Raw genomic sequence first — 121,896 nt, 5'->3', positions numbered from 1 at the left:
GAGCTCGGGTTAGACCGATCAAAGTCAGTAAAATATGTGAATTTATTCAAAAGGGTATTTGAGCTGCCTTTTATGGGAATAGGACAATGTTCCCATTGGGTGTAATTTTTTTTTTTAATTCTTTTTATTTGCAGGATATCATTGCAAAAACATCACAGTACAGTTCAGCTCAAGAAGGCACATATTCCAGGTATACTGTATTAGCTCCAATCACCTTTTCTTCTTTTCAAATTTCCACCCAACCCCAACTTTTCCCGCCCAACTCCCCCCACCCAGCATCCCTCCCCAGGCACATCAAAGTAAGCATATTGTGTCAACTATCCATGGTGGTACAATCCGTATCCGTCTCTTAGTTTCTCCAAAGGTTTGTCGCAATGCCCTCTGTGTCCCATAAGCCACAACGCAGCCATGGCCAAATGTCTACTCTTTTCTTCTTTCGTGCACCTGTGTCTGTGTATGAGCTACTGTCCCTTGCCATACAGAAGCGCACGTGAGTCCAAGGAAACGTTATCCCCATGGCATTCTACCCATTTCAGTCATCCACAGACGCACTCCCGGTGGTAGAGTGCACTTCAGCCGTTTCAAAGGATATCATCACAGCATTCCACTCAAGAGATATAGGAACCCTTCTCAAGCCTTTGCGCTCTTTGGTCTGTAATGCCATACCCTCAGCCTTATCCCACCTCACTACTTCCGCTTTCCATACGTCTGGGTCAGGTGGCCTGCTCGATTTCCACCTCATGGTAATAGCACGCTTGGCCATTAGTAGTGCGAGGTCAATGAACCTCGTGACCACACTTCTTTTACGTTCAGCGGTCCCTAGTCCCAGCAAGCTAAAGGATATAGTGTTGTACTGTCTGGTGGGGGACACTCTGTGTAGTGCAGTGTGTATTGTAGCCCAAAAATATCCCAATTTCGGGCAATCCCATAGCATGTGTATTAACCTTGCATCCGCCAGTCCACACCGAAGGCAGGAATCTGGCGCGGTGGGAAACATTAAATGCAGGCGGTGAGGCGTGAGGTACGCGCGGTGTAAGATCATAAGTTGTATACATTTAAATTCGGGTTTCTCGAGACTCTCTTGGGGAATTTAAGAACACGCTCCCATTCCTTATCTTGAAACGCCCGGCCTGCATCCCTCCCCCACACTTCATGCAGCGGCTGCAGCGAAATCGCCCTCCCCGCACGAATACCACTGGCAATCCATTTCGTTAAATGGCTCCCTGAACCCATCAGGTATAGCATCGTGTGTAATGGGTTGACAAGTGGTTCGTCGCCTGCCGGTGCCCAATTCCGTGTGATGTAGCTGCGCACCCCTCCGTGGAGTAAGAACATTCCCCCAGGCGTGTGGTGTGCTGTGCAAAAGTCATCGAATGTCATCATCAATAAGCAATAATCGCGCCTCGGTTAGACCTCATTGGCTATGATACTGCCACTGCGCAAAGCTATCGAATGTCATCATGTGTCCATCATTGAAAAAATCGCCCACTTGCGACACCCCGGCATCCGTCCATGTGGTGAGCGCCCGTGTAGACAAAATTCCCGTCCCCAATGGGATCCCCAGTAATGGTATTGTGGGAGCGTAGGAGGAGGTGGGGGACGTGTATCGCACAGCTCTCCTCCAGCAGGAGATGGCCATCTTGAGTAAGGGAGGAGCTTGCCCACAGATCGCTGCGTTGGGCAGCAACAGTGTGTGGACGGCACCCCTTCTCCTGTCTTCTTCAGACATGCCTATTTCGTGCAGGTTGCGTCCCGCTAGCCAATAGGCCAGCCACTGTAATTGGCACGCATAGTAATACGCCAGTAAGTCAGGAACTCCCATCCCTCCAGCCGCCGTGGGTAGCTGTAGCTTCGCCAAACTTATGCGGCGTCTGCCCCGTCCCCAGACCAGCTCCGTTAGTATGGTATTCAAGGTTCGAAATACCGCAGCTGGGACCATAAAGGGCAAGTTCGTAAAGTAGTAAAGGAGCCTCGGGAGGACTACCATCTTAGAGACGGCCACCCTGCCCGCCACTGACAATGGTAGTGCGGTCCAAAATTGTACCTGCGACCTCAGTGCTGCCACAGCCCGACCCAGATTGCCCTCAAGCATATTTGTCGCCCCTCTGTAAATCTGTATCCCCAGATAGCGGAAAGTAGTCTCCGCCATTTGGAAGCTGTGAGGTGGGAAAAACAAGGGATCACTTGCCTCCAGAGCAGCAAAACAGTATCCATGGGATTTAGACTCGCTGATCGTAAGGCCCGAGAGTGCACTAAAGTCTTCAAAAAGCTTGGGGATGGGATCCAGTCCCCCCTTTAAGTCCCTCAAGTAAAGGATGATGTCATCGGCGTATGCCGACACCACATGTGTTACACCTCCCCTCTTGATACCTCTGTGCCGTGCTTGAAGCCGGAGTTTACACAGGAGCGGTTCCAGTGCCATAATAAACAACAGCGGGGATAGTGGGCAACCTTGCCTCGTGCCCCTCGCTATAGCCAATTGAGGTGAGATACATCTGTTCGTGCGGACCCTAGCAGTGGGGCGGGTGTATAGTAATCGGATCACAGCAATGAAGTCAGCCGGGACCCCGAACCGTTCCAACGCCGCAAACATATAATCCCAACGAAGGGAATCAAATGCCTGCCGCAGGTCCAACGATATACAGCCCTCAGTTGTCACGGGTGAATGCTCGTGAAGCATGAGTTGGCTAAGCCTCCGCAGGTTCATCGCCGTGCTTCTGCCAGGCACGAAACCACATTGGTCCGGGTGGATCAGGCCCGGGACATATTGCGCCAGTCTTGTCGCCAACACCTTGCTCAGTACCTTGTGATCGGTGTTCAACAAGGACAACGGTCTATAGTTAGCTAAACGTAAACTGTCCCTACCCGGCTTAGGCAATGAAACAATCAGGGCCTGCAGCGTAGACTGCGGTAACCCACCCGCTTTCTTCGCTTCGTTGAACACCTCGTGTAGTCGCGGGGCCAGCAAATCTACATACGCCCCATAAAACTCAGCCGGGAGGCCATCGGTTCCCGGGGTCTTGTTCCTTGGGAGTGCTTTTATTGCCTGTCGTATTTCCGCGACCGATATAGGTCGTGCCAAGTCGTCACTCTGGGTCCTACCTAGGCGCGGCAGCTCGATTCCCGACATGAACTCTTCAAATGCCTCATCAGACATACTTCGATGTGGGCCGTACAACGACTCATAGTATTCACGAAAGGCAACGTTTACACCGAACTGTGTCGCCACCAGCCTCCCAGATTGATCCATAACCTCCAACACAGGAGTAGGGTCCGGGGCATCTCGCAATATCCGGGCCAATAGAGGTCCGGATTTGTCTACGTGTGCATGTTGTCTAAATGTATATTCCCTGTAATCCAGGACACGCAGTTCCTCCAACAGCTCGGCGTGTTGAATGTGTGCCTCCTGCAATGGCGTAAAAGGCAAGTTCGTGCCCGCAGCCTCCCTCTCCAGCATGGCCAGTCGGCCCTCCACATCACTAAGCTTCTCCATGACCATACGCCTCATACCTGTTCGTGTGTTCAATGCCTCCCCTCTTATATACACCTTGAAGGCATCCCACTCTATTTGGCGTGTACTAGCCGAGCCATCATTTATGTGTAAATGTTGTGCGATGTGTTCCGCCATGGTAGCTTCAAAAACGGTGTCCTCGAGCAGGTCCGGGGACATACGCCACGTCGGTATCGGCGTGGGTATCTTGCCCCATCTCAGCGTGACCTCGACTGGATTGTGGTCCGAGAAGGTCTTACCCATGTGTTCTGAGCCTACCATCTCCCCCAGTAATGTCATGTTGCAAAACATGTGGTCTATTCTCGTGTGTAGGCCATGGGGGGGGGGAAAAGAAGGTATACTCTCTGTCCGTCAAATGCATGCATCTCCAAATATCTGCTAGCCCCCAACCCGCCGCCGAGAAAGCGCTTCCACCTGTTGCCTGCTTTCAGTAGCCTGCAGTGGCGGGTGGGACCTGTCCAGCGATATGTCCAGGACTGCATTAAAGTCCCCTCCAATAATCCACACATTCTCCGACCAGTCAGCTATCACTCTGTTAAGCAAGGTCAAGAAACCCCCCTGTCCCACATTCGGTGCATACACACAGCCAAGCACAACAGGGGAGCCATCCAACAATCCCCTGACAAGCACATACCGGCCCTCAGGGTCTAACCTCTCCTCCATCACCTTGAAGGGGACTGAGTTCCTAATCCATATCGCCGCTCCCCGGGAGAACACAGAATAAGTAGTAGCAAATAGTTGCCCCTTCCCCTTCTTGAGCAGTTTAGCACCTTCATCCCTATTCAGATGTGTTTCCTGTAAGTATGCCACTGCAATACGTCTCCTATTCAGTTGCGCAAGCACCCTATACCTTTTATGGATTGAGCTCATACCTCTCACATTCCAGGTGCACATTTTGTATTTGCTAAGTGACCCCATGGCCGTTTGCGACAATTAGGTTCGGTGTATCCAACCATGTTACCAACTTCCCAGTAATTGCTGCCGTGTGTGCCCCAGTTACTAACAACCCCAAAACATCAAGGTCCCCATTCAAAGAACTATGAGGTCCAAACACTAGCACCCAACTGGGGTGACAAGCAAACAGTACCATTGCTGCGCCCTGGGGGTGTGGTCCCGTTCTCCCTCTCCTGGGCCTCGCCGGAGTCCTTACGGCGTGCCCCAGCGAGTGTCCGTACCCCCGGCCCCGGTTAGCCCGCCCAAGGTCTTTCATGCAGGCTATACATTACCAAGCGGTGTCTTCCGAAGTCCCGTTAAAGTTCATTCGCCTCTTGTGCAGTTATTTTCGGAAAAAGTTGCAGGCTGTCCGCAGAACCAGATACCTCCGTCCTGGCATCAGAGGCGCTATCTAGGACCACCGCGTCGCCCACGTTGTGTGCAGCCAGTGCGGCCTCCGTCAGCCGAGCCCTCTCCGGTGTCCCCCTCAGTCCCGTCAGGCCGTCTGGTCCGCTCGTTATCTCCACCTCCTCGTGTGCTGCACCCTCTTCAGGCCTCTCCTCCCTCCCGCGTGGCGGGTCGTCCCTCAGCTGTCCCTCCGCAAGAGGGTCTTGCGAGCTGGGCGGCGTCAGCGTCACCTCCATCCACTCCGCCGCCTCCTCAGCCGTGTCAAAGAAAAGTGATTTGTTGTTGTGAATTATTTTCAGGCGGGCTGGGAACAGTAAGGCATATTTCAGGTTCTTGTCCCGCAAGCGTCTCTTCACATGCAGGAACGTAGACCTGGCCCTTTGCACCGTGGGGGTGAAGTCTGGGTAAATCGAGATAGTCTTGTCCTCAAAGCGTATAGGCGCCTTCTCTCTTGCCACTCGCAGGACTATATCCCTATCCTTGTAGTTGAGCAGGCGAGCTATTAAAGGACGAGGTGCCGCACCCGGCCTTGGCGGTTTACCTGGTATCCCATGCGCCCTCTCCACGCTGTATAGGGGCGTAAGCACCTGTGGCCCTGCAAGGTTCCTCAACCAAGCCTCTACGAACTGCGTCGGGTTCCTCCCCTCACTCCGCTCCAGAATTCCTAGTATTCGCACATTGTTGCGGCGCGCCCGCCCTTCCGCATCGTCCATCCTCGCCCATATTAGTTTCAGCTGCTTCTCCATGTTTTCCATTTTCGTGGAATGCTCCGTCTGTTGCGGGATCAGATCGTCCAGGGCCAGTTTATGTTCCGTGACCCTCTCCGCCAGCTTGTTGTGATCAGCGCGTAGTAGGGACATGCCAGTCGCCATTTGGTCCATGCGCGTTTCCATCGCTTCCCTGGAAGCCCGTATCTCTGACAGGATAAGGTCCAGTTTGGCCTCCTGCGATGTCTGGCCCGTTGGAGGCACCATCTCTACATTAGACGAGGCCAGTGGATCTTCTGAGCCAGTAGACTGTTGCGTTAGATCAGCGCCCCTCTCAGGCATCTTGGCCCTGTTCCTGCCCATGTTTCTCAGCGACTGGATGGCGGCGTGTGCGCCCCCGGGGGGCAGCGTTCCAGCGGACAGCAGGTCGTGCCTCAGGCGTCCCACCTGCGCCGTTCCTGACTCTTCTACCGCCTGTGTTCCGTGTGCTGGCGGAGTGGTGTGGTATCGACAAGTCGCTCACGTGGCGCGCCTACGGTGGTATTAAGCCTATAACAATAGGCCTGGCCTGCGTCCCAGTGGTGGTTGGTCGCACCGCGCCCAGGCGAGAGTGGCACACAAGTACTGATCCCTTGTCCTGGCGCCGTCCGGGGCAAAATCGGCCGGCCACGCGCCTCCCCACCGGCACCTCAATGCACGTAATCGTGTGTGACCACTGCACTTCAATGGGGTCCACCCCTCACAAGCAGGAAAGCCAATGTCCCTTCGTCCGGCTCCCCGGGGGATCCCGTGGTGGCGTGTCCTCTCCTCCCACAGACCCTGCAGTGCTCCGCAGGTGCGATGAAAGCCTCCTCTACTCCACCAGTCCCAATGTATGTCAGCGGTTGCAGCCGCTCGGCCTCCGGTACCGCTAGTATCAACCAGGTGGTGGGGGGGTGTTCTCCCAGACGCTATGTCTCAAAGCCGGTCTCCAGGCAGTGAACAACACGGCCGCCTCTCCGCCCCTCACCTCCGCAAGAACCGGGCCCTCCTCCAACGTCGTAGTGTCTTATCCGCTATGGCAGACCTGCCCCTTATGTGCGTCTAGGAACGTCCTGTTCTGCTTGCCCCGACAGCTCCTCTAGTCCGCCATCATGGTTCACCGGCATTAGTGCGCACCCCCGCATCGGCCCGCAGTCCTCACCTCCTGAACCGCCGTGAGCCGTCGGGGGGCTGTGAAAAGAGCGGGTCCCAGAAGTCGTGGCCTCCGCTATGCTCCGATGCTCCTCCGCTCGCCGTTTCCGACTAGGCACTTCCCAATCTGTTGCACAGCAGTCAAGGCCGTCGCCTCCCCGTCTCCACCAGGCTCTGCCCGGCAGGGCGGCTCCGCGCTCTGCAAGTGTCTCTCCGGCTGATTGCGCAGGGAGTGCACTCCAAGTGTCCTGACAGGGTCCGGGGTAACAGCAGTGTCACCACCCCACCTCCGCCGCCGATGTCCCGACAGCTCCGCCTATCGTCCGCTCAGTGTTTCCGGCAGGTCGCTCACTCTGCGGCCCCACAGTTCACTCGAGGCCGCGGCTTCTGGGCTGGTAGCAGGCCTCTTCCGCCTCGGGTGCTTCGGCGCCTGGTAAGTTGTTGTGCCGGGTGCTGGACCCCGACCAGGCTGCCCACCGACACCTCCGTCTCATGCAGACCCGGGCGGGTCGTCGGGGCCATCAGGGTAGCAGGATATTAAGCTTGTATTACCGGGCAGAGGACGGAGCTAATTCAGCAAGCGTCGGCCATGCTCGGCTCTCGGCCACGCCCCTCCCATTGGGTGTAATTAACCACATTTCTAAATGTATTAGCATTATGCAGAAAGTGATAGCCATAGTGTTGGTAACAGAACAAGTCAGCGTAGTTTGCTGAATCTAAATATAAATCCTCAGCATGAAAGGTAGCATAATATTTCAAATCAGAAAAGAGAGATTCAATGGCTTGGACATCCCAATCATCAGATTGTATGTTTTGTTTCACAACATCTCCCATTGAAACACAAAGTACATTAGGAACATTAATCACCTCTGTGGGTCCATGAGTTTGAAATTTTACAGCATATCATACAATAACATCTAGCACGGGCTAGGCTGTGATGTTGACAAAAGTCTGGTCTCTTTTCATGATGTGTGATGAGGAGTGTGGGGCCAAAGTTCCATCAATGAATCAGATTTTTGATCGTTCAGTTATATAGTGTCCATTTACCAGACGAAAAAATACCATCACAAATCCAATCGACATGAACAAAAAAATGGAGATGAGAACCAACCAGATGTAAGTCCAAGGGGGAACCAAAACATTTCTTTTAAACCAAGTAACAAAAATAGAAAACTTCAATGGTACACTCGATGTTATAGAGTCAGAGTCAAAGGAAAAATGTGACTGGTCAGCTAGACTTGTTTACACATCAGGCAATGACACATCCGTGGGATATGTATACTCAGTAACTTCATGTGGATCGCCAGCTGGCGAATTTAATAATGGATTAGTGACTGTGGGCATCTCTATAGCAAGGTCAGGGATGTTGGTGTCAGCAGAGGCCAAAACAGAATTTCTCAGCAGTACTGGACAAGAGACAGCAGGAGTCATACTAAGAAGAATCGGCCGCTCGTTGTAGTTTGACATTGTCAATGGAGTCGTACCTGTTTCCCTTGCGACTCGGAAGTGGTGGTAAAATGACTGTTCTTGTGCCCTGCATGCCAAGCACTGGAATGGGTGCATGATACGAGCGGCTGAACTCCTTCTTGTTCTCCACCTTCTCACAGACCAGGTCACCGACTCGGGGTAGCCAGCTAACTACAAGAATCTACCGGAATCTGTAGAGCAGCTTCAGCTCCATATGTGGAGGGCAAGTGTTCCTTTGCAAGACTGTCTCGAGTCTCTTGTAGGTTCTGTAACACAGCAGAATGATTATCTAAGTCAAAGGGTACGGCTGTCGCCGCCATGTCTAGACCATCAAGGTCCAGGACAAACATTTTTATGCCAAAGAGCATTTCGTAAGGGGTCTGCCCACCCAGAGATCTTCTAGGAAGCTTATTTAGTGCACGTAGTACCTAAAACCCTAGCTGTCAAAGATTGCTTTAAGTCACGGTTCATTCACTCCACAACAGAATTGCCCTCAGGCTGGTATGGAGACAAAAATTTTACCTGCACCCCCAAAGACCCCATGGCTTTCTTGTACACCTTAGAGGTGAACGCTGGACCTGATCAGAATGGAAGGTGCCACATGCAAAAATTCCCACAAAGACATGCAAATCTGTGATGACAGTTCGAGCATCAGCACTCCTTTGTGGCCAAACGCAGAGAAAACGTGTGCATGAATCCACTGCAACTAAGATATATTTATACGCAGTATCAGCAGAAAAAGGTCAGCAGTGATCTAAATAAACACAACCAAGTGGTCTATTAGATATGTACAGCTGAGTTTGTGGCGGCCGTGCAGCAGTTGAAGGTTTAATCTGCTGACATACATAACAAGAAAGGACATATTCACAAGTTTATTTATACAATCCACGCCGCCAGTAACGCTGCTGTAAGATCGAGACATACGCTGAAACGTCGGCATGAACCGAGGCTATGCCTTAGTGAGCGACTGTTATCAAGGGTAGCCTGCGGTCCGAGTCGGAAATCAGCATGTCACCAACGTTGTTAATTCTCACATAGGGAACTTTATCAGGACTTAAATGATAAAAGTATTTAGAAGGGAAACCCTTAGGGTAATTATCACCGATCTCTGTAGCAGCTATAGCTGCCAAGATGTCATCATCATTCTTACTGTTGGACCTTGTAACTGCTGCTACTACATATGTTGCTACTGCGGTCTTCGCTGCTTCACCAGCAAGACTGTTGCCAACAGCGTGTACTCCTACATGCTGGTGACCAAGAGTATGAATTACATTTACGAGAGGCAGACGTTCTTTATTTCTGCGACTCAAAACCATAGTATCTTGTGTTTAATTGTGCCACCTTTGGAATCACGATAGTCATTCTGAGTCCAAAAGAATATATTTTTATTGAAGGACTGAACACAGTAATAAGAGTCACTCCCAATTAAAGTAGTCACACGAGGGTCAGCAAACTTCAATGCAAACACTAGAGCACAGTTTGAGAAAGGTGTGACAGGGCAAGCTTTGTTTTTTATAGTCTATTATGGAAAGATTCCAATCACACGATGGTTAATTTTTTGGTTTTAATAAAGGTGTTACTATATTCGTGATAGTACGTAGGAGAACAGCCAACACTTGTTTCACCCCTTACATGGCCATCCGGCCTGGGGCTTCCTCAGGGCTTTACGAATCAGGTTGAAGAAGTATATCTGGTCGTTCTTTTCTGTGGATAAATAGAGATTCCCTGATTTTGGTGTAATGCCGGTACGAGTCGTCTCGTGCGATTGGAATTTTTCCATAATAGACTATAAAAAACAAAGCTTGCCCTGACACACCTTTCTCAAACTTTGCTATAATAGGGGGTTAGGGGTTTCCCCATGCCGAGGGTAAGCTTGACAAAAAAGAGGGACCATTGCTCAATAAACGGCTAGTAAGGGACTCAGACCTTTTACCCCTCATTCTCACTAACCCAAGCACTAGAGCACGTAGCTCTGCCAACTGGGCGGTACAGTCACCTAATATCTGCGTGTGCACGACATCGGACTTGAATTCTCCATTCACCATGGTACCAGCCACGATTGGGCAGACCACTGAATAAGAATGCTTAGATCCTATCGCCGGTTGCGCCGAACCGTCAGTGTTATAGATACAATGCTAATTCTCAAGCGTGCGCATGAACAGAGGAGCTGTATGAACAAACTCATACTGTAAGAACTCCTGAGTTTGCAATGAGGGGTCAAAGATAAATGTGACATCCGGAGATGTCAACGAAGTTGCCCATTGTATCCGATTAGGATATAAAACTTTAGAATTTGGCACACTGGCTTTCATCACTGCTTCAAATGCAGTATAAGGTGTAACAACAAACATGTGTTTTCCTTGTGACTGCGCTCTCTCTTTTAGAATTGCCATATGTACAGCTGTCAAGACTTTCTCGACAGAAGAAAATCGCTTTTCAGCCGAAGTGTACAAGTGTGACTTGTAAGCGATAGGCACTGTGTCTCTTTCATTAAACGTCAAGTACATGAAACCCACGGCACCAGGCACAATTCTTATTACCAGGTTAGTGTGGTCATCATGAGTCAATAAGTACTTAGATTCAAGAAGATCTGTCTGCAAAAATTGCAGAATAGCTGAACGTTCAGGCAGCCAGCATGACTTGGTAAAAGTTGGTTGTATCAAAGCATAAAGAGGTTTGATACGCTGGGCATAATAGGGAATATAAGTACGCCCAAAATTCAAAAATCCCAGCAAGGATTGTAGTTTTTTCAGAGTTGTAGGAGACCATAAACATGCGCATTTCTCCAGGAAGTGAGGTGCAAGACCTCTACCTTCATTGTTGAGCCCAGGAACAACACTGTGAACTCCGCAATGTTTGACTTTGCAAAGATAAATTTATAACCGAAGTCCGCAAACATAACTATAATGCGGTCAAAGATGTGGCCATAATTCGTCGTCCATTAGATAAATATCATCAATGTACGAGTACGCATCAGGATCAATGCCATCTAAGAAAGAGACGACACGTGCAGCAAAGACACCTGGGCTGTTTTTATAGCCCATGGCCAATCTTTTAAATTGTTTTTGTTTGCCGCCACAAGTGAACGCTGTCCATTGACTACTAACGGAGGACAGGTTATGACTAAAAATGCCATTTGAAATATCTCGTGTGACCTTAAATCTTTTTCGCATCAGACTGTTAACGAGAGCTGAGCTGAACTGTGGGTGTTCTGTACCGCACATGTACGACAATGTGAATTTAAATGTCGATAATCCAAAACCAGAAAACACAAGAATATGTCTACACCCAATTAATTTCCAAAAACCTATTTCAGATCATAGGAGAAACAAAAACTTATTGAGTTTGACCCGGTATTTTTATTTATACCTGTCTATTTCGGAAAAAAAAGTCATTCTTCTTTTGAAAGTTTCGCAAAAAAGGAAAAAACTGAACATTCAATACATTTAAATTGCAACATCTAACTATTTACAAACAAAATATTTACCATACATTCCACAAAAAATTCACTATACAAACACAAACAATTGAAATTTTCAAAAAAGTTCATCTGAATTCATAAAGAATGAAGAGACAAAGTCAAAAGGAAGGAGCACGTCCTAAAATAAGGATGACTTTTACAACCAGCCAGAGCTAGTTCAAACGCTTAGTGATATTGATTGCTCCCTCAGATGTGCCGACATGTTTCTAGTCCGAGGTAAACACTTCCCAGACTGTCATCAGGGCTTTGTCACTTTTCTGTGTAAAATGCAGAAAAACAATAAAGTTTTAATTATCTAGCTTGAAGCCTCTATTCTTTCTGGTATTGCACTAAATGATCTAAAATATGTACCTGTGTGTCTCTGATGTCCTGGCCTCTCACGGTATCGTCAGGCTCAGGGAAAACCTTTTTATGAATCTTTGTATTCAAGGAAGTGGCTCAAGCTGTGAAACAGGACATTTTATGTTGACTGCCTGTGATAGAAGGAAAAAGTCAGAGTTTCTCCACTCATTTATGTACACGAAGCGGGGAGGAGGAAGAAGATACAATCTTACTCATTCCTACCTTTGTTTCAGGGTCAGAGTCTTAATAGCGGCAAATGGTTCGCCTGTGCTTCTGTTTTCAAAAGCAGGTTCTGAAATTGTAACAATATTGGACCCATAATCTTGTGTACCCACCAGTTTGCTATATAACGTACCTTTGTCAATGTGTGAGCAGGACGGGTGCTCTCTCTATTGCGCTTGACCGGTGGCCATCTTGGAAACGTCTGCACTTCAAACTCTTTTTTTATTAGGCTGGGGGTTATGGGACACGTAGTTTCTAGCAACTGAAGGGGCCGTTCCTAATACGTGTTTTGATGCAATTTGTAAATAAAGCGACATTTGTAGTCGGAATGAGTAAGACATCAGAGACCAACAGGTACATATTTTAGATAGTTTAGTGCAATACCAGAAAGAATAGAGGCTTCAAGCTAGATAATTAAAACTTTATTGTTTTTCTGCATTCTACACAGAAAAGTGACAAAGCCCTGATGACTATCTGGGAACTGGTTTCCTCGGACTAGAAACGCGTCAGCACATCTGAGGGAGCAATCAATATCACTAAGTGTTTGAACTAGCTCTAGCTGGTTGTAAAAGTCATCCTTATTTTAGGACGTGCTCCTTCCTTTTGACTTTGTCTCTTCATTCTATATGAATTCAGATTAACTTCATTGAAAATTTCAATTGTTTGTGTTTGTATAGTGAATTTTTTGTGGAATGTATGATAATTGTGTATATGAATTGTAAATATTTTGTTTGTAAATAGTTAGACGTTGGAATTTAAATGTGTTGAATGTACAGTTTTCTCCTTTTTTGCGAAACGTTCAAAAGAAGAATGATTTTTTTTTCAAAATAGACAGGTATAAATAAAAATACCGGGTCAGACTCAATACATTTGTGTTTCTCCTATGATCTGAAATAAGTTTTTGGAAATTAATTGGGTGTAGACATATTCTTGTGTTTTCTAGTTTATTATGATCCAGTCTACCCCATACTCTACATTGACCTAACTCCTTTGTTTCACAAAGATAATCCAAAACCAGGCAGTACGACCCATAAGGTTTGGTAACAGTGAAATGAGGATTATTTATGGGTGACACACATGTCTCAATCACACCTTGATATTCTAATTGTTCAAGGATTTCCGCAACGGGGGCTTTAGCCAATCGCCGCATGGGATAGCGGGGTGGTGGCTGTGGCATAAACCGCAATGGAATCTCGTGTCTGGGAGAAAGTTTATCCCACCGACTTGAGTATGGTACAACACAGGTGCAAGCACCAGAGCACACTCTTCTGCAAAGTTCTGCGGACTGCTTCTTGGGCACGGTGTGCGGAAAGCTGGGGAGGGTGACCTCCTCCCCTCTTGGAGCGGCAAAAATGAAAAGCAGGGCCCAGTCTGACTCAACTAACCTAACAGAATGTCATATGTAGAGGTCAGATGTTCCCAAAAAATCCCTTTTATTACACGTTGGATGTCACCTTCTATTAAAAGAACTATATCATATAGTCTGTCAGGGGGAGCCACCCTACTGTCAGCAGTTTCCATTGTGATAAAAGTGTCAGTTGCTGTCGTCTTCAGATATGGACCCAGTGCTTGCCGCACTATTGTAACCTCCGCTGCGCTGTCGAGCAGCGTTAATGCCCATGTCAGGATCCAAACCTGTGTTCTCACTATCCGTGGCATACCTTACGGTTAACGCAGCAACTTTCTTTTTCTGAAAATGAGGGCGTTAACGTGGCAAGTCTTCCTGCTTGCCTTTACCATCAGACGGGCGGGGCTGCTCACGTCCTTGTGGGGCACCTTGACCCCTGCCGTGTTCTCCTCCACCAGCTTGTGCGCGATGTTTCCTGTGAAGAACAAGGAGAACGTTGCTGAGGACCCCTGTTTCTATTGCTGCTTCCCCTGATTTTATTCTTCCAATTCTGTTTTGGAAAATTTGGATGATCCTCTTTAGTAGACTTTGCTATCTGAGTCTGCGGTTGAGTTGCGGTTTTAGCAAAAGGCTTAACACCCAAACTATTGCGGCCAATGGTCCTATAAGCCTCCGCAATAATTCAAGGTAACGCTCGGGTTTGTCAACGTCTTGGACATGGCGCAAAGCATTCGACACCTGAAAGTTAACCGCATCTCCCTTTACATTACAAAAGATGAGATCAGCAACTGCGTCAAACACTCCAACGAGCCTCATTCTCAGCTCGACAGCCGCCTCCGCACTGTGCTCATCCGGAACATGCTTGATCACAGAGGGCAAGACATTTATAGACGGCGTGCAGAAACACTTCGCATATTCTGCTGCAAATACTTTACCCCAAATCTCACAATCTATTACCTCTGGCAATAGGTCTTTCTGCAAACTAATTGAGAGAATCCTGTGTTTTTCCACAGGAGTGGTATTAGGAAACTTCTTCCAGTGGGTCAAATTTCTCAGCAAGCCAATAAGGCATATCGTACTTAGTTTGAGGGTGCTTGCCCATTACCAAATTAACCGTACTAACCATGACTGGACCAATCTACATCCCGGCCGGTCCAACTTGTTCCGCTGCAAGAAACATATTGAACTAAAGCCCTATGTACCCCAACAAAAGAGGTATAAAGTTGACACAAGTCATCAATCGGGGCATTGAGATAACGTGGATATGGTGTGAACCCGGCTAAGACTGGCCAAGTGGCCCCAGGAATTGACAAGGGACCTAACCGAACCGGAGTTACTGTGTGGGGCAGGGTGCCATTAAACCAAACACGATGCTGCCATGCCGAAATTGGAATCTCTTGTGTCCTATATGGAGTATAGTTCACAGGAATCGCAGTGTGAGTGTATGTATGAAACGTATCCTCATCCACATTTATTGCAGGAAACGTGACCCAATAGTAGAAAAGCTCAAAGGGGAACGCCGAATCAGCACTCACCACAAATATTACAGACATATCATCGTCTGGTACTCCAAACTGCGTCTAATGACGCCGGAGCGCTGCCCAACTATGCTGAGCTATGTCAATATCACCCATGAGGACATAGAGAAGAAAAACTATTTATATAAATTGCAGTACAACAAAGGTTAGTAATTCAAAATGTGTACCTTTTCATAAATCTTATGCTTGAATTAACCTATAACACATTCGTATAGGTAGGTTAATCCGTCACGCCTGTTAACCGGAAAAGGTGTTGAGGGTATTGGGGACAGATACGAGCACTAATCAAGACTTTGGGTGCCATGTTACGGGAATTCAGCTCATGCACAGAACTATGCGCAGGAAACCAGGACTTCAGTGTATTGTGGTGTACCAAAAATGCACCTCAGTGCCCAGAACCCCTATCCGACTAGCAACAGTGTCTCATTCATTCTCCGTACTAAAGTGAAGCTACCAATGAACAAGCGACTTTGGGACCTCTCAGGAATAGTGGGAATCAAGAACACTCTTTTGTTTTTATTCTCATAAATGTCCACAACGTGAGCAATCAGAGACACTGTATAGTTTAAAATGTTTATTTCAACTACGTGCTCTAAGATGCAGTATCTTTGCTAACATAAGTAAAAAGATGTATAAAATCAATACAATCAACATTGTTACAATTCCATAAAATACAAAGGGAGAAATCATATTATAATGGTCTATAGCGCCTTGTGTACCACCCTCCCCTTGATAGGAGCTAGGTATTATAATAATAGAAGATCTCTAGGTTAAAACCGGGAAACCCATACCTCCAAAGTCAGGTGAAGTGAATCACATCCCAGATCAGCACAGCTCTTTGTCGATTGAAAGGTTTTTTCCAAGTGCTAGACTCATGCATGCAGTGCAATATTAAAAGCACCTGAGTTTCAGAAATGAGCAGCTGTGTTTGTGTTGTGTCTAGAGCGTGGGCCGATCAACCTGCATCAACAGCATACATTGTTATTTTAACCTTGAACACTTTGTGTAGACTTGAGGTCGCAGTGTGAGTCTAGAGATATGAAAAACAGACCGTTCTCATGTGAAGGAAAAGCAAGCAGTTTGTCTTTATAAAAACAGAGATGTTGTGTCATGTGCAAAAGCAGCAAAATGGCATTTTCACAACTAACTCACTTATGCTAATATAGCAATATGTGCAGGCAGAATCATATTCATCCCTACACTTTCATAGGTGGCATGAACCGGAACACTTGGATGTTTTTCTTTGTAACTCTTCATTGCCAAATAAAAATTACCAGTGTTTCTTTTCTTTTATTCCTCATTGTGCTAGTCTCCCAGTGGATTTCCTGTTATATCACGTTGTTTTTTCTATGTGTACCGAAGTGAACAATCACTGGGAACAGACACTTTCAATATTCTACAAATCTTTGGTTTTCTTCATTTCTTCTAGTCGAGTCTTCATTCATCTGGTATTTGAATAACTAACATAATTATATACTTGTTCCTGTAATTCCTTCATCTCACAATAACTGCACTGTTCTGCCCCTGTCTATGTCCTCAGATGAGTCAATATTATTGTTAATGTTCTTAAGTTCTTTTTGAATTCACTGCATCTCTGGGATTATTTCTAAGTGAGTTAAATGAAGGTGTGTTTACGCTGAGGCTATGTAGGATCAGAAATTGACAAAAGCTCGTCACACTTTTAGAGCAATTGTAAGGTTTACCCCAGGTGTGTTTGCAATTGACAAAATCACTTCTGACATTCATTGCAATGCTCTTTTTTACTCTGTGTATGTTAGTTGATGTATCCGTAGGTTTAATAACTGACAGAAGATATTCACACATTCGCTGCACCTGAATGGATTTTTCTCTGTGAGCATTAACTGATGAATCCTTAGTGCGGAAGATTCACTAAAGGTACTTCTACACTCACTACAGTCGTACGGTATTTACAGAGTGAGTGCAAGCTGATGTCTACATAGGCTTGACAATTGACTACATTTGTTCACACATTTATTGCACTTGAAGGCTTTTCTTCTGCGTGTGTTCGCTGATGCCTGTTTAGGATTGATAATGGACTTCAGCTTTTCAAGCATTCATGGCATTTAAACGATTTGTTTCCCCTTTGTGAGCTTGCTGATGATTTCTTAATGCTGAAGAGTAAGTAAAACTACTTCCACATTCACTGCAATTGTATGGTTTTTCCCCTGTGTGTGTTCGCTGATGTCTCCGGAGGCTTGTTAACTGACTGAAGCTCTTTACGCATTCACTGCAATGGTATGGTTTTTCCCCTGTGTGTGTTCGCTGATGTGTTTGGAGATGTGCTAACCGACTGAAGCTCTGCACACATTCACTGCAATGGTATGGTTTTTCCCCTACGTGTATTCTCTGATGTGTTTGGAGGTGTGATAACTGACTGAAGCTCTTCACACATTCATTGCAATGGTATGGTTTTTCCCCCGTGTGTGTTTGCTGATGTCTTCGGAGGTCTGTTAACCGACTGAAGCTCTTCACACATTCAGTGCAATGGTATGGTTTTTCCCCTGTGTGTATTCTCTGATGTCTGTGGAGGTCTGTATTTCGACTGAAGCTCTTCACACATTCACTGCAATGGTATGGTTTTTCCCCTGTGTGTGTTCGCTGATGTTTGCGGAGGTTTGACAATTGACTGAAGCTCTTTACACATTCCCTGCAATGAAATGGTTTTTCCCCTGTGTGTGTTCGCTGATGTGTTTGGAGTTCTGCTAACGTACTGAAACTCTTCACACATTCACTGCAATGGTATGGTTTTTCCCCTGTGTGTATTCTCTGATGTCTGCGGAGGTTTGACAATTTACTGAAGCTCTTTACACATTCCTTGCAATGGTATGGTTTTTCCGCTGTGTGTGTTCGCTGATGTGTTTGGAGTTCTGCTAACGTACTGAAACTCTTCACACATTCACTGCAATGGTATGGTTTTTCCCCTGTGTGTATTCTCTGATGTCTGTGGAGGTTTGCAATTTGACTGAAGCTCTGAACACATTCAGTGCAATGGTATGATTTTTCCCCTGTTTGTATTCGCTGATGCTCTTTTAGGGTTTCTAATTGGCTAAAGTTCTTGACATATTCAATGCAATTGCACGATTTGTCTCCTGACCGTGTTTCCTGAAGGGTCAGCATAGTTAATAAACCACTTGCGTTATTTTCACATTCCCTGTATGTGTGTGATATTTTGGACACTTGATTTCCGATTTAACAATAAAATACAAGACTCACTAAATACCTGCCACATTCATAATATAAGTAAGGCTTCCTTGTTGTTGATTGCATTTTTAGATTGGATAATGGCTTCGCATGCTTGCGGGTAATGCTTAATCTTCCTTCCGGTAGGTGCAAATTGGTACAATACTCTGTACTTCAGAGAGCAGAACCACTCGTTCCTTTTCCCTTCAGTTGTTTGGCTCCACTTTGTTGTGCTTTTCCCTGGTGCCTGTGGTTTGACTAGAGAGAGTTTGCAATACACCTAGAGCACTGAATGGTGGTCTGTTGCCAGTTTAGATAGCGAAGCACTGTTCTAGCCACATCAGGATGATGAAGCGACTAGTAATGTGTACAGCTACTCCAAAGAGTGTCCTGGGGCCAAGCACAGGTCAGAAAAGAAAGTAAATGAGTTTGTTTCAAACATGGAAAAAAGCCAAGTTTTCAACCTTTTATTAAGAGGGAGTTTGTTCCAAGCTATGGATCCCAAATAGACACGAGACCTTCCTCCAACTCTCATACCGGCCTCATGATCAAAGCTGGTGTTAGACGCTTGGTTATACTGCAGGTGGTTTGTCTGTTTTGCTACCTTAATTTTTTTTAGGTCATTTCTTCGTCTTGGGGTGTCGAGGTGCAGATCTCAGAGTCGTACACTCACTGAATTGCCTTTGACTGCGTCTTCCAGGATCTGTCCTCTGCCTCTGATTGCACTGAAGTTTTTGGAGCATCTTATTTTTGATAATTTTTGCAGGTTTGATGTGTTATCTTCATTATTCATAATCAATCCGTGCATTTAAGGCTTATTTTCTGTTGGATGTAAAGAAATGCAATATTACTAAATGCAAATGTAATAGAATGTGAATACACAATATTTAACCAGCTGTAGAAGACATCTCTTCTCTACCATATTTGAAATTTAGTAAGGAACATTTTACCATACATAGATATTTCATTAAACTGCGGTTGAACATGTCACATCTTATTTACTTTTGAAAAGGCAGTAATTTACCATTATTCACTGAGCAATTTACTAAAGAAAGGGCCGCCACAGAGCACTCGTGCTACAGGTAGAGTTTTAGGTAGATACACATGGACAAGATTTCATTTAAACAGAACAGATAGTGGAAAAAGAGAGGAATCAGGAAGTGCTGCCGTTAATTCAGTTTCAGAAAGTATCTACCAAAGGTAGCTCTTCAGGAAGTGTATAACAAAGGTAACTCTTCAGGAAGTATTTAACCAAGGTAACTCTTCAGGAAGTATTTAACCAAGGTAACTCTTCAGGAAGTGTGCAACAAAGGTAATTCTTCAGGAAGTGTATAACAAAGGTAACTCTTTAGGAAGCGTATAACAAAGGTAACTCTACAGGAAGTATACATGACAAAGGTAACTCTTTAGGAAGTATATATGACAAAGGTAACTCCAGACACCTTCTTCCACGATGCTTTCATGTTCAAACTGGATCAGCTCAAATGCCAACTCCCGCCTTTACCTTGCAGCTCATTAAGGGCCTTACTACGAGTGTGACGGCCCTCATGATCGCCGTACACGCGGTGGCGGTCCATCTGCTACCATCCTGGTGGTCTGACCGCCGTATTATGAGTGTGGTGGTAGGACCGCCATGAGACCGCCACCCCGCCAGGATCAAGGATCCCGCTGTGGAGGCAGTCTGCAAACACCCTGAATATGTTGGCAGTGCTGATGCCGACATCGCAGAGCATATTACAGTCTGCATATCCACCGCCCACCATGAAAAGGATAAAGGACATGCAGGTAAGGGGGCACTAACAGGGACCTGGCCGATTCTGCTCCTGGGGTTGCATGCGTGGGGCACATGTTGTGCCACCCTATGGAATTGCACCCTTGTTCCTGCACAGTGTGGCATGCATGACATGGTGCGGGAACGTGCTGCAGGCACTCTTAAGGTGGTGGTATGCTGTTTAGACTCTCAAATGAGCCTAATACAGCCACCGCGAGACCGCTGCTGCACCGCCCACCCACCCTGGATTAGGTCATAATCCGGCGGCGGGCTCTCAATGGGCTTGGCAGTCTGCCTGGTACCTCCGCTGTGGTAGTCCCATTGGAAGACCACCACACTCGTAATAAGGCCCTAAGTCACCTTCAACACATTTTACAGCCCTCCTGGCTCAAGCATTTCTAGATCATTCTAACCTGGAAGACTGGAGCATTATCCTGAGTTGAGGTGGATTTTCTATCAGCATAACATATATCCATCTCCCTTGAACTATTGACTGATTCTGCCCTGAAAGACAACTTAAAAAGTAAGTCTTTAGTTCTTCCTAAAGTAGGTAAAGTTAAGATCCTGTTGTATTTCAATCAGCAGCTCCTTCCAGGGTTTTCTATAAAACAGAATTAGGGGCTGATTGCAAAGACCCGTCTTTATATTGCGCACACAGATATGGCAAACAAACATTAAATCATGTAATTTATTATTCAACAATATCAGTCATTTATTCATTATAGAGAATCCATCACAACCAATTTTTAACTGAAATATCAAGCATCCAACAGATGTGTGCATATAAATAATTGCTTTTGTTTTTCAACATTTACAAGATATTTGACTTATTGTGGTCTGTCTGAAGGCCATGATGCTACTTTGAAACTCAACAGGGCTTTGGTAGAGCGAAAGGGGATGTCGATTGTTCACAGGTGAAGTCACATTCCTCCATTCCCATCTTTCTTTTATCCAGGTATACCTCATTCCATGTCCTTCAGCTCCCCTACTCCCCTCGGTCTGTGTACTCACTCTTCAGGGTTCATTTTTAGCTGAGGCAGGAGACACACTTGAAGCGAGCACACAGCAGATGCAGATAATGGCCTGATAGCAAAGACGCCATGGGTGGCAGTACGGAGCTCACAAGCTTCATTTCAGAAGCTCACCTGGGAGGTACTAACTGAGGAGGTGCCCAGGAAGGGGCCTATGAGCTATAAACAGAGGAAGTAAAGAGGTAGGTGCTTCAGTGCCTCTGGCACTATATCTGCTTCTAGGCCCTCTTCCTATAATGCTGGCTCCTGCTCCTTCTACAACACTTGCTGCAGACATGGGGCCTGATTCTTAGTTTATCGGACAGGTTATTGCTTCAAACATGACAGATCCCGTCTGCTTTATTACAATTGCCACATGATATAATGCACTTTTAATAGGGTGGACGGGACACCTACCACATTTATGACAGAATAAACCATCCGCCTAAATAGAAATCGGGCCCTTGGCGGACATTGTGTCTAGTGTCTTCTCAGTGTTGGAAAGCATCCATTTTATTAATGGCACAGTATTATCTCACCACTGCTGTGGCTTGCAGTCATAAGGCCATTATGAATGGTCTAAGATGTGTGCCAGAATGCCTGTGAATAGTTTAGCAAGAATGTTTAGGAGGGAGATGGGTCTGTATGATGAGCAGGACTAGGGTGTTTCCAGGGCCTGTGAATAACCATCATTACTGTTTCTATCTTGGTGTCAGTGAGCTTGACTGTGTCCCCAGATGAGTTGTTTGCAGCTTATCTTATTTATGCACAAAGAGTTGTAGTTTTTAGGGCTAAGCAACTCTTTCAACAATGTTTGAAAACAAAACTAGTCAGGTGATCGCTGCCAGGTGTACATGTTTTGCATGTGTAGAATCACACACTAGTAAATGTAGCGCACGCATGCTTCGCCTCGTCAGTTTGTGAATGACCGCTAACTTGTGAATAAGTGAAAATTCACAGACCCCAATCTGACTCTTTCTGACACTTAGAGTTTCACTTCAACAAAATGCGGAGTAACTCTCCTTCCAGGGTATTAAGAGAAATGGATCACCCTCTAATCGTGGTGGCGAGTAGCGCTATACGGTTCATAGCACCATTTATCCGGGCACAACTGGGAAAATGGCATGTGATGACAATGTGGCATGACCTTCCCACTACACGTACTTTTACACTTTTTTTGGGCTGTCTGTGCCCAGTTTATCAAGGCTCAGGGTTTAGTTTCAAGTCAAGAGATAGTGCAGGATTAGACTAATTATAATGTCATACATTCCAACAAATGCCTTTACCACGCAAGTCTTTACTGCGTAACACCTTTACCACACAAGTCTTTACCATGCATATGCCTTGACCACACAAGTCTTTACCATGCATATGCCTTGACCACGCAAGTCTTTACCATGCATATGCCTTAACCACGCATAATGATTTATAACAATGGCCCTGCCATACACCACCTCAAAATGACTTTATCCAAAGGACGATCAGCCGTACTCTCACTCCGTGTGCCACAAAGACGACAAACCATTGTCCAAGCGCTCACTACTGTTTTATTAATTCTATAAAGCAGCAAAACCCAACACAGGATGCCAATGCGTTTCGTCTCACGCCTTCAACCGAGCAACCCAGTGTACCACAACCACATCACCATATCTAATTAAGTTGGCCAAACTTTATGATAAGGCCTAGAACACAAGCAAAGGTAATGCGCTGGGCAGCTTCCCGTACTTAGCTGTGTTCACATTCAGTCCTGTAAAGCACTGCCATGCTCCCCGATGGAACTTCCCGCCACTGACGGGCTGATAATCATTCCCAACTCTAAAGCAGATGTATTTCACAAATAGAACAATATCCAACGAGCCTTCACTCTTTCATACAGCATCTCTCTCGCAAATAAAATTTGTTCTCCAGCAAGGCTAGGTTACAGCTGTAGCCAGTGTGTCAGGGGCTCTACTCCAAGAAAGAAATTCCCTCTTTGACCCATGTTAAACTGTGAAATACAGCAATAATTAGGAGTTCAGTGGGCCCTGGTGCCACTGCACCTGCTGCACAAATGGAAGCTACGCCTCTAGTTTGAAAGTAGGAATGGAGGAAAAACAATCCGTGTTTGGGATAAATGTGATTGTGAATACATAGAAAATTGCGGGTGTGGTAATGTCATTTAATATGTTTTTTAATTTGTAAGGCAGGCTTGGGGTATACCTAATTAAAGGAGGCTTTCTATCTTCTACGGCAGAAAAGGGTGTACCTACACAGAAATACACATACAAAGGTTTGCACAGGTCCAAAAACACACACACAAAATATGAACACCCTGATAAGAGTGGGCGTAGTTGGCGGAGTACCACTACACCGAATTCTGTGGAATTGATCAAAAACTCAGTGAATTCTGCTCCGCAACTCCATTCCGTCTCACCACAATTAGGAAAACAGAATCCTCACATACCCTTGGGAAAATGACAAGTAACATTATCACATGCTAAAATGCATATAATCATCTCACAAAAGTGAAAATGAAGATACAGCAAGCAGTGCGAGAAGTGATGATTTTGGGGTCCTTCCTAACCTAGGGAGAGGACCAAGCAGAATCCTTGAACACAAACAGCACACGATGCTGACATGATTTGGTGGTGGTCCCATCCTCCTAGGACCACCCCAAGCCTAGGGAAAATACAAGGCCCTGCAAAGCATTATGGGACGAAATTTTAGAGTGCAGTGAATAGTATAGTATAAAATATCAAAGCTCTCCTCAGGGGGAGAGGCTCTCCGGCTCAGCTGATAGCTAATACAAAAATATTCACTAAACTCTAGAATCTTGCCCCATAATGCCCCGCTTTCAGCAAGCAAGAGCATTTTTTTCTGTTCTCGCTTGCTAGAAGTGGAACACAGTTTGCTGTGGGTTGGCCGGAGCGGTATAGCTCCCGCCAAGCCACAACAAACAGCTCAATCAATCAATCAAGGACATTTATAGAGCGCACTACTCACCCAGAGGGTCTCAAGGCGCTGGGGGGGGGGGGGGGTGCTGCTACTGCTCGAACAGCCAGGTCTTGAGCTTCTTCCTGAAGGAGAGGTGGTCCTGGGTCAGGCGGAGGTGGGTCGGAAGGGAGTTCCAGGTCTTGGCGGCCAGGTAGGAGAAGGACCTTCCTCCTGTTGTCGCTCTTCGGATGCGGGGGACGGCGGCGAGGGCGTGGTTGGTCGATCGGAGGTGGCGTTTGGGAGCGTAGAAGTTGAGGCGGCTGTTGAGGTGTGGTAAATAAATAAATTACCGGTACTATTTTTCTATGCATTAAATGAAAAGGATAGCTCAATAAATGAGAGGCAGAGTCCGTGGTATCTCAGTCATACGGGCTTTAATTAAGTGGCTCGAGCCAATGGACATCGGGTTCCATCACCTACTAAGGTTCAGGAAGGGACATTCTCAACATTTCATTAACATCATACAATATATATAGTAGAACTGTACAGTTGCGTTGCATACAGTAGGCGTAACAAGTGAAAAAGAGGAAGATAAGAACATATGGGCGTGAAAGAAGGCGCGCACAGGGCGTGCACGGAGGTGTGTGATGTAGACGTCACAGAAGTGTCATAGGTGGGTGGACACATGGAGGGGGTTTCATGGGCAGCTGGAACCTTTAACCTACTGGTGCGCGTAAAACGAGTCATGACGTGTAACTGGGGAGAGCTGGGGGGCGCTGACTCCTAGCACTAGTAGAGGAGACTGAAGTCTGGGATGTCAGAACGACCTGTACCTATAGCGTATCTGATATCTTGTGTTTAGAGTACATGTTGCTTGATTCTAAAAGTCATCAGGGCAAAGGCTGCTTGTCACTAAAGGCTAGTGCATGCATATATTTCTTCATGTATTGCATGGACTATGGATCTTCTATGGATACAAATACAGTAAATCACTTGCATGGAGACAGAAAGACTAGACTGTAGACGGATAGGTTTATGCTGTTCGTTAGCTAGGAATGTGAAGCCGGGGAGCTGAACAGATAACTGTAGGCATAACATATTCTTGGCAGGCAGGCCAGGCCTAGCCGGGCACCGCGTTGCTTGGCAGGAAGTAAGGGAAGGGTCAGGGATGCGGGCGGGGCTGCTTCTCTCGGAGTGGTTCAGGAGGCTTGAGGCCTGGATCTCGTGTCCGGGCCCTGTGGAGCCTTAGGAACGGGTGCATCTCGATGATTTAACGTGCACAATGTAAAGACGTTGGCAACATAGGCCTAAAAGCCTAATTCACGTTGCTTTCACGGAGGACTGGATAACTGACATACTAACGTAAAGTAAGTAAGTAAAGTAGTGCCAGTCCAAGAAACTCCTAAACCACTACATGATAAAGATAAAGATAAGTCTAGAAAACGGGATGTGCGCAGAAATATACATTTACCCCCAAAAGCCGCACCATATGTTGTGGTCCTTACAGGAGTCCCCCAATTAAATGAAAATTCTAATGAAAATAATGGCGGACTTGTAAATAAAACCATCCATTGGTTGAATGATAATTACCCTCTCCCGCCAGCTGTTAAAAGTAATATTTTGATGGTTGAAAGGGCCCCATGGATTGGGTATAATAAAAAAAGGGCACACGGCGACTGTGTGGTAATAACATTTGAGAATCCATTGACTGCTAAATATATTACCACAAGACCCCCTAGAAATCATGGTCTCTCTGTTACGGCTAGGGCATTATCTTATTTTTATCCTGAGGGCGAACACCCTGACAATAGGTGGAGTTGGACTAGGGACAACAGATATCAAGGGGGTAATAAGGGCTGGGCTCCTGATAGTAATCACTATAACATGCAAGGAGGAGGGAGAGATGAGGATGGTTGGAATGTAGTGAAATATAGATCAAGGTCCCCTCACTACCGACCACAGAGTTTTGACCAAGGATGGTTAGGCAATCCACAATTTCCTCCGATCTTCCCGTGTTCCAACCGGTTTGATTGTTTGGAAGCGGTGGATTGACTCCCAACGATAAAAAATGAGGTTTTAAGGTCATCTAAACCTGTAGATCTGGGGCCTATAAAATCTTTGGGGTGTGTCGAGACTCAGGAACCTTATGTTGAGACACAAGAAACCCATGGGGAGGACGAGACTATACTAGGGAGTCTCGGTAGTGTTACTGGAGCTATTGTCGAAGAGCCACTTATAGAAGATCATTGTAAGGTGGTTTTTTGGAATGTGGCAGGACTAAAGCAGAAAATTTCAAACCCGTCCTGGTGTAATGTCATTGCTGAAGTGGGTATATTAGCTTTACAAGAAACCTGGACCACCGCAGCAATACACCTTAATGGTTACAGAACTTATTTTACACCTGCAGTGGGGGGAGCACACGGAAGACCAAAGGGGGGACTGTCCGTGTATATATCGAACCTCCTAGTCACCGATAAAATTACTTTTTCTCCTGGTTCCAGTTACTACCAGAAAATTGTCATTGACACAAGGAAGGGTCTAACGATTGTTCTTTTTAATTTTTACAATAACTGTCTAAGTAGCGCAATTAAGGATGTATTTGCTAATATAACTGCAGATATACAGAATGTATTTGAGGAAAAAAAGGGTGAAGTCATGGTACTATGGGGGGGTGATTTTAATTGTACTTTGTGTAAAAAGGGTCAGAAGGGTATTTGCGGCCTGATGTTGGAGCAGGATATTAGCTTGACGCACTTTGAACATACCCTTCTAGGTGATTCATTAAACGAGATGATTTTTAATTTTGATTTTGGTTTTACGAACGAGCTAGCCCACCACACAATGCCATTTGTTCCAACATTTGTGGGGCGGGGGGCTTCGACTATTATTGATTTTAGCCTCTGTACAAATAGCTCGGCGGGCAGATTGATCAGTTCTAGTATTATGCACTTACCATTAAGTGACCACTACCCACAGGTACTAAAAATGGAGAACCTATTTTCTGTTGTGGATCATGTAGTAGGTCCCAATATTAAGGCGCCGGATGTGAAATTAGGTACCCAAAATGGATATAGCCTTAAATGGAGTAGAGTGGTCCCGGCTGATTTTTTGTCTAAATTACTGAATAAGTGTAGGAGTAATTTTTTGACCTGCTTGAACGAGCATGCCGACAGCAATGAAATTTTAAATAATTTTTATATTATTTCTATTGCAATCAAGGAGGCGCTGTGGGTTGCAAAGAAAAACTCCCTAAAGTACAATAGAAAATGGTTTGATAATAAATGTACCAGTGCCCTATCAAAGCTTAGACATGCGGTCCATAAAAGACCACGGGATGTAACACAAATTAGAATCCTGAGGAGGGACTATAACATAGCATTGAAGGACAGGAAGGCGGCCATAAGAAAAGAGGCTTGGGATGATCTATGCGAGGCGTCACAATCAAAGGACCAGGCAGCTTTTTGGAGGGTAATTAATACCCCGCTTCTATATGAAAAAAAGGCACGTATGGAAATCGCCATCCCAGAAGATGAGTGGGTGGCGCACTTTTCCTCGCTTTATAAGGCTGTGGAACCAGTCCTTGACACAGGTCAGGACTTTATGTGCCCAAACATAGACACATCCAAAGTCTTGGTCGTAACCCTCCCTGAAGTTCTGGCGAGCTTGAAGGCAACCAAAGGGGGTAAGGCGGCTGGACCAGATGGTATACCAGCAGACCTCTATAAGGCTAATACTGAATTATGGGGGCCTTTGCTTGTCCAGCTTTTTAATGTTGCTCTGGCAAAGGGCTTAGTTCCCACCTGGCTTACATCGATTATAGTCCCAATATTTAAGAAAGGGGACAGGCAGAATTGCATGTGTTATAGGCCAATTTCTTTATTGGACTCCTCTATAAAAATTTTGGGGAGAGTAGTTTTAGATAAATTGCGAATCTGGTCAGAAGAGAATGGGGTGTTAAATGATTTCCAATTTGGGTTTCAAAGAGGCTTAGGGACTATAGAGCAAGGATTGAATCTGCTCATCCTGCAGCAGAAGTATGTAAGGGTTAAAAAACAACGTCTATACCTCACCTTTGTTGACTTATCGTCAGCTTTTGACTGTGTTTCACACAATAAATTGTGGTCAATCATGACCGAGTTGGGGGTAGACAATGCCATTATATGCTTCTTGCGAGATCTATATTCCGGGGCCAATGCAAGTGTCCGTTTTGGGAAAGATGGTGAATGCACTAGACAATTTGGGATTGGTCGGGGTGTACGCCAAGGGTGTGTTTTAGCTCCATTTTTATTTTTGCTATACATAAATGGCTTGGAGAAACGTCTCGTGCAGGAGGGTAGGGACATGCCTATGGTGGGTGGAAGGCCTGTCCCTGCCTTGATGTACGCTGACGATGCCGTTTTGATGGCACGAACCCCAATGGCGTTACAAACCTTGGTTACTTCTTTTCATAGTTTCATGCTTGGCTTAGACTTAAAGATTAACTGTTCAAAAACATTGTCCATGTATTGTGGGCCAAGATCAAACAAGCATTTGAAACCCATTTTTATAAATTCCAATCCCCTGGAAAAGACCTCCACTTTTCCCTATTTGGGAATTCTGTTTCATGAAAGTGGCTCATGGATTAGTGCAATCCAGGCTAGATCTCTGCTGTTTTCCAAAACCATTATGGCCTTACAATGTTTTATGAGAAAATTAGGGAAAAAACCCATAAAAGAGATTTTACCTATTTATAGGGCAACCTGCTTAGCAGTAGCCACCTATGGATCAGGGCTGTGGGGTTACTCAAATATTAGCACAATCCAAATCATGGAAAATAAATTTTTACGCCACATCCTGTCTGTACCTGAAAGTACTGCAACTATGATATGCCATGTTGAATTGGGAGTAATTTATGTTACTGACACGATTAGGATCCAGCCAATCCTTCTCTGGCATAGGGTGTGGACAAATGATGAATGTCTGGTTAATCGGGCTATTTTAAAGGACGTTTTAGCATTAGACAATATCAATGATTCCAAATGGATATGTTATGTCAAGAACTTTTTCAATGAAATAAATTGTGTTCAATACTTTGAGGACCCACCAACTATGGCATACATATCGAGAAGAGATTTGAAAAATTTGTGTATTGCCCATCTCAGGGACAAAAGACATTTAGAGGAGGCAAGAAAAAAGACTGTCTCTGCCCACCAGGATATTCTATGCGGAGAGAAATTACAGCCATACTTGTCCTTATATATGTCTAATCATGAACGTTTCCTTTTAACCCGGTTTAGACTCAATATTGTTTTCAGAGTCTTGTCTTTTCCTGTGATGAATTGGTGGTTGAAAGAATTACCCTTTTGCCCATGTGATGATGTCTCCCCACAGTCTGATATTCATATCTTATTTTTTTGTAAATTTTATACCTTTTCTCGAAAGAAACTTATCATCCCTATTCTCAAAGACTTAAATATACGAAGATGTCGCTTAGCGTTTTTAGAGTGCCAGAAAATGGAAACTGTTTTTATGGTAGCCTCATTGGGTGAATTTTTTAAATCCATTTTTAAATGTCGTAAATCGATCTTAATGAATTAATCTCCTTGCTGCACACATGTATTTTAAATAATGAACACATGACTCCCGTGTAAACTGTATTTTCTTTATGCTACTTTTATGGTTATTCTTGTCTTTTTAACCGAATAAAGTATTTTGAATTTTTTGACATACTAACGTTGGACGTAACTGTAAATGCGTCTTTATTATCGGCCATGGAGGGGAAATGCATAGAAATCATGCATATATATTACATGTTGGGGAACACGTAGGGACACATAGCAGGGCAAAATTCAATTTTCCTCATTCCCTCCTTGTTCCCTACGTTCCCTTCAGGAAACATCAATATTCATGAGACCATCTATCTGTTCATACAGCATCATTTGCTCGTCTTTTTTCTTTTGGGCATGGGACTGTGGACGTGGAATACAAGCTGTAGCGCACAAGCCGCAAATCGCTGGGCCACATTGTAAACAGAGACAACAACTGAATATGATCATTACTACTACTCCCAGGAATGACAGTACTTTCCATCCCCATGCAGATATTACACTCCAGAGCCAGCCGGACCAAGTCCAGGTGCCTGGATTCTGGTGTAGCTGATGAGCTATTTTATGAAGTCTAGTTATTGCTGAATACACAGACGGTGCGTTATTAGGATGAAAACGCAACAACTAGATCCGATGACTCTACAAGCTCCGCCCCTATCAGCCAGAATGACGTCAAGAACAAGGCGGTTCTGAAGAACAACAAATCTCATAGCAGACTGCTCTTCTGTTAAGTTACCTAGGGCGGAAGTAGTCTCATTCACTACTGCTTCAAGGGTTCTGGTTAACCTGCAGATTAATTTACTATTCTGGACGGGACCTATGAAGAAAAAGAAACCTTTATTGAAATCCGTATACTGTTCCAATGCAGTTTCAGTCTGATCGACAATTGGGGACTCAATCTCCCTTCTATGTCTGACGTGTACTAGATGGGTATTTCGGTGATAATCGGATGGGGCTAGGAAAACTGGTGGCAATAGGAATGCAATGTAACATGTTCCATCCCAATCTAGGGGCAAACGTACATAAGCGGTCTGACCACATATAAAATAGGAATGACGTGAAGCTTTGAAAGTAGACTTCCCACTGTCACTGTATTCGACCACAGTAGAACAATCACTGTGTCCTAGATGTACTGAACCATTCTTTCTAACACATAATTCGCCTTTCACTGGTAGAACTGTTATGGAAGGTAAGTCTGAATTGGTCTCGGACTGAACATTCAAAACCATGAGGTTAGAGGAAAAATTACCTAGATCATATACTTCATTTTCTAAATCTAAACCTGTCCTATGGGAAAGACCGTCCTTGTCTGGGAAACAGGTTTCATTCATGACTGTATTCAGAAGGGAAACTGTGGACTTGTCGTCTAAGGATGACGTCAATGTGAACCATGCTCCACACGAACCATTGTGTGAATATGGATAGGGAAAGAGTGGCAGAACTCCCTTCACTGTCTGGAAAGGGGGGAGTCGACCACATACCCAGCAATTAGTGGCATTGCTGGTCTGGTGCGAATAGTGTAACATACGAATAAAAGTATTGTTGCGCATTGCAAGTCGATAGGATAACTCGTGAGGGGGTAGTTCACTAAATGTGTGCTCTACTGTATCATTAGAGGAAAGGTGTACATGTGAATCGAGAGGAGGAAAAAATACGTGTAACATACAACTTATACATGTGATCGTAAGACTCAGAAAAAACATAAACAATAATGTAACGATGCATCTGCTTCGGAGACTTTTACAATATTTCACTTTCTTGAAGTTTCGTCTATCTCTCTCACTATGTGGGTCTATCTCATACATGTCAGAAACCTGTCTAACCGCTTCACCCGAGGGGGACTTAAACAATTAAACGCTGTCTGACTTACTAGACCTCAATTTGATTTTATACTCCTGCTGCGGAGTTTTCTCTAACAGGGGAAGTTTAGAGTCAGTATCGGGGCAGTCCTTGAAAAAAGTCTTTGGACGCAGTCCATGGAAACGCTCGATATGACTGGAATGGAGCCAGCCTTTTCTTCCTTCTAGCTTTACGGCGGTCCTTGTGGTCATCAGAACGAGTTTTGGCTCCTTCCAGCGGGGCTCCAGAGGGCTTGAGCGATCGAAATTCCGAACCAGAACTAGATCTCCTGGAACGACCTCGTGCGGTTTCACCTGGGTGTTGTCCGGGAAGGCAGCCGCGACCTGTGAACGACAAGAGAGTAGTGCAGACATCAAGGAAGCTAGGTAATCTGTCAGCATGTTACTGTCAACATCGGTGATTTTACAAGGCATAGGTGTACCCCACATGTTCGGGGGACGACCAAAAACAACTTCGTATGGTGACAAACCAGACCTAGAGTGAGCGACCATTCGCATATAGAAGAGGGCAACCGGCAGGGCTACCATCCAATCTACACCTTTTTCTGCACAGACCTTCGCTAGTCGTGCTTTCAGAGTTTGATTGTGTCGCTCGACGAGGCCAGCTGCCTCGGGGTGTCGTACGCAGTGGAATTTCCACTGGTACCCTAACAGAAGTGATACCTGTTTCATGAGTTCGGACGAGAATGGCTGTCCATTATCTGAATACACGACCCGGGGCAAACCATATTGAGGGAAAAACTCACGTACCAGCTGCTTGGCAGTGGTCACGGCAGTATAATCTGAGACTGGATATGCTTCTGTCCATCTGGACAGAGCGCATACAACTACGAGGACATACTTGAATCCTCGACATCGATCCATCTGGATATAATCCATCTGGAGGACTTCAAAAGGATGGTCAGGAGGATGAAATCCACCTTGTTCCACGGGAACACCTTTACCTGGATTGAACTGACAACAGATCATGCAGGTACGCACTTTCTGCTTCGCTGCTGCTCGTAAATGCTTGTTAAACCAGAGGTTCTGGATGCTGTCTAACATGGCTTTTTCTCCTAAGTGTGCTGGACTGTGTGCTGTATTAATGATGACTTGACCCATAGAGTCGGGGAGAAACCATGTGGCTTTTCCCTTCGTCAACCATCCCTGATCTGTCTGGACCCCTCCTTGTTTAGACCATTTCTTGATTTCGTCTGGGGTAGCATGTGTCTGTATGTCTAGTACATCTTGTGTAGGATCCTTAACTGTCATGCAAGTCGTCAGAACTGGAACGTCTGTCTTTGTCGTGTCAGCTGGAATGTCTGGAGTCTGAGCTGTAAGCTTGGCTGTTCGATCTGCCAGATCGTTACCCCGGGAAATGGTGTCAGTGACTCTCGTATGTGCTTTGCACTTCATGACGGCTATAGCCGTAGGTAAATGTATTGCTTCTAACAGAGCTTGAATGAGGGGGCCATGCTGAATCTTGGCTCCATGAGAGGTCACAAAACCTCTTTCTTGTCAGAGGACTCCAAAGTCGTGAACGACTCCGAATGCATAACGTGAATCGGTATATATGTTTACTTTCAGGTTCTTGGCTCGTATGCAGGCTTGGGTCAGAGCGATGAGCTCTGCTGCTTGAGCAGACAGGGTGTCAATACGATGTGTTTCTATAACTTCAGTTTCAGTAGTTACTGCATATGCTGCTACTAACTCTCCTGTACTTGTTCTCATACATGAACCATCCACATAAAGTGTCAGGTCTGGGTCCGGTAATGCAATGTCCGTCAAGTCTTGTCTTGGCTTCGTCATGGTGTTAATAACTTCCACACAGTCATGTGCTGCAGGGTTTGAGGTAATCGAGGGTAACAGTGTAGCAGGATTTAATATATTACAACGTCTGATCTCTATGTGTGGCTGAAACAGTGTCAGTTCATATCCTGTCAATCGAGCTATAGTCAAGTGCTGAGTCTGTGTTCGGTTTAAAAGAACTTCCACGGAGTGTGGAACCTGTACTGTCAGGGGGTGTCCTAACACTATGGAATCACTTTGTCTGATAGCTAAAGCTGTGGCTGCAACTGATTTGAGGCATGCAAGCAAAGCCTGGGCTACTGGATCCAATGTGCTAGAAAAATAAGCACAAGGCTTGTGTTGTCCTGCTTGATCTTGTGTGAGAACAGATAATGCTGTACCATCACGTTCAGTGACAAAAAGTGTAAAAGGTTTGCTGTAGTTTGGCGTCGCTAAAACAGGTGCTTGACATAAAGCTTTCTTTAATTCTTCGAAAACAAGTGTATGTTCCTGGGTCCAAGGGAGGACAGTCGATGTCGCTGCCTCCTGTGTTGTCAACTGTATCAGTGGCTTGGCTAGATATGCGTACTGAGGGATCCATTGTCTGCAGTAAGAAGTAAGGCCGATAAAAGCTCGTACCTCCTTCTGTGTCTTGGGCTGTGGAAGATGTGCAATTAACTGGATACGGTCAGGTGTCAGCTGTCTACCCCTCTTGGACAGTAAGTGACCAAGGTATACCACTTGCTGGACACAGAATTGCAGTTTCGAAGGGGACACTTTGTGCCCCATTTCTGCCAGAAAATACAAGACTGTCAGTGACGCACGTTCGCAGTCACGTTCTGTTCGGGCTGTGATCAATAGGTCATCAACGTACTGGAGCAGCGCAGTGTCAGTTGGCATGTGAATACTATCTAGTTGTCGTTTCAGTGCTTGACTGTAAATACTAGGACTTTCTGTGAACCCTTGAGGTGCACGTGTAAATTTATAACTTCTTCCATTTAAACAGAATCCGAAAAGGAACTGGCTGTCTGGATGGATGGGGACACTAAAGAAGGCGTTCTTGAGATCGATAACAGTAAAGAACGCTGCTTCGGAATCAATGGCAGTCAATAGGGAAGAGATATTTGGAACCACTGGGTACTGGGGTATGATACATTTATTAAGTTCTCGAAGGTCAATCACTAGTCTATAGACTGGAGGTGCATTTGGGTCAGTACGTTTAAGAATCGGAATGATCGGAGAATTACATACATTGGAGTCAGTTTCTACAACCACTCCTTGAGCAATGATCTCGTCAATAATTTTCGATAAGGCTGCTACAGCCTCAGGTGGCAACTTGTATTGTCGGATTCGGGGTAGTACAATTCCTTGCTTCAGAGTGACACGATATGGTGTAATGTGCATATAACCTACATCAGTTGGACCTTGCGCCCATAAATGCTGTGGTACATTCAGTAATCTTGGATCAATATCTCTTAACACATAATGTCCTTTAAAAATCACGTAAAAATAATCTCACTCCTTCCGGAGAACAACAAATCACTGCTCCCAATTCTTTCAGTGTTTTAATACCAAGTAAGTTTTCTGGACATGATTTCGTAAGTAACAAGTCTGTAGTTCGGGACAATGGACCAACTTCTAGGGAAACTGGTTTCGATATTTCATTAACAATAGGCTTTCCTGCAAATCCCAGGGAAACAATTCTTGAGCCTGAGAGAGGAGCCCCTGGAACCTCGTCATGACTGATGGTAGTTCTACTTGCCCCTGTATCAATCAGAAATTTTCTGTCTTTCCCTAATACTTGGCTGTGTACATAGGGACCCTCTTGATCTACAGGAACCTCGATGAGAGGCAAGCCAACCTCCCTCTCTAGGCTGTTTCATGAATACTGCTGATAATCTGGATACTCTGACTGTGCGTACTGGTACATCTGTTGTGTAACGTGTTGTGTGGCAGCTATAGGCTGCGGTACTGTTACTGTCTGTTGTGCGTTCTGCGGTGGTTGCGTATTTTGCGGAACATGTTCCTGTCTAGGAGGACGCGGTCTCTCTTTCGTCTTACCAGTAGCTATGTTGTGTTTCAGAACGGCACATTCCTTTATATAGTGACCTGGCTGTTTACAGTAATTGCATGATCCTTTAACGGGAGCCGCAGAATGACTGGTCTGAGTCGTACCCCTCTTCTGACTATCTGACAGACTGTGCAACTAGTACTTTCATTTTCGTGTCTTTCATACGTCTCTTTACGTGTTCCTGCTCTTCTCTAATTCGGTTCTGGTGGTAATGTAACATTTGTAACATTTGGGACGGGGTATTAGCTTGCCAGGTACTCTCAACTTTCAGTACTCGATTTTTAACTTGTGATAAAGAATTCTCTACTAATTTGGTAACAAAAAGATGTGGATACGACTCACTACTTGTTTTCAAGCCGCTATTAATAATGAAACATTTCTCAAATCTGGAATAAAAATCACTAGTGTCCTCGTCTTGTTTCTGTTTACAGGCTGAGATGGCATCCCAGTCTTCCTTTTTTGTGGTTAGTAATCTTGGCAAGACTTGTATTAACAACTCGGGCAATGCTTTGGCTTTGTCCCCGAGACCAGTACCAGGAACTCGTGTTTTATCTTCGTTCTCTAATTCGGCCCAGTCAATCTTTTTCTCTCCCACCTCCCATTCTTTTTCCTTCAGTTTTTCATATATGCCCGCAGGCAACAGGACCTTTAACATTTTAATGATATCGGGATACGTGTATTCTCCCATGCGGAGCATGTCTTTTAATTCACGGTGGAACCCTGCTGGATCTTTATCGTGACAGGGCACTAACTTTTTCATTTCCAGTAGTTCTATTTTCGTTAAAGGGGTGTAAACAAATACGCGTTCGAGCGCACCTCCCCCTGTCCGAACAGGATGGACTTCTCGCAAGGGATTCTGTCGGTCTATGTAAAATGTCTTCCTTACTGGGGGTGGAACAGGAACGAAATGTGGAGTCAGGAACGTTCTGTATTTGTGGCGTTGTTCTAGAATGACATTAATCAAATCGGTACCTAGGCCTTTCCATCTGTTTAGGAGTAACTCGTCCAATACATTATATAAGGGACCTGGATCAGAATGCTGACTTTCGTACAGTGTAATGAGGTGCTGGATCATGTACATACCCACCAGTCGCTGTTCGTCTGGAGAAAGATTTAGAAACGTTTGGGCCAATACTTCGTCTTTAAATGTGCTAGAATCACTAGTCCATTGAACTGCTGATCGGGCTAGTTCCTGTTCATGCATGGTACTAAGCTCACTATAACCTATACGTTGTTTCAGAACCCTGTCGGTGGCTTGGAATAAATGCTCAAGAGAACACTGTTCTGGTACGGGAGGAAGAAAAGTTTTCTTATATTCTAGGCGTGTGGATCTGTCAAAAGGTCTCGCCCTACCTACGTACGCTATTCTATCTGGGTTGTCTGTGTCTGCATCTTCGTCTGAAGTGTCATTCTCTTTCTCGGGTTCTCTCGTTGCTTTCTCCCTTTCGTGTATGCCTAGAATTTCTTTACGGATCTTTCTATACATGGATTCTATACAACCTTGTTTACTGTGTTTTCCTTCTGCTATGTTGTCACTCCATTTTGTCAGGACTTTCATCTCGTCTTTGTTTTTACCAGGCTGGTCTTGTTCTCTTATTAAACAATTTATCAAAAACTGCAAGATCATATTTTGAGTCTCGACTTTCCTGTGTGCCATAGCCTCGTGAATACTTTCTGGTCTTTCCCCTGTTCTGATGAAATGATATATTCTGTCTAAATGTTCCCTCATTTCCGGTATGATAGTCAAATAGCTTGCAACTCGTCGTAGACGTACGGAATATAATATCATGTGATCTTCGCCTGGCACTGGGTCATATCTACAATCAGTAAGGTATTGTTTGAGGGCTGCGTACGTAGCCACTTTTGGCGTACGTTGTAATGCTGCGTCTCTTAGCGTCATTCGTTTTACTTGAGGCGGGGTGATAGGGATACCTCCCCCTGCTCCTCCTGAACTAGAATCATCAACTAATACTGGATGTGCCGTCGCTGGTAATGTGACTGGTAAAGTAGGCATACGTAATGTGGGTTGGTCCTGGGTTACTGGCGAATTAAAAGGATTCCCGGGACCAGTGGCTGGAGGAACAATAATTGCGTTATTAACAGGGTTTTGAGGTTGAGCAGGCAGAGGAGGACGCGGATTTGTATATTCTGGGACAGTGTCGTCTAAATAGGAAGAAAGGAAAATTTCAGCTGTGGTCGGTTTATGACGTAGCTTAGTCGGGTCCAATGGTGGCGGTAAATTACAGGGTATTTCCGGGGTCGCCTTAGGCAGGCCCTCGGCGAGAAGGGGATACATGCCTTTAATAAGGGCATTTCTTTGTCTGTCTAACTGTTCTGCTCTAACTCGTTCACCTTCTTCTAGTAGTTCCTTTTCTTGGGCTTTGTCTGATGATTCCCTACTTAGTTCTGCTTTTCTGATTTCTTTTTCTGTTCTTTTATGCGATTCTTTACGCCACAATTCTATGGCATCTTTCTGGGATTGTCTGGCTTTCTTTTTCCATAATGCTTCCTCTACTCTCATGATGCACTCAGCATCCCAGGTTCCTGAAACAGGCCATCTATATTTCTCTTCCAGATTTTTGGTATAATCTACCCATAAGTCTAAGTACAGTATGGCATCTAAGCCATGTTTATGATACATGAAATGTCCGGGACTGTCCCTAGGTGGGACAGGAACTGATTCTTCGAGTATCCCTTTTCTGGTTCCTATCTGACGTAATTTTGAAAACAGGCATATTTGAACGTACTCGAACTTGAACACAATACACAATGAACACAGTAATGAATAGCAAAACAAATCATTCATACCACGACATCAGAACACATTAAAAACAGTTCGAACAGATACTACCTAGTACATTCAAAACATAATACAGACAATCTCGAGAGACTATACTAGAAAACAGAATTACTGGATGCACTGCTAAAACAGTACAGAACATACCGGTCTCATAAAGAGACACGTCATACCGTATCCACCTAGGTGAACACGTCGGACCGGATCTGTGTACCCAGACCCGTCTGGACCGGGCACAAATTAATGAACCCGTCTAGATGCGTTCCCAGCAATGGTACTCACCGGGAAGCAAAACTGAAGGCCTCGGAAACTCGACTGGACTGGACTGGACTGCTACGACGTCTGGTTACTGCTACGCACTACGCATGCGCTTCGGGCTTCGGAAACAGGTGGGCCTCTGGATACCTCGGACCTTGCTCTCTCGGCTTGGGCTCTGGTCGGGACTCTCCGCCTTCCTCACCGCCTCGTCTGGATGCTGGACCGCAGTCTCTGTCTCCTCCGTGGGCCTGAGGGAGTTTAGCAGGAAAACCTGCAGGTGCACAGTAGGGGTCCGTCACGGCTGTAGAAGGGGTCAGGGGGCCTGCGTTACATCGCCGGCGCGTGGGGAAGGGGCTGGTCCCTGTTCGGGCGCCATTATGTGGTAAATAAATAAATTACCGGTACTATTTTTCTATGCATTAAATGAAAAGGATAGCTCAATAAATGAGAGGCAGAGTCCGTGGTATCTGAGTCATACGGGCTTTAATTAAGTGGCTCGAGCCAATGGACATCGGGTTCCATCACCTACTAAGGTTCAGGAAGGGACATTCTCAACATTTCATTAACATCATACAATATATATAGTAGAACTGTACAGTTGCGTTGAATACAGTAGGCGTAACAAGTGAAAAAGAGGAAGATAAGAACATATGGGCGTGAAAGAAGGCGCGCACAGGGCGTGCACGGAGGTGTGTGATGTAGACGTCACAGAAGTGTCATAGGTGGGTGGACACATGGAGGGGGTTTCATGGGCAGCTGGAACCTTTAACCTACTGGTGCGCGTAAAACGAGTCATGACGTGTAACTGGGGAGAGCTGGGGGGCGCTGACTCCTAGCACTAGTAGAGGAGACTGAAGTCTGGGATGTCAGAACGACCTGTACCTATAGCGTATCTGATATCTTGTGTTTAGAGTACATGTTGCTTGATTCTAAAAGTCATCAGGGCAAAGGCTGCTTGTCACTAAAGGCTAGTGCATGCATATATTTCTTCATGTATTGCATGGACTATGGATCTTCTATGGATACAAATACAGTAAATCACTTGCATGGAGACAGAAAGACTAGACTGTAGACGGATAGGTTTATGCTGTTCGTTAGCTAGGAATGTGAAGCCGGGGAGCTGAACAGATAACTGTAGGCATAACATATTCTTGGCAGGCAGGCCAGGCCTAGCCGGGCACCGCGTTGCTTGGCAGGAAGTAAGGGAAGGGTCAGGGATGCGGGCGGGGCTGCTTCTCTCGGAGTGGTTCAGGAGGCTTGAGGCCTGGATCTCGTGTCCGGGCCCTGTGGAGCCTTAGGAACGGGTGCATCTCGATGATTTAACGTGCACAATGTAAAGACGTTGGCAACATAGGCCTAAAAGCCTAATTCACGTTGCTTTCACGGAGGACTGGATAACTGACATACTAACGTTGGACGTAACTGTAAATGCGTCTTTATTATCGGCCATGGAGGGGAAATGCCTAGAAATCATGCATATATATTACATGTTGGGGAACACGTAGGGACACATAGCAGGGCAAAATTCAATTTTCCTCAGAGGTATCCTGGGCCTTGGTTGAGTAGGGCTTTGTGTGCGTGGGTGAGGAGGCAGAAGGTGATTCTTTTGTTGATTGGGAGCCAGTGCAGGTCTCTCAGGTGTCTGGAGATGTGGCTTCATCTGGGGACGTCGACGATGAGTCTCGCCGAGGCGTTCTGGATATGCTGGAGTCTCTTCTGGAGCTTGGCGGTGGTTCCGGCGTAGAGAGGTGTGGCGCCGCGGCCAGGGCGACTGACGCTGGAATCTGGGGATCACGGTTCGATCCCCGGCTCCGGCGGCAGGTTAGCCCAGCACCATGTGACTCTGGGCAATAGCTTGCTTAATCTTCCCGACGGCCCCCAGCGCCTAGAGACCCTAACGGGTGATTGTGCGCTATACAAATGTGGATTATTAGGGCGTTGCCGTAGTCCAGACGGCTGGTGACGAGTGCCTGGGTGACCGTCTTCCTGGTTTCGGTGGGGATCCACCGGAAGATCTTACGTAGCATGCGCAGGATGTTGAAACAGGACGAGGAGACGGCGTTGACTTGACAGCTATGTCCCAAGGGTGGGCACGCCGGGAAATAGCAGGAGTCTGCCCTGGGGGTGCCCACGGCCATTATTGGCTGCAGGTTCTTCATATTTTCCCCAGGGCTGCGGAGGGGCCATGTGACCCCCGCAATACATTTAACAAAAAAGAGGTGGCAGTCCCTAGGGTTGCAGGGGGGTCTGTGTGGCCCCGACACATCAATTAAAATTAGAGCCCTGATCTACCTGATTGTTTTAATTGTGCCGAGGGAGACGCCCCAAAGATATGTAACCGGTCAATTGTATGCCTACTTTATTTATGCAGATGATATTGTATTAATGGACCTAACCCCTATTGGGTTGAACAGAAAGTTGATTTCCTTGCAGAACTATACAGTTGATCACTTTTTGAAAATAAATGTTTCAAAAAGTAAAATTTTAGTAATGAAAAGTAAGAAAAATAGAAAATTATGTAATTTCAATTGGCATATAGGTTATGAAAAATTGGAGGTTGTAGATTCATATCCTTATTTAGGGAAGTTAATAGCGGGTAGCACAAAGAACAAACTCCATATTGAACACAGTACAGCTAAAGCAGTATCACACGCCAATGGTTTGCGTATTTTTTATAATGCTATGGGTAGAAGGCATTTCTTACATGTATTAATGGTTTTTAAAGTAAAAATTCCATCAACGCTGCTTTATGCCATTGAATCCATCCCCATCAAAGATTGGAATTTTTTGGACAGAATTGAAGGTCAGATATTACGCAAATTATGTAATTTTAATACTTTAGTTCCATCGGCTGCTATTAGGCTGGAATTTGGCTTAATAAGCTCCTACATTCAAGGTTTAGCTAGGGTTTTACGTTGTGGATACCAGTTGAAAAATTCAGAGCGAGACTCATTAAGAGGGATCATGTGTCAAGAAGTTTTTGGTGTTCGGCAACTAATTATTAGTTTTATCATGATTTTTTATTTGCACAAAAAACCTTCTCTATACAAGAAGATTTAGTGAGTACTCTTCTTCCTTTAGAATTCAAATCTTTCTTAAAAACCTTTAGTGGTAAGATTAGTTTTAATAGAGACATTGGATTCTGTAATTCCAAAAAGAGACTTGAGTTAATTGTAAGGACAAACACACCAAAAACTCCCCAAAAAAATGTATATTGGAATTTACAGCATGGACCCCGAAGACTTCTCACACTATGTCGCATGAATCTTCTATCTCTAAACGATCTAACTGCACACTGGTCCCCAAATCTGAGTAATGGAAAAATATGTAACCTTTGCAATCTGAGTGTTCAGACCTTGGATCATGTTTTGTTTGCATGTCCCGCGTTGAACTCGAGCCGTCGCCATTGGCTACGACCAATGTTCTTAAAAAAAGGCGTCAAAAATGTAACTTCAGCACGCAATTTTCTATTTTGTCCAAAAAATTAAGCAGTGTGTTTAAAACGTTTTAATTATTTTAAGGAGTTTATGTGTATATTTTAATCCTGTTTTCTGCGGTTGTTCGCACAAGAGGGAGATACTGTGTTCTTTTTCCACCTTCCGTTACGCTGCTAGCTTAAAATCTGTGATAAAGTGAGATACTGGACTGCGTTCACACAAGTATTGCTGCTACTGTATTGTTTTCTGGTTAGGATAGGATATGTTTTATAAATTCTGTTTGCTGCTAAAATCAAATAGGCTGCTGAGGATGAATTCTACATTTTTATCTTGTATTTTAAATTGTTGATATTTATTGCCCCCTGTTCTCTTTAGTTCTTTCAGGATACATCTTGCCATTTTATTCCGTTTACTGTTTGAGGAATGAGTGCTGCTATATTTACATTTTCTTGTATTAACTTGTATGCATTTTATGTGGACCTCATTTGAGTTCCAAATCTTAATAAATATTTGAATTAAATTGAATAGAGCCCTGGAGAGGTGGTCCCAGGGTCTCTGGGAAGACCGCACAGGCCCCCCCTTCCAAATTGACAAAAGGCCCAGGGAGATGGCATTCCCCGGGGCCACAGGGGTTCTGTGTGGCCTACCGCATTATTTAAAATTAAAGCCCTGAGAAGGTGGCAGCCCCCAGGGTAGAGGAAGGGGGGTCCGCGCGACCCATGCTTTCTGTAAAGAGAAAGCCCCAGGGAGGTGACGGACACGGGGGCAGGTGGGGAGTCAAAGAGCACCCCCAATTATAATTAAATAAGCACCGGGGAGGTTGTTGTTCCTGGGCAGTGGGGGAGACTGTACAGGGCTCGACAAATCCACTCGCCCGCTCGCATTTGCGAGGGAGAATTGATTAGGATGAGCAATTTTGAGATACTACTCGCCCTTTCTGGCGAGTAGGAGGACAAACTAACTTTTGTCCTCTGTCTTTGAAAACGGAGCAAAAGTGACAAGATAACAAGATTTAAAGGCATTTTTATTGCTCACAAAGGAGATGAGCAATAAAGAAGCCTTTAAATCTTGTTATCTTGTCACTTTTGCTCTGTTTTCAGAGACGGATGTCAAGTAGGTTACAGTTAGGTCGAGGGGATTTTCCAAGGTACTAGACCTGCAGGACTAGTACAATTTTTCGGATTTTTCGAGCCCTGCTGTGCTAGCCTCCCCCACTTTCATTTTTAAAGAAGCCCCGGGAAGGTGATGGCCCCTGGGGCAATATTCAGCTTCATGGGGGGACCTGTGTGCCCCTCACTCTATTATTTTTAGAAATGCCCTCAGGACATGGCCCACCTGGGGCCAACACAGGAGACCACGCTTGGTTTAACAACAAAACATTCAGCAGGGTCCATGGATCATGCTGAAATTATTTTCTTTTAATGCTTTTTTGGCCATGCGAGGTCCTTGTGGGAGTCCCTCCCCCCCAAAAGACCCAGTGGGGTCAGGGTTTTTCTACCCGACCCTCTTTTCTTTTTTTTAATGTTTTTTTTCTGTGACTTGATTCAAGCAGAGTCACAAGATGGCTTCCAACACTTCCCGGTTTGAAGTGTTGGTAGCCAATCAGATCACAGCACGAGATTGGGAGGGGTTGCGGGTCCTCCGTGTCCCAAGGTATTTCTTTAAATAACTCTGCAACTACTGTACAGATTTAAAGAAATCACAAAAAGGCACTTCCCTGAATCAACATCCATTTTCCTGCCAAATCTGTTAAGCAGGTCAGGGCTGTAGCCATGTCTAAATTTCTTATGGAAATTAACACGGGGAAAAAGCGTTTTGGGACCCCCCCCTTCTTTTTAAGCCCCCGCTTGACAGATCACCCCAAAAAAAGACAGCAGCTAAAGTGAGTTGCAAACTACTTTTAAAAAATACACGAGGATTCGTCAAATGACACCAAAGTTATTGGCAAATGAAAACATGCTCTTCCTATGTAAACTACATCCTAACTAGAACTGATGTAGCTGATATTTTATGATACCAAATGCCTTTTGCTTTAAGGCCTGTAGCTTTCTTTAATCTACTTAAAATTGACACCAGCAAGAATGTACAAAATGGTCACACGTACCATTTTCTGTGTCAGCCAGCTGCAACGTGCAAAGCAACGCAAGGCTTTCCGAGAAATACGCATGCCAGCTTCCAGCTAGCTATTGCAGAAACAGCACATTTCCTATCTGTGTCAACGTGACCTGACCGGTCACGTCCGTGCCATGCCCACGTATACCAGAAACATATATTTCACCTGTATGGAAATACCCCAAATCTGCTTTTGCCGATGACACGTGGGCACCAACACCAGATCGTAGACGTATTTCGGTCCTTAGAAGGTATCACACCAGGATTAGCCTTCACTGAATGGTCCAGCAGGACATAGTCTGATCTGTGTTACATATTTTGTGATGCTCATCCTCTAGGGCTTGTATCTATAAAATGTCTCTGCACTGTCATACCAATTGGGCACTCAGTAAGCTTTGCTGAGGTCTCCGTGCTGTACGTTTATTTTGCATTCTGATTGGGTTCCCAATAAATCTTGCAAACTTGTGTGCTGAGAGATAATTGTTTCTGTGTCATTTTATTATCCTTTATTATTTCAGCTTCAACAGAACTCCCTATTGGCAACCGCCTGTAGGTGATATATACACACACATCTGATATATATACTTGGCATTTTGTTGTAAAGGCATGCGGGGAAAAGGCATGCGTGGTAAATGGTGCATTGTAAATGCTATTTCCCTCTATGTCCAGTTTATCAAGGTCTAGGGTTTAGTATCACATCAAGAGATAGTGCAGGATTAGACTAATTAAGACCCCAATTGGTCTCGTAGCATCATGGTACTCAATGGGACATGAACCTAAACTGAGTCAATGCCGTCTACGGAGTCCACTTCAAAGGACCTTTGCTACCAGTGTCTTGAAAGCTTCCAGTTGCATTTACTCTTCTGTTAGTGCTGAGGCCGTTTTGGTATTTGGTTCACCACCGAACGAAAGGCCTGACTAGTCCAGTTGAAAATTCAAATTTAAATTTAAAGAAGACTGCTAACTCAGTCATCACCTTTGTACATTGACAGGGGTTCTTTTCAGAGCATAAAAATGTGGTGGACGCCCACATTCGATTTTGATGGCAATCCACCAAATGTTTACAAAGTGGGAGGTTGTTTCTGAAAAACACACTGGGAGTTTTTTCACGGGGAGTGTGGATCATTATTTCTTTTCTGTCCATCGCTACCAGGTTTTACCTGGAGGTGACTAACAAAAACAAGCATTTGCAATGCAATAGGTCTCTCATTTTCAAGAGTTAGAGCTATGCGCATTGCAAATAGCAAAGTATTTTACCTAACTATAAAATGTGAGGTTTGATTTGATTATGTGTTTTAAAAAATAATACATGTAAAGTTGAGCTTATTTAAGGTAAAATAAAAAGTAAATGTTAAATGAAAATAGAATCAAAAGGTATTTAACTATTAAGCACATGTAAGATGATCCTGTGCCAGTTACTTTGTCTTTACCGACCGCTCTTCTTCCTGTAAGATAGAGTTTGTGACCGGGAGGTAGGTGTGAAAAGCTCTTTGTGGCGAGCCTGGCAGGATAAAAAAAAAAACATGGCCGCTAACTTCAATATGAAGCGGTGTGCAGAAAAGGAAGGTATGGCCGCTACTACGAAAGAATATGAAAAAGTGAATGAGAGGTGTGGCACACACAAGTCATATGTCATGTCATATGTCATAACCACCACATGTTAAACATACCTATAGATGGTATATGCATGTATATATACTCAAATGTACAAAATAAAATTAAACAAATGAATATATGTATGCACTCTACTAATGTATTATAGAATACCGGGAGGGAAAGGGTGATAAAGCGGGCATTCCTGTTCAGAACACTGCTAGCCGGTGACTGCCTGTCTGCATCCTTCTGTGTACCTGCTTCTACCTGGGGGTGAGGTGCCTGTTCTGCAGCACTAAACACACACTGTGTACCACACACACATCTGTGTTACACAGTTTACTCCACGTTCAACATTGCGTCGTTTGGGTTTCTTTTTATACATGCTTTCATTGTTTTAAGTTTTACTGGTATTATGACCTTCTGTCCTGCACAACACTTCTTTTAGCAAAGGAAATCCTAGGTGCGAGACAGGGAACACGAGAGCAAGTCCTCTCACAGGGGCAGTGGATGTGAACAAAAGAAGACAAAGATCTGCACCCAATACACTTACTGCGTCCTCAGTACGCACATAATATGGTGTTACTTTCACTATTAGATTAGTTTGTTCCAGTTTTTAACTGCACCGTGTTCTTCCCTTTTAAGGCGCTGCCTCGCATCTAAGTCAGTCCTAAATCAGTTTTTAAAAAACTGCATCGGTTTTGTTTGTTCTGCAAATGTACTGTGTACCAGCATTAGAGGGCAGGAGGGCAGTATACCATCATGTAGCATCAGCTGTAAACTGGACGCTACGGGCAGCGGCGTGGGGAAGTAGATATAATTCTAACCACGCCACACTGCAACAAGCAGCGACAAATGAAATGCTGTCCGTTCACAAGCTGGAAAATGGAAGCAGCTGGCGTAGGCGCACCGTGCCGACACACCATACGCGTGCACATGTCCTGTCCGGGCGCATGCACATCTCCTGTAAATCGACGACTATAGATCTCGCCAAGTGAGCAACAAATGCGCTGCTTCGCTAGGCGAGACCTAAAAAGAACAGTACATCACCCACCCTAAATAAAGTGGGCAGTGTAATGCCCCTCATTTGACGATCCCTACTCTATTAGTTATCAGAGGAAGCTTGAAACCCTTATGGTCTGCCATCCAGGCAGTTTATTCTTTTGTGTTTGCAAAGTAGTACCCAAACTCTAAATCATGTCATAAAAGTCTAGCGGACTATGCTCGTGTTTGGGTAACACCCAGGATTCCAGCCCTGGCACTGCACGGGAACAGTTCTTTTACCCTTACGGGAGGAGCTTCAAATGAGCCAAGATGATAACCTTCAGGCCGGCCTGAACCTTCTAGATCCGACGGCCACTTTAGACACTGTTAAAGAATTACTTCTCGTTTTGAATGTCCTTCGGTGGGAGGCACCAAGGGCAGCTCTACGATCGTTCTGCTTCTTCAGCGTGGGCGTTCCAACACTGTTGTTCTTCTGCTCGTCTGCTCAGCAAGGGTGGCAATAGTTTATGGAGGAACCCAATGGATGTGATATCGCACCCTTTCTCCGTAATCCGGATGTGGCACCACTGAGAGGTTAGTCCACTCCTTTGGTCTGAAAGTATTATCCTTTGCTGGTGACACACAGCTCTTCCTTAGGCTGGACAGGGATTCTGACAATTCCATCAGCAGTCTGAGGGTGTGCTTGACAGCCATTTACTTCCGGATGACTACTAAATGTATAAATATGAATAGAGTTCAAACTGAAGTTCTTCTCATAGCTAGAGGACTCTCAACAGGAAAGCCAGAGCTTTGTCCCACACCAGCTGAGCCTGAATAGGTTAAAAACATTGGAAGTTCATTTGCCCGCGATGTCTGATTTCTTCCTCAAATTGAAAAATGTTTGGTCTTCTTGAGTTTTACAACAGGATTACTGGAATGATTCAACAAAACTACTACCCTCTCCTAACAGAGTTGAGGGGTTAGGAGCTTTTTCTTCTCTTTTGGCTGGACTATCTACCTCAACTTGTGAAAGGCTGCACGGGGAAGACAGCTACACCTTCAGAATATGCTGGTCTGAATATGCTGGCAATGATAGAGTTAGGGTGCAGAACTATCATCATGTCCTATCACTGATTCCTTGATGAAAAACAGGTCAGCTTCAAACTCCTCTGTCTCATTCATCAGACGTCTTACAAAGTACAAAGGTGCTCCAACCTCCTGGCCTGACGTGTTAGTGCCCGCACACTACTCCTACACGACTTCTAAGACCCATCGCCTGGGTCCTAAATCACATTACTCACTTCCAGAGGGCTAGATAGGGGTGGAAACCTTCAGTGAACTGAGGCATTACCTATTGTCCTCGCTTCCAGAGGGTTGGATGAGGGTGAAGGACCTTCAGTGACCTGAGGCCTCGCCTATTGTCCTCGCTTCCAGAGGGCTGGATGGGGGTGGAGGACCTTCAGTGACCTGAGGCATCACCTATTGTCTCCACTTCCAGAGGGCTGGATGGGGGTGGAGGACCTTCAGTGATATGAGGTTTCAACTATTGTACTCACTTCTAGAGGGCTAGATAGGGGTGGAAACCTTCAGTGAACTGAGGCATTACCTATTGCCCTCGCTTACAGAGGGTTGGATGAGGGTGGAGGACCTTCAGTGAGTGCAGGTATCACAAACTGAATTTCTTCTTTTTGTCCCTCGACTCAACCCTTCCCTCATTAAAGTCATAGTGGCTTCAGGAACGACTTGATAACATACTTATTCCGCTGATGTGATGTTCTGTTAGCTTGTACTTTGTCTCCCTGTTTTAATTCTATCAGTCTGATCTTGGTCTCCCAGTGCCATGATCACTGTGTCAAAATTACGCTCTGCTGGTAACGTGTTACTACAGCTCCAGGGCCCTGCATCAAGTTTGTTGTTGCTTTGGTGACTGTGTCCAGCTGGGCTTGAAGGATCTTGTGGTTTGTGGGTCACTCACTGCTTTGAGGCCACCGCCAGCAAGGACTTCTGTCAGCTGCGCATTGTGCATATTTTCCTTTCTAGGAAGGACTTCTGTCAGCGGTGCCCTGTGCAGATCTTCATTCCAGGTTGATACTTCTGTCAGCGGTGCCTTGTGCAGATCTTCCTTCCAGGTTGAGACTTCTGTCAGCGGTGCCTTGTGCAGATCTTCCTTCAAGGTTGAGACTTCTGTCAGCGGTGCCTTGTGCAGATCTTCCTTCCAGGTTGCGACTTCTGTCAGCAGCGCCTTGTGCATATCTTCCTTCCAGGTTGAGACTTCTGTCAGCTGTGCCTTGTGCAGATCTTCCTTCCAGGTTGAGACTTCTGTCAGCTGCACCTTGTGCAGATCTTCCTTCCAGGCAGGGGCTTCTTTCATCAATGATCAGTTCAAAGGTCGGGTGAGGTACAACTAGCCTAGGTCAACTTCTTTATTGCAATTCGACTGGTCAAGCCACAGGGCTCAAGCTATGAAATGAAGGACAATCTGGATTTTCTAAGCTCCGTGGAAAATTGAGACAGTTCTACCGCATCCACCACATACTGCAAGTCTACAAGAGCTGAACCTAGAGGTTCCAAGGATGAATTCAACCACTCTTTCTGAACATCCCCTTGAAAATGGCAACTAGTGAACATACCGACTGTACCAGCACAGTGCAGAGAGCTTTTCAAGAACCTCGAGGTACATTGACTTTCTCTATCTGTTGTAACAGAAGATGGTGAGCCTTGGACACATCAATGCTCTTTGGACAAGGTCATACATTTTGATATCAGAATCCAATTAATCCTGCCCAAACACACACCTTCAAGTCCATATTGCATGAAGCTGGGCGGTCTTAGTCCTCAGCAAGCCCTTTGTAAATTGCTGACATTTCTTACACCTCCTGGACAGCTCTGCCAACACACAGACCAACTAAACACCCTCCAAGAGCTACCAATCGATCTACCAGCACTTGGTAGCCCAATCGAGACTCAATCTTTAAAACCATATACCAGCATCCAGACTCAAATCTTTCAACGTTCTCTGTTACCATCTTTGGAACAGCCTGTCTCTGAGATTCGTGGAAGTTCCACGCTCAAAGTTAGTTCGTAAAATCCCAATAGACTGGAAGACAAGAACAAATAATGACACACCGCTCAGAACTGTATATTATTCAACCATTTTTTTATAACATGTACCATTGTCTTACTTCTGTTGTTTCAACATGGGCGTTTTGCTGTCTGTTTATCACAACAGCTCCGTTATTTAAAACCTCACTTACTAGTTTGTTTTACATCATACCTACCTAGATGTTACTATTTTGGACATGGCCCTTTTCCCCCAAACAATTTCGCTTTTCGTCCCCCGAATTTAAGGATGTCTCCCCCATGGTAAAGGTTACTGTATAGGCCATGTGTGGTGTGAGTCACAATGTTAATGTGATAATGTAATGCAATGGTGTGCACGTATTTTCCCCCATTGTGTAATATGTACCCTGATGAAATGTTGCATTTAAGATGAATGCCATGGCTGTGCGCTGTGCCACCTGACTGCAGTAGGTTAGCAGTCTAGTCGTTAAGTACCCAGCCATCCCTGCTTTTGGAGGGAAAGTCTGGCACCCAGGGTGCTCTACTCCTCCCCCTGAGCCAGTTTAAACCAGTTTGCCTGAGAATTATAGAAGTTTCTGGCACTGTCTGGTAGGTGGGGTGAGGGGGTTATAAATAAGGGGGATGTGCCACCATGTGCAGAGGCAGAGCTGGGGCAGGAACGTGAGGGGACCTGCTGCCAGGGGAGACCACCATTTGGGCCTGTGTGCTGGACCCTGCACCCATCTATCACCCTTCTAGTGTCCCCAGGGCTAGTGGAAGCGCCACTTGAGGAGTTCAGGCTGCTGTTCAGGAGGAGGGCCACGCTGCAGTGGAGGATGGTGTCAGCCTACCGCCCTGTTTTGATGAAGCCCCCACTGGCTGTTGACCTGGCACAGTAGTGCCTTCTGCTCTGTGTCCCGGCCCCCTGAAGAAGGAGGGCCCTCCTAGGTCCCTGAAGTTCCGGGAACCTGCACCACGCAAGCGCTGCGCCCAGAAGCGCCTAGAAGGGAAGGAGCACCTTGGACCCCCCCCAGGAGGTGAGCAGTGTTACCCTGGGGCTTGCTGCTGGGACGATCCGCCCCCCCTTGCGCTGCAATCCTAAAGCACCGTGCCTAGAGGAAGCGTTGTGGGCCAGAAGAGTTGCTGCCTGTGGTGCACCTGTCAAGCGCTATACTGCCTTGGACTGCAAGAAGCATTGAGCCTCAAAGCACTGGGGCTGGAGAAGCTGGCTGCCCCCTAAACGCCACAATCCTAAGCGCTGTGTGTGTGGAAGCACTATTATTTACCGGAGCGCCGTGACCGGGACTGCCTTGCTGCCCTTCTAAGCGATGTTGCCCCCTTCATAGCGCTGTGCCCAAGTTGCGCTGCAGGCCCTACTCACCACCGCAGCCCGGGGCGAGGAAGAACTGTGGGCTCAAAAGCGCTGCGGGTACCTACCCCAAGTGTGGCACGATCAACTACCCCCGCTTGATAAATAATTAATCAGCGGGTGCCGACCCTGCACTGGCGCCGAAGCCGAACTCACCACCACGGACCCATGGGCCATCTGAAGAAGCGCCGTGCCTGGGATCACCGCCAGGACCTCGGGGTCACTGATCAAGGGAGTGCCACCAGTGACTGGACCCTCGCGGCAGCCCCTGGAGCCAGGAGAGAGCCGCAGTAGCATTGAGGAAGCCGCGCTGGGCCTCGCAGAATCCGGGACGGGCGGCATCACGTGGCTGGGGGTGCAGGTGACATCACCGGCCGCACCCCCAAGCCACCCCACACAGATTGGTGGGTCCCCGTGAGGGAGGGGGAACCTGGGTGAAGCTGGAGGTGAGCGGCGATGTTGCGGGGCTCCCGGAGTCTCGAGGGAGCCCCGTGGAGAGCGACCGGAGCGGGAGCCCACCCCGCCGGTCTGTGCCCCACAAGAGGAAACCGCCGGAACAAGCCGAAGTGCTGTCGGGCCCCCGCAGTGGATGGAGAGCCCTGAGTGCTGCTGCGAGTCCAGCGCTGTGCTGCGGGGGCCTGAGTGAGGCCTTGCGGGCCCGTGTGGCTCGCATAGATCCCAGGAACTGCCCCGGGGCTCTCATGCTCTGAGGAGAGCCCCGCAGAACCCCGCAAGGACATCATGAGCCCGATGAGTGGGGGCTCCATTAGACTGTGGTTGGCGGGTGTCAGGGCACAGGGTCGGTGCCCGCCCCGGGACCATCGTGTATTCAGGGAGCCCCAGAAGAGAGACTCCCTCGTGCCACCCACACAGGACTGCCTTCACACCACTGCCCCGCTGGACAGAGGATAGTGGTACAAAAGGGGTGGTGATGGACGGAGCATCTGAATCAATCAAACACTCAAAAGATCTGGGTTTAATCCATCACCGTTCTTTAGCCCACTCTGCCACCCCAGTTCAGACATGGCTATATGCAAATCAGTCTGACCCTGTGCCTCATGGGAACAGTCCAGCCCGAACTGCCAAGCCATGTCTTCCCTGGACCGGAAACAAGCTTCCGAGGACTGGTTTCTGGCATTCCAGCCGTCTTCAGCCCGTCTTGCTTGAATCCAGTGGCAAAGTGAGCAAGGGACTCACGTCTGAGCATACCCTGCCACACTTATGGTGGCCAAAAGCGGTACAAAAGGGGGTAGTGATGGACGGAGCATCTGAATCAATCAAACACTCACACCCAGCCATAAGATCTGGGTTTAATCCATCACCGTTCTTTAGCCCACTCTGCCACCCCAGTTCAGACATGGCTATATGCAAATCAGTCTGACCCTGTGCCTCATGGGAACCGTCCAGCCCGAACTGCCAGTCCATGTCTTCCCTGGACTGGAAACAAGATTCAGAGGACCGGTTTCTGGCATTCCAGCCGTCTTCAGCCCGTCTTGCTCGAATACAGTGGCAAAGTGAGCAAGGGACTCACGTCTGAGCATACCCTGCCACACTTATGGCGGCCAAAAGTGGTACAAAAGGGGGTGGTGATGGACGGAGCATCTGAATCGATCAAACACTCACACCCAGTCAAAAGATCTGGGTTTAACCCATCACCGTTCTTTAGCCCACTCTGCCACCACAGTTCAGACATGGCTATATGCAAATCAGTCTGACCCTGTGCCTCATGGGAACAGTCCAGCCCGAACTGCCAAGCCATGTCTTCCCTGGACCGGAAACAAGCTTCCGAGGACCGGTTTCTGGCATTCCAGCCGTCTTCAGCCCGGCTTGCTTGAATCCAGTGGCAAAGTGAGCAAGGGACTCACGTCTGAGCATACCCTGCAACACTTATGGCGGCCAAAAGCGGTACAAAAGGGGGTGGTGATGGACGGAGCATCTGAATCAATCAAACACTCACACCCAGTCAAAATATCTGGTTTTAATCCATCATCATTCTTTAGCCCACTCTGCCACCCCAGTTCAGACATGGCTATATGCGAATCAGTCTGGCCCTGTGCCTCATGGGAACAGTCCAGCCCGAACTGCCAAGCCATGTCTTCCCTGGACCGGAAACAAGCTTTCGAGGACCGGTTTCTGGCATTCCAGCCGTCTTCAGCACGGCTTGCTTGAATCCAGTGGCAAAGTGAGCAAGTGACTCGACTCACGTCTGAGCATACCCTGCCACACTTATGGCGGCCAAAAGCGGTACAAAAGGGGGTGGTGATGGACAGAGCATCTGAATCAATCAAATACTCACACCCAGTCTAAGGATCTGGGTTTAATCCATCACCGTTCTTTAGCCCACTCTGCCACCCCAGTTCAGACATGGCTATATGCAAATCAGTCTGACCCTGGGCCTCATGGGAACAGTCCAGCCCGAACTGCCAAGCCATGTCTTCCCTGGACCGGAAACAAGCTTCCGAGGACCGGTTTCTGGCATTCCAGCCGTCTTCAGCCCGGCTTGCTTGAATCCAGTGGCAAACTGAGCAAGGGACTCACGTCTGAGCATACCCTGCCACACTTATGGCGGCCAAAAGCGGTACAAAAGGGGGTGGTGATGGACAGAGGATAGTGGCAGCGATTGGGGGCATTAATAAATTAAGGGCCACCCCATGTAGGATGCCTGCCCTGTTAGGGAGGGGGCTATGTTGGAAATGCCTCAATGCTTTACGCCCTAGGATATGGTTGTGCCTGCAGTAAAGAGTGTGCCTGATCCCATGCCGAAAGTGGAGGTCAGGCTATGAAGTCTATTTGCAGAAGGTCCTGCCTAAGGTTTTGATGCCTAGGGTTTCCTTGTTACCAATGATGTACCTAATGTGCTTTTCTTAAGGGTGATGCCAGATGTTAAGTTGATGCCCCATGTTAAAGGTGATTCTGCCTGCCTAGGCCAGATGGTAGTATTGCGTGCCTGTTGTTCCCTTTTGCAGGAGGTGCTAATACAAGTCAAGCTGGGTTTATTCCTAATGTTTTATTTTACGCTTACAGCCTACTGCTAAGGTGATGCCAAGGATTAATGCCTGTGTTTGCCCTGCAATACTGACCCTATGTTTCATGCCAATTATTAACGTCCTTTTTATTTCAGCCTGGACACTAATGGACTCACCCTTTTCTTGCTTTGCCCATTTTCCCTGTAAATAATCCCCCTGGTATCCATTGCCCTGGTGCCCGTTGGCGCTCTATTGTGATTACAGTGCATTACTGAGTTTTACCTTTGCAGGTTGAACCTAAGACAAAAGTTATTCTTTTTCCAACCAGAAAAGGTGTTGTTTCTCTTTTGTGGTGTTGACCCTAACACACTACGGAAAAAAAGAGAAGTGTTTTGGATCTTCCTCCTTGATTCAGTGAATAAAGGACTCAACGAAGAATGCCCTTGGACTAATGTGATTACTTAGTTTGGATATCACTTGATAGGTTTCGGCGATCCTCCACATCTGATCTTGGGAAACTATTCCCTCTCCCCCTCCCCAGGGATATGAACCTTCTCTCCCATTCCTCGCGAATCTAAGAGATGTTTATCATCTGGGACATGCCCTGAACCATGGGGGGTTCCCCCTGTGATGCACTATGTGATTAGCCTTTGGTCCGCTATGATATTTGAACCCCTTGGGATTTTGGCCTGGGGCTCTGAACTGATATCTCTTGATATGAGCTGTAGGGAATATCGACTTTTTTGCCTTGCGGTACTCTTAATCCCACCGTCTAATCTGCTTTTGTTGATGGAGTAACCCCGGCCTTTCTAGTTGAAATACTTCCCCATTCGGTTCTTTATATTAAATCGTGATGTATCTTGTGGATATTTTTAGGCCATCTATTATTCTTCAGCAAGATGCATATCTCTACAAGATGGCCGCCGTGTGGCCCGCCATTAGCCCCATCTCTATTTCTGATCTTGATCCCTTAGTCATATCTCTATATCCGATCGCGCGTTCCGGAGCCAACGCTAATTGGCCTTTCCTCCGGAATTTCTTCCCATATAGAGTTGGTCTTTGGCCGGTTGTACTCCTCTGCGTGTCACCGTTGAGAGTGGTGATTATCTTTTCTTGAAGATAATATCCTACCCTGTCGATCCATCTCTGGGTAAGTGAATGGGATGTTTGGTTAATTACGGCATAAAACAAGGACCCCCTGAGTGAGATCAAAATCCTGGATCAGGGCAAAGCAATTTTTAGCAACAAAATATATCCAGGCATTGACAAAGTAGACAACTGGCAAGAATAGATCACATAAAACACAAGTAAAAAATACTAACACATAATCATGATATCATAAAATTTAATGATACTAATAAAAATGATGGGCATATTCAAATACACACTCATAATGATAAAAGATATACAGGATAATAAAAAGAGAATATCATATTCAATTATTATGTTCTCTAGAGGTTAGTGAGGAGAAATAAGCTGAAATGATTTCCCCAGCTGATTGGAAAGATTGATGTCCGTCTGCCGTTTGGTTAATGACTCCGGTTGGCGACATCCTGACTAAACTCCCTTGCCCCTAGCCCGCATAATTGTACACCCGGCGAGTCAGCCCTTATGATGATTATTTACTCGCGTTGGTCCGGACGGAGCTCCAAGAATGTTGTGGGATTTATTTCTTACCTCTCTTATGTTATCTCCATAGATTCCCTATTTTTGCGAAGGCGACGCACCCTGCCTACGTACCCGATACTGAAAGAGGCTCAGGCCGACTATTGAGAATATATTCCAGCGGACCTTTACTCCCGGGCAATCTGCAGGAATGCTGTTTACGTGACCATTACCCCTGCTTAATGTTGGGAAGGACCTTGTTGTATTCACGGACCCCACCTGGTTCTATGTTTATCTCGCCCTTTCCTTTCCACTAGATCCGTTAACTCCCGGATATTCCAGTAGGTAGAACAAACCGCTTGGTCCGTATCTTCCTCGTTTACCTATTTTCTTTTAGATTCCGGTATGTACCTAAGATGATATCGATTCTATCTACACGGTGACGCTGCAAAATTGATGCTCTCTGGCACTTCTCCTTTAAAGCTACTCTGAATCCTCAGCACTGTGAGACTCCCAGGTAGGCTGGATATATGAAGTTAACCTTTGGGAGACCTAGATGGGGACAGTTGTATATACATGTAAATCAACTACACGGAAGGCACCTCCCCTCACCTCCCCTTTTACATTTATTTTTATTTTAGAAATGAGATCCTGTGTTTGAGGTCTCGGACATAAAGTAGCCATGCAAACAGGCTCCCATACTTGCTTGGCTAGAGGAGACCTAAGATACCCCTTAAAATCCTTCTTTGTTTGAATCAGGGTAAGTGAGCCCATATCTAGCTGTCTTCATATTAGACATATAGCTCGCTTTCCCCCTCTTTGATTCTCTAAGCACTAGGATCCTCCTCTTATCTGGATAACTTTCCTTCGTTTTCCTTCCCTTGGTCCTCCTCCCACCCCCCCTTTTTTGTAAATAGTAACTATGGGATTGTATAAATTAAGCACTTTGTATGTATCTAATGGATGTGTTGTTAACTAAGTATGGAGGATGTTAGATTGGTTTGCCGTTGCTTTAAAGAACTGCTGTTCCAGCCCAAAGAGGAGCTTTCCTCCCGAGTTTTATGAATTTCTCGTATAAATTTCTAGTATATGTCTTTAAGTGGAGCCACTGTCATTGTTAGAGGTCTATGGGAATGGATATAAATGTATCCCATATAATTAAATTGACTAGAATAAAGAACTGATGTTAGAGAAAAAGTAATCATATAAATGTACTGTATTATATATTTTATATTTTCAGATACACAGTCCCCCCCGTACTTTTCCCACAAGAGACATCACTGCCCTGACGAAGGTGTGGCCGGGTTGGGCCTATACACCGAAAGGCGCGTTGGCGGGTTTCCTGCAGGTAACAGGATTGTCCTTGCATCGTCAATCCCTTTTATTGTTATCTGTTGCCCAGCATCCCTTTGTCCTCTGAATTGTTGTTTCATTCTAAACAATGTATGCAATGGCATTTATGTATCAGTGGGAGTGTGTCTGCCTTTATGTATGAGAGAATGATGGTGTGTGTGTGGATAGTATGTTGAAGAGTGATTTTGATAGCGATGTGGGGTATGTGGGACTGTCTATGAGGTTTTGAACCGTGTATGTTTATATTGACTTTTTGTAAAATGAAGTAATTTTTATGTTGTGATATCAATATATCAGATTTTGTAACCACGTATCTATTAAAATAAAATAATAAATGGATACGTAAAAAGTACATTATGTTTTGCTTGTGCCTTGGACGCTAGAAAGACAATTACGGCTCCTCTGGCTATCCAGTATCCCTATGCTGGACCAAATTGTTAACCCCTTGGCAGGGTCTCTCGTTCTCTAATTTTTGGATATTTCTTCCCCCACCTACCTGCCTATATCCTTACCCGCTGGGGGGCCTCCTTCTATTCTGATATCTCTTTTGTGGTGTGCCTGGTGTGTCGTCTGTGTGTACTGCGTGGATGCTTCACACATGTCCTCAGGAGTTTGGCCTGCCCGCTCTGCTCCATGCTGCCCCCCGTAGAATAGGTAACCCCATTTCTAACATTGTTGACGACCGGTGGGATAGGACTTGTGTTTGCGCAGTACCACAGCAGCCACAGGTTACACTGCAAATAGAGCTTTGAAGAGTAATCACAGTCTTTTTGTGGGGATTATTGCGTATTTGCAATTATTGTATTTCCTCCTGAAGATGTTTTGAATTGTGTCCCCTTGTTGCCCTATGGGTGGTGTATCCCGGGTGTACCTTGTCAGGAAGGGGTTGGTTCATAATGATTACGACCTCATGGATTACACCGAGCAGGAAGTTTTGTATTTCTGCAAGGAGAGAAGGAAACCCCCAGTAGGCAACATTAGAAGGAAGTTGTTCCTTTACGAAGCTCTCAAGAGGGGGAACCCCTTAGAGCCAGGTGGGGACCTGTCTGATTACCCCTCCGCGTATTTGAAGGGTTGATTTGGTAGAGACCAGAGGGAGGGCTCCCAGTCCATAACCTTGGATGGTGGTTACTCTGATGATGAGGAGGAAGAAATGGATAGGGCAGAGACGCCGGTAGCTGATGAGGACACCATAGATAGGGAGTCCCGCGCTGGGTCCGGTCCCAGGTGCACTGCCCCATCCCTTTCCCTGTCCCCAGAAGAGTGGGTAGATAGGAGGGAAGAAAGGGAGCATCAGCTGGCACTGGAGAAGCTCAGGAAAGTCAAGGAGTTAGCGCCGCTGAGGGTGGAAGAGGAAAGGCTAGAAACGGAGAAGGTACTAGCACAGGAGAGGATGGCGGAGGCGGAGAGAGCCTTCGCTAGAGAGAGACTTGCCCAGGTGGGTAGGTTGTCCCCTGAGAGTGGTTTCAGGAGCCTGGATTCACCAGTGAGGATGGGATCCAGTGGAGGCAGCGAGAGTGGTTCCAGTGCAGGGAGTCCCACTCCTAGTGTGATGTATTCCTATAGGTTCTGAATCGATCCCCCTATTCCTGACCCTATTCTGGTTAAACTAACCAACAAGTTAACTAGCAGTCAGCCCATGAGGCAGAAAACCCCCATGATGCAGATACCGTTATCTGACGCAGTCACACTACGGCACAGGAACGTGTTATCTGATTAGGTCATAACGCTTGCGATCTAATTAGACAAGCGATATTCCTCCAGCCCCTGATAAGGCATACGGAGTTCTCATAACAAATCAAACCTATGACAACCTGGGCAAAACCCTGCGGCCATTGTTTTGATTTCACCGAGAACTTCAGCAAAAGAATGTGCTAACGAGCAAGTCGTATGACATCCTTATTGACGTATCTATGTCCATCCTTACGTCAATCTCGGCACCTTAAAGGTATAAATATTACCGATCTTGCCCTATGCAAACACACGCGTGGTGACGAGACGGAGCAGCCATACTTGCCGAAGCCCAGAGCAGAGCAGACCCCGCTGGCGCAGCCCCGCCTTCCTGACGCGCTGAGAACGAGACGCGCTGCTTTCTCCTGCCGAGAATCCAGCCCCGGCGCTTCTGGGTAGCCCTCGCAGGCAGCCTGGAATATCGAGACCAGAGAGAGAGATACCATCCCTCATTCATCCTAACTTCCAGGTACAGAACTGAATAACCCCTCGCAGAGAATTCTTTAGTTATTCACTTGGCAAGAACAAACTTAACTTAAACTGTAACTTTCTATTCCCGCCCTCGTATTAGACTTAGGTCAGGTACACGGGGTAGGCGTATTTAGAAACACCAGTTGAGTACGTTTAGTCAAATGTATATGTGTATGTAATATATTTTAATCATTTTAAACATCTTATGGCTTAGAAACCATATCAATGTTTTTACAGTATTATTTTATACTATTGCTTTTAATGTATGCACTTTACTTAACTATAAGTATTGCAATAATATCGATCCATTTCTCTTGTATGAGAAAAGAGACTGATCAATAAATAACACCTTTTTATTGAACACGCCCGTCTCTTCCTTTTCTCTACATTCTGATGAGACTAAGAATGCACGTACTGACTGAGTAAAATAAATTGCCTTTTGTTCACACGACTCTCGAGATTTACTCTTGATTAGGGGAGAGCAAAGTTGTCATGTTCTATGGTTGTCAGAAACTAAATCCCTTCTTGTCTAATCAGGGAAGTTAAGTCCTCCTTGAACATTCGAGAAAGTTTCTAGTGAACTCTGAGCTAAGCTGGCAAACCCAAAACTTTAAGTCTAGTATCGACAGTAGTAGACCTAGTTAACGTCTGGTCTAGGCCTTTACTGCTGTAGGTATTATTCCAATGCGCAGAGCCTATTGGGATGATAGGAGCTACACTACACTAGAGCCCAGGAGACGGTGCCTGATTCCCAGGAAGAGGGGGACGGGTTAGTGTTCAGGGGCAGGGGAGGACTGCATTGGAGGATTGGGTGGTGAGTAGAGCAGTGGAGGATTGGGAAGGGCTGTGCCATACAGTTATCAGGGAGCACATGCTAAAGAATTGTTTTCCAACGCTGCGTCACCACCTGTTGCAGTGTGGGTTCTCAGACCCCAGGGAACTTGCACGGGAGGCAGACCTTTGGGTAAGTGTCAGAGAGTCTGAGAGGGCATTGGGGAGTGATCCTGAAGGGGGTGATGCAGGGATCTTCTGACCCAGAGAGGTGGGAGAGGTGAGGAATAGCCCAGCTAGGTCCTGGGATAGTGAGAGGGTTGTCGGGCCTCACATCCTATCTACAGGAAGGAAGGAGTGAGATGGGGAGGTGTCCCGAGGTGCCCCAACCGCAGTCACAGGGCCTGGAGAGTTTCATAAAGGGACCCTAGGTTGGGAGCCTATGCTGTCCTGATGTGCCTTCCAGTGAAAGGGATCCCCTCGTGTCAGGAGAACCCAAAGCATCTGTAATTGGAGCTCCAGAGGTTCGGGGGTCTGTCCAGTCACAGGGTTTAGATCCTGGACTGGGGTTCCAGGTTCAGGGGTTGCCTGACTTGGAGGGTGGGGCACTTGTAATCAAGGTCCCTACCGGGTTTGACTTCCAGTGGTACTTCTCCAGGTAGGAGGGTGCAGAACTCTGGCAGGGGGTGCAGAGGGAGGAAGGTCTCTCCTGTGTCACCGGTCCAGCCACAGGGCATAGATCCTGGGTTGGGAGGCCAGGGACAGGGGTTGCCTGACCTGGCGGGTGGGACGTCTGTAAACAGTGTCCCCCCCGGGTTTGACTCTCAGGGGTACTACTCCAGTTAGGAGGGTGCAGAACTCTGGGAGGGGGTGCAGGGGGAGGGAGGACTAGCCCCTGTCACCAGTTCAACCTGAGGGTTTTGACTCTAGCTTGGGGAGAGAGTGGTGTTCTGAGGGTGCCCCGCATAGGAGGAGAGGGCGGGTCCCCCGAAGGAGATGTAGGGGGAGGAGAGCCTCGCTCCTGAGTGCTGGTCAGCCTGAGGGATCGGACCCCAGGTGGGAGGACCAGTGGCAGTTTGGTAGGAGGAGAGTGGTCAAAGGGTACTACGGGCCTGAGGCTAAAGCCTCCCACTCTGTGAGAGAGCAAGGGCTAGAGACATCTGGACGGCCTACTGGCCGGTCCTGGCCACATCCCGCTAGAGAGCTTCAGTGGGATGGTTTGGTTGGTGAAGGGAGGGTTGAGCGAGGGAACCATCGGGTTCCAGAGTGGAGAAGAAACTGCAGGGGCTCCTGTAGTTGCGGGCCTGCGTCCACCTTTTTCCGCCCCAAGCAGGGAAGCCCATCAAGGCAATGATTGGTCTACCCTGGCTTTTGGCTGGGGGGGAGTTGTGTTGGACTTGGCCCTTTTCCCCAAAATAATTTCGCTTTTGCCCCCCTAATTTAAGGATGTCTCCCCCATGGTAAAGGTTACTGTATAGGCCATGTGTGGTGTGAGATGCCATGTTAATGTGATAATGTGATGCAATGGTGTGCACGTATTTTCCCCCCATTGTGTAAAATGTACCCTGATGAAATGTCGCATTTAAGATGGATGCCATGGCTGTGCGTTGTGCCACCTGACTGCAGTAGGTTAGCAGTCTAGTTGTTAGGTACCCAGCCATCCCTGCTTTTGGAGGGAAAGCCTGGCACCCAGGGTGCTCTACTCCTCCCCGTGAGCCAGTTTAAACCAGTTTGCCTGAGAATTCTAGAAGGTTCTGGCACTGTCTGGTAGGTGGGGTGAGGGGTTTATAAATAAGGGGGATGTGCCACCATGTGCAGAGACAGAGCTGGGACAGGAACGTGAGGGGACCTGCTGCCAGGAGAGACCACCACTTGGGCCTGTGTGCTGGACCCTGCACCCATCTATCACCCCTCTACTGTCCCCAGGGCTAGTGGAAGCCCCACTTCAGGAGTTCAGGCTGCTGTTCAGGAGGAGGGCCACGCTGCAGTGGAGGATGGTGTCAGCCTACCGCCATGGTTTGATGAAGCCCCCACTGGCTATTGACCTGGCCCAGTAGTGCCTACTGTTCTGTCCCCCGGCCCCCTGAAGAAGGAGGGCCCTCCTAGGTCCCTGAAGTGCCGGGACCCTACGCCACGCAAGCGCTGCACCCAGAAGTGCCTAGAAGGGAGGGAGCATCTTGCCCCCCCAGGAGGTGATGAGTGTTACACTGGGACTTGCTGCTGGGACTGTCCGCCCCCCCCTTGCGCTACAATCCTAAAGCCTAAAGCGCCATGCCTCGAAGAAGCGTTGTGGGCCGGGAGAGTTGCTGCCTGTGGTACACCTTGTCAAGCGCTATACTGCCTGGGACTGCAAGAAGCATTGAGCCTCCAAGCGCTGGGGCTGGAGTAGCTGTCTGCCCCATAAGCGCCACAATCCTAAGTGATGTGTGTGTGGAAGCGCTATTATTTCCCAGAGGGCCATGACCGGGACTGCCTTGCTGCCCTTCTAAGTGATGTTGCCCCCTTCATAGCGCCGTGCCCAAGTCGCGCTGCAGGCCCTACTCACCGCCGCAGCTCGGGGCCAGAAAGAACTGTGGGCTCAAAAGCGCCGCGGTTGCCTACCCCGCGTGTGGCGCGATCAATTACCCCCGCTTCATAAATAATTAATCAGCGGGTGCCTACCCGGCAGTGGCGCCGAAGCCGAAATCACCGCCGCGGCCCCTTGGGCCGTCTGTAGAAGCGCCGTGCCTGGGATCACCGGCGCGACCTCGGGGTCGCTGATCAAGAGAGTGCCGCTAGTGACTGGACCCTCTCCTGGCTCCGGGGGCCGCCGCGGCATTGAGGACGCCGCGCTGGCCCTCGCAGAAGCTAGGATGGGTGGTATCATGTGACTGGGGGCGCTGGTGACGTCACCGGCCGCACCCCCCACCCGCCGCACACAGATTGGCTGTTGACGGCGCGCCCCCTGGAAGTCACGCGCCTATTGGCTGAGAGGCAGGAAAGAAGCCGGAAAAGAAGCTGACCCTAAGCCCCGGGCCCCCTTGAGGGAGAGGGAACCCGGGTGAACCGTTGTGGGGCTCCCAGAGTCTCGAAGGAGCCCTGTGGAGAGCTACCGGAGCGGGAGCCCACCCTTCCGGTCTTTGCCCCACAAGAGGAAACCCGCGGAAATGAGCCAAAGGGCTGTTGGGGCCCCCGCGGTGGATGGAGAGCCCTGAGAGCTGCCACGAGTCCAGCGCTGTGCTGCAGGGGCCTGAGTGAGGCCTTGTGGGCCCCGTGTGGCCCGCATAGGTCCCAGGAGCTGCCCCGCGGCTCTCATGCTCTGAGGAGAGCCCCGCAGAACCCTGCAAGGACATCAGGAGCCCGGTGAGTGAGGGCTCCATTAGATTGTGGTAGGGGGGTGTGTCGGGGCACAGGGTCGGTGCCTGCCCCCGGGGACCATCATTATTCAGGGAGCCCCAGAAGAGGGACTTTCTCGCGCCACCCACACAGGACAGCCTTTGCACCACTGCCCCGCTGGACAGAGGGTAGTGGCAGCGATTGGGGCATTAATAATTTAAGAGCCACTCCATGTAGGACACCTGCCCTGTTAGGTAGGGGGCTATGTTTGAAATGCCTCTATGCTTTACGCTCTGGGATATGGTTGTGCCTGCAGTAAAGAGTTTGCCTGATCCCGTGCCCAAAGTGGAGGTCAGGCTGTGAAGTTTATTTGCAGAAGGTCCTGCCTAAGGTTTTGATGCCTAGGGTTTCCATGTTACCACTGATGTACCTAATGTGCTTTTCTTAAGGGTGATGCCAGATGTTAAGTTGATGCCCCATGTTAACGGTGATTCTGCCTGCCTAGGCCAGATGGTAGTATTGCGTGCCTGTTGTTCCCTTTTGCAGGAGGTGCTAATACAAGTCAAGCTGGGTTTATGCCTAATGTTTTATTTTACGCTTACAGCCTACTGCTAAGGTCATGACAAGGATTAATGCCTGTGTTTGCCCTGCAATACTGACCCTATGTTTCATGCCAATTGATAATGTTCTTTTTATTTCAGCCTGGAAACTAATGGACTCACCCTTTGCTTGCTTTGCCCATTTTCCCTGTAAATAATCCCCCTGGTATCCATTGCCCTGGCGCCCGTTGGTGCCCTATTGTGATTACTGTGCATTACTGAGCTTTACCTTTGCTAGTTGGTTCTAATACAAAAGCTATTCTTTTTCCAACCAGAAGCGGTGTTGTGTCTCTTTTGTGGTGTGCCTGGTGCGTCGTCTGTGGGTACTGCGTGAATGCTTCACACATGTCCTCAGGAGTTTGGCCTGCCCGCGCTGCTCCATGTTACCCCCCGTAGAATTGGTAACCCCATTTCTAGCAAACTATTTCTGACCTAAAGAAATCTCCGGTAGACATGTTGTGCTGCCTGTTTCTACATAAATAGTTAATGGACTACTGCTGCAGGAACTGTGCAGTATCCTTGCAGTAATATACACTTCATTGGGAGCGGGTCAAGCAGATTTGGCTCCCCCCTTTTTCCTCCTCCCCTCAGCTGGTCACCACTGAAGTCCCGCATGGTTCCTCCCTTAGCCCGCTGCTCTTTAAAATGTTTGTTACACCACTGATATATCTGGCAGAGGAGCTTGGGGCTAAGGTGATGGCTTATGCGGCCGATACGTAGCTGCTGTTTACCTGGGACAAAACATCGGACTTCGTTTCAGCGGCGCAACAGTGCCTAGTTTCCATCTTTAAATGGCTGGCCGATGCACAGCTTAAGTGCAACGAACAAAAATCTGAGATCTTGCTTTATGACAAGTTTCCCGCTGACTTCTGCGAGCAGCTGTGGCCACCTGACTCCCCGCTTCCCCTCTCGTCGGGACAGCCCGCCAAAAATCTGGGAGTGTGGTTTGACGAGAGTCTTTCTTTTAAAACTCACATCAAGAAACTGTCAGGATGTTGTTTCAGCCTCCTTAAGACTCTGAGGACTTTCTTTCCGCTTCCCCCTCAAACGGCAACAGAAACTGTTACATGTGCCCTGATTTTATCTCGCTTGGATTACGCCAATGCCCTCTATGCTGGCACCCCTGGCTATCTGCTTAAAAAGTTCCAGGTGGTCCAGAATACGGCCACCAGACTACTATTGGGCATTTCGGCGAGGAACAGTGTGGCTCTCCAATTACGATCTCTTCACTGGTTTCCTGTCGCTGACAGGGTCAGGTTCAAATCTTTGGTTTTGGCCCACCGTGCTCTACTTGGCTTTGGCCCCCTATATCTTCAGAGGCGCTTCTCCTTCCGTCGCGTGCGCTCTAATCTATGTCCCTGCGCCTGACTCGGGTTCCATGCTTTAAGCTTCAGAGGGTGGGCGGTAGCTCTTTTGTGGTGAAGGATAGCGCAGCCTGGAATGCCCTCCTCCTTGCTTTGCGGTCCATTCAGAACACAGCTGTGTTCAAAAGGAAACTTAAGACTCACTTCTTTGTTTGTTAGCCTCTCCTTGTACCCCTCTGGCATCGCGCCGGGACACTCACGAGTATCCGTGCGTGCAACAAGTGGATATAACATAACATAACATAAAAGGGACATTGTTAGAAAAGCTGCAACTACTAGAATTATAACATAAAAAATGCAGAGCACACAGTGCAACAACACAGACCAGGTACTAGTAGAATCTCATGCAAACAAGGCAATAACACAGGCCAGGCACTGGGGAACGTGACACAAACAATGCAATAACACAGGCTGTGTACTAGAAGAATCTGATGTGTACCATGCAATAACACAGGCCAGGCACTAGGGAAATCTGATGCAAACAATGCAATAACAAGGGCCAGGCACTAGGAGAAAGTGACGTAAACTATGCAATAACACAGGCTGTGTACTAGAAGAATCTGATGTATACCATGCAATAACATAGGTCATGCACTAGGAGAATCTGATGCAAACAATGAAATACCAAGGGTAAGGCACTAGGAGAATGTGATGCACACAATGCAATAACACAGGCCAGGCACTAGGAGAATCTGATGGACACAATACAATAACACAGACCAGGCACTAGGAAAACCTGATGCAAACAAAGCAATAACACAGGCCAGGCACTAGGATAGTCTGATGCAAACAATGCAATAACACAGGCCAGGCACCAAGAGAATCTGATGCAAACAATGCAATAACAACTGCCAGGCACTAGGAGAATGTGACACAAACAATGCAATAACACAGGCCAGGCACTAGGGGAATCTCATGCAAACAATGCAATAACAGAAGCAGTGTACTAGGAGAATCTGATGCAAACAATGCAATAACAACTGCCAGGCACTAGGAGAATGTGACGCAAACAATGCAAAAACACAGGCCAGGCACTAGGGGAATCTCATGCAAACAATGCAATAACAGAAGCAGTGTACTAGGAGAATCTGATGCAAACAATGCAATAACAATTGCTAGGCACTAGGAGAATGTGACGCAAACAATTCAATAACACAGGCCAGGCACTAGGAGAATGTGACGCAAACAATGCAATAACACAGGCCAGGCACTAGGGGAATCTGATGCAAACAATGTAATAACACAGCCCTGGCACTAGGAGAATCTGATGAACACAATGCAATAACACCAGCCAGGCACTAGGACAATCTGATGCAAACTATGGAATAACACAGGTCAGGCACTAGGGGAAAATGTTAAGCAAACTATGGAATAACACAGGCCAGGCACTGGAAGAATCTGACGCAAACTATGGAATAACACAGGCCAGGCACTAGGAGAGTCTGATGCAAACAAAGCAATAACACGGGCCGTGTACTAGGAGAATCTGATGCAAAGAATGCAATGACACAGGCCAGGAACTAGAAGAATCTGATGCAAACAATGCAATAACACAGGCCAGGCACTAGGAGATTCTGATCAAACAATGCAATAACACAGGCCAGGCACGAGGAGAATCTGATGTAAACAATGCAATAACACAGGTCAGGCACTAGAAGAATCTGATTCAAACAATGCAATAACACAGGCCAGGCACTAGAAGAATCTGATGCAAACAATGCAATAACACGGGCCAGGCACTAGGAGAATCTGATGCAAACAATGCAATAACATAGGTCAGGCACTAGAAGAATCTGATTCAAATAATACTGTTAGAACCCGGAGTCTCTAATTGGCAACAGTATGCACCTTTGTCAAGTAGGGCAAGGGTGTTTACACGCTGTAGATAACCCCTGCTCACCCCCTTGGTAGCTTGGCACGAGCAGAGTCAGACAGTCTTATCGCAGAGGCAGTGTGTTAAGCATTTGTGAACCCATACAGTAATATAGATGAACCACTACAAACAGACACCACACCGGGATGTATCAAAAATAGGTAAGCTTTATATAATTAACACAAGTCCTTAACGGCAAAAATCCACAGTACGAATATGCTTTACGGTTTATTCATAAATAGGTTCTTAGTTTCAAGTGTCTCTGGCAACAGATAATCCCAACAGGAGTTATTGTTTCAAAGCACAAAAGAGTTCTCAGGGTACAGTCTGCCTGCGAGGAGCACAGCGTCGGGCCCGGAGTCACAACTAGACTCTCATGGGACAGTACCTTTAAGAAAACAAACAAAGGCACTTCTCGGCGTCAGGGAGCTGTGGTGTTGTGAGGCACGTTGGTAGAGTCAGTTTCTTGCTTCGGGGGAAAGTGATATGACGGGACCCTAGCTGCGGATGCAGGCATGGGGGGGGCTTCAGTCCTTACCGGAGAGGCGGTGGCATTACGGCAGCGTCGGTAAAACAAGTTGTTGCTGATGTCGTTGAGTCAGTGAGTGCTTGGTCACTCTTGTCGATGATCGTCTCTGCCCAGATGGCAATCTCTGAGCCGGTTGCAGCCCAGCGGCTGGCCTCAGTCTACGGTGCGAGTCGGAGTAGCGCTCACGGTCTCGTGGCAGATGGCGGCGAAGTTAGCCGGCTTGAGTTGCAGAGTTCCTCTGTAGCAGCTGAAACAACAGTTCCAGCTTTGCTCAAACAGAAGAGGTGAAGTCGTTGGTATCACTGCGTCTTCAAACAGGAGGCTAGCCCGGGTGGCGGCCCTGGTGACGGCGATCCGGCGAGACGACACGATTGGTCCTGCAGGGCCCGGCGAGGCCTAAGATGCCGGGACCTCGATTTTGGTGCTGCCCAGACCGAGTGAGCCTGCCGGCGCTGACTGTGAGAGGGACGTGGAGCCCATACCCTCCGGGGGGATCCGAGTGGTTAGTGACCCCCCCACACCTCATTACACCCCTGCCCTTGGCCGCAGAACGGCGCCCTGCTGGGAGATCCGTGGGGAAGCACCAGAGGCGGCCGCGGTGGGAGAGGTCCGACATCTTGCGTCCCCCTGCGCCTGTGGGAGTGGCGCTCCGCCGGACAATAGCTGCGGGTTGAGAGGGGCCCCAGTTGACGCAGAGAGAGCAGCTGGCCTGTCTTGGTCTTCCGGAACTGGTGGCTCCGGCTTGTGCCGTGCAGAGGGGGTCCCCATTGGGTGCTCCGGTGCGGCCTACACAGCAGGGACCTTGATTTTGGAGGGTCCGGGCAGGAGTGGATCTGCCGGTGCCGCAGCGAAAGAGACGCTGCCTTAGGGGCCTGCCTTGGGGGCAACGGAACGCATCGAGCCCGCGTGGTCCCTGCCGGGTGCCGGCGGGGTGGAGTGCTACACGTCGCAGCTGTGCTGGGCCCGAATCCTGGTGTGGCCTGTGGGGTGCATCGCCCTGTCGTGCTGCACGTCCATCGCAGCGGTGGAAGAGCGCCCCAGAGGAGGAGACAGGGCCGTGCCCTGGGTCATGTGACGGAGGAGACAGGCGGTGAGTGAGGCACGCCCACGCTGGGGATTCGGGGGACAAATCGGCCCCCGGTGGGGAGGCGACTGAGATACCTTGAGGCTGGCGGAGACCCGCAGAGGGCCAATTTGGGCGAAAGGTGTCTCTGCCGGGCCCCTGAGACAGGGGAGCACATGGCTGGCAACTGGCTTGCTGGAGCACGATGTTGGTGCGTGGGAGTGCGGAAGGCAAAGGGATAACTGCCCATAGCACTTGCAACGGCCTGTCCACCCCTAGGCAATAGTCCATCCACTGGGAGAGTTCATAGCTCACATACCGCTGCCTGAGCGCCATGACAAGAGGGGGTGCTGGCGGGGGACAGGGCAAGCAAGGGACTATCAATAAATACACAGCAGCAGTGGGTCCAGGTGGCCCCCCAGTGCCCGCTCCAGACAATGCGGCATTGCTTGCCGCGATCACGCAATCGAGAGATATGCTCGACGCAAAAATCGGAGCAGTTGGGGCTGATGTTACTCTTCTCTGCCAGGACCTGCGGAATGCGGTGGAGCGCATTACAGGTGCGGAGACTCGGTTATCTGCAGTGGAGGACGATGTGTCTACCCTTAAACGGAAAGTCACAGAAATGGAGAAGTGCCGAAGGGCTTGGTCCTGAGGGTGGAAGACACGGAAGGACGGGCCCGACGCAACAACCTGCGCTTTGTTGGCTTTCCGGAAGGATGTGAGAGTGGCCACGCGGAGTCCTTCTTGGTGCAATGGCTGGAGAGCTGGATCCCGGCGGACTCCCTATCTAGGTGCTTCATGGTGGAGAGAGCTCATCGGGCCCTGGTGGAGAAGCCCCCGGTCGGGGCACGCCCGAGACCGATCATTGCCAAATTCTTGAACTATGCAGACCGGGACACTATCCTGAGGCAAGCGAGATCTAAGGGCACACTCACTTATGATAATGCCACCATTATGATCTTCCCGGACTATACAAGACTGGTGCAGCAGCTACGCCAGTCATTCATTGCAGCCAAGGCCCGTCTCCGCGATCTGAAACTACAATATGCGCTGCTCTACCCGGCGCAGCTGCGGGTGGTCTACAAATTTCGATCGCTGTTCTTCGACACTCCGGAGGAAGTGTTTCAGTGGACTGATGAGACTGTGAAAATTCGGCTTAACACTGCCAAGGACGGAGAATCGGACTCTTCATCGAGTGGATTAGTCTGGGAGGGTCTGCGGAGTCAGCGTCGGCGACGTAGAAGATCACGGTCAGGCGGGAGCTCGTGCTCGGGCTCTGCCGCACGCCAAGAGGACCCAATACAGACACAGCAGCCAGGAAGGTCTTGAGGACAGAGAGACATATATGTCGATCAGTATATATGATGCATATGGAAGCCCAGGGCAATGTTGATTTAGGCTGGAAACCCGCCCATATCAGTATGGGAGGGTGGGTGTGACGGCCTAGTTCTGATGGGTTGTTACTGGGGGATTCATTGGAGGATGCGGTGATGGCTCCCCGGTTGGGGGCTTGGCCGCTATCCATCCGCGACAGGTGCTTCTATGTTGGGAGGTGTGGGGTGGGGGTGGGTGGTGGGGAAGGGAGTTTTTGGGGTGTTGGGGGGGAGGGGCTTTGCTTGTGTCCAATTGTTTGCCTTGTACCGTGCCGGCTTGACGTTAGGACCTTTGGGTCCATCTATGCTACGCTGTTCCAATGCCCATGGTTAGGGAGGGAGGGCGGGTAGGCCCCAGGTTGCTACGAATCATGAGCTGGAATGTGAGGGGGATGCTGGACAAAATTAAGCGGGAAGCGGTGTTTCAGTACGCCAAAAGGGCGGGGGCAGATGTTCTTCTATTGCAGGAAACTCACATGCTGGGCACCAAGGCACTGTGCCTGCAGCGATCAGGCTACACGCAAGCCTTTCACTCTGGCTTCACAAGGGGCTCTAGGGGGGTGGCGGTCCTCATACACCGTAGAGTGCCATACATACACAAGCGCGCCTGGACGGACACACAGGGTAGGTACGTAGTGGTACAGGGGGAGATCGGCGGAGATAGGGTGACATTTGGTAGTGTATATGCTCCTACCCCGATTCAGTGGTCACTGGCTGAAAAGTTGCTATCCCTGTGGAGTGAGGTGCCCGACTCTATGTCCATCATGGGGAGAGACTGGAACAATGTTCTGGACAAAGGCTGCGATAGGTGGCGGTGTGGGGCAGTGGCGCAGGACCAAGGGTATGAAGGAACCACCACAAGATTATCAGCGTTGGTCACGGGGCTTGATTGGCTGTACGCTTGGCAATATAAGCACGGCGCGCTACGGGATTATACATACTTCTCGGCAGCGCGAGACTCATTCTCTAGACTAGACTATATTTTTGTCCCAAGGGTGAGTGCCTCTTGTATTGTCTCGGCGGAGATTTTGCCGCGGGCCCTGTCGGACCATTTCCCGGTGCTCGTCTCGCTTTGTGTGGGCCCAGCCAGGCAGCCGTTCCGGTGGCGGATGTCAGCCTGGCACTTCACCTTGGACGAATATAAAGCGCACCTGACGGTTGAAATAGACCACTACCTGTCTGTGAACGAGGGGTCGGAGGACTCTCCGTCTGTTCTCTGTGAGGCTCTGAAGCCCACGCTACGTGGCGTGGATATTTCCATTTGCACGGCGGCCCGGAGAGAGAGACGCCGTGACCTAGTGCGACGGGAGGCTGAACTAGAGACGCTGGAGCGCAGGGCTCAGGAGGTCGGTGGTGGGCCAGCAAGACGTCAGTTGGTACTAGCACAACAACAATATGCGTCAGTCCTACTGGACGAGGCGCGGCAGGCCTGGTTGGCAACTCGCAGCTAGGTCTACCAGTGGGGCGATAAGTCGTGTAAAATGTTACATCGTCTATGCCAGGATATTATGCATGCCCAGCCGCTGCCTCGGATCGTGACCCCGGAGGGGGAGCCTATGTTGGATCCAGTGGAGATAGCAGAGAGCTTCGCCGGGTATTATGAGGCGTTATATACCCCTCGGGAGTGCTTAGAGGCTGGTACCGTCCAGCGCTTTATCGACGACCTCCCGCAAAAGCAAGTCTCGGATGAGGTGAGGGACCTGCTGGACAGGCCCCTGACATATGATGAGTTGGGTGCCGCGCTGGGAGAATTGATCCCAGGCAAGGCGCCGGGTCCTAACGGGTTTCCCAGTGAATTTTTCCGGAGATTCTCGGTCCAGTTGGGCCCGCTCCTTCGGCCGGTAATTGAAGAGTCGTGCGAGAGCGGGTCGCTCCCACCGGATTGGCATCACGCTGAGGTCGTAGTATTTCTGAAGCCCGGGAGGCCCCCCGAGGGCCACGCGTCCTATCGTCCGATATCACTCCTTAACACCGAAGCCAAGATCTTAGCGAAGGCCTTGGCTACTAGACTCAAACCACATATCTTGTCTCTGATTCACCCGGATCAGGCGGGGTTTATGCCACAACGGGCCACCCGCCATAACATCAGACGGGCTCAGGTTGCGGTGTCGGCTTGGAGAGGATTGGGGGAGCCGGTCGCGCTGTTCCTGGCGGATATGGATAGAGTCTTCGATTCCCTCAGTTGGACATACCTCTTTGCCCTATTGAGCCAACTGAATCTTGGCCCACGCTTCCTGGCGTATGTCCAATTGCTATACACTGGTATCACCGCATCGGTGCGTGTCGGAGGAGCGATATCTCGCTTGTTCCCGGTCCGGAGAGGGACGCGGCAGAGCTGTCCCCTCTCCCCGTATTTATTTGCGCTCGCCATGGAGCCTCTTGCGGCATGGGTGCGCATTGATGCTCAATTCAGGGGATTCCGATGGGCGCCTGGCCTTTTCGACAGAATAGCGTTATACGCTGACGATGTCCTGTTCTTTCTCACTGCCCTGGACCGTTCCGGACTGCAATTGCTGCGTATTCTACAAATCTTTGGTGAGACCTCGGGCCTATACATGAACCCAGGCAAATCCATGCTGTGGCTGCTGGGAGACCAGCGGACAGTGGGAGACTGGGCGTCGGGCCTCCGGGTGGTGACGGACTGGGTGAAATACCGGGGAGTCTTTTTATCTGAAGATGCAGCTGTATCCTGGGAGCGCAACATCGCTCCGGTGTGGGACCGGGTGCGCGAGGACATGAAGGTGTGGGCGCGGATGCCGCTATCTTTTCTCGGCCGATCTGCCTTTTTCAAAATGGTGGCGCTCCCACGCCTCGTGTATCAACTACAGAATCATCCATTCGTAATTTCCCCTCGCTGGTTTCGGCAGCTCAATTCGGCGCTGAGCGGCTTTCTGTGGGAGGGGGGAGTGGCCCGGGTGGCCCTACGGACATGTTATCTATCGACTTATACCGGTGGCCTCGCCACATCGGATGTGCTGTCATACTACCAGGCGGCGCACCTCTTGGTGCTAAATGACTGGTGGTATGGTGACCGGGGGGATCCGGCTTACGCCGTCGAGAGACACTTAATGGGCTCGACGTCTTTGCACACGTAGTTGTATACGGCTCCACATCGGAGGTCCCTCCCATCGGCCACACAGGTGGTATTTCTGGTGTGGAGGCAGGCACTGAGGCGGACAGGATGGTGGAATGTCCTTACGCAGGAGACCCCCCTCTGGCGTAATGGAAGGCTCCCGCAGTTGGATGCCCTGACGGGCTTCAGGGGCTGGGACGCCATAGGCATCTCGACCCTGGGCGACGTTTTGTCTGGAGATACCCTTAAATCATTCACGGACCTGCAGGAGGACTTCGGGATGCCCCGCACCCAGTTTTATCGATACCTCCAATTTCGCCATGCCCTGGCGCCCTCCCTAGTCGGTCTAAAACAAATCCCCGAATTCAGTTCCATTGAAGCGAAAGTTTTCATGGGAGAACTGCCAGACAAGAAGTTATCACGTATTTATCAGATGCTGGTGCGACACTGCTCCTCGGACTTGAGTGGCCTTAAAGCCCACTGGGAGCGAGACATTGGGGAGCTAGACGAAGAGGATTGGCTCGAGGCCCTTGGGAGTCCCAGGGGGGCAGCCATATCCACGCGCCTCCGACTGATTCAGTTCCGCTACTTGCATCGCACCTATTACACCAGACAGCGGTTATGGAGGGCAGGTTTAGTAGCGTCCCCGGACTGTCTCCGTTGCGGGCAGGAGGTGGGCACACTGATACACACGGTCTGGGGCTGTGCATCGCTGCGAAGGTTTTGGGATGGGGTTCATCGTTGCTTAGCCGAAGTTCTGGCCTGGGAGATACAGAGGGACCCTAGACTACCGTTGCTACATGTCATGGCTGGGGTTGGAGGAAACAGGTATAAGCGTCACCTAATGCTGTTGGGATTTACTCTGGCGAAACGAGACATAGCGAAAGCGTGGAAGGCCCCCCAGGCCCCATCACTTACGGCATGGAAGAATGGCATGGAGTTTTGTATGGGCATAGAACAACCTGTGTTTCTAGCAAGGGGCTATCCCCGGAAGCATTTCAAAATTTGGAAACGGTGGGCGGACAACCGGGGCCTGGACCTAGACCCGCCACCAGAGGAGGATACCCTCCCGACGATGTGAGGACATGTTATATGAATAATTGCAGCTGGTTCGGTCTGTACAAGGCATAGTACTGTACTGCTATATTATGCGTTAGGTTGGGAGCAGGCACGCAGGGAGGGCATGGGAGGGGGAGGGAAGGAGGTTTGCATATTGATTATATTCTGTGTTCGACATTGTTCCTGAAGGGACTCAATTGTTTCATATGTTTTAATTGTACCTGATGACTTTTTGCAGATACATTGATGGTGGCATTAGCCTCCGGGTGACGGAGCTGTGCACGATATGTGACCTCAATTTAAAAATAAAATTTGTTTTAAAAAAAAAAAAACCAGGAGGCTAACTCAACTCTAGCCCTCGGGGAATAATCGGCAAGATGATGAAAGTTTCTTCCTTGGTCCTTTCTACCTCTCCTTGGCACGAGAGACACCACCACAGGCCAACCCACTACAGCGCTCTGGCAGAGGGGCAGTACAACTCCTGTGGTCTCCAGGTGCTCCTCCTCGGCAGGGGGTCGTCTTGTTCGTTCCCGAGTGATTCCAAAAATCTGGGGTCTGGGCCCCAGTATTTATACCCATAAATCTGTTGTTCTCTGAGGGCAGAGGGTGCTTTGCCTGATCAAAACCAGTTTCGGGTGCATTCTACCAGTGCGTGTCTTCTTCCTTTGTTGAGGTGAGCCAGGGTCTTCAGACTCACCATAGGAAGTTGAGTCAACATTGTGGGAGATGGCCCAGCTCCATTCAGACTCAGGTACCTACTCCTCCCACCACTCTCAGGACAATCAGCCTAGTGCTGTCACGCCCTACCTCCTGGAGTCCCCCCAGCCCTGTCACTCGTAAAACCCAGACACACATTACATACGCTAGCAGAAGCAGGCTGGATGGGGAATGTAACACAAACAATGCAATAACACAGGCCAGGCACTAGGAGAATGTGACACAAACAATGCAATATTACAGGCCAGGCACTAGGAGAATCTCATGTATACCATGCAATATTACAGGCCAGGCACTAGGAGAATCTCATGTATACCATGCAATAACACAGGCCATGCACGAGGGGAATCTGATGTATACCATGCAATAACACAGGCCAGGCACTAGGGGAATCTGACGTATACCATGCAATAACACAGGCCAGGCACTAGGGGAATCTGATGTATACCAATGCAACAACAAGGACCAGGCACTAGGAGAATGTGACGCAAACAATGCAATAACAAGGGCCAGGCACTAGGAGAATGTGACGTAAACAATGCAATAACACAGGCGGTGTACTAGTAGAATCTGATGTATACTATACAATAACACAGGTCATGCACTAGGAGAATGTGATGCAAACAATGCAATAACACAGGCCAAGAACTAGGAGAATCTGATGGACACAATGCAATAACACAGACCAGGCACTAGGAGAACCTGATGCAAACAAGGCAATAACACAGGCCAGGCGCTAGGGGAATCTTATGCAAACTTTGCAATAACACAGGCAGTGTACTAGGAGAACCTGATGCAAACTATGGAATAACACAGGCCAGGCACTAGCAGAATGTGATGCATACAATGGAATATCACAGGCCAGGCACTAGGGGAATGTGACACAAACTATGGAATAACACAGGCCAGGCACTAGAATAATTTGATTTAAACAATGCAATAACACAGACCAGGAACTAGGAGAATCTGATTCAAACAATGCAATTACACCGGCCAGGCACTAGAAGAATCTGATGCAAACAATGCAATTACACCGGCCAGGCACTAGGAGAATCTGATGCAAACAATGCTGTTAGAACCCAGAGTCTCAAATTGGTAACAGTATGCACCTTTGTCAAGTAGGGACCCTTTGTCTACGTCAGGGCAAGGGAGTTTACAGGCTTTAGATAACCCCTGCTCACCCCCTTGGTAGCTTGGCACGAGCAGACAGGCTTATCTCAGAGGCAGTGTGTTAAGCATTTGTGAACACATACAGTAATATAGATGAACCACTACAAACGGACACCACACCGTGATGTATCAAAAATAGGTAAGCTTTATATAATTAACACAAGACCTTAACGGCAAAAATCCACAGTACGAATATGCTTTACGGTTTACTCAAAAATAGGGTTCTTAGTTTCAAGTGTCTCTGCCAACAGATAATCCCAACAGGAGTTATCGCTTCAACGCACAAAAGAGTTCTCAGGGTACAGTCTGCCTGCGAGGAGCACAGTGTCGGGCCCGGAGTCACAACTAGCCTCTCACGGAGCAGTACCTTTAAGAAAACAAACAAAGGCTCTTCTTGCCGTCAGGGAGCTGTGATGTCATGTTGCAAATTGGTAGAGTCGGTTCCTTGCTTCGGGGGAAAGCAATGAGGCGGGACCATAGCTGCGGATGCAGGCAGGGGGCGGCTTCGGTTCTTACCGGAGAGGAAGTGGCGTTACGGCAGCGCCCGCACAACACGTTGTTGCTGATGTTGTTGAGTCAGTGAGTGCTTGGTCACTCTTGTCGATGATCGTCTCTGCCCAGATGGCGATCTCAGAGCCGGTTGTAGCCCAGCGGCAGGCGTCGGTCTACGATGCGAGTCGGAGCAGCGCTAACGGTCTCGTGGCAGATGATGGCGAAGTTAGCTGGCTTGAGTTGCAGAGTTCCTCTGTAGCGGCTGAAACAGCAGTTTCAGCTTTGCTCAAACAGAGGAGGTGAAGTCGTTGATATCCCTGTGTCTTCAAACAGGAGGCTAGCTCAACTCTAGCCCTCAGTGAATAATCGGCAAGATGATGAAGGTTTCTTCCTTAGTCCTTTCTACCTCTCCTTGGCACGAGAGACACCACCACAGGCCAACCCACTACAGCGCTCTGGCAGAGGGGCAGTACAACTCCTGTGGTCTCCAGGTGCTCTTCCTCGGCAGAGGGTCGTCTTGTTCGTTCCAGAGTGATTCCAAAGATCTGGGGTGTGGGCCCCAGTATTTATACCCATAAATCTGTTGTTCTCTGAAGGCAGAGGGTCCTTTGCCTGATCAAAACCAGTTTCAGGTGCATTCTACCAGTGCGTGTCTTCTTCCTTTGTCGGGGTGAGCCAGGGTCTTCAGACTCACCACAGGAAGTGGAGCCAACTTTGTGGAAGATGGCCCAGCTCTATTCAGACCCAGGTGCCTACTTCTCCCACCACTCTCAGGACAATGAGTCAAGTGCTGTCGCGCCCTACCTCCTGGAGTACCCCAGCCCTGTCACTCACAAACCCAGACACACAATACGTATGCTAGCACAAGCAGGCTGGATAGTTAGGCAAGAAAATACCGTCTTTCTAAAAGTGGTATTTTCAAACACAGAATGGTAAAACCAACTTTACTAAAAGATGCATCTTATCATTCTGAGTTCAGGCATTCTAAACTCGACTCTCCACCTGGTTCCCTGAGTCAGTTAGAATTGTAGGATGCTATAACCAAACTGCTCATTCTGGCCTACAGGGAACAGGTTGCCTTACAATAGTGAAAAACGCACCCAGGGTGATTCACTACTAGGTCATGCCACACACTCCAGGGCATGACCAGCCTTCTACATACAATGCACCCTGCCCGCAGGTCTTCGTTAGGTGTGACCAACATGCAGTGAAGGGAAGGTTCACAGACCAGTGAGTGGTTGCACTCACCGTGTCACACAGCAGCCCCATGCTGCATACAGCACGCCACAGTGGCAGACCTGAGTCATACTTTACGAGTTGCTCCGGCGGGTGGCACAATTGGTGCTGCAAGCCCACCAGCAGCATTTGATTTACAACCCCGGGCACCCCTGTGCACGATACAAAGGCCTGACAGTAAATAAATAAAATACACCAATCATGGAATCTCGAATTAAACACCAAGATTCCAAAGAGCACTTGCACTGCGGCACTGAATGGCAGTGGCGCAGTGCCCAAAGCGTCTAAACCAGCAAACATCAAAAACAGAGGAGGCAATCCGTCAAAAAGAGGAAGGGAGACCCACGCCAATGGTACTAGGTCTAACAAATGCAATAACACAGGCCGTGTAATAGAAGAATCTGATGCAAACAATGCAATAACACAGGCAAGGCACTAGGAGAGTCTGATGCAAACAATGCAATAACACAGGCCACGCACTAGGTGAATCTGACGCAAACAATGCAATAACCATCAGGCGTTATTCATACTGAGGGGACGGTTCGTGTGGGCGGTTATCTCCCGCTTTTTCCATCTTCTTCGAGAACTAAGGAGGAAGAAACATGAATAATTTCATTTGAAGTCAGGATATCCGCTGTAAGGGGCTCTTGGCCATCTATAGATTTTAATGTACAACGCTTTGTTGGTGCACTACATATTTATCGGATGAGATAATTGGATATTTAAACATCCTTCTGATAAACGCTGATAGTGTTCTTATAGAACTAAGGAGGAAGAATCATGGATATTTGCTTTTGATGTCAGAATATCGGCTGTAAGGGGCTTTTGGCCATCCATAGATCTAGTGCACATCGTATTGTTGGTGCACCATATATTTATTCTGATGAGATAATTGGATGTTAAACCATTTCCTCTGATTAACGTTGATAGCGTATCTATAGTACCTTTGCCAAGACTCCGCGCACACAAGAGACTTAGTGACTGATTTGCTTCATGAATATTCACGTGGATACTCACCATTGTTATTGAAAATAGAGATTGACAGAGCTGTCTGCAACCCAACTGATTTCGACACCTTATCCTGGACATTGATTTATTTCTTGCCCTGAAGAAGTCCCGGCAGGGACGAAACGCGTCAGCTGTCCTATTCTCACTTTATTGAAAAATAAATCATCTAAACAAAACGGACTTTCTGGACATTCACATTTGTAAAATTTTCATTGATAACCTGTTCATTTCATGGTGCACCTGTGCTTGTAATTAACTAATGCAATAACACAGGCCAGGCACGATGAGAATCTGATGCGAACAATGCAATAACACAGGCCAGGCACAATGAGAATCTGACGCAAACAATGCAATAACACAGGCCAGGCACTAGGAGAATCTGACGCAAACAATGCAATAACACAGGCAAGGCACAATGAGAATTTGATGCAAACAATGCAATAACACAGGCCAGGCACAATGAGAATCTGACGCAAACAATGCAATAACAGAGGCCAGGCACTAGGAGAATCTGAAGCAAACAATGCAATAACACAGGCCAGGTACTGGGTGAATCTGATATAAACAATGCAATAACACAGACCAGGCACTAAGAGGATCTGACGCAAACAATGTAATAACACTGGCCAGGCACGAGGAGAATCTGATGCAAACAATGTAATAACACAGGCCAGGCACTAGGAGAATCTGATGCAAACAATGCAATAACACAGGCCAGGCACAAGGAGAATCTGATGCAAACAATGTAATAACACAGGCCAGGCACTAGGAGAATCTGACGCAAACAATGCAATAACACAGGCCAAGCACGAGGAGAATCTGATGCAAACAATGCAATAACACAGGCCAGGCACTAGGAGAATCTGATGTAAACAATGCAATAACACAGCCCAAGCACGAGGAGAATCTGACGCAAACAATGCAATAACACAGACCAGGCACAAGAAGAATCTGATGCAAACAATGCAATAACACAGACCAGGCACGAGAAGAATCTGATGCAAACAATGCAATAACACATGCCAGGCACTAGGAGAATCTGACGCAAACAATGCAATAACACAGGGCAGGTACTGGGTGAATCTGATGTAAACAATGCAATAACACAGACCAGGCACTAAGAGGATCCAACGCAAACAATGTAATAACACAGACCAGGCAAGAGGAGAATCTGATGCAAACAATGTAATAACACAGGCCAGGCACTAGGAGAATCTGACGCAAACAATGCAATAACACAGGCCAGGCACGAGGAGAATCTGATGCAAACAATTTAATAACACAAGCCAGGCACTAGGAGAATCTGATGCAAACAATGCAATAACACAGGCCAGGCACTAGGAGAAACTGACGGAAACAATACAATAACACAGGCCAGGCACGAGGAGAATCTGATGCAGACAATGTAATAACACAGGCCAGGCACAAGGACAATCTTATGCAAACAATGCAATAACACAGGTCAGGCACGATGAGAATCTGATGCAAACAATTCAGTGACACAGCAGGCACTAGGAGAATCTGATGCAAACAATGCAATAACACAGCCCAGGCATGAAGAGACTATGACGCAAACAATGCAGTAACACAGGCCAGGCACTAGGAGGATCTGACGCAAACAATGTCATTTCCGGTGCAGAAGCTAGCTCTGTATATTACAGGTACAGATTCAAACCAAGTCATGGTCTCTTTACATAGTTTAAGCCAACAAGGATTCTGCTCCACGACTGTAGGTCTTATGGACTCTACTGTGACGGGCATTAGGTGGGACATGGCACAGGTTCACTGGGTCATAAAGGATGCCTCTGCTCTGGGCTCAAATGGGTTCTTCGGATACCAAGCACTGAACTGGCCGATCTGAGCTCTTCTGTGAAATGATGTCCTTCACACCCTCTTCCATCGTCACACGAGGTGCAACAGGCAGGATTCTACCATAAGCCAAACCAGAGGACCTTTCTTGAATGTGCCTTTCAACCAGTCTCCAATCAGCAAGGGAGCTTTTTTGTAATTTGCAGCATTCGCCGGCTTCCTGCTCTGACGTGGAGACAAATGGGATGGAACAGGCTCCAGCAGGATGAATGTGTATTCCACCCCTATGCCAGACATCCAGTAAACAACAAGGGGCCCATCAGGGAAGCTACATGGGGCTGCTTTCTGAAGCATGCCACGTGCACAGAGACTGACCCTTATGTAGGGACTAATCAAGTGTCCTCTTCAGACGTTCACAAGATAAATGAGGTTCTGAGTCCCACAGATTGAAGCATTCAGCACCAGTGAGTCTGGAAACCTTTGGTGGGAATATAGCTAACCAGCCTAGTGTTTTTAGAAGGGAATATATGCAAAGTGAATCTCCAGAAACTCTCAGTTGGTAATAGTCTGTGTAACAGAAATACTGGATATCAGAATGAATCTAGATCTAACGAGATTATTCATGTCCTTGAATTCCCTTCCACTGCCAGTAAAAAGCAGCGCCAGGTGGAAATATTACTTCTGCAAATGCCTCCTCGAAGGGAAGTAAAGTAAAAAGTCGTGCAGAGTAGCAATGTTGACCTCTGCAATCCTTACAGTGACAGTAAAATGCAGTGCAATATGCACAGATTCCCTTCTTTAATTAAAACCCATGGGTGTCAGTAATAAGTGGTGCAGTTTATAAATGTTCCCACATTAAATGCCCCTCGTAGTGTGAGTAAAAAGCAGCACATATATATTCTGTACTTTAAACACTTCTCGAAGTGTACGTAAACATCCATGCACTTTACAGATCGATAGCTACCCCTTATAATATAGTGAAAAGCAGTGCTTTGGACACAGATTTCCTCTTTTGTAAACACCCCTCATTGTGTTTCCTCCGTAAATGTCCCTGGTAGTGTAATACACAGCGGTGCACTGCACACAGCTTTCCTCCTGGCACTGCCCCTCATAGTATAGGTAAAAGCAATGCAGTACTGGCAGATTCTCGCTGTAAAGGCACCTCAAAGTGTCAGTGAACTGCAGTGCAGAGTGCACAGATCTACTCTTTTGTAACCACCCCTCATTGTGCTGTAAAATAGATTTCCTCCTGTAGTCCTAACACTGCTTCTAGTGCAGGGCCCAGACTTCCTCTTCTGTAAACGCCCCTCGTGATGTAGTAGAGAACGAAGCAACGCGCACAGGTCATCGCTTCTGAAAATACCGCACTTAGGGGCCGCCCTTGAGCCACTCAATGAAGCGCAAGAGCGACGCAACTCTTCTTGCACAAAAACAATCCGGTTTACAATGCACACACACTTGCACCATGGTGCAAGGTTGCCTGCTTTGACGCTAGGAGAACATTGTGCGCCAGCGCAGGGAAAAGACAGGACTGCACTGTAGAATGTTAGATGCAGCGCCTTCCTGCCCTTCCCTATCACGCAGCATAGCTAGGTCACTTGCTGAGCTGCGCTGTGTGCCCCTAAGTGTAGTAGAAGGAAGTGCAGACCACAGATGGGCTCTAAGCATCCTTCACAGAATAGTAAAAGGCAGAGGAGGCACAGATTTCCTCTTTTATTTTAAATACCACTCACAGTGTTATAAAAAGCAGTGCAGTCTGTGCACATCAGCTTTCCTCAAGATGCAGTGCAGTGTGCATAGACTCCCCCTTAAACAAGCATTGGAAATGCAATAGGTCTCGCAGTAGGAAAGTTAGAGCTATAGTTTTTATTTTATTTTTATTTTTTTATGTATGTTTTTTTTTGTAAATAGCTAAATTAATAGCTTTCTTCTTTACAAAGGCAATAGTTATAATTTTTGTAAATGTGACACCTCTAGCATTTGTAAAGCAACATGTTTAGTATGCACGTGACTTTTATGTATTGATATCAAAAAAATCAATGGTTTTTAAAAAAATTAATAATTAATACGTAAAAAAAATGCATGTTATTTTATATTACTATTAGCTTAAACTTTATTAAATATATTTAGTGAAAATTTTGTTTATTTTATTGTGGCGAAAATCCAAGAACAGAAGTGCATTTTTAAGATTTAGTTTGACATTTTGAATATTTTTTGTAACATTGGCAAAACATATTTGAACTATTGATGCTGATGATTGTTTCTGTGACGTTGAGTGACGCTGTTTTTTTTTGGGGCGTTGATGGATGCTGTGCATTGAGTGGTGCTGTGGCGTTGAGTGGTGCAGTGGCGTTGTGGTGTGTTGTGGCATTTTGTGGTGCTGAGTGATGCTGTGGCATTGAGTGGTTCTGTTGCGTTGAGTGTTGCCATGGTGTTGAGTGGTGCTGTAGCATTGAGTGAGGTGTGTGAGGGTGATGGGGTGTGAGGGTGATGGGGTGTGAGGGTGATGGGGTGATGGTGAGTGATGGTGTGTGAGGGTAATTGGGTGAGGGTAAGTGGTTGTGTGTGATGGTTATTGTGTGAGTGATTGATGGTGTGTGAGGGTGAGTGGTGTGTGAGGGTGAGTGGTGTGTGAGGGTGATGGGGTGTGAGGGTGATGGGGTGTGAGGGTGATGGGGTGTGAGGGTGATGGTGTGATGGTGAGAGATGGGGTGTGATGGTAATTGTGTGAGGGTGAGTGAGGGTGTGAGGGTGAGTGTGTGGGGGTGACTAAGTGTGTTGTATGTGTGTGTGTTGTTGTGTTGTTGTGAGCTTGTGTGTGTGTGGCAGTGTGAGTTTGTATGTGTGTGCGTTTTGATTACGGAATTTTGCATAGTCCTAGAATTAGTTACTTTTCCCTTTTTTTTTTGTTCCTGCGTAAAAATTGCGGACGCTACCCTGTGCCATAACGCTACCTATGTTATTTAGGTTAGCGTTCTAGTTTATTTTGCCGATTTACCTTGGATTTTGATTGACGTGTATTCCGTCCAATCAAATTGCAACGTTTTCTTACGTAGCCTTGCAATTGCGTCACGTTAATTGGGAAACTTCCAGATCTTCAGGAACAGGCGTATGTCTAAGGCGCGTCGTGCTTCCCGCGTTGTAGCCGCGTCGTTTGACAGGTAAGTTGTCAATCTAATCATTTTTTTGTGTTGTTTACCTAGTGTTTCTTTACTATATATATATTTATTACGTTTTGTAATGTTTAGTAATGTTTTTTAAAGAATTAACTTTGCGATCGTACTTGGCTTGTGTATGTACCTATTGTACTTTTATGGAATGTTTCTAATTTCCCTTAGTTAATGTATTTTTGCTTACTTTTATGTAATGTATGTTATAAAGAAAAAGTTTTGGGATGTACTCTTTCTACATGTTGCTATATTTGTTTAGTTGACAATGTGTTATTTAGACGGTACTTTTTTTTTTTATTGTTCCTTGTGTTTTGGTGTTGATTAAATTGTATTTATGTTTTCTTTGTTGTTTTATTTTCCGTATACTTTCTGAATTTCGCCCACCTTTAAATATTTCTATTTATTGTACTGGTACGTAAAAGCTATATTTGCTGTATATTTTGAAACCTACATGTTTTTGCTGCTTTTGAGCACCAATTCCTTATGTATGTTTTTGTAAGTACTATAACATTTTAAAGCAATACTTATGGAGTGTAAGCTTATACTTTTCAAAACCTGTATTTTTTTATCAAAAAGAAATGTTATGTTTTCAATACCATTTGAATGACTTTAAAGTACTATGTATGTTAATTAATGGTCAAGTATACGTATGAAGCCACCTTTATTAATTGTTTAGAATTTTATTGGTTACTTTGAGTGGAATACTTTATTGTAGTTTTGGAAGAATTGCAATTAGGCTGTGAAGTCTCGTGCTTTTGTGATTACGCACTTTGTTTGTGTTTTGGTTTTTTTCCGGCATTGTTTAATGGTTTATTTTCCCTTACTTTAGTAAGTGCTTTCTGTTGTGAATTTGTGTCCTTTAGATGGCTTTACCCACTTTTAAATTGTTGTATTATTTGCAGTGTATTCAGATGTTTCCCTATTTTGTGTGCATTTATGTTTTTTGGTAAAAAAATGATTTATTTTACAATCTCTTTCTGCATTTTTGTGTATTAATTTCTGCACTGTCCTCGCGATGCATTAAGTTTTTATATTTGAATAGCTACAAGTGTGTAATCCGATTTTTACTTATTAAAATAAATGTTGCCTAACGCTATTTATGTGTGGAGTTGGAGGGTGGAGTTGTAGTTGGAGGGTAGAGTTGTAGGGTGGTATTGTAGTTATAGGGTGTAGTTGGAGGGTGGACTTGGACGGTGTGAGTGTGAGGGTGAGTGGATGTGAGGGTCCGGGGGTGTGAGGGTGTGTGCTGGTGTGTGAGGGTGATTGAGGGTGACAGTGAGTGTTGTGAGGGTGTGTGAGGATGAGGGGGTGAGGGTAAGGGGGTGTGAGAGTGTGTGATGATAGGTGTTGGTGAGTGAGGCTGAGAGTTTGAGGGTGAGTGTTGTATGTGTATGTATTTTGCGGCACCATCGGTCAGAATAGTGTTGTTTTTGTTCTGCTATGTCTATGTTCTACACTTAGCGAAGTTGCAATTTAGTAAAGCGCCACCATTAAGATTGGTGGAGATAGAACATGGGTGTTTTGATTTTTTTTTGGCTGCACACTTTCTTTCCATAAAAACCTTTTTGATAGTACTTGTTGCCTCATCTGCTTTTCTTCCTGCCCATGTCTATAGCAAACATACATGTTTTGAAGCGGATGCCTGACAGTCGTATGCTGGACCCCAAACTGTGGTGTGTGGGCGGCTGTGGTGTGTGGGCGGCTGTGGTGTATGGGCGGCTGTGGTGTGTGGGTGGTGGTGGTTTGTGGGCATGTGAGAGAGAGTGTGCGTGGGCGTGTGAGAGAGAGTGTGCGTGGGCGTGTGAGAGAGAGTGTGCGTGGGCGTTTGAGAGTGTGCGTGGGCGTGAGAGAGAGTGTGCGAGGGCGTGTGAGAGAGAGTGCGTGTGCGGGTGAGAGAGAGTGCGTGTGCGTGGGTGGGTGAGAGAGAGTGCGTGTGCGTGTGGACTTGCTGTATCATTCAACTACTGTAAGAGGTACATTTCAAGGTTGTACATGATGGAGAATACGCTAACTCTGGGCCTTACTCCAGGGCTTGTGCGTGGATTCCAGCCTCTGGATGACGGCAGCAGCAAGTGCAATAATGCAAACGCTTTTTGTTTTAATGCTGAGTTGTTGTAGCTTTGGACTTGTATTGTGGGTGCTTATACTTCCACACAATGACCCCACAGTGCTACGAATACAATCATATAAAGGCTGCACTCATATGTCAAGCATTGCACTTGCTGTCCGGAGTGATATTTGGTTCCTCCAGTCTGCTCCTGTATGCATATCAAAACCCCAGCTTTTGTAACAGAGTCAATAGAGGACGTCAATGCTTGGTCAGTTTTTGCAAAGTTTACTTTCGAAGATGTAAGTGAGAGCTCATGTTTTGTGGATGTTCTCAACACACAGCGCTGCTCGCCGTATCACAGCAAATCATTTTGTTTTTCTCGAAACAGATGGATTTTTTTTCAATCAAAAGTATTGTGATGGGCCTGCTGCTGCCTGCCTCTTGCAATCATTATGTGCTCAATTTTCCATTACATGAGTGGATTTGCTTTCATCAGTGATTATTTGTTTGTTATTATAAGTGATTGCCGTTAGTGTTCTGTTTGTTTTGTGAGTCTGTAACATTGTATGTATTTTGCGGCACCATCGGTCAGAATAGTGTTGTTTTTGTTCTGCTATGAGTATGTTCTACACTTAGCGAAGTTGTAATTTAGTAAAGCGCCACCATTAAGATTGGTGTAGATAGAACATGGGTGGGTTTTTTTTGTTTTTGGCGTCCATAGCTGTCCATAGCTGGTGATTTGCTTAGATTTCAGTGGAAATTTGAACAAAACAACTCCGAGTGATAAAACAATTGTCACTGAAATCCACTCAGTATGGAGAGGGAGGAGATGGGCTGCCTGCAACTCGAGCGAGCATAGGGAGGAGGGGGTGGTCTGCCTACTAAGTGTAATGCGTGTGGCAACAGAGGGAGAGCGCGGCGCGTGCTGGAGAGGGAGGGGGTGGGATGCCTGGTCCCACCCCCTCCCTCTGTTGGTAGTGGTTGTGCAGGGAGAGAGAGGGGAGGTGCTGGCGGCTGGGGAGGGGGAGGAAAAATTCGAGCCTGTCTGTGTACGGGGGGAGGTGATGGCGGCTGGGGGCTGGGGAACAGATGGCGAAGGCTGGCGATTTTTTTTTTTAAATGGCCGGTTATCTCGAGTTGTGCAGGCTGAGGCGGTGGCGCTTGGAGTCGTGGAGTTGCGGGTTTAAGACGAGACACGGCCGTGAAACTGCAGGGAGAGAGAGGGGAGGTGCTGGCGGCTGGGGAGGGGGAGGAGAAATGTGAGCATGGCTGTGTGCAGGGAGAGAGAGGGGAGGTGCTGGCGGCTGGGGAGGGGGAGGAGCAATGCGAGCCTGGCTGTGTGCGGGGAGAGCAAGGGGAGGTGCTGGCGGCTGGGGGTGGTGATAGCCGTGGGAGGGAGCCTTGTCGCTTTCATGTGCACACGCTTTTAATGTCAATGCGCTTGCGCATTGAGCTTAAATTTGACAGGCACTGCAAGGAATCGCCACGGAATCGCAAGTTGGTTAAAGTCTGTTTAAGCCCCTATAGTCTCGCAAGCTCAATGCGCATGCGCATTGACAGGCGAGACCTAAAAAAATTATGACCACAAAAACCACCAGGGCAAGAAGGGACACCCCCTCTCGCCTCTCCCCAAAACGTCGCAAGATAGATGAGCCCAGCTCAGTCGAGCTCCTGGCAGTGATTTTTCATAGTTCCATAAGATGCAGTGCAGTGACAAAGATACCTTACAGTGTAGTAAGATAGATACAGTGTAGTGCACAAATTACTCACAGTGCAGAAAGATGCAGTACAGAGTGTAAAGATTCCTCATAGTGCAGTAAGATGCAGCACACAGATCCCCTTTTTAACACAAATGATGCCCACAAACACCTCCAGAGTTGGAAGTAAAGCCCCCCCAGGCGCTCCCTGATAGAAGAGCACAGCCCCCCCCTCCGGGCCCCCGGATAGAAGAGCCCAGTTCAGCCCAGGGGCCCCCGGATAGAAGAGCCCAGCTCAGCCCCAGGGGCCCCCAGATAGAAGAGCCCAGCTCACCCCTGGAGCCCCCGGATAGAAGAGCCCAGCTCAGCCCCAGAGGCCCCGGATAGAGGAGCCCAGCTCAGCCCCAGGTACCCCGGATAGAAGAGCCCAGCTCAGCCCCCCCAGGGGCCCCCAGATAGAAGGGCCCAGCTCAGCCCGGCTCCTGCAGAGATTCCCTCCAAGATTATTCAGCCTATTTCTACAAACACAATAGAAGGTGCTGACAATCTCCTTCCTGAGCAGAGACCTACACAGATTCCTCACAGTGCAGTAGGATGCAGTGCACAGATCCCCTCTTTAATGGCAATGATGTCCACAAACACCCCAGGCCGGAAGGGAAGCCCCCAGGGGCCCCGGATAGAAGGGCCCAGCTCAGCCCGGCTCCTGCAGAGATTCCCTCCAGGATTATTCAGTTTATTTCTACAAACACAGCAGAAGGTGCTGACAATCTCCTACCTGAGCAGAGACCTGTGCAGACATGTCCAGGCTCGCTCCTCCCCCTGGGTCTGGGGGGGGGCAGATCTGGGGGCTGAGGGGGCAGGGGCAGGTCTGGGGTTTGAGGGGGTCTGCAGATGATGGTAGCTGCACAGACAGACAGGGCTCCTTCCTCATCTGCTGCAGGCTGCACACACGAGGAGAGGCTGGGAGTGATGTCACCGCCGCTACTGGTGCTGTCTCTGCCACTGCTGACCCGGAAGAGGAAACCCTTCTCCCTTTCTCCTAATGTGCAGCTCAGTGGTTTCATCAGCAGGCGAGGAGCGCCCTCTGGTGGCCGCTGACGGAACCTCCGCCTCTAGTCAATTGGAAATGACAGTCTCTATTTCATTAAATATATCAAAATGTTGAAACTGCCAGAATTAAACTGGACAGCGTTTTTCTAATCTCCCTGTTTCTGTGGGTAATTCTTTATATTTGGTAGGGCTGTGTATATTCAAACAGCATTCCAAATTAAGTTTTGCATTTCTCTGCATTGTTTACCTGCTCACTCCCTCCCTTCAAAGGTTCACATATAAAATAAAGAAAAAAGTAGATTGCAGTCTCAATAAATTCATAAGACAGAACAATCGGGTTTGACTCTCACAGATTTCTCCCTCAGTGGATGGTGTCATGGCAGTGAGTGACCGGTGCCGGGTCTGAGGAAGGAGAAGGTATTCCATCACTAACAATGTTAGACTCCTACATACAGGCTCTTATTAGAGTTACCACCTTTGGTCATGTTTTAAGATTTTGCAACGGCCCGGATATTATTTTTCAATAAGACTTTGTATAAAAGTATTTCTATTGATTTTTAAAATGGCTTTGCTGTCTTTGTTTACTTTAACTATCAGTCATGATTCGTTAAGGCAGCTCTAGATCACATTTTAAAGTGATTTCTGCTTATATTTGATATTTTAAGTTTGCACTGATTAGAGGAAAACATACCAGCTTTAACTAATCTTCCTACTTTTGTACTCGTCGGAACATTAAAATACAGGCCATGCCACTAAAAGACCGGCCAGGTGGTAACCCTCTCTCCTATCATAAGTCATTCCTCATCCACACACCATCAATGTGCGGGTGCAGGAGGGCTACGTAGCAGTGTCAGGCAAGTTGCATTTGTTGCCTCTTCAGTGACATCAGATACAACACACACACACACATCAGAGCCTTCAAGTCTCACTCATCATGAGTGACACTCACACATTTAGAGGTTGTGCTGAAGTCTCACTCAAACCTTGCTGAATCTTATAACCCGGAGAAGGGGGAGCCCAGAACTAGAATTCCATATGTGACTTTGCTCATACTTCTACTATGTGCAGAGTAGCCGCTTACAGTCAAAGAGGGAGATACTATTCATTTCATAGAGTTCAGCAAACCCACTGGCCTACATTTTGATAACAGTACATTTTCAATATTTCACCTTGACGACTGAACAGATTATGCATTCGGTGTAATGTAAATTTGGATGTCTGTATTAATTTTTTAGATGTTAGCTGTGTACTCATCATTCCTATAATATCACTAATATCTCATCCTCTGACAATATTAACGTCAAATGTTAGGTGACATCACTTCCTGTAGGGTCATCAATAGTCTACTTTGTTTTAGCTCCTAGGAACTTCAAAAATGTGAGCTCTGTGAAGCACATACATGAACACTCAGCTGGAATACGGTGCTTGAATGGATGGTGGCTATTGGATAATACTCTTGTGAAACATCTGTGGGATAAGATCATAGATTATTTTGACATTATTTCGGGCTCTATCTCCTCAGAAGTTAAAGTTTGGGAAGCATTCAAGGTAGTGCCTAGAGGATATACCATGGCTCAGATTAGGTGTAAGCTTGAAAATGGAAAGGGGGATTGTTAGAGCTGGCAGCCTTGGCATGGGTCTCCATTCCATTTTTTGCTGTTGCCTCCTGTGTTTTAATGTGTGTTGGATTTCATTTTTGCTGGTCTGGATGCTTTGGGTACTTTGCCACTGCTGCTCAGTGCCAAAGTGCAAGTGCTCCCTCTGTAAATTGTTATCATGGATTAGTGTTTCCATATTTGGTTTACTGTTAAGTCCCTAGTACAGTGCACTGTGTGTGCCCAGGGCCTGTAAACCAAATGCTGCTAGTGGGCTTGCAGCACTGATTGTGCTACCCACACATGCAGCCTTGCAAAAGGGTCTCAGGCCTACCATTGCAGTGGCTGTGTGCAGTCTAGTACTGCCAAGTCGACCTGGCAAGTGCACCCACTTGCCAGGCCCTAACCTTTCCTATTCTTACATGTGAGTCACCCCAGTGCTTTAAATGGGAAAAAATACGTGCAGGTGCTCATCAATTTAAGCAAGGGATGGAGGAGGAGCAATTGTGGGCGGGGTTAGAGGCGGAGCTTGAAGGCAGGCATTTAATGGGAGCCACAATTTCTTGGTGGCAATTGTGCTTGATAATATAGAATTATTTCTGCTATTTGTAGAGTATATGTTTTCTCCTCCCATGTGCAAAAAGATAAGTTTATTATTTTGAGAATGTCATACCAATGCAGATTGTTTCTGAGCCTATGCACATATGAAACATAAAAGTCATGATTTTTCTCAGTAAACTTCAAAACTGAAGTCACATAACCAACACAAACGAACAGTAACATTTTCAATCTGGTCTTCAACACTTTACTGTCTCAGCCATCATCTATTATACAGCAGGCACCAACTATGGTCAATCAAAATCATCTACAGCTCCTTCAATGGGGGCTCGAGGCACCTAATGTGAGCAGTGGGCAAGTGAAGTGATTACAGGGAACCCGAGTGGTGACACATGTGATGAAGGGCTTCTATAAATGGCTGAGATGAACACAATGGGATGAGTTGAACTAGCATATGTCAACGTAAAGTGAATTAAATGAACAACGAGAGGCACTAGGGTAAACAAGGCAAGCACAGGGCAAATGTGCCTTGAACTAGCTGGGTCAGGTGAGAATTAAGTGAGGAGAGAAAGATGAATCAGTTAAGGCAGGTTGAGTAAATCAAACATGGTGGGTCAGTGCAGAGTGGAAGAGCCAAGCACATCTTACATGATGTAAGCAAGGGTTGGCCTGGAAAATACATGGTGGGTGAGTCAAGAACAGGTGAGCAGATGGTGGTCTAGATGATGACCAGTTGAGTAAAGGAAATGATCTGGGTCTGTTACAGAGGCAAGTACAGCTTGCATAAAGCAAACAGAAGATATGGAAGGCTTCTACAGGCTGGATACATCCAGCACATTATAGGTACAGTGGGCACCTAAAGGCCAGGAGACTATGGGATTTTAAGTCATTTTTGTAGCATGGACCAGGCATCCTAGGTATTGGAGAGATGTAAAAGATGTTAGTACAATTTTCTAGCATTTGGGTATTCCCTACAACATCCCTCAAGATAGTACATGCATAGACATTGAGAAAAAACTGTTTGGTTTCAGAAAGAGCTTCATATGGAAGGTGCAAGAAACAAAAATGGTTCCACCCTTGCGCCTCTTCTTTCTAAAATAATGGACCACCAACAAAAGACTTTATGCATGGTCTGGACTTTATGCGCAGTCTGGACTTTGTGCGCGGCCTGACTTCCCCAAACAAAAGACTCTGGCTGTAATTCTGGCCCAGAATGGAAAGTTGGTGTTGCTTTTCACTAAATGTAATTAAAGCTTAGCTTAGCTGCAATATGAACCACGGGCAAACTCACCTCTGTGTCTTAATACCTCTCATTGAAAAACAAACAAAGAAATTAAAGAGGCCATCTATTGAATACTGTCACACTAGATCCTAAAACCCCGCCTGACATCATCAAGCATTCTAAGGTATCTTTTTTAAATAGCTGCTCGCCTGGGCTAAGAGAATTATGTTTTTACTTAGACTGGAGAGTCCTTTCAGGGGTATGAGTTCATCAGTTTTTCAAAAGTAGGACACTACGGCACTTAATGTATAATCACAACATTTCAAAATCTCCGATGTTGTGAGAGGCTCAGATAAGACAATGTTTTTTTTTTAAAAGGATTTGAGGCAGTGCCTGAACAAGAAGACAGAATGTGAGAAACTTACACCTGTCCACGATCACACTAGTCATAAAGATCAAAATCAGTTCGTATCATGAGCGTGTGTGTTATTTTGAAGACCATTCTTTTTCAAGACACTCATTTTCCTATGTTTTTCTACTTCTGCATCTCTAAATCCATGAGTTTTTATTCAACACCTCTTTTTCAGTTCCCAGGAAACCTGTTTATTATCCACAGTCTGTTGAACCCTGGCATCCATGCTTGAACACCACCCTCAACCTCTTGCTTTCTCACCTTCATTAACTGCTTGCTCTCCTACGCCTAGAGGATCTTTATCTTGCGTTCCGGGGGGCCTCTGTCTTTTATCACCTGTTTGAGAAGCCCAGTAGTATTGACTTATGCTGTATCTGGTTCACACAGGCATTGCTGGATTCCACTAGGTGCTTGTGAGCTTGTCTTCCCAGACTAAACATGTTTATGCACACATACTCACCCATCACTTAAGAAACACACACACATTCATGACCACTCACACACAACTTGATTTAGATAATTAGCTTGCACATTTACCTCATGATAATAGCCAGAAAACCTGGACTCGACCTGGCCCTTCTGGGCCTATGGTGGACACCCCTTGTCCATAATATTCTCTTAAAAGTCAGAAAAAGTGATATTCATGCACACAATAAAAGGCACTCAAACATGAGACAAGGTTGCAGATTACAAAACTGATGATGGAGTTCCTTTGTAATGGGCAACTAAACTAAAGACATTCAACCCTGATCTTACGGGCAGGGGAATTTATTTAATTGTTGGTAGGTCGATATCATTGATTGTTTGTAGAGTACTCACTGCCCAAAGGCGGCATTTATAGAATCAGATTTTCCTTCAAACCTCAAGTCTGTAAAAATTACTCATTCCCAAAGTTATATTAGAGAAATATGTGGTGGATTCCCAGGTTGCCTGCTTTAGCGCACTCTGCCCCTTGAAAAGTCAATGGACCAATTGGAGTGCGCATGTCAATAAACTAGATTAATACTGAAATTCTGATGAGTACACAAACTTGTCAAATGGACACAGATGAGCTGGGACGGGTAAAGACAGAAGTGTGCATACTGATGGACTGTCTGCTGCCCTACAGTCGACTGCCCAGCTGAATGCTAATTGGCCTATATATGGCAGTAGTTATTACACTCCTATCCACCCTCTCAGCAGACTAGTGCTGACAGGTGCATTCTCATCTTTGGTGTAATGCTGTAAAAAAGTACATTTGTGGGGTAGGGGGTAAGACCAGTGTCACACACACACACACACACACACCTTCAGCGTGATTGACTGGGCAGTGTCTAATTGGACCCTTGACTTTCATTCACAGACAGCCGCAGGATACCCAAAACCCTAAACAGCAAATGAGCCGCTGTGGGATGCTCAGCAGAGGATCCATTCAGTGGTGTACACTGCCCCTTCCTCCTCCACTGCCTTCTCTTTATCTGCAGCACTTCTGCTCAGTAGCACAGTTCCCAATGCCATCAAGCCTGCCCTGCCTGACTTTCCCCTTAGAGTACCGGTACTCTCCATGGCCAAGGAAAAGTTCTGGTACTCAAATGGAGAAAAATAAAAAGTGTTGGTACTCAGTACTGGCGAGTACCGGCCCATTTAAAGCACTGCGTGGGACTGTGGGGGAGAGGGGGAACTGGCAAGGAGAGGATAAGAAAGTGCAGTGAGGGGGTAGACATCAGCACCGAGGGGGGTTGAACTGAAGAGACAGTGGGAAGAAGTGATTATGTGATTAGGAGAGAGAGCATCCTTAAACTGGTGAGGAACGTGTGTAAACTACATGGGGAGGGGTGGAACTCAAAACAAGGGCCATGACATAGAAGAGGGCAATGTGTCAGACAACTGCATCTCCACATAAAATCCTGATAGGCAGCACAGCGTTGCTTGTGATGTGCAGGTTACAGGAGCCAATCCTAAAAGATACCACAGCAAAAGTCGTCGTTAAGCCTGCAGGTCACAGATATATTTTTCACCCGCCTGTGTCAGATAAAATGGCCACTATGACATCAGTTAACAGTAACACTCGCTGTTAGTTCCAAGACATAGTTCAGTTTGAGGGAAATGCTGCATAAACAAAGTATACCCACGCTCTGTGGCCTAGGTACTGTTGTATCCGGTCCCAGGGTGGCAGCTTACCTTCTCAGAATGTGCTTTGCTACTTACCTGTTACCTGGGTGGAGGGGGCTTTCTGAATGCGCAGGACGAGGAGTTTGCAATATTTGAAGAGACGAGTTCGTAAACTTCCTAGGACAAATTAAACTGCTCAGGTCATGTATAACCTGAACAATAGCTCTGCTGTCTCGCGGAGTGTGATTGACTGGGCAGGGTCTAATTGGACCCTTCACTTTCATTTACAGACAGCCGCTGGGCACCCAAAACCCTAAACAGCGCTTAGGCGATGCAAATGAGCCGCTGCGGGATTTCACAGCAGCGGCTCCATTCACACGTATACACTGCCCCTCCCTATATTCTGCCTTCTCTTTATCTGCAGAAGTTGAGCAGAGCACTATCTGCACAGCAGCACAGCCCCCAATGCCCTCGAGTCCGCCCTGCCTGACTTTCCCCTTAGAGTACCGGTACTCTCCTCGGCCAAGAAAATAGTGCCGGTACTCTAAGGGAGAAAAATAAAAAGTGGCGATACTCTGTACCGGTGAGTACCGGCCCATTTAAAGCACTGGTCACCCCTAAGGTAGGCCCAAGGTACCCCTGTGGGCAGAGTGCAGTGTATGTGAAAGGGAGGACATGACCTGATGTGTGTGGCATGTACGGATAGTGAAATACTGCCAAATTTGTTTTTCACTATTGAAATGCTATCTGTCCTATAGGATAGAATGTGGAGTTTACTTATAACACTTTATAAGTATAACCTCCCATTGAAACAAGATTGGAAAATAGAGTTTGGTATGCCTGTACTCAGAGTAAAGAGATGCATCTTTTAGGAAGAATGATTTTTATTTACTGGGTTTGAAAATACCACTTTTAGAAAGTGGACATTTTCTTGCTTAGCCATCCAGTGTGCCACTGCTAGGTTTGTGTATTGACTGTCTGGCTTTGGAGTGACAGTGGCTAGGGATGTGTATTCTGTTCAGACAGCCACTTGGAGGGGGGGTAAGGCGTGTCCTGCCTTTCCAGGGTTAGTCAGGGCTAGGCTGAATAGACCTGGGCTCCATTCAGAGTAGAGGGAGGAGATTCCTTTCACATCTAAATGGTCCTGGTCTGCCTTGGACAATGCTGTCTCTACCTCCTGCCAGGAAGCTACACCAGAGAGGACAGAGCTGGTTTGGGCTGGGCAAAGAGTTTCTCTGCCACCAGAGAACAAAGGATTTTGTGCTATAAGAAGTGGGGCCCAGATCCCATACTTTTAGATCATTTCTAGAGCTCAAGAGGAACCTCTGCCAAGGAGAAGAGCTGAGAAGACTGAAGGAGAAGTACTGCCCCTTTGCTGTGAGCTGTCTGGGGTTTGTCTGCAGTAGCAGTTTCTGCCAATGCAAGTATAAAGACTTTGCTGTGTGCTGTATCTTCTGCTTGAGGAAGATCTCCAAGGGCTTGAAGCAGAGCTTGCCTCCTGTTTTGAAGTATCGGGGATTCAAAGATTTCACCACCAGCTCCCCTGAACTTCCTTGCTGGGAGTTCTGAACTGCCAAGAGGTACCTGTGGCTATATTAGGCCTCTGGAGGTTGTTTTGCCGATGGGAGCTGGAAAAGTAACGCAACTTCAAGAAACGTGACGCATCTGCACCTGTTTCCGATGCATCGCTGAAGAAACCTACAGAGCGGCTGCCCACGACTTGAGAAACTCCATGCACTGATCTCTGAAATCAGAGATAACCACACCGATTCCGATGCAGGCCCTGCTGTGTGGCTGCAAGAACCAAGGCATCATGGGACCGCGGCTGAAGAAAGCAACGCAGTGTCATTGCCACAGCGAGAACTGATGCATCCCCGATCCTTGGGCATCGCATCTGGTCGCCATGCCTGCAAGAATGCTGGGCCCGCACAGTAAGAAACTGATGCATCATCTCCCCTTCAGTAAGGAACCAACGCATCATCGCCAAGGCAGCAGTGCATCACCTCCCCTGTAGTAAGAAACCGACGCATCACCTTGCCTGGCATAAGGAACCGACGCTTCACCTTGCCTGCAATAGTTTTTGTTTGTGCGCGTGAAGCGCTATATAATGTGGAGGTGCCGGAGGCAAGGCCGAGTCCTCTTATTAGGCATAAAGCCATTTTGATCATCGTGCACTAGGGTTTGGATGACATTATGTAATTTCATAGCTAATACTTTTGTACGGACTTTAATTTTGATATTATTAATTACGGAAATTGAGTTATAGGAGGTACAGAGTTGTGGGACTTATGCGGCTTCGGGGTAGCTGAAATAACTGCCCCTCACAAGAAGTAAAAAGGCCTCTTCGAACATCAACTTTAAATGCGGAGGAACTAGGTGTAGGAGAGTAGGGTCCGCTTCCTACCCCCACTTTTTGCTGTGATTCTCTGGTTTTTCGACTTTAGTGTGGCTGTGGGCCTGCTAATCAGACCCACAGCCCAGTTGTTCTCTCTCTAAATTGATACCATGTACTTTAGGCACATACCTAATTGGGGATTAGGTCACCTTTGTGAGCCCCTGTATAGTGTACCCTAGGTACCCAGGGCATAGTTGCATCCAAGGCCTACCAGGGGCTGCAGCATGTATTATGCCACCCCTGGTTGGCCATCCAAACTGACACCACAGGCTGATCACTAAGCTTGGGTAAGTTGGTGTAATCACCCCTTACTTAGATATAGTATATCTATATCTACCTTATATATAGACACATAGTAACCTATGTATGTATGTATGTATGTATGTATTGGTGCTTTTATATAGCGCAATGACTGTCACCCATCGGGTATCCTGGCGCTTAGACTTAGATGACACACACACAGTGTACAGACAGTTGCATAGCTTACAGAAGGGGGTTTTAACAGGTTATGGGAAACAGGAATGTTTTCAAAGCCTTCTTAAAAGAAGTAAAATCGTCTGTGCGGCGTAAGCCAAGTGGTATAGAGTTCCACAATGTTGCCGCAGTAAATCTAAAGGATCGGCCTCCTAACCGAATCCTCAGAATCTTGGGAACTGTCACCATACATGCTGAGGCCAAACCGAGAGAGATCTGGAAGGTACATACCAGGAAAACAGGTTCTGCAAGGAAGAGGGACCCTGTCCATGAAGGGCTTTATGTAGCAGGCAGAGGGCTTTAAACTCAATCCTCTGAGGGATTGGAAGCCAATGGAGCTCCCTAAGTGCTTTTGTTGAAGAGTCAAAACGATTACGTGAGAAAGCCAGCATGGCGGCGAGATTTTGCACTCGTTGCAATTTTCATCAGTCATAAGCTTTTATTCGATATGCAAGATATCTTATAAGCACATTTACAATACAATCAATACAATGTACAAAAAATCATTGCCGCAAGAAGTCAGTATAAAAATATTAAAAGAGATAAGAGAATGTGAAAGACCATTAATAAATTAACTAAAAAGAGAATTAAACAGCTACTGACAATCTCTTACATCGAATAAGCCAAAACTGTTTTAAAAATTTAGCTATTCCGCACACAATAGGAGGGGAAGTGTCCGTGCTTAGGATACGCAAGGCTACTAAATGACTGCGTGTGCCCATATTCCGGCAGAGTGGTTTCAGCCAGAAACTCCTAGGCCTTGCGTAATCCGGGCATTCAAACAAAACATGCACAATGGACTCAACCTTACTCGGGCAAGATGCACAGTTGGGAGAAGTACGGGCCACAAGAGACCATTTCGATACCAAAGCACCTAGCGGGAGGAAACCAACTCTGAATTTAAAATAAAGTGCTTGGTCAAAGGGGAGAGTAATCAAGTCCAGGTAGGGTTCAAAGGCCACAGTGTCTTTAATTTGTAGAAAGGCGGCAGTGAACCTGCAGTGGTTAGAGGTTGTAATTAGACGCTCCGCAGTCCATTTCCAATAAAGCGCCTTAACAACTTCTTTTGGAGGGGCTGAACGAGATGACCAGCAATCTCCTAGGCCGATGTTCTCCAAAAGCTTTTTGGTGTCACTTAACCATCTTATCTTAGCCCAACCCCCCTGGCTCATTATATCTCCCAGGGCATCAGCATAGGGTTTTAATTCTTCGCTCCTCCAAATCCTTGTCCACAACAGGAGCGGGCGAAGCTGGGCCTGGTCTTTGATGTTTTTACATCCCATGTCCATCCACACTGGTACTGATGGTGTGCTCAATGGAACAGAGATGAAAGATTTTAGAAGCTTGCTCTCTGCTGTCACTAGGGCATCCAGTCGGCAGTGGCCCCACAATTCTGCCCCATACAAGGCTGATGTCGCTACTTTGGCCTTGTAGATGTCGAGTACTGGGGTAAGTGATCTCCTGGTTGAGGCCCTGTATTCCCTCATGAGAGCTCCTCCTACTCTCCTATGATTTAGGACCATTTTATCAATGTGGTTAGCCCAAGACATCCTGTCCGTAATCCGGATACCTAGGTAGTCGAATTCGGCTACTTTCTCTAGGGGGATAGAATTAAGTGTAGGTGGGCAGCCCAATTTTTTAGGTGGATTTACAACTAATTATTTCGTTTTGTCCACATTTATTATTAACCCTTTTGCCTCACAGAACTCCTGGAATCGTGTTAATAATTTCTGCAGGCCTTGTGGGGTCTTCGAGATCAGGAGCGTGTCATCCGCAAAAAGCAGGGTTGGGATGCGAACACCTCCAAGACAGGGGGCGTCGGCTGGTTCTTGTTGAAGATGTTTTACCACCCCATTCAGATATAGCGAGAATAGGGTGGGCGCCAAGACGCAGCCCTGTCTTACGCCCCTGGACACTGGTATCTTATCAGTGAGCTCTCCGTTTTTACCCCAAGGGACCTGTGCAAAGGTGTGGCATGGAGGCTTATGAGAAGGGACAAGATGTAAGGTGGTAATCCCAACTCATAAAGGACCCTCCAGAGCTCTTCCCGGGGAACTAGGTCAAAGGCAGTCTTCAGATCTATAAAGGCTAAGTAAAGACTACCCTTGCCTAGTTCCAACACCTTCCACCCCAAAAGGGACAGCCTAAACACCTGCTCTATAGTCCCCATACCAGCCCGGAAACCTGCCTGAAAGTCTGATAGGATTTTATTCTCCTCCACCCAATGGAGAATCCTACCAAGGATAGCTTTACCAGCTATCTTTTGGGTGGAGTCTATCAGACTTATGGGGCGATAGTTGCCCGGGGTTTCCCTACACCCTTTTTTATAAATGGGTACAAGCACCGCCCCTTTCCAGGATTCTGGCACTGCTCCTCCCCTCATAATATCATTTAGGAGAGCTGCTATGATCCTTCCCCAATCCGCTGGGTAAGCCCTCATTAAGTCACCCGGAAGGCCGTCCGGGCCCGGTGCCTTTCGGGGTGCTACCCAGCCTATAACCCCCTCGATCTCTAGGGGGGTGAAGAGGTCATAGGCATGAGGTTCAATTGCTAGTGTGAGATCACTCCCCACGGACAGTTCCCCGTCTGGAGGTAGGTATAGGGAGCCAAAGTGTTTTACCCAGCTTTGAGGCGGGATATTACAGGGTCTCATGGCTGCATCGGATTTGCTCCGTTTACTTATGAGATTCCAAAAGGCCCCTGAATCCCTGATTTTACTAGCCTGGAGTAGATCTTCCCAATGTTTATCTTCCCACTCCCTTTTAGCCAAATTAAGGGACTTTTTATAGGCCTTCCTTGCATCCTGGATCACACTAGGGGATTTGGATTTAACTGCCCTAACTAACTTTGCCTTATAGCCCCTACATGCGTGGGTGTACCAACCATCAACTGGTTTATTAGTTACTTTATTGCCCGGCTTTTTAGGGTAGAGGGTAAACACGTTGGTTAAGGCTTCAATCAGAGAGACAAAACACCCACTAACGTTGCCCACCCCTTCTAAGGAGGTTCCGAGAGATGTTACCGCACGGTTTAGATGGGATTTAATTTCCCCAACCTTTGCCTCGGATAAAACCAGTTTCGCCCATTTAATTCTTCTACCACATGGGGAAACTTCCGATTCATCTGGTGGTACGGGTGCCAGGTTGATGTTGGTCGTCCTTAAGGGTTGCCACCATTTTTCCATTTTTAGGGAGAGTGAGTTGTGATCACTTTCTGTCGAAGGGACCACCTGCATATCCCTTACATAAGACCATAAGCACACATCTATTAGAATATAATCTATCCTAGAGGTGTGCCCTGGTCTATTGTAGGTGTGGGCACCCCCCCTATCCGAGGAAGTCCTCCCATTTGCTGCCCTTAAGTTAAATTCAAGGCTCAGGGAGTATATCTGGAGCGCCACTTCTGTCCACCTTTTAATCGGTGGGATGTCCAGTGCCGGGATCCCCCACCTAGCATCCTCCTCATCTTGGTCGAGGGAAACGTCCGAGCCCAAGGGCTCGAACGTACAGTTCATATCACCTGCAACCAAAGTGCGTGTCTTATGGGGGGTATTGTTTAACAGGGTCTCGAGGAGAGCTATTACTGGAGACTTTCTCCCACCTTTTGTACCCCGGGCATACACATTATAGACATTTAAAACAATTCTTCCCCTTTGATCTATAAGGGTGATATTTTGTATGTCCGGGGAACCTGTGGGAAAGTCCACTACTCTACAGTTTAGAGAAGCCGCGACCCAGATGAGAAGGCCGCCCGAAGGTCGCCCTCTCCCAGATTCCGAGACTCGCGCAGGGGAGGAATATGAGGAAAATCCCACCCTATGGACCGGCACCAAGCTCCATGTTTCCTGGAAGAGGCACAAGGAGTGCTCATCAGCCCATGCAGTAAAATCCGGAAGAGCCAGTTTTCCTGCAATCCCTGCGACATTCCAGCTGAAAACCTTATAGTCTAGGTCCGTCACAGCTGGAGGGTCGCTGGGCATCTGAATGCCCCTATCTATAGAAGTCCTCCTAGATATACAAGGAGAACAGGGATCTTGTGAAATTACTATAGAGTCTCCCATTCCACTTACGAAGTTTGTTTGGGGGGGTGGTGCTCCTACAGAGTCTTCTCTGCTCGCTGTTTCCAGTCAGCAGGGGCCTATTACCCACATTTGATTCTCCCTATTGCCACCTACAGCCCCAGCCCAGTTTTGACCAAAATTAGGGGAACTTACACTTCCTCCATTTGGGCTAACAAGGTGCCTAGGGTAAAAATACGAAAGATCTACCAGTTTAACCCCCGGGGCCCCCATATTTTTGATAGGAGTACAAATGGATGATACTACTCTGGGGTCTTGGAAGTTTATAATTACACAATCCCCCTCCTGCATTTTTTTCCCTTGCCCTACCCATCCCACTCTGCGGACACTTAGGATAATACCGTCCACACCCAAGGGGATTGGCTTGTTTGCCTTCAGCCAGTGGATACACTTGTTCTTGAGTGATTGGTGGTTTTCCAACTGACCTTCCTTTAGGGGGGGCACATTGACCATGACAGCAACAAAAGTTTGACAGTCTGGTGGGAGGTTAATTGGGGGGATCAGTCGTGCTGGATGACTGGGGACCGGTGGGGAGGTAGATGGGGCAGAATGTTGGGTTACAGGCCTAGGAGCTTCCCCTGTCATTAACCCACTGGGTTTGCTACTCCCCTCTGGTTTTTGTTGAACTTCCTTTTTACCACTAGTTATCTGTTGCTGGTTTTGTGGAAGAGGCTTGGGCTTTTTTTTCTCAGGCTCTGTATGTATTAATGGACCCTTGTAACTTGAGCCTGCTTTGGGATGGGGAGGAGATTTAGGTGTTGGAATTACTGGACTATTAGGAGCAGCTTTGTTTTGAGATAATAGGGGCTTAGGGCCTCTCTGAGCTAATAGTTCATTCCCCTTTGTACCCACGTCCTTGTTTTCACTCACTCTAGTTATTTGTTTAATTGTTGTTTTGAGTGAGTGAAACCCGTCCAGTGTTGACTGCTCTAGTTTGTCAATCCTCTCCCCTAAACCCTTGACTTGTGCTACTAGCGGTTTCAAGAGGGTAGATACCTTCTCCAGAATATTTTCAACTGTTACTAAGTCAGATGACTTTGGGACCTTGGCTGAGTGTGACCCCTTGGGAGAGTTCAAAACATCCCCTTCTATATCGGTTTCGTTCAGCATAGGGGCACCCCTTGTAGTTCTCGTACTAGATACAGGAGACTTCCTTACTCTTTGGTAGAGGGCAGCCTGTCTCACTAGCCTACCCTTTTTACGTTTACGCACTTTTCTACCCAAGGGGAAAGACTCCTGCCTAATATCAGGAGTTACGGTGTTAGGTGAAGCCCCAACTAAACTCCCGTCTAATACCACTATAGGGGGTACAAGCGATTTTGGGGACTCGGGATCTGTGATGACATCACTTGTGGGAATAGGTGGTGATGATGTGGACAAGTTACTAGGGCCACCATCTTCCATTGTATCTATAGGTAGGAGAGCGGCCAGATTTTCCAGCCTATCTATATTTTGCTCTATACCAATCAACTGAGGGGGGTCTGAGGAAACGCCGACCACACTAGGGGGGGTACCCGCTTGAACCCGGACGATGGCTGGTGTGAGCGACTGTGCGACTGCCCCCAAGGATGAGCGTCTTGAGGGGAGGTAGACTTCAGATAGTCGCCGCTCAGACATAGCGATCTCCTTTTCAATCACCGCCGCCACCCTGGTGATAAAACGGTCCATTGATCCTATGACCGGGCTTGCGGCGTTTGACCCCCTTTCAACCTCGCCCCTGAGTGGCTTTCCTGAACGGGTGGACATGGTTTGGGCAGCGGGGACGGGCACCGAGGGTGAGTCGTCAAAGCTGGTAGAGTGTAAGGGACGTAGCCCAGCCCAGCCTCTGACAGCCCCGGACGGCCACAGACGGCCCGCCCTCAGCCCGGGCTCCGCCCGGCGTCGCCCGCGCGCGTCCCGCGACGCGGAGGTCAAGGCTCCGCTTTGTAGCGCCTCCGGGCGCGAAGACAGCGGGGACAGGAAGTCAGCGCAAAGCCCACTGGGAGCTGTAGTCTCCAGCCGCTCCTGGATGTCGATGGCGGCGAGACCTACAGCGTTGGTAACCCAGGGGCAAAGGCAGAGTGCTGGCGTCTGTTCAGGTAGGCTGTGTGGGCTTGGAAAGACCCCCGCTCCACCGAGGTCAAGGCTCCGCTTTGTAGCGCCTCCGGGCGCGAAGACAGCGGGGACAGGAAGTCAGCGCAAAGCCCACTGGGAGCTGTAGTCTCCAGCCGCTCCTGGATGTCGATGGCGGCGAGACCTACAGCGTTGGTAACCCAGGGGCAAAGGCAGAGTGCTGGCGTCTGTTCAGGTAGGCTGTGTGGGCTTGGAAAGACCCCCGCTCCACCGAGGTCAAGGCTCCGCTTTGTAGCGCCTCCGGGCGCGAAGACAGCGGGGACAGGAAGTCAGCGCAAAGCCCACTGGGAGCTGTAGTCTCCAGCCGCTCCTGGATGTCGATGGCGGCGAGATCTACAGCGTTGGTAACCCAGGGGCAAAGGCAGAGTGCTGGCGTCTGTTCAGGTAGGCTGTGTGGGCTTGCCACCAGGGTCTTTGGAGCCCCTAAAAGTAGTGAGTTACAGTAGTCAAGCCTACTTAGGATGATACTTCTCACTACTCCTGGCCTAGATTGTACCGGGAGCATCGGTAATATTTTCCGCAGCATTCGCAGAAGTGCCATACAAGTGGCCACTGTTTTATTTACCGACACATCTAGCTGCAAACTGGAGTCAAACATCACCCCCAAATTTCTGACTGATTGTGCCGGCATACTAGTGTCCCGGAAAGTTGGAGGCCAGAAATTCGATGGCAAAGGCCTAGGGGAACGGTCCATGGAACAGTGCATCACCTCCGTTTTGGAACCGTTGAATTGCAAAGAATTACGGCTCAGCCATGCCGCCGTCATGGACATGCACTGATGGAAAGTTTCTTGCGACACTGCCTCCTTGCCCTCAAACGCGAAGACAAGTTGGGTGTCATCCGCATAGTTGGTGACTGCTATGCCGTAGGATTTTATCAACTGGATCAGGGGGCGGAGGTAAAGATTGAACAGGATCGGGCTGATGGCCGATCCTTGGGGCACTCCCTGCCCCACCTTTCCGGTGTTAGATTTAAAGGGCGGCAGGGCAACCATTTGGTGACGGTTGTCGAGATAGGACACCAGCCAATCCAGATACTCCTATTTCCTCCAGTCTCCTAATCAGGATCGTATGGCTGACCGTGTCGAACGCGGCCGACATGTCGAGTAATACTAAAAAAGCAGCTCGACCTTGGTCGGCACGCGTCCGCAGGTCATCTAGCACTGTCACCAATGCAGACTCAGTCCCATGGGCAGGTCTGAAGCCAAACTGGGCCACGTCCAGGCATGCGTTGCTCTCCATAAAACTGGAAAGATGTTTAGTCACCAGTTTCTCCAAGATTTTAATTGGGAATGGGAGCAACGAAATGTGTCTATAGTTTGCTGGACAGGTAGGGTCCAAAGTGTCCTTTTTTAGGAGAGGGGATACCACTGCCAACTTCCAGCAGTCCGGAACCTGTGCCGACTCAAGGGACTGACAGCAGATGGAGAAGAGCGGCAGGAAGAGCTCTTCCCGAAAAAGTTTCCAGAATTTAGGTGGAAGAGGGTCTAAAGGCGAGCCCGAGGATACCCCATCTGCCAGTGCACAGAAATCTTCAAAGGACGGCGAAGGGAAAATGTTCAATTGCGCAGAGCTGGCATCAATCACAGGAACAGCCATAGAGGTGCAGTGGTTCAAGGTGTGGGCGATGGAACCTGGCGATGTGGCAAGATTGTTCAAGATCGTTGTGATCTTATCCTCAAAGGCCGAGGCCAGTGCGTCACATAGAGTTTGGGTGGCGCGAATGTTCTTGACAGTACTAGCGGGAGATGCCAAATCTTTCACGATTTTGAATAAGGTCTGGGACTTATTCTCCACTGCCAAGAGTGATTCCTCTAGGAAGCTAGCCTTGGCCTGCTTGATCTGGGTTTTATAGGTCGCCAGAGCCTGTTTAAAAAGAGCTCTATCAGACTCGAGGTATAACTTTCTCCACTTCCGCTCATCTTGAGCTGGTGGAGTTCGTCTGAGTACCATGGCATTGCCTGTTTTGTTCTGCCTCTAGTTTTTTGAAGGGGAGCCAGTGAGTCCAAAGACGTTAGAATTAGTTGACTAAGAGTCTCATAGCTGGCCGCCACATTATCACCCAACCTAATGCCATGTGAAAGCAAGGTGGGGCATGGAGAAAGTTTCAGGAGCTTCAATCATTGTCTGCCCACCTTAGTGGCTCCTAAATTGCGTTTCTTCATAGATGGGGTGGGGAATGAAAGATGAAAGTGAACAAGTGCATGGTCCGTCCAACACTGAGGAAGGATGCTTCGTATGGCCACTTTGTCAGCGTCGGCAAAGATAAGATCAAGAGCATGACCCTTTACGTGTGTCTGCGAGAGTACCAACTGCTGTAGCTGGAAGTTACCGTTAGCCTGAACCAACTCTTTAAAGGCAGAGTCGGTCGGGCCATCTGGCCATAAGTTAAAATCACCCAGCACTATTAGCCTCGTGTGCGTGTTAGAAAACTCGTAGATAACATCAATAAGTTCCATTACAGCAGATAGGGCACTAGCCGGAGGTCTATAGCACAGTAGGCCTGTGTAAAGTGCGCCCCCCTGATCATTAATAGAAAAACCCATAAGATCACAGCCTGGAATTGTCTTAATATCAAGCAAGGAGAGATCTATTGTCTCTCTAAAAATCATCCCCACTCCTCCTCCTCTGGACCCTACCCGAGGGTTGTGTCGGATCTTGTAGCCCGGAGGGCACGCTAGCCCCAACTCCACCAGACAGGGAGTGTTAGTCCAGTTCTCTTCATAAAGAGTACGTCTAACTCATGAAAGTCAATGAGCAGCGTAATTTCTTCAGCGTGTTTACTAAGAGATCTAACATTTAGTAGTCCGCATGACAGAGAATCAGACAATCTGCTGATGGCAGAAGGCTGTGGCGGGGAGCCTTATCTGCATTAAGTCTTAGGAGGTCGGCGCGAGAGTAGGTAGGAGCGAGACGGCACTGAAAGGAAATACCACCGGCGCCCGGCGCGCCCTGTGCGTGAACGGGCGCAAACAGGCTTACCTCTGGCGCACCTCCGGCGCGCACCCTCTGCGCATCATCGCTGCGCTCTGACTGCCTGTCCATCTTATATAACCGTGAACGTGGGAAGAGTGTAAGGGGAGCAACTAGTCCCCCAGCAAAAGATGGCACCCGTGAATCGGCAGCCCCAGATGCCCTCTCCAAGATGGCTCTGACCGCCTGTCCATCTTATATAACCGTGAACGTGGGAGGAGTGTAAGGGGAGCAACTAGTCCCCCAGCAAAAGATGACGCCCGTGAATCGGCAGCCCCAGATGCCCTCTCCAAGATGGCGGCCTAAAACGCCGCGAAGCTACCAATATCGGTCCCTAGTTGCCCTGAATCCTGCAAATGCAGGGTGAGCCCAGCATTTAAGGTGCGAGTAAGAACTAGTGCTATAATATTGCCCCAGATAGTCCAATGGATATCAGCAAGCTAAGTATGCAACGCGAACCAGTTAAAAAGGTACACAAGTACACGGTGCAGTTAAATAATATACAGTGCGATTAATGTAAAAGAAAGTATAACGATTTTAAAAGCAAGCAACAGCCAGCACGCTGTGATAAGCACTCCTATGGCAGGCCTTAACAATCCTGGAGGCAGAGTGCTTGGTTTTATGTGAGAGGGTGCCCTAGCATGAGCTGAGCCCCTCTGCAGCTTTCGGAACCATCTCCTTATAGCTGTTCTATGATATAGCCATACCATATACTCTTAAGTGAATTATAGTCCTTGCGGTTAATGCTAACTTTGGTTTGGCTTTATCGAAACATATTGTGTAAGGTGTCAAACACTTTGGAATACTACCCCCCCCCCCACCAATTCTGGTGGTGGGGGTAGCATTCCACCCTTCTAGAGGGAGAAGACATGTAGTTACTGCTTTATCCGGTTAAAGTTAAACAGAGCCTCAGCATCACAAAACGGATGCTGCTGCCACAGACAAGAGTCTGACCTCCTGCCGCTGGATGAAACTCCGGCAAGGGAGGCCTGGACAATAGGTTTCCGGTCGAGGAAGGTGCTAGCACCTCCCCAGACAGCCTGTAGTGTATTGGGGCAGGGTGGGTTCAATGCAGAGATGCTTTTCCAGACACTGCCTGGGGCACACAAGGTGCTCCATGCATAGCCCGGTTCAAACCAGTTGCTGGGGCACTCCAGCCCCGCTCTGGCACGAAACTGGACAAAGGGAAAGGGGTGTAACCACCCCCTTCTCAGGGTCCACCCATAGGAGGGACATAGCAGGTAATCCAGCCCCTAAAATTGGTAAAAAGATAGGAGCTGAGTCTAGAGACTTTAGATTATCCTGGAACAAAACTCTGAAATGAAACTCTTGGACCTCCGACATTCTATATTGACTAGAGGACTGAAGACATCTCCGTTGTGGTCAAGGAGTGACCACCCTGTGCAAACAGGCACCTCCAGTAACTTGCCGGTTTGCTTTGTCGATGCTCCTCCTGGAACCCGAATACTCAGTGACTCAGGAACTGGACTTCCAGACTTCTCCGACTCTTATCCACAGCAAAGCTGAGACCCGTGGCAGACACGAGAAACGTGGGAACAGACATCCTGGACTACCTGCACTTTGCTAACAGTGCAATGACCAAGGCACCCTCAAAGTTGTGCATTGAGGTTTAAGAAGCCCCCGACCTGAGCCCTACTTGCATCGAAGCTCAGCCCTCCACACTCCACGAGTGCCGCATGGGGCCTGCTCTTGCATTTCAGCTTGATGTGTCTTCCCGGTTGCTAGCCTATTGGCTAGTTAGCCCCATGAAGACTTTTCTTTGAATCTACATCACTGGCCTGGTTGCTCCAGGCTTGTTCCAGCTTCCCTGCAAAGGAGAAGCGCCCCAGACCTTGCTGGTCTGAACTGAAGCCAATCTTCCCTTCCTGCATGGATTGCGTTTGCCAAGGCATGTTGGGTCCACTCCAGATACCGACATCACAGTCGACTAGATCCTTTGTGGGACAGCTCAAATCCAGCTCCTGGTCGTCGTTGATGCCTCCTGGTCCTCGTGGCTGCAGAGACAAGCTTCACCTTCTTCACCTGAAATCACTCAACATCGCCTGGTTCCTTCCTGGTTCCTTCTTGGTCACTGGCTAGTGACCCAGACTCTGTCCCCTCTGCTTTCAGGTTCTTCACATCTTCGATCCACCCTTGGATCCAGCCGAACACTTTTCTCCTGGTCGCCTGCAGCACTTCTTTGCAGCTCTCCATAGGAAACAGCGACGAAACCCGACACGAAAAGACACCTATGCACCCGGCTTCCCTGGGTGAGGTAACTCGAGTACTCCGGTGCTCCCCTGGGTGTTGACTCTCGAAGTGTCCTAGTTTAAAAGGGTTTTACCGTAGTCCATCCGGAAGGGTCCTAAATCAACTACTTTGTAACTTTTACGTTCCCATTATAACTCTATGGCAACTTGCGACTGTGTTTAGACACTGCACACGTCTCCTCCTACTTCCAATCCATGGTTGTCCAGTGTAGCCCCAGCGATTCCCTAGGCTCTAGGCCTATTCACTATTCCTGAAGAGGTTCTTATACCACTTACTTAGTATATGGTTCGTGAGGCCCCTAGGGCAGAATTGTATGTGTGCAACTTATAGTATGCTTAATGAGTAACTTGTAATGTATCTCGAGATCTGACCTCATAAAGAGTCCAGAGGGGTAGTGTTAGTAATAAATACGCATATATTTGATATATACCTTGTGTGGTGTCCTTTCATTTGGTATTCAAGGGATTCTAATTGGTAAAACAGCTGGCTTCACATGCTCTCTGAAGTTTTAGCCTAAGACTGCTGGTCCATGCTACCACTAGGATAGCTGATCTATAAGGTTGACTTTACAACCACCATCATAAGGGTCGTTTAGACTGGTGCAAGGTGCCACTAGAATAGTGGACAACATATGCCAGGCTAACTTCTCACAGAGACTGCCAGACGATTTGTTAATCTGTGTAGGGTGTCATAATTAGGTGCTTGATAAAGTAACAAGAGATGGTTGGGTCTCTCACTTAGATGTATGTAGCCCCTAAAGTTGTATAGTGTTTTGTAGAGTTTTTGGTGATCAGAGGTAGTCTCAGCTCTCCCTGAATGTCGTTATGCACTGCTCGAAGCTGCTCCTTGGATTCCCTACTCCCTCTGTACTGCTCGGTGCAGCTCCTTGGATTCCCAAATTCCTCTGCACTGCTCGATGCTGCTCCTTGGATTCCCTACTCCCTTTGCACTGCTCTACTCCCTCGGCGCTGCTCGATGCCGCTCCTTGGATTCCCTACTAACTCTCCACTTGTGGATGCAGCTCCTTGTGTTTCCTACTACCTCTGCACCGCTTGATGCTACTTCATGGATTCCCTACTCGCTCTGTACTGCTCGATGCTGCTCCTTGGATTCCCTACTCCTTTTGCACTGCTCTACTCCCTCGGCGCTGCTCGGTGCCGCTCCTTGGATTCCCTACTAACTCTCCACTTGTGGATGCAGCTCCTTGTGTTCCCTACTACCTCTGCACCGCTTGATGCTACTTCATGGATTCCCTACTCGCTCTGTACTGCTCGATGCTGCTCCTTGGATTCCCTACTCCCTTTGCACTGCTCTACTCCCTCGGCGCTGCTCGGTGCCGCTCCTTGGATTCCCTACTAACTCTCCACTTGTGGATGCAGCTCCTTGTGTTCCCTACTACCTCTGCACCGCTTGATGCTACTTCATGGATTCCCTACTCGCTCTGTACTGCTCGATGCTGCTCCTTGGATTCCCTACTTCCTTTGCACTGCTCTACTCCCTCGGCGCTGCTCGGTGCCGCTCCTTGGATTCCCTACTAACTCTCCACTTGTCGATGCAACTCCTTGTGTTCCCTACTCCCTCAGTACTGCTTAATGCCACTCCCTGGATTCCCTACTCTCTCTGTGTACTGCTGAATACTGCTCCTTGGATTCCCTACACCCTCTTTACTTCTCGACACCGCTCCTTAGATTGCCCGCTCTCTCTGCGCTGAGCGATACCGCTCCTTGGATTCCCTACTCCCTAAGTGCTACTTGATGCCGCTCCTTGAAAACCTACTCCATCTGCACTGTACTAAACTACACCTCCATGAAAGCCTAGCCACCCTCCTCCGTAATCCCTCCTGGAGGGGTTTCGTACACCATATCACCTCTGCACTACTCGATGCTGCTCCTTTACTACATCTTCAAATTAACCCCTACTTCTGTAACCCTTTGTAAAGCTAAAAGCACTGCCTGGCTTAAATCATCCCAAGGGAGGAAGGACTATTGATTGCAATGGACTGATGCCAAACCAGTTCAGCTCACTAGTGACCTGGACAGAGCAACACCAAAAAAATGACTGTGGCTTGGAGCAAAGGCCCCAGTGAGCTCCCTGTGACACAGAACTTGAGAGCAATGTATGTTTGCAACGTACAACCCTCACGTGAGGTCTCCTGACCTCTAAACGAGTTTCTGTTAAACTGGGTTAGAAAACTTAAATCAATCAAAGAAGAATAAATACAGGCACTGGTTTCTGGAGAATATTTTTTGCACTTATAACCCTAACACAAGTAAAAGACACACATCAGTGACTATTAAAACAAATAAGCTTATATGGGAGTACAAAGTCAAACACAATTTGCAACCCCAGTACACACAGCCCTACAATGAGGAGTACATGTTAAATAAAACACAGGCTGGCTGGAAGAGCAGAGAGCATCTATCACTGCAGATAAGAGCCTGGCATCTAGTAGACTAAACTACACCTCCATGAAAGCTTAGCCACCCTCCACAGTAACCCCTCCGGGAGGGCTTTCGTACACCATATCACCATGGTGTTTCAATAGAGAGGGAGTTGGGTAAGCGGTTCGATAATAGTTCTCTATGGAGTAAACTCCTGGACAGAGGGTAACTTCCCTACAACTGACCATAACAGGAAGTGTCTGCCCACTCCTTTCCTTTTGGCCTCCATGTTGTTTTCACAGTGGAAAGGACATTTGGCAGACCTAAAACAGCCCAATGAACACCAGACATTGATCAAATTTTAGTCTGTGGGACTTGTAAAGCGCGTGGTTACCCAAAGGCCTCCCAGCGCTAGAACAGTCTATAGTATCAACAGTTCACCTAAACTACTTTACAGGAAAGCTAGGTCTTCAAAGCCCTACGGCAGGAAAGTGCATTGGGGAGCTGACTCAGTTCAGTGGGAAGAGTATTCCAAAGTTTGTGGGTCAGATGTAAGAAAGAACGGCCACTTAAAGGCTGAACTTAGAAACAGCAGTGTTCAGGGACTCAGTTCAGTGCACACGCTGAGTTAGAGATGCACAAAGGATCACAGTCCTAACACAAACCCACCAATCTATTCTTTGCCCAAGAAGTGTTTTCAGGTTACTATCAGCATTCCCATTAACCCCTTCAATGCAAGGCCACCATGTGCTAATTAGTTTTTGGCTATTTCGGGTAATTTGAGCTTAGGTCTCCATAAAGTTTTGTCCACATAAGCTATCCCTGCCCAATTTGCATGCTTTTTTCCAACATTCTAGGGATTTTAAAGGTACTCCAGGTTTGTAGGTTCCCCTGGAGGGGACTGAGAAATTACCCACAATAGCTACATTTTGGGTTTTTGGAGGGAAAAAGGGAACAAAGTGCTGCTGATAAAAGCGTCTGTTTTTTTGCTTTCAAATAGCATCAACAAAGGGTTTGCGGTGCTAAAATCATCATCTTCCCAGCTTTCAGAGAAAGGCAGACTTGAATCAGAAAGTGGATCATGGCAGAACCCAGAATCGATGTACAAAGGTTTGGGGCCCACTCCACGAGAAAGGCCATGGCGTCTAAGGCCATCCAAATAGCTGGTAGATTAAAAGACTTATGATTGCTGTGGATTGTGTCAGGCTCACCTGAGCTCTCCGCAGGGACAGGAGGCAGGAGTCAGATGAATAAATCCCAACTTCCCTCTACCACTTGCCCGCCCAATAAAGTCAAAGCAGTGCCAGTGAATAGGGGGAAGAGGGGAGACAAGGGAAGGAGAGACAGGGCAAGTCCAGCGCACGTTCTACACCACGAAAGCTCCACTGGGATCCGGAAGAATTCTTACGAACAGAAAGTTACATTAGCAGTTGGATAGGCTATGATCAAGCATACAGAACTAATGGTCTGTTAAATATTATACCTGGAAATCTCCCCTCTTCCGCTTGTATCCACAGTTAAAAATTAAAAGAATAGGGAAACAGGTGCAATGTTTCTAAACATAGACAAAGATAATGTTAACACCTAATCACACCAAATCACAGTAGGATACTTATGTAGTATAGTAGTTGCGTATTTTACCCCCTAAAATATGTGAGGAACATGTAATGCATGGTGGCTTAAAAAGAAAGTATGTATTCTATGGGTTGTTAACAGCACAACCTTCCTAATGACCAACATAAATATATTATGCAGCCACCTAAAAATTAAGCCAGCCGGTCTGTATATCGCTCAAAGAAGGAGTATAAATGACTGTCAATTCCCATTAACTGTGAGCTCCTTAAATTAGCAGCTATGTGCTCCTTGTCTCCGGAGCCGAGGTAGCTGTCCATATGACACACATGCAACACAACACAAATATTGCTAAATAATGCGTGAGGACACTGTGCACGAGTCAAGAATATAAGGAAAATGCAGATGCAAAACGCCACAGAAAAGAGCCCCTGCACAGCAAGCCAAGGGAGCCTTCGGGGGGGTGAGGAGGGCGGGGCCACCTGACTAGCGCTAGCGCTTTACCGCTAAACAAGTGAAAGTTCTTCACAAAGGGGATGAGAGAAGCGAGGAGCGCCAATGGAGGTCCCCGTGCCGCCTTTAAAGAGTTCAGTGATCGGGAGCAGAAGAAGGCACACAACAACTCTCGAGGAGGGAAGCAGGAACCAGACACGACACGCCAACACTGGAACTCGGGACCCGGAAGAGAAGGGAGAGACCCGGAAGTGACGACGCATGAAGGCTACAACTAGAACGCGAAGCGTCTGTATTTATTTATTTATTTATTTATTTTTAGATTTCTAAAGCGCGTAGCTACCCTGGGGCGTCCCAGCGCTGACATACAACCTATTATTCCAGAGGGGGAGGGGGAGAGCTAGATTTATGGAAAGAGCCAAGTTTTTAGTTGCCTGCGGAAAGTGAGTAAGTTGTGTTCTCTTCGAATGGACAGCGGAAGAGAGTTCCACAGTTTAGGGGCATTGTAGGAAAACAATCTTCCCCCTGATCGTGCTCTGTTTATTCTTGGAATGCAGGCAAGGGAGAGAGAGTCAGACCTGAGTTGTCTGTTAGGGTGGTAGGGTTTGATGAGGGATTTCAGGATTGGCGGGCCTTTGCCTTGCATTAGCTTATGTGTAATGCATAAGGCCTTGAAAGTGACCCTTTCTTTGATCGGGAGCCAGTGGAGACTTCTGAGAGCCGGTTTGGCCGAGCATCTGGACTTGGTACCTGTAAGGATTCTGGCGGCTGCATTTTGGGCATATTGCAGTTTTTTTAAGGTTGCGGCCGGAGCTCCTAGGTACAGGACATTTCCGTAGTCCAATCTAGAGTTTACCAGACCCTGGATAAGCATTTTCCTAGATTGGAAGGGGAGAAGATGGAAGATCTTTCGTGCATGTTGGATGAGACCGAAGCAGATGCCAGAGGTTTTCCTGGCCTGGGTCTTAAGACTAAGCTCCTGGTCTAGCCAGATCCCCAGGCTCTTGACTTCTGCCTTCGGGGTAGGAGGTGAGCCCATGCATAGAGGCCAAGAGAGGGACGTTGGGAGTTTGCGTGGGTTGCCTAGCAGTAGAATCTCGGATTTCTCTCCGTTTAACTTGAGGCGAGATTCGCACATCCAGCAATGGATGTTATTTAGGCAGTCCGCCAAGTTGTCCAGACTTTGACTTGAGTGGTTTAAAGATACCACCAATTGGGTGTCATCAGCATACATGACAGTTTTTATACCAAATGGGGTAATGACGTCCTCTAGGGGGGACATGTAGACATTAAAATTCCCGACGCGTTGCGTTTTATACGGGCGGAGCTTCACCTCCCCATTTACTGCAGCGTTAAACTCGGACTTGGGCACAACCATGACAGATTGGTCATCAGAATCAACCTTTAAGAAGTTTTATTTCAAACTTATTTCAGATGCCACAGTTTTGGTGGTAAGTAAGCTTTAAACATGCATAATCCTTGGATCCGGTTGGGACATAGAATTAAATATTTCCTAGATAACAAGAAAGAAAGTTGATTCGATTAAGAACACGGAGGAGGGGATTATCGCACATGTAGACATCAAGGAGAGAGCTCCTTGCCCTACCTAAGATGATTTGTTTGACAGTAATTAATGTTAATCAATGGTTTAATTGATTTTGGAAAAGTAATTTCGCCTTGGTCTAATGTTTATCATTCATAGCCGTAAGCTGCAAAATTGATAATGGATAAATTCATGCAAAGATTCAACTGTTGGTGTGAGACGTCATTGCAAAGAACAGGATAACGTGGGTCACCTTTCTATTATGTAGGTAACAATCAGAAACTCCAGTAGAGCATGCAGTAAGGGTTAACTTCCTCCAGAGAAGAAGAGGGACAGGATGGGATGTCACAGTTATATATACACACAAAGGACTGGTATGTGATTGGACAATAGTTGTTATGGAGACACTTTCCCTGGTGGTTCATGGGAAATGTAGTTAATGCTGTTTTTTATTAAGATGTTCTTTAAAGGGTGCTGGATTAATAAAATAACAAAAGATATGCATAATTGTCACCTCTGTGTAATTAGAATCTAAACTTTCCTTATTGTTAGCTCTCAAAGTTTTAATTTACTGCAGTATCCTCAGTAGAAACTGCTTTCAGCTTTCCACTTCAATTCCATCAAGATGAAGTTCAGCTGTGCCATACTTTTGGAATATTTTCAGAATGTCCGTATTCTAGTTGCTCATTAGAACACTGTGGTAAAGCTGCTGATCACCAGGGAGTTAACTGGTAGTCTACTGCTGGTGTTGAAAGCGCATGTTTCAGTCTGCATGTCAAACAGTATTAATGAAATATAAGACGATATTTGAGATCTCATTTAAAACGTTTGCTAATTTTGCTTTCTACAGCACAAATCATAATTTCTATGACAAAATTAACTGCCTCTTCTTGTTCCTTTTTAAATTAAATGTTTTACCAGTTTGATGCAATCAAGATGTCTTCAGGTGTGCCACACTTTTGTCATAAGTAAGACTGTTAGCGCTCTAGTTGTTCTTTAGCACACTCTGGGAAGCTGCAGTACAAGACATGGGAATCAGCTGACAGTCGCTGCTATGGTTGGAAGTACATGATTTACTGAGAATATCAGACTTTATTCTCACATGGCTGAGAAAGACAGTGTGGATTTACAGGAAACATGCTCTCATTTTAGCTTTTGGAGCACCTTCTATAACCCCTGTGAGAAAATCATAAGAAAACTGTTTTCTCTCAAACATGATTTATTAAATACCAGAAGAGGGTCAGCATTTTTCGCAGGGTAAAATCAGGTTAGAACACACCACAATTCCTACAATTTGTAAAGTACCATCAACAAAGGGCCAAGAGCCCTGTAACGGCTGCCACTGCATGTCGTCCACGTTGTGGCCAGCCAATAAAGGGGTAGGGGTTACTTTCGGGTGTGCCCACTCTGCCCACTTAAATTATTTATTTATTTATTTAAATACTCATGGATTTTGTCCCTGAGTCTGGTAAAGGCGGCCAAAACATATTGTTCAGTTTGAAACCAACCAATCACGATTGACTTCTGCCTCTTAATTTGGCCAATCAGAGCACATCTAGACATGATCTGCCTAAATATACAATTGTTTTTGGCACTTAATTTCTCAAAAACTACTGATCAAATGTACAACAAATCACAAAAAGCTAAATCTGTGGATCAAAATCCAGCTTTCGGACAAATTTGGAGCAATGCTGTTCAGCAGTGTTTGCTACAGCCTTATTTAAAGAAGTCTATGCAAAATGCAAGGGGAGTTTGAATTTTGGGACCCTCTATTTTTCTGGGCCCCCGCTTGACAGATCACCTTGAACCTTTCCAGGAAGGAGCTGAAATGAGAGGCCGGCTTGTTTTTTATAATGCCGCCTAGGTGGACCAGATCCTGGCTTCATGATTAGGAGAGGGGAGGCGTACATAGCCCACCCTCCCCAGACCGGTTATGGCCCTGAAGACCAACACTCCCCAGACAACCAACCTATTTTTTTTATAATCTTTATTCATTTTTTGCCCAAATCAACATACAGCTGTAAATACAAAGTATTAAAATATATATTATAGTACATCCCCATTTGCATTTTTGTGCCCGTTATATGGGGGGCGAGACATTATGTTCTACATTACAGATATTGAACAACGACACTGATTCACTTCCAAATTTGTCGACATATGTCACTGTATAAAGTTGTGTCAAAACATAATACGAGAAAAAAATCATAATGTCACCTAACTAGTGTGCCTGTCCTATATTTACTATGAATATGTTGCCACTAAATGTGCTGATCATGGGTGGTGCGAGTTACTGAGTTCTTCTGTGATGTTTACTACAATAATGATAAGATAGAGGAGGAATTGTGTAGAGCAAATTTCATTTTAAGCGAGGGTGAAACCGGGTCTCACCAAAGGTATGAGCCTGCTGTGTCCATTTGATGCGCACGCTTGTACATAGCTTGACTCCCCTCTAGTGTGTATACCTCCTTGTTCCTTGCGTTCTATGTGTGCCGGATTCTGCAGCACACATGGAAAGAGGAAAATGCCTCAGGGGATTGCTTTTGTGCAAGAAGGTGCTCCTTCTTGCACAAAAACAATCCGGTTTACAACGCACATGTGGTGCAGGGGTGCCTGCTTAGGAGCTAGGAGCACATTGTGCGCCAGCGCAGGGAAAAGACAGGACTGCACTGTAGTATGTTAGATACAGCACATTCCTGCCCTTCCCTATCACGCAGCACAGCTAGGTGACTTGCTGTGCTGTGCTGTGTGCCCCTAAGTGTAGTAGAAGGAAGTGCAGTATGGACAGATTTATCACACTGAAGAGTAAAGAGCGGTGCAACTTGATTGTTGATATTTTTGTTCCGTTATTCATGACTGTCTAAAGTGTTGCACATCCTGAAAATCTGTATGTACTTTTTAAATTGTAAAATTACTGTGTTTTTATTGGCTTTTATGATTTGAACTTGAGTAAAGAGCGGTGCAGCGCGCCCAGTTTCTCTTTTGTAAACGCCCCTCGAGCTGCTGTAAAAGTGATTCCGTTTGCAGACCACAGATGGGCTCTAAAGACCCTGCACAGACTAGTCAAAGGCAGAGGAGTCTGCATAGATTTCCTCTTTTATTTTAAACCCCCCTCACAGTATAATAACAAGCATTTACATTGCAATGGTCTCGGCATTATTAAAGGTAGAGCTATTGGCATTGCTCATGACATTTTTTTTTTTAAATCATAAATAAATGGCACTGTCATTTACATTGCCAATAGCTTAATTGTTAAATAAATGGCATTGTCATTTACAATGCCAATAGCTTAATAGCTCGCAAATGCATGACCTATTGCATTTACACCAACACAGAGCCACACACACAGAGACACACACACAGAGCCACACACAGAGCCACACACACACACAGAGCCCCACACACACACACAGAGCCACACACACACACACACAGAGCCACACACATACACACACACAGAGCCACACACACAGCGAGCCCCACACACAGCGAGCCCCCCACACAGCCAGAGCCCCCCACACACCCAGAGCCCCCCACACACCCAGAGCCCCCCACACACCCAGAGCCCCCCACACACCCAGAGCCCCCCACACACCCAGAGCCGCCCACACCCCCAGAGCCAGATCAAGGCTCCGCTTTGTAGCGCCTCCGGGCGCGAAGACAGCGGGGACAGGAAGTCAGCGCAAAGCCCACTGGGAGCTGTAGTCTCCAGCCGCTCCTGGATGTCGATGGCGGCGAGACCTACAGCGTTGGTAACCCAGGGGCAAAGGCAGAGTGCTGGCGTCTGTTCAGGTAGGCTGTGTGGGCTTGGAAAGACCCCCGCTCCACCGAGGTCAAGGCTCCGCTTTGTAGCGCCTCCGGGCGCGAAGACAGCGGGGACAGGAAGTCAGCGCAAAGCCCACTGGGAGCTGTAGTCTCCAGCCGCTCCTGGATGTCGATGGCGGCGAGATCTACAGCGTTGGTAACCCAGGGGCAAAGGCAGAGTGCTGGCGTCTGTTCAGGTAGGCTGTGTGGGCTTGCCACCAGGGTCTTTGGAGCCCCTAAAAGTAGTGAGTTACAGTAGTCAAGCCTACTTAGGATGATACTTCTCACTACTCCTGGCCTAGATTGTACCGGGAGCATCGGTAATATTTTCCGCAGCATTCGCAGAAGTGCCATACAAGTGGCCACTGTTTTATTTACCGACACATCTAGCTGCAAACTGGAGTCAAACATCACCCCCAAATTTCTGACTGATTGTGCCGGCATACTAGTGTCCCGGAAAGTTGGAGGCCAGAAATTCGATGGCAAAGGCCTAGGGGAACGGTCCATGGAACAGTGCATCACCTCCGTTTTGGAACCGTTGAATTGCAAAGAATTACGGCTCAGCCATGCCGCCGTCATGGACATGCACTGATGGAAAGTTTCTTGCGACACTGCCTCCTTGCCCTCAAACGCGAAGACAAGTTGGGTGTCATCCGCATAGTTGGTGACTGCTATGCCGTAGGATTTTATCAACTGGATCAGGGGGCGGAGGTAAAGATTGAACAGGATCGGGCTGATGGCCGATCCTTGGGGCACTCCCTGCCCCACCTTTCCGGTGTTAGATTTAAAGGGCGGCAGGGCAACCATTTGGTGACGGTTGTCGAGATAGGACACCAGCCAATCCAGATACTCCTATTTCCTCCAGTCTCCTAATCAGGATCGTATGGCTGACCGTGTCGAACGCGGCCGACATGTCGAGTAATACTAAAAAAGCAGCTCGACCTTGGTCGGCACGCGTCCGCAGGTCATCTAGCACTGTCACCAATGCAGACTCAGTCCCATGGGCAGGTCTGAAGCCAAACTGGGCCACGTCCAGGCATGCGTTGCTCTCCATAAAACTGGAAAGATGTTTAGTCACCAGTTTCTCCAAGATTTTAATTGGGAATGGGAGCAACGAAATGTGTCTATAGTTTGCTGGACAGGTAGGGTCCAAAGTGTCCTTTTTTAGGAGAGGGGATACCACTGCCAACTTCCAGCAGTCCGGAACCTGTGCCAACTCAAGGGACTGAAAGCAGATGGAGAAGAGCGGCAGGAAGAGCTCTTCCCGAAAAAGTTTCCAGAATTTAGGTGGAAGAGGGTCTAAAGGCGAGCCCGAGGATACCCCATCTGCCAGTGCACAGAAATCTTCAAAGGACGGCGAAGGGAAAATGTTCAATTGCGCAGAGCTGGCATCAATCACAGGAACAGCCATAGAGGTGCAGTGGTTCAAGGTGTGGGCGATGGAACCTGGCGATGTGGCAAGATTGTTCAAGATCGTTGTGATCTTATCCTCAAAGGCCGAGGCCAGTGCGTCACATAGAGTTTGGGTGGCGCGAATGTTCTTGACAGTACTAGCGGGAGATGCCAAATCTTTCACGATTTTGAATAAGGTCTGGGACTTATTCTCCACTGCCAAGAGTGATTCCTCTAGGAAGCTAGCCTTGGCCTGCTTGATCTGGGCTTTATAGGTCGCCAGAGCCTGTTTAAAAAGAGCTCTATCAGACTCGAGGTATAACTTTCTCCACTTCCGCTCATCTTGAGCTGGTGGAGTTCGTCTGAGTACCATGGCATTGCCTGTTTTGTTCTGCCTCTAGTTTTTTGAAGGGGAGCCAGTGAGTCCAAAGACGTTAGAATTAGTTGACTAAGAGTCTCATAGCTGGCCGCCACATTATCACCCAACCTAATGCCATGTGAAAGCAAGGTGGGGCATGGAGAAAGTTTCAGGAGCTTCAATCATTGTCTGCCCACCTTAGTGGCTCCTAAATTGCGTTTCTTCATAGATGGGGTGGGGAATGAAAGATGAAAGTGAACAAGTGCATGGTCCGTCCAACACTGAGGAAGGATGCTTCGTATGGCCACTTTGTCAGCGTCGGCAAAGATAAGATCAAGAGCATGACCCTTTACGTGTGTCTGCGAGAGTACCAACTGCTGTAGCTGGAAGTTACCGTTAGCCTGAACCAACTCTTTAAAGGCAGAGTCGGTCGGGCCATCTGGCCATAAGTTAAAATCACCCAGCACTATTAGCCTCGTGTGCGTGTTAGAAAACTCGTAGATAACATCAATAAGTTCCATTACAGCAGATAGGGCACTAGCCGGAGGTCTATAGCACAGTAGGCCTGTGTAAAGTGCGCCCCCCTGATCATTAATAGAAAAACCCATAAGATCACAGCCTGGAATTGTCTTAATATCAAGCAAGGAGAGATCTATTGTCTCTCTAAAAATCATCCCCACTCCTCCTCCTCTGGACCCTACCCGAGGGTTGTGTCGGATCTTGTAGCCCGGAGGGCACGCTAGCCCCAACTCCACCAGACAGGGAGTGTTAGTCCAGTTCTCTTCATAAAGAGTACGTCTAACTCATGAAAGTCAATGAGCAGCGTAATTTCTTCAGCGTGTTTACTAAGAGATCTAACATTTAGTAGTCCGCATGACAGAGAATCAGACAATCTGCTGATGGCAGAAGGCTGGTGGCGGGGAGCCTTATCTGCATTAAGTCTTAGGAGGTCGGCGCGTGAGTAGGTAGGAGCGAGACGGCACTGAAAGGAAATACCACCGGCGCCCGGCGCGCCCTGTGCGTGAACGGGCGCAAACAGGCTTACCTCTGGCGCACCTCCGGCGCGCACCCTCTGCGCATCATCGCTGCGCTCTGACTGCCTGTCCATCTTATATAACCGTGAACGTGGGAAGAGTGTAAGGGGAGCAACTAGTCCCCCAGCAAAAGATGGCACCCGTGAATCGGCAGCCCCAGATGCCCTCTCCAAGATGGCTCTGACCGCCTGTCCATCTTATATAACCGTGAACGTGGGAGGAGTGTAAGGGGAGCAACTAGTCCCCCAGCAAAAGATGACGCCCGTGAATCGGCAGCCCCAGATGCCCTCTCCAAGATGGCGGCCTAAAACGCCGCGAAGCTACCAATATCGGTCCCTAGTTGCCCTGAATCCTGCAAATGCAGGGTGAGCCCAGCATTTAAGGTGCGAGTAAGAACTAGTGCTATAATATTGCCCCAGATAGTCCAATGGATATCAGCAAGCTAAGTATGCAACGCGAACCAGTTAAAAAGGTACACAAGTACACGGTGCAGTTAAATAATATACAGTGCGATTAATGTAAAAGAAAGTATAACGATTTTAAAAGCAAGCAACAGCCAGCACGCTGTGATAAGCACTCCTATGGCAGGCCTTAACAATCCTGGAGGCAGAGTGCTTGGTTTTATGTGAGAGGGTGCCCTAGCATGAGCTGAGCCCCTCTGCAGCTTTCGGAACCATCTCCTTATAGCTGTTCTATGATATAGCCATACCATATA

General features: G+C 47.4%; 1 protein-coding gene and 1 pseudogene across 2 annotated transcripts; both read right to left on the bottom strand.

Annotated features, from left to right (window-relative positions):
* Positions 1-1,381: 1,381 nt before the first annotated feature.
* LOC144805970 (U4 spliceosomal RNA) lies at positions 1,382-1,447 on the bottom strand (annotated as a pseudogene).
* A 14,244-nt stretch (positions 1,448-15,691) lies between these two features.
* LOC144805966 (uncharacterized) lies at positions 15,692-88,365 on the bottom strand. Of its 2 annotated transcripts, XM_078672428.1 has the most exons (3): positions 88,190-88,365; positions 24,095-24,345; positions 15,692-19,153 (listed from the first exon to the last, which is right to left on the bottom strand). In XM_078672428.1, exon 3 carries the CDS (start codon positions 18,266-18,268, stop codon positions 17,198-17,200), a length of 1,071 nt encoding a protein of 356 aa, XP_078528554.1. In that variant the 5' UTR covers positions 18,269-19,153; positions 24,095-24,345; positions 88,190-88,365; the 3' UTR covers positions 15,692-17,197. The 2 variants fall into 2 exon arrangements, with proteins under 2 accessions (XP_078528554.1, XP_078528553.1); XM_078672427.1 differs by lacking the exon at positions 24,095-24,345.
* Positions 88,366-121,896: the final 33,531 nt, after the last annotated feature.

The sequence above is a fragment of the Lissotriton helveticus genome, assembly GCF_964261635.1.
Source record: "Lissotriton helveticus chromosome 1_1 unlocalized genomic scaffold, aLisHel1.1 SUPER_1_unloc_36, whole genome shotgun sequence".
In the NCBI taxonomy this organism is placed as follows: Eukaryota; Metazoa; Chordata; class Amphibia; order Caudata; family Salamandridae; genus Lissotriton; species Lissotriton helveticus.
The sequence above is the reverse complement of the archived record's forward strand: the minus strand, read 5'-3'. Positions and strand labels throughout refer to the sequence as shown.

What these genes read in the sequence shown, in the direction of transcription:
- LOC144805966 (XM_078672428.1), bottom strand. Translation starts at nt 18,268, where the DNA reads ATGCTGACCCTTCAGGAAACACGGTCAGGAGACAAATCGTGCAATTGC.